The following is a 101,514-nucleotide window of genomic DNA, read 5'->3' as shown; positions in this document are numbered from 1 at the left end:
TGATTTTCCTAGTGTGCTTGACCTTCTAGAACATCTATGAGCCCGACACTCTAGGTCCGACCATATGAACCTAGGGCTCTGATACCACTCTGTAACGACCCGGAAATCCGACCCGTTACCGGCGCTAGGATCCAGATCGGCTTAAGGCCGCCGGGACCCGTAGCAAGCCTACATACCTCCTGTAAACCTGTGGAATCCCATACATAACAACATATACATGATCTGTAAAAATTTTTCTTTTCTCTTATCCAAGCAAAACCTGTGCATGCACAAAATCATACATAAACCCCACACTGGAGTCCTCATCAAATACTCCACTGGGGTATCATCATTATACATATCAGCTTGGATAATCATGGTCATTAACATCATTACTCATTAAACACTCTGTACATAATGGGGATTCACACACCTCTAGGTCAAGCACTACTATAATCCTCAATACATCATCACATCATTCATTACATTACATGGTCATAATTACTCATTACATCATATTCATGTCCACTACTATCTATTACAACATACATGACTTAACTTCACTCTAGCCGACTTTCCGATCTATCCTGTACCTGCAACTCTGGGGATAAAGGGAGTGGGGTGAGCTACTAGAGCCCAGTGAGCAGAATAATAAAACATCAATTTAAATCATGCTTTCATGTATGCGCCATAACACAAACATTTCACAACAAGGATGAACCTGTCACCATTTAGCCCCTATCTTTCTTACTTATACATGCCGGGGGCGTAGAGCCGTAGCAGGCACACCCGGACTTCCATAATCAGTCATAGTGCCAGGGGCGTAGAGCCGTAGCAGGCACACCTGGACTCACATAGGCTATCATGACATAAAAGGGCTAATGGATCATTCAACATTCATCCACATCAACAACAAAGTATGCAATGCAACATATTCGTGAATTCTAATGCAATCAACCTGATACATCTCATGGCATTCATGATGCGTGAATCATGCTAAAACATTTCATTAATTTGCTTTAAAACTTAAAGTTTATTCCACTCACCTCTGGCTAGCTCTGAAGGGACTCTGAAGCAGCTGGCTCACTGCTGGGGGTCTCGGTTCCTCGGGTCCGAACCTACACAGGTGGACTCAAATGAGGGACCAAACATACCTGAATATGACTCTAAAATACTCCCCAAAAACCCCCTAAAACATCCTGAAAACATCACATGAAAACATGCAAGAAATGGCTGAACAGGGCACTTTCGGCGGCAGGTTCGGCGGCCGAAAGTCCCTCTGCAGCCGAAAGTCATACAGGTTCGGCGGCACTTTCGGCGGCCGAACCTCCCAGACAGAGACGAAACTTGAGTTTCGGGGGCAGGCTTCGGCAGCCGAAACTGCCTCCACAAGGGGGTTCGGCGGCCGAAAGTCACTTCGGCGGCCGAACCTGAGTTTCTGCCGAAGGGCAGAAACTTGGTTTCCTTGTGTCCACAGCCTCCAAAACACCTCAAAACATGCATAAACTTGTTTCTACACATGCATACACATCATACATCACACCTAGGGGTCTCAAACTATAATATACCCCAACTACAACACTTCAAACAACACATTTCCAACATACATTGTTCAAATCACAACATAAACCCATAAACCTAACAACAAGCCTAAACATGCATTCTACCCCATCAACTTGTATAAAACTTTCATAAAACATAAAAGAAGCATAGATCGAAGCTTACCTCTTGAAGATCGAGAGGAAGAACGACCCTAGCTCGGAAAATGGAGGGATTTAGCTCCAAGACTTCCAAGCTCCAAACTTGCTTAAAAACACTCAAAAACCTTTGTGGAACCTTAAAACTCAAAGAAAATGGTGGGGATTGAAGGAAGAACACAAGATTTGGGAGAGGGAGGTCGGAAGCTTGCTGCGGCTGAAAATGGGAGAAAACTCTCTCATTTCGGCTAAGTGCCCCTTTTATAGGTGGCTGGCCAGGCCACGTTCGGGGGCCGAATGTGCCTCCGCATCCATGCAATGTTCGGCGGCCGAACTTGACTTTCGGCGGCCGAACCTGGACTTCCCTAACTCATGCTTTCGGGGGCCTAACGTGCCTCCAAAACGCATGCATGTTCGGCGGCCGAACTTGACTTTCGGCGGCCGAACCTGGGTTCTCCTCCAAAGATTTTTCATGCAAAAACTCATTTAATTTCTTACTTAAAAACATGAAATTCATGAAAACATTTCATAAAATCATAGTTTTACCCTTCTAGAGGTTTCCGACATCCGAGGTCCCACCGGACGGTAGGGATTCCGATACCGGAGTCTAGCCGGGTATTACATTCTCCCCCCCTTAAGAACATTCGTCCCCGAATGTTCCTCAACTAACATACAAAGCATGGCATCAATCATAACATACAACATAGCATACAATATATCATACATGCAACACATAGAACAACTAACACTCACCTCAAAACAGATGGGGGTATTGCTGGAGCATGGACTCCCGTGTCTCCCAGGTGCATTCTTCAATATTGTGGTGGTTCCAAAGGACCTTTACCATCGGGATTTCCTTGTTCCTCAGCTTTCTGATCTGAGTGTCTAGGATCCGCACTGGCTGTTCTACATAGATGAGATCCTCTTGGATCTCTACATCAGGCTCACTAAGAACCTTTCCAGGATCCGACACGTATTTCCGTAATAGAGAAACATGGAAAACCGGATGGATTCTCTCCATCGAAGCAGGCAAGTCTAGCTTGTACGACACATTATCGATCCTCTGAAGCACCTCAAAAGGACCGATGTACCGTGGAGCTAACTTACCCTTCTTCCCGAATCGAACCACTCCTTTCATAGGAGACACCTTGAGCAAAACCAAATCCCCCTCCTGAAACTCTAGCTGTCTTCTGCGGATATCTGCATAACTCTTCTGCCGACTTGCAGCAGTCTTGATCCTCTCTCTGATTATGGGTACCACCCTGCTGGTAAGCTCTACTAACTCCGGACCCGCAAGAGTCCTCTCCCCTACCTCCTCCCAGCAGATTGGTGATCTGCACTTCCTCCCGTACAAAGCTTCATATGGAGCCATCCCTATGCTAGCATGATAGCTGTTATTGTAGGCAAACTCCACCAAAGGTAGATGCTGCCTCCAAGAACCGCCAAAATCTAACACACACATTCTGAGCATATCCTCTATTGTCTGGATGGTCCTCTCTGACTGTCCGTCTGTCTGTGGGTGGAAAGCAGTACTGAAGTCTAATCTGGTACCCATAGCGTTCTGCAGACTCCGCCAAAATCTGGAGGTGAACTGGGGCCCTCTATCTGACACTATAGATACCGGGACCCCATGCAGTCTGACAATCTCATCTACGTACACCTGGGCCAACTTGTCCACAGAGTAACCACTCCTGACAGGGATGAAGTGAGCAGATTTGGTGAGTCTGTCCACAATCACCCATATGGAGTCCAATCTGTTGGACGTCGCCGGTAACCCCACTACGAAGTCCATAGCTATATTCTCCCATTTCCACTCTGGAATCGGTAGTGGATTCAACATTCCAGCCGGCTTCTGATGCTCTAGTTTCACCCTCTGACACACATCGCAGGCTGACACGAACAGTGCCACGTCCTTCTTCATAGCTGGCCACCAATACACTCTCTTCAGATCCTGATACATCTTGGTGGCCCCAGGGTGAACACTATACCTGGTATTATGGGCTTCCCCCATAATATCTCCCTTCAGACCAATGTCATCTGGCACACATAATCTGTTCCCGTAGCGGAGGATCCCCTTATCATCAAACCTGAACTCATTACTCTGGCCTGACTGAACCGTTCTGGCTATCCTGACCAACTCTGGGTCCTCATGCTGTTTCTGAGCTACCTGCTCCAGAAACACGGGTGTCACTCTCATCTGAGCCACTAAGGCACCTGTGCCAGACAACTCCAACTGTAATCCCTCACTCATAAGTCTGTGGAACTCCTTCACCACCGGCCTCCTCTCTGCTGAAATGTGGGATAGACTGCCGAGTGATTTCCGGCTTAAGGCGTCTGCCACAACATTCGCCTTACCCGGATGGTACTGAATCTTGCAATCATAGTCACTCAACAGCTCTACCCATCTCCTCTGCCTCATGTTCAGTTCTCTCTGACTCAGGATGTACTGCAGGCTCTTATGATCTGTGAAGATCTCACACTTTACCCCATAAAGGTAATGCCTCCACATCTTGAGTGCAAAGATCACTGCTGCCATCTCTAGGTCATGTGTGGGGTAATTCAGCTCATGCTTCTTCAGCTGTCTAGAAGCATAAGCGATCACCCTCTCATTTTGCATTAGCACACAACCCAGTCCCACACGGGACGCATCACAATATACTGAGAAGTCATCATCACTTTTTGGCAGAGCTAACACCGGTGCTGAAGTCAACCTCCTCTTAAGCTCCTCAAAGCTTTCCTCACACTGATCGGTCCATATGAACTTCTGATTCTTCTTTGTCAATTTGGTCATAGGAGCAGCAATCTTTGAGAAGTCCTGAACGAACCTCCTGTAGTAACCTGCTAAACCCAGAAAACTCTTGATCTCGGTCACTGTGGTGGGTCTAGGCCAGTTAGCTACAGCCTCTACCTTCTTGGGGTCTACTTCAATACCCTGTTCTGACACAATGTGCCCCAAGAATGATATGCTCCTAAGCCAAAACTCACACTTGGAGAACTTGGCATACAAGCCATGCCCTCTCAAGGTCTGCAAAACTGTCCTCAGGTGATGGGCATGCTCCTCTGCATTTCTGGAATACACTAAGATATCATCTATGAAGACAATAACGAAGTGATCCAGATACTGACTGAATACTCTGTTCATGAGGTCCATGAATGCTGCAGGGGCGTTGGTCAGCCCAAACGGCATCACAAGGAACTCATAGTGCCCATACCTGGTCCTGAAAGCTGTCTTCGGTACATCTTCATTCCTTATCCTCAACTGATGGTACCCTGATCTCAGATCTATTTTGGAGAAACAACCTGCTCCTGCTAGCTGGTCGAATAGATCGTCGATCCTCGGCAAAGGGTACTTGTTCTTGGTAGTGACCTTGTTCAACTGTCTGTAGTCGATACAAAGTCTGAGGGATCCATCCTTCTTCCTCACAAACAAAACCGGAGCACCCCAAAGTGAAGTACTCGGTCGGATGAAACCCTTATCTACCAGCTCTTGCAACTGTTCCTTCAGTTCTTTCAATTCAGCTGGTGCCATCCTGTAGGGAGGGATAGAGATCGGTCTGGTACCAGGCATTAACTCAATCTCGAACTCTATCTCCCTAGCAGGTGGTAACCCTGGCAGCTCGTCTGGGAAAACATCTAAGAACTCACTCACCACAGGCACTGAGGCGGGCTCTCTGACATGACTATCTAACTCCCTCACATGAGCTAGAAACCCCTGACATCCCCTCCTAAGCAACCTACGAGCCTGAAGAGCTGAGATCAGACCTCTAGGTGTACCCCTCTTGTCTCCTCTGAAGACGACCTCTGACCCATCCTGATCTCTGAATCTGACTACCTTGTCTCTACAGTCCAAGGTAGCACCATGGGTCGATAACCAATCCATCCCTAGAATGACGTCAAAATCTGTCAAATCTAGAACCACGAGGTCGGCGGAAAGGCATCTTCCCTCTATGAAAACTGGACTACATTGGCAGACTGCCTCTGCCACTGACAGGTCACACTTGGGTCCACTGACCCATAGGGGACACTCTAACCCAGAGACCATCAATCCTACCCTCTCCACGACTCTCGGAGCAAAAAAAGAATGAGATGCACCCGGGTCCATTAAGGCATACACATCAGAACAACCAATGATGAGATTACCTGCCACCACGGTGTTGGATGTATTGGCCTCCTGCTGAGTCATAGTGAAGATCCGTGCCGGAGCTGATGGACCTTCACCTCTGTATCCTGCTGATGAAGAGGCTGACCCTCTCCCTCTGCCTCTGCCACTGGCCTGTGTTGCGGCTGGAGCTACTGGTAACAGCCCGGAAACCGGTACCCCTCTTGTAACGGCTCCAAACTGCTCGGCACTAGGATCCAGATCGGCTTAAGGCCGCCGGGACCCGTAGCAAGCCTGCTAAACATCCTGAACTCTAGGTATAATCCCGTACATGATCAAACTTTTTCATAAAACTTAAGCTTTGGTCTCATAAAAACCTTTAAACTTGTTTTCCTTACCTCAGCTTGACCTATGCATGAAAACATAGAACCTCATACCAAGAGGGTCATCAAGCTTTCTTTAAAACATATCCGCTTTGGGTCAAGGGATTGGAACCCTTTCTTCCCTCACGGGCCATTCAAAACTCATAACATTAAAACATTTTCTCAAGATCATGCATAACAAAAGGGATTTACCAACACTCTAGGCAAAGCACAATTCTACACATCTCATGCTACAACACATGACATATCTATACTTTTCTTACTTGGCTCTATCTCTTTATAACATTACTCTTTCTATTCTTTCATATCCCTTATATACATAAGGACCATACATCAAGTCCATCTATCATCATCATCATGTCCACAACTAAGCTATAAAAGCATACATAGCATTACATAAAATATCATCTCTTAGCAACTTCCTTACATATACATACAACATCTCTTATACATAAACAAAACACAACTAAGCTATTACAACCAAACATGGCAACCCATGCTTGAACCTCTTCTATCCCATAGCTTACTCTGACTGAACTCTGGCTTACTTACTCTGGCCTTGCAAAACTGGGGTTAAGGGAATGGGGTGAGCTACAAGAGCCCAGTGAGTAGAAACATAGAAAACAGTTCATTAATTACATGCTTTCATGGAATGCGTCATAACACAAGTAAATCACATAACTGTCTCTGGTCCGTCTCGGGGCTCATGCAGATAACTATTCCCCACGGAGTGTTTTTAGAGAGTACTCTTGAATTGCTAGCATCTTTACTCTCAAGGATCGGACATGACCCCAAAAATCCCTCTGTCGGTGCCCGGCTCCCCAAAGAAGCTCACAGGACTAACATAGACATAACATGGTGTCTGGTCCACAGAGAGCTCACATGGACTTTCCTACAGGTACTCGTCCGGCTCTCAAAGGACATGGACAAGACTCAATGACAGATATGGGCTATTGGAGTCGCCTTGGTCCAAACCTACCTCAGCATCAACATGAAATAATGCAATGCAACATATTCGTGAACTAGTGCAATCAACCTACTATACATAATCATGATGCATGCTCATGCTTTAGGCATTAGAATTTCTTAAAATAAAACATTAAGTTTAGTTCTACTCACCTGAAGCCACTGCTCAACAAACTCAGGGTCAACTAGCACTGAAGCTAGACACCTCTCCTCAGGTCCAATCCTACACAGATGGACACACATGAGGTACTAAACACATTCTAACAACTCATAAGCATACCCCCTAAAACCCCTCTAAACATCACTTAAACATGCATAGAAAACAGCCAAGAAACGGCTGGACAGGCACTTTCGGCGGCACCTTCGGCGGCCGAAAGTCTCCTCCAGAGACGAAACTCGGGTAGGTTCGGCGGCACCTTCGGCGGCCGAACCCTCTCTCCAGAGACGAAAGTCAGGCACTTTCGGCGGCCGAATCATTACCTTCGGCGGCCGAAAGTCTGCTTTCAAGCCACAACTCAACCTTCGGGGGTAAGGTTAGGCGGCCAAACCTATGCATCCTCAGGCACGTTCGGCGGCCGAAACCACCTTCGGCGGCCGAACCTGAGTTCATCAGAACTCAGCCTTTGCACACCAGCCTCCAAAACCTTCCAAAACACCCCAAACCTCACATACTCTCTCCCAAGCATGCATACACACTCCCACAAGCAAAGAGAGCAAAGAAACTAACTTAAACTCCTCAACACATCATCACATAACATACATTGGGCATAAAACCCACAAAAGCCTAAACATGCATATCTATCCAAACTTAACCATCAAACTTTATAAAACTTACTTAAAACTTCAATAAGCATAAGGAAAAACAGGGATCTACACTAACCTCTTGGAGATCGAGGGTTGGTGTGACCCGAACCTTGGAGATGTTGGAGAATCCAAGCTCCAAAAGCTCCAAGCTCCCAAAACTCCTTTTAAGCTTTAAATCTTCAAACACAAGGGTAGAAATCATGAAAAACTTGAGAGATGGGTAGAGAAAACACGAAAACGACCAAAGGAAGGCATAAACTCACCTGAGCTCGAGAATGGGGAGAAAACTCACCCATTTCCGATCTGAGGGCCTTTTATAGGTGGCCTGGTCGAAGACCTTCGGCAGCCTAACGTGCCCCCTAAACTCATGCAAGTTCGGCGGCCGAACCTCACTTTCGGCGGCCGAACCTTGGCTCGTTCAAACAAGACTTTCGGAGGCCAAAGGCGCTCCCGAAGCCTTTCCATGTTCGGCGGCCGAACTTCACTTTCGGCGGCCGAACCTGGCAAACGCCTCCTTGGTCTTTTCTTTTCAAAACTCAACTCTTTTTCATTTAAAACCATGAAACACTTAAAAACATTTTAGAAAACCTTTTAGAACACCCTTACTATACCCCTCAGAAGGATCCGACACCCGAGATTCCACCGGACGGTAGGAATTCCGATGTCAGAACGAGCGGGGTCTTACATTCTTCCCCCCTTACAGAACATTCGTCCCCGAATGTTCTACAAACATACATACATAAAAACATGGCATCAATCATACATGAACAAGCAAGCAAAACAGCAAGCAAAACCTAAAAAAAATCTCTCTCCTGAAAGAGAGACACAGGCACTACTGGAGTAAAACTCCCGGGTCTCCAAAAGAAACACCTTAGCAGTACCCAACCTACTCCTGAACTCCACTGGCTTCCGCTGCGCTACTCTGATCCTTACTCTACTCTTCTCTTCTCATCTTTACTAACTGGCTCCTTCTCACTGCTAACCCAAAACTAACTCTAACTCTCACAGGTAGTACCCGAATTTCAGATCTATCTTGGAAAATTAATGAATGGTTTCTCCTGTTTCTACTCACTGGGCTTTTTAGCTCACCCCTCTCCCCTAACCCCAGTGTTGCAGGTTTAAGTCAGAGTCCAGAGGCTGCAGGGTAAAGTCAAGGTTCAGATATGTATGTTGTAATAGCTTAGATTATGTTTATGTTTAGTATGTTAGAGTGGACATGTATTATCAATTCATGTAAATTGAGATTATGTATGTAACTGATAGTAGAGTTAATGTTTATGGATTAGAGTGTGCTTGGCCCTATAGATTGGTTAATCCCTGTTGATGCATGGTTATGTAATGTTTGTATGTTGAGATGAGAACCAGGCTTGATGTATGTAATGTTGACCCAGCTAGAGCATTTGATGAGGGCTCTAGCATGGGAAAGTTTATGTTCACAGTTATGTTGTAGCATACGGATCAAGCTTGGTGTATGTTCAGATTCCAGTTTTAATCATGTATGGGATTTTTACCAGGTAATAGTATGTATGTTGGCTTGCTACGGGTCCCGGCGGCCTTAAGCCGATCTGGATCCTAGCGCCGGTGGCGGTTCGGGCCGTTACAGAGGGGTACCGGTTTCCGGGCTGTTACACAAACAGCCTCTGCTAGCTGTCCCAATAGATCATCCATCCTGCATGGGAATACCTGCTCTTGGTAGTGACCTTGTTTAACTGCTGACAGTCGCTACAAAGGTTCAAGGATACATCCTTCTTTTCCCGCACCACTCTGGAGCGTTCCAGGGTGAGGTACTGAGTCAGATAAAACCCCTGTCTACCAAGCACTCTACTACTCCTACACTCCTCCTATAACTCTGCAGGTGCCATCCTGTGAGGAAAGAGAGAAACGGTTCTGGTACCAAGTACCACCTCTAAACCAAACTCTACCTCCCTGACCGATGGAAAACCTGACACGAGCCTGGAATCTCTGAACACTCGCTCTATCTATGGCACTAGGGCTGGTTCCTAGACCTGCCCGCTCAGCTCACAAACTCAACTAAAACTCTCTACTAACCACTTCTATACACTCTACGAGTCTGACAGCTGACATCAAACTTCTAGGCATCCTACACGATCCCCTCTGGAACTTACCTCGGATCCAACTTGAACTGTGATCCTGACTACCTTGCGTTGCAGACGCAGATAGCATTAGCACCACCGGTAGAAAACCAATCCATTCCCCGAATGACATCCAGACACTCAAGTCTAGGACCTCAAAATCGGGTGGAAGGAATCTACACGCAATGACACTGGACTGATCCACTGTTCAGATGAATCCTACCAGGGTCTACTAACCCAAAGAGAACACTCTACACCTGGAAGCTATCAAATCAACCGTCGAAGGGCTCCTAGAGTAACCAACAAGAATACACCAGAGGTACAAAACACACACATCAGAACATGAATAAGTGAGTGTACCTGGCACCACTGTGTCCGATGTGTCTGCTCCTCCTCCTCGATCACTGGCTTGAGCCACAACACCTGCAGCTCGCTGCTGGGACCACACTCTCCTGGGCGCAGTAGGACAATCACGTGCGAAGTGCCCTTCCTGCCCGCACCTGAAGCATGCCGTTGTCCCAACTCGACAAGGCCCCCCGTGCAACCTTCCGCACCTCAAACATCTTGTAGGACCTTGGCCAGAACTCGAACCATCCTCAGCATCTAGCCTAAACCTCTTCCACAGCCTACCCTTTCTAGTTCTGCCCCATTGCTTCGGGGTTCTGGTTCTTCCCCACTTTCTACCTCTCTTGGCAGCTGTACTCAGCATGGAGAGATCAACTTCCCCTGAACTTGAACTCTCAGAATCCTTAGATTCTCTCATGCAGTCCTCATCCATATTCACTTGCACACCTATATCCCTCCTCTGCACCATTCCATCCCACTCAGATGGATCTGACTCCATAGAGCTCCTAGCACCTTGCATCTCAGCTTGTCTGAAACACAACAGGCACACAAGCACACATAAGCATCACATCATACCATGTGGTCCATGACAAACACATGAACTCACAACACATAGCATAGCATCATATCATGGATGAACCTGTCACCTACAGCCTACAACATAGCAAAACATGCCATGACCAACTGTGCCAAGGGCCACTCTTGGTCGCTCAGCTCATCTCATATCAGTACATATCATGCCATCTCGCAGCTAAGGGACTAACAACATCCATAATACAACATAAATGCACATGCATCACACATGGCATTACACATCATCAAGCAAGACAGGACTCCTTATCCTATCCTAGTGGACATGATCTTACTCTTAATCTTTCTTAATGTGCTTGCCTCGCTAACATCTAGCACAACCTCTTTCCGATGTCTGAGCATCTTCGCATCAAAACACCGTACTCTTGAGGCCCTATGCTCTGATACCAACTGTAACAGCCCGGAAACCGGTACCCCTCTTGTAACGGCCCCAAACTGCTCGGCACTAGGATCCAGATCGGCTTAAGGCCGCCGGGACCCGTAGCAAGCCTGCTAAACATCCTGAACTCTAGGTATAATCCCGTACATGATCAAACTTTTTCATAAAACTTAAGCTTTGGTCTCATAAAAACCTTTAAACTTGTTTTCCTTACCTCAGCTTGACCTATGCATGAAAACATAGAACCTCATACCAAGAGGGTCATCAAGCTTTCTTTAAAACATATCCGCTTTGGGTCAAGGGATTGGAACCCTTTCTTCCCTCACGGGCCATTCAAAACTCATAACATTAAAACATTTTCTCAAGATCATGCATAACAAAAGGGATTTATCAACACTCTAGGCAAAGCACAATTCTACACATCTCATGCTACAACACATGACATATCTATACTTTTCTTACTTGGCTCTATCTCTTTATAACATTACTCTTTCTATTCTTTCATATCCCTTATATACATAAGGACCATACATCAAGTCCATCTATCATCATCATCATGTCCACAACTAAGCTATAAAAGCATACATAGCATTACATAAAATATCATCTCTTAGCAACTTCCTTACATATACATACAACATCTCTTATACATAAACAAAACACAACTAAGCTATTACAACCAAACATGGCAACCCATGCTTGAACCTCTTCTATCCCATAGCTTACTCTGACTGAACTCTGGCTTACTTACTCTGGCCCTGCAAAACTGGGGTTAAGGGAATGGGGTGAGCTACAAGAGCCCAGTGAGTAGAAACATAGAAAACAGTTCATTAATTACATGCTTTCATGGAATGCGTCATAACACAAGTAAATCACATAACTGTCTCTGGTCCGTCTCGGGGCTCATGCAGATAACTATTCCCCACGGAGTGTTTTTAGAGAGTACTCTTGAATTGCTAGCATCTTTACTCTCAAGGATCGGACATGACCCCAAAAATCCCTCTGTCGGTGCCCGGCTCCCCAAAGAAGCTCACAGGACTAACATAGACATAACATGGTGTCTGGTCCACAGAGAGCTCACATGGACTTTCCTACAGGTACTCGTCCGGCTCTCAAAGGACATGGACAAGACTCAATGACAGATATGGGCTATTGGAGTCGCCTTGGTCCAAACCTACCTCAGCATCAACATGAAATAATGCAATGCAACATATTCGTGAACTAGTGCAATCAACCTACTATACATAATCATGATGCATGCTCATGCTTTAGGCATTAGAATTTCTTAAAATAAAACATTAAGTTTAGTTCTACTCACCTGAAGCCACTGCTCAACAAACTCAGGGTCAACTAGCACTGAAGCTAGACACCTCTCCTCAGGTCCAATCCTACACAGATGGACACACATGAGGTACTAAACACATTCTAACAACTCATAAGCATACCCCCTAAAACCCCTCTAAACATCACTTAAACATGCATAGAAAACAGCCAAGAAACGGCTGGACAGGCACTTTCGGCGGCACCTTCGGCGGCCGAAAGTCTCCTCCAGAGACGAAACTCGGGTAGGTTCGGCGGCACCTTCGGCGGCCGAACCCTCTCTCCAGAGACGAAAGTCAGGCACTTTCGGCGGCCGAATCATTACCTTCGGCGGCCGAAAGTCTGCTTTCAAGCCACAACTCAACCTTCGGGGGTAAGGTTAGGCGGCCAAACCTATGCATCCTCAGGCACGTTCGGCGGCCGAAACCACCTTCGGCGGCCGAACCTGAGTTCATCAGAACTCAGCCTTTGCACACCAGCCTCCAAAACCTTCCAAAACACCCCAAACCTCACATACTCTCTCCCAAGCATGCATACACACTCCCACAAGCAAAGAGAGCAAAGAAACTAACTTAAACTCCTCAACACATCATCACATAACATACATTGGGCATAAAACCCACAAAAGCCTAAACATGCATATCTATCCAAACTTAACCATCAAACTTTATAAAACTTACTTAAAACTTCAATAAGCATAAGGAAAAACAGGGATCTACACTAACCTCTTGGAGATCGAGGGTTGGTGTGACCCGAACCTTGGAGATGTTGGAGAATCCAAGCTCCAAAAGCTCCAAGCTCCCAAAACTCCTTTTAAGCTTTAAATCTTCAAACACAAGGGTAGAAATCATGAAAAACTTGAGAGATGGGTAGAGAAAACACGAAAACGACCAAAGGAAGGCATAAACTCACCTGAGCTCGAGAATGGGGAGAAAACTCACCCATTTCCGATCTGAGGGCCTTTTATAGGTGGCCTGGTCGAAGACCTTCGGCAGCCTAACGTGCCCCCTAAACTCATGCAAGTTCGGCGGCCGAACCTCACTTTCGGCGGCCGAACCTTGGCTCGTTCAAACAAGACTTTCGGAGGCCAAAGGCGCTCCCGAAGCCTTTCCATGTTCGGCGGCCGAACTTCACTTTCGGCGGCCGAACCTGGCAAACGCCTCCTTGGTCTTTTCTTTTCAAAACTCAACTCTTTTTCATTTAAAACCATGAAACACTTAAAAACATTTTAGAAAACCTTTTAGAACACCCTTACTATACCCCTCAGAAGGATCCGACACCCGAGATTCCACCGGACGGTAGGAATTCCGATGTCAGAACGAGCGGGGTCTTACATACTGGCTGCACCACACTGCCGGAGGCTGTCTGCTGAGACGGTGCTGCATAGGCTGCTCTAGGACAATCCCGAGCCAAATGACCCGCCTGTCCACATCTGAAACATGTGTTTGTCCCCGCCAGACATACTCCCTTGTGTGGTCTCCCACATCTCATACATGCTGCAACCTCTGCGCCAGAGCTTGAGCCACTGCCTAAACCCAGACCTGACTTGATCTTGTTCCAGAACTTATTCTTCTTAGATTTTCTGTGGCCTCTGTCCCACTTCTTACTGCCTGCAACTGCTGCACTCAGAGAAGAAGAGTCTAACCTTTCTCCACCTGGGGTCTTGGAACCAGAAGACTGTGCCACTGACTGTTTTACCTTCCCCTCAACGATGGCACAAGCCTCCATTCTCCTAGCCATATCCACTATGGTATGGAAACTCTCCCTCTCTGCTGACTGTATCAAAGAGGAATACCTGGAGTGCAGCCTCATAATATATCTACTTGACTTCTTTTGATCCGTGTCCAAATTCTGCCCAGCATATGGCAACAACTCCAGGAACCTGTCTGTGTACTCCTCCACACTCATCTGTTCAGTCTGCCTCAACTGTTCGAATTCTATTATCTTCTGCTCTCTAGAGCTCTCAGGGAAAGCCCATCCTGCAAACTCATTTGCAAACTCCTCCCAGGACATACTGTCCGCTCTCGGGTTCACATAGTTCTTAAACCAACCACGTGCCTTCTTGCACTCCAGTGTGAACCCAGCCATCTGAATGGCTCTACTGTCATCAGCCCCTATCTCATCTGTAATAGTCTTGACCCTGTTCAGATACTCAAATGGGTCATCACCTGCTCTGTACTAAGGAGCACCCAACTTCATGTAATCGGTCATCTTGACCTTGCTCCCTCCAGATGAGGTAGGTTTGGGTACTTGTGTTTCCGGGACAGTAGGTACTGGTGGTGGTGGAGGTGCAACATCCCCTGGGGTAGGGTTTGCTGTACTGGTATAGGGAGGTGGAGGTGGGTACGTGGGGTACTGAGAGTATGGTGGGTAGTAAGGTGGGTATGGCATGTGTGGAGGATAAGGGCTAAAACTGGGGTAATCCGATGTACCTCCCATCGAATACCCTGGATGGTGTGAATAGGGTGGGTAGTGATGTGGCTGGACATAACTCGAGGCCTGAGGGCCTCCTTCTGATTCTCCCATGCCCTCTTCCGGCATGCTCACACCAAGATTGCCATCCCTCCTCTGATCTACTTCCATATCCTCAGACATTCCTCCCTGCACTGTTCCCCTTACTGATCTGCTTCTACCCAGATCCAAAGACCTTCTAGGGTCTCTAGCTATTCTGTCTCTGTTGGACCTACTGGACATTGCCCTAGGCAAAGCTGAAGGACGGGCATCAGCGCCCTCGTCCTGAGGTGGCACTCTAGTCAATCGTGCAGATCGACGAGTTCCTCTCATTCTATTTTCTGAAAAACAGCACATAGCATAAACAATCATTAGCATCATACGGTTCATGTGGAAACACATGAACCCTCATCACATACATAGCATCATATCATAGCATTTATGCTCATGCATATCATCATGGCATATCATAACATCATATAGACAGGACTCTACATCCTATCCTAGTGGACATGATTTTCCTAGTGTGCTTGACCTTCTAGAACATCTATGAGCCCGACACTCTAGGTCCGACCATATGAACCTAGGGCTCTGATACCACTCTGTAACGACCCGGAAATCCGACCCGTTACCGGCGCTAGGATCCAGATCGGCTTAAGGCCGCCGGGACCCGTAGCAAGCCTACATACCTCCTGTAAACCTGTGGAATCCCATACATAACAACATATACATGATCTGTAAAAATTTTTCTTTTCTCTTATCCAAGCAAAACCTGTGCATGCACAAAATCATACATAAACCCCACACTGGAGTCCTCATCAAATACTCCACTGGGGTATCATCATTATACATATCAGCTTGGATAATCATGGTCATTAACATCATTACTCATTAAACACTCTGTACATAATGGGGATTCACACACCTCTAGGTCAAGCACTACTATAATCCTCAATACATCATCACATCATTCATTACATTACATGGTCATAATTACTCATTACATCATATTCATGTCCACTACTATCTATTACAACATACATGACTTAACTTCACTCTAGCCGACTTCCCGATCTATCCTGTACCTGCAACTCTGGGGATAAAGGGAGTGGGGTGAGCTACTAGAGCCCAGTGAGCAGAATAATAAAACATCAATTTAAATCATGCTTTCATGTATGCGCCATAACACAAACATTTCACAACAAGGATGAACCTGTCACCATTTAGCCCCTATCTTTCTTACTTATACATGCCGGGGGCGTAGAGCCGTAGCAGGCACACCCGGACTTCCATAATCAGTCATAGTGCCAGGGGCGTAGAGCCGTAGCAGGCACACCTGGACTCACATAGGCTATCATGACATAAAAGGGCTAATGGATCATTCAACATTCATCCACATCAACAACAAAGTATGCAATGCAACATATTCGTGAATTCTAATGCAATCAACCTGATACATCTCATGGCATTCATGATGCGTGAATCATGCTAAAACATTTCATTAATTTGCTTTAAAACTTAAAGTTTATTCCACTCACCTCTGGCTAGCTCTGAAGGGACTCTGAAGCAGCTGGCTCACTGCTGGGGGTCTCGGTTCCTCGGGTCCGAACCTACACAGGTGGACTCAAATGAGGGACCAAACATACCTGAATATGACTCTAAAATACTCCCCAAAAACCCCCTAAAACATCCTGAAAACATCACATGAAAACATGCAAGAAATGGCTGAACAGGGCACTTTCGGCGGCAGGTTCGACGGCCGAAAGTCCCTCTGCAGCCGAAAGTCATGCAGGTTCGGCGGCACTTTCGGCGGCCGAACCTCCCAGACAGAGACGAAACTTGAGTTTCGGGGGCAGGCTTCGGCAGCCGAAACTGCCTCCACAAGGGGGTTCGGCGGCCGAAAGTCACTTCGGCGGCCGAACCTGAGTTTCTGCCGAAGGGCAGAAACTTGGTTTCCTTGTGTCCACAGCCTCCAAAACACCTCAAAACATGCATAAACTTGTTTCTACACATGCATACACATCATACATCACACCTAGGGGTCTCAAACTATAATATACCCCAACTACAACACTTCAAACAACACATTTCCAACATACATTGTTCAAATCACAACATAAACCCATAAACCTAACAACAAGCCTAAACATGCATTCTACCCCATCAACTTGTATAAAACTTTCATAAAACATAAAAGAAGCATAGATCGAAGCTTACCTCTTGAAGATCGAGAGGAAGAACGACCCTAGCTCGGAAAATGGAGGGATTTAGCTCCAAGACTTCCAAGCTCCAAACTTGCTTAAAAACACTCAAAAACCTTTGTGGAACCTTAAAACTCAAAGAAAATGGTGGGGATTGAAGGAAGAACACAAGATTTGGGAGAGGGAGGTCGGAAGCTTGCTGCGGCTGAAAATGGGAGAAAACTCTCTCATTTCGGCTAAGTGCCCCTTTTATAGGTGGCTGGCTAGGCCACGTTCGGGGGCCGAATGTGCCTCCGCATCCATGCAATGTTCGGTGGCCGAACTTGACTTTCGGCGGCCGAACCTGGACTTCCCTAACTCATGCTTTCGGGGGCCTAACGTGCCTCCAAAACGCATGCATGTTCGGCGGCCGAACTTGACTTTCGGCGGCCGAACCTGGGTTCTCCTCCAAAGATTTTTCATGCAAAAACTCATTTAATTTCTTACTTAAAAACATGAAATTCATGAAAACATTTCATAAAATCATAGTTTTACCCTTCTAGAGGTTTCCGACATCCGAGGTCCCACCGGACGGTAGGGATTCCGATACCGGAGTCTAGCTGGGTATTACAACATACAGCATGTCAGCACACCTGCTTTCAAGAAAATATATACAGTACTGCAGGTGGAGCAGAGCCCAACTTGGATGACTCCATACTTGAGATACTTGGAAAAGGGCGAACTCCCCGAAGATAAAGTTGAAGCCAAAAAGATAGCAGCTCGAGCTGCCAATTACCAAGTAATAAGGGGAACTTTATACAGAAAAGGGAAATCCAGCCCATGGCTCCGGTGTGTGAGTCCGGAAGAAGCTACAAAGGTAATGGAGGAAATACATAGAGGCCTATGTGGAGCTCACGAGGGAGCAGGGACATTAGCTAACAAAATATTCAGGCAAGGATACTACTGGCCCACTGTTAAAAAAGAAGCAGAAGAGTTTGTCCGGAGGTGTGACGTATGTCAGAGATTTGCTAATGCCATCAGGACCCCTGCCACTCCTCAAGCAAGCATATCCAGTCCATGGCCTTTCTCACAATGGGGAATTGACATCCTGGGACCTTTCCCCAAGACTACGGGGCAAAGGAAATTCGTGGTGGTGGCTGTGGAATATTTTTCGAAATGGCCAGAGGCAGAAGCAATAGCCACAATCACAGCTCGCAAGATGATAGATTTCGTATGGGGACATATCATCTGCAGATTTGGCATACCAAGAGTACTTATCTCAGACAACGGCAGACAATTTGACTGCAGCACTTTCAGAGCCTTCACGACGAACATGGGCATATGGCATAAGTTCTCCTCCGTGGCTCATCCTCAGACTAATGGCCAAACGGAAGTCACTAATAGAGCTATCCTTCAAGGACTAAAGAAACGACTGAATGGCGCAAAGGAGAATTGGGCAGAAGAGCTCAATAGCACTCTATGGGCACTCCGAACCACTCCCAGAGTGCCCACTCAAGAAACCCCGTTTGCACTTGCTTACGGCACAGAGGCTGTAGTCCCAGTTGAATTGCAGATCCCCACTCATCGAGTTCAGTTCGTTAGTGAGAACGCTAATGGGGACAAATTAAGGAGCAACCTAGATGCTCTTGAAGAAGTTAGGGAAGAAGCCCAAGTCCGAACTGCTGCTTATCAACAACGCGCAGCAAGATATTACAATCAAAAGGTCAGAGAAAGAAGCTTGAAGGTGGGAGACCTGGCTTTAAGAAACCTGAAAGCTACTGGAAAAAGAGCAGCCGCAGGCAAACTAGCACCGACCTGGGAAGGTCCATTCAAGGTGACAAAAGTGGTTAAGCCCGGGGTATACCGAATTGAAGATATGCAAGGAAACCCCGAGCCCCATGCTTGGAACATCCAGCACTTAAAAAGGTATTTTCCTTGAAATATTTGTAAAGAAAAAACATCGTATTTTGACAAATGTGAATAAATGAAAATTGTTTATACAATATGATTATCTGTGTGAAAAAACATTTTTCATGATAAAGAAAAGAACAGGGCTCAGAAAGATCCCTCGCAAACAAGACCTCAGTTAGGCACAAAAACCAGCTGAGATGACGAAGCGACAGTAAGGCCAATGAGCCTGAATTTTGTACAAACAACCGGCGAGGCCCCGAGGTCGTCCCGGAAATTCAAAGAAAAAACAGGATCCCGTAAGATCTCCTGGAAACAAAAACTACCGGCGAGGCCCCGAGGTCGTCCCGGAAATTCAAAGAAAAAACAGGATCCCGTAAGATCTCCTGGAAACAAAAACTACCGGCGAGGCCCCGAGGTCGTCCCGGAAATTCAAAGAAAAAACAGGATCCCGTAAGATCTCCTGGAATCAAAAACTACCGGCGAGGCCCCGAGGTCGTCCCGGAAATTCAAAGAAAAAACAGGATCCCGTAAGATCTCCTGGAAACAAAAACTACCGGCGAGGCCCCGAGGTCGTCCCGAAAATTCAAAGAAAAAACAGGATCCCGTAAGATCTCCTGGAATCAAAAACTACCGGCGAGGCCCCGAGGTCGTCCCGGAAATTCAAAGAAAAAACAGGATCCCGTAAGATCTCCTGGAAACAAAAACTACCGGCGAGGCCCCGAGGTCGTCCCGGAAATTCAAAGAAAAACAGGATCCCGTAAGATCTCCTGGAATCAAAAACTACCGGCGAGGCCCCGAGGTCGTCCCGAAAATTCAAAGAAAAAAGAGGCCGAGCTCCCAGCTCGAACGGACTTATATCCTTACAATACTCAAGGTCGAGCTCCCAGCCCGGACCGATGTCCACAAAGGCCCAAGACCGAGCTCTCAGCTCGGGTTGGCTCATATCCTTAAGGGATCAAGGTACGAAGGCCAAAGAGAAAGGCCGAGCTCTCTCCATAGCAGGACTCATAAATGACGACATCCTTAGGAGGATAAAAAGGCTATAATCAAAGCCTATATTACAGCCTAAATCAGTTTATCTGAAACAAATATGCGAAATTACAACAAAGAAAGCAGGACTAAAAGCCAAAAACTGACATGATAGTTGTCATTAAAAAGGTACGAGACTTGATCTCTCAGATTATCAGCTAAGAGCTGAGCTCGCAACTTAAGCTTAATTTAGAGCTTCTGAATGAAAAGATGTAGTTTACATCACAAATACGAAGAGTAGAGATAAATGTCAAGAAATATGAAAAACAAGAAGGAAAATAATATTTCATTAATAACTATTACAATTTATTTCTCCGGCGAGGAAGAAGGATAAATAGTCCTTAAAGGACTTACATCAGTAAGTACGCCCTCGCCCGCATTATCTCTATTTACAGCCACCCCCGAAGGAAGCTCGGTGTCCCTGGGGTCAGAGCTCTCAACATTAATAGTAGGGGCAACTTCTGACCTAAGGTGGAGGCCGTCCTTCTCAGAATCAAGATCATCTTCCTCCGACCCTACCTCGGATTCCTCTGACGAAGACTCAGATGGCCGGTCTATGTTCCTCCGAGAATCTCCTCGGGGCAAAGGGAAATCATCCTCCCCGTATAGCACTGACTCGCCATCTGAGTCCACTTCGCGCCTACGAAGCTCGGCCAAAGGAATATCAGGAGCCTGCCTAGCTTCTCTTAAACCGCGATTGTAGCCAGTTACATACATGCGGTAGGCCTTATCAAGGATAGCCTTTTTCATCTCACCAGAAGCTTTATACTCATCAAGGTGTTCTTCACAAGCCTCAGCCACAAATTCCTTAAACTCAGAAGAGTCTTTGTAGTCCTGAAGATGAGCTTCACAGGCCTGATCAATTTTAACCTTCAGCTCATCAGACTCCTGATACTCCGCTATATACTGTTCACGCTTCAGCTGAGCCTTCCCTTCCGCATACTTTACCACCTCAAGCAGGGCTAAACATTTACGTTCCAAAGCCCTGACTTCATTCTTCAGCTGTTGTTGGCGAAGGTTGAACTCTTCAGCCGATGAAGACAGATCTTTGATACGTTCAGAACTTGTGCCCAATTCCTGCTCAAGGACCTCCACCCGGGCTAGGGCACTTTCCTTCTGAGCCTTCACCTCACTCAGGTGAGCTTGAAGCCCCTCAAAATCAGCCTTTAAGGCCTCATGTTGGCGCTGGACCTCAGCCCTTTGGCTTACAGCCTCATCCCTCTCCTGAAGGGCCGTCGTCATAGAGGACAGCTGTTTTACAACCTCTACACAACGAGTTTCCACTTCAGCTGCCCTCTCATCAGACTCCTGGAGAACTCTGCGAGTACGAGATAGCTCTGACTCCAGGGATTTGCTATGCTCTGCCGCCTCAACTGCTTTGTCCTCAGCTCTTTTAGAGGCCTCCAGGGCAGAATGCAACTCCACTCGGAGAGACTGGATCTGCTCTCGGGCGGCTGCCAGGTGGCCCCTCGCGTTGCTGGTGGCAGTCAGGTTCTCATCACGACGCGCTTCCTCGATCCGGCGGTCCACGGACTCCCGGAGAGAGAGATCACGGGCATCCACCTCCATAACCAGGCCTAACACCTAGTACGGAAGAACAATTGTCAAGAAAAGAAACAAAGCAAACTCAAAGAAAGGTAAAAAAATAACTTACCATCAGCAGCATTTCTCCAATCGTGGATCCGAGCTCCTCACGAGAGCGAGATTGGAAGGACACCTGCTCCTTGGTAGAACTGGCCAAGTGACCAGTCAGGGCCAGAAGACGAGGATCCGAAGCCTCTGTTATCCCGCCGAACATCCGTTCCCGGAGAAGTGCGGCAACAGCGGAGGCCGGAGACTCCGAGGAAATGCTTGACAGGTCCAGAATGTTGTCAGTAGGGGACGACGAAGGAACAGCAGAAACACCCTTCCCTTTCCCAATGGGAGGAAGAGGTGGGGAAGGACCCACAGCAGTCCGGGATTTTTTCCGAGCAGGAGATGGGACAGGCGTTCCAGAAGGGGTCGGACGCGTGCCCCCAGTCTTTGAGGGGACACCCTCAGATCCCTCAGGCTCAGTCCTCACAGGGGCAGGGGCACCTTCACCAGAAACCTCCGGGCTTTGATCCTCCAGGAGGACGATCTCCATCCCTATCCTAGAGATCTCCTTATCTTCAACAGGGGACTTAAATTTCCCCCCTAACACCTCCTCAGTAGAATGAACGGCACCCTGCCCCACTTGTTCAGTAGCTGGAGTCTGCTCCACAACAGCTAGGGAAGCTTCCCTCACGACCTCTAAGGAGGCTGGAACGGATCTAAACCCTTCAGCAGGCGTCGAGGACGAGCTCGACCCACCATGGCTAGATGACCGAGCTGATTTGGTGCTGCGAGAGCTCGGCTTGGAAGTTCGAGAAGAGGCTTTGACGGGAAGTCGGCTGATCTTCTTGGAGGAAGCGGCCTGAGCCAGCTCTGCAGCAATCTCAGTTACAGAACGCCCATCCCCAAAGGCGTCAAAAATGGCATGCATGTTCTCCCGAGAGAGGTCAAAATTCTTGGGGAATTTGATGCCCTCCATTCTAACCTCAGAAGCTGCAAGAAACAAGAAGTTATAAAGAATCAGCATACTTCCTGATATCATGAGCAAAGAAGAAACAGAATAGCCGGACAAAGCACTATACCCGTGTCCCGGATATCCCTAAGGTTGGACGCAAACATACACTTCTCGACATCATACTTCCTCTCAACGGAAGTCAGTCGAAGCAGCCCGACCTGCTCAATGAGACTCAATTCGGGCAGATCGTTGCAACCCGGAAAGATCTCCCCCCACCTTAGGTCCACATCCCATGATCGGCAGGACCCTAATTTCAACTCCGCCACAAGGAAATTCTCTACCCATCCCTTTATAGAATCCTTGTAGCCCGTAAGAAGAGACAGCCCATTACGGGGGGAAAAGTAATAGAAGTTTTGCTTCGCCCTAACCAGGCGGAAAAAAGTGACAAACAGACAGGCCGTAGGGGCGAAACCCCAACCCAGACAGATAGACTCGAAACAGGACATGAACAAAATGGAATTTGGGGATAACATTCGAGGAGTTACCCCAAAGTATTCAAACACCTCAACAAAGAAAGGGGTAAAAGGAAGCGGTAGACCAAATTCTCTCTGCTTCAGGAAAAACACTATGCTACGAACCCCTTGGGGATCCACTAAACCAGGTGGGCAAGGGTAAGGAAGAACTATCCTCTCATTCGGAAGAGGTGCTTGAATAAGATACAACGGGGTGTCTAAAAGCCTCCGGGAAATGTGATTAGTTATGTTGGAAGGGGTAATATGCGACTCAAGGTCAAAAACATCAGGAAGCTTTAAACTTGCCATGGAAGAACAAGGAAGCGTACCTGAGAACACGATGGGATGAAAAAAGAGACGTAGAAGGAATTGCAGGAAGACAGAGAGCAACCAAGAGCTAGTTCTTCAAAAGACAGAAGGAATTCGAAAAGAAAGAAAGAAAGGCTATTATGAGGCAAAGCGCTGATACTGAACAGTTTTGTCTTGGAGCGGCGCGATCATTAATTGTTCTCGAAGTTTACCCTCTCGAACGGTTAGGAAATAACCGGCCAGACGGTAAAGGGGCAAAAGGATGATCGCTGGGCTTCTCTACATCTATCAAGGGCCAAGTATACGATGACAGTCCATCATTTAAAAGCCCATTCGCCATTCACATAATACAGGCCCAAATCATCAGTCAGAGCAACTTAGCCTACTACTTTACCATCCCTATGGTAAATGCCGAGGAAACAGAGAGGCAAGTCATGAAAAGACTCAAAAGTACAAGCAAATGGGAGCATGATAAAGATCAGACTTGCGCATCACTTAAAAAGATTATAAGATTTGATTTACCGCTACTAAACAAAAGATGGGAGATCGGAAAGAGGCGCCAAAAGCACCTCGGTGTCATACAAAGCTAAGAGCTTAGAGTTCAACTCATATAAAGCCGAGCTCAGAGGTCGGATTAGTCCAGCTCAGACAGCATGACTTGAGAGCTCGGCCAGCTAAAGGAAACTCAGAGCTCATTTCACTAAGCAAAGACAAAACTCTCAGGTCGGTCAATTCAGCTCGGACAACATGACCTGAGAGCCCGATCGGATGAAGGAGACTCAAAGCTCAATTCATCGAAGTAAAGACCGAGCTCACAGGTCGGTCAGACAGTCCGGTTCGAAAACTTGGAAGCCCAGTTGACTAAGTGGATCCGGAGTTCAACTCATCAGAGCTCGCAGATAGGTTAGATTAGCTCGGGAAAAAGCAGGACAGAGCTCAGTTGGTTAAAATGATAAGGCGAGCAATCTAAAGTATTTCACACATGATAAAAAAAGAACAGCTTAAGCATGAGAGCAGAACAAGAGCTTCATTAAAAGAAAAGCACATTACAGCACGTTACAAAGGCCTACACTACGGGATGAAAGACTATCCTTAAAGAATTTACATATCCAGATACTTCCTCATCTACGACTATCACCTACCCTACTATTCTAGTCTTCAGCTCGGAGGACTTCTCATAGCTCGGAATGAGAGTTTTTCAGAAAAGGCCAAGATCTGTCTCGCTATTACAGGGGAACTGAACAAGTTGATTCCCATAAGCATTTCTCACTGTTCCCCAGGGCGAACGTCCGGTTATCCAAATGTGATGCACGGTACATTCGAACAAGCTCAGATATGGTATGCCGGCCGTGCATCACACATGAAAAACATAAGTCTTCGAGGCTATGGCCCCGAAGAGATCGCGAAGTACACATTCGAAGAAATCGCTGGAGACCTGACTGAATGCAGCAGATCCCAGTCTCACGTAATACTGGTACTTCACACCAAAGGGAATAATAATACTGGTACTTCACACCAAAAAGAACAACAAGCTGAGCGCCGGCGCCACTCCCATTTATATCAAAAGAGGACAACAGGGGCATCGAGGAAATTCCCTGTTTCTCTGCGGAAAAAGGCGAAGTTAGAGCGAACCCCTTAACAGTCCAGAACTTCTCTGGAGCCCAGACAACAAGCAGAGGAGGAGGCCGACCAGACGACCTGGGTAAAGCAGTTTCAGCAGCTTGCTGAATGGTCCCGCCCTTCGCCTGCCATACCCGAAAGATCTTCAATGCACCCTCCAGACGCCTTAGAGTTTCAAAACAGGGACAAGTCAGAAACAGTTCTCCCTTAAGATGATAAGAGCACAATCAAGGCAAACCTCTGGGGCACAAGACAACCTGTTTGAAGAAGGCGTCGGATAGACCTGCCACAGATAAAACAAGAATTTCTCGCTTCAACAGAAGGCTCAAGAATGAAGAAAAGCTGGCGCTGATATATACTCGGAGCCTGAGGACTTAGCACGGAGCAGAACTACACTAGACTCTAAGCTAATGGTGTCAGATTTCTAAAAGATATTCACAGAAAAGGAAAGAAAGGAGATGTCCAGATAATGATGACAAGAAAGTAAAGGCGGCAGAGGACAAGAAAAATAGAGAAAAGACAGAAAGAGGAAAGAGCAGATAGAATTCAGAAACTGCGCAACGACTGAAAGATGAAAGGATGTTATTAAGGCACCTGAACCCGAACAGACGCGATCATAATAGTTCTTGATATTCACCCCCTCGGCAGTTGGAGCAATAACGGCCGAGAAGGTGAAGGGGCAATTGATGACCGCTGGATTCCTTCACCCTAGACCAGGGGCTTGACCACAGCCCAAGGCCCACGACGTAGGGGCCCGCATACCTGATGTACATAACAAGCCTGGCTCATCCAACCTTCAAGGCCGGGCTCGGCCCATCTTCCTCACTCAAGTCGGCCCGGCCCGCACGAAGCAGACCCTCCCCACTCAGGCTTAGCATCCGGCCCAACTCTCAGCCCAGCCCAGGATCCAGAGTAATATTCACCAGACAGCCTGGCAGATCCGCTCGAACGTACGCACGAGGAGAATCAGAGGCCGTTACGCATGGAGCAGGCGGCTGATACCCTAGTACCTCCGAATCCGCATGGCAGAGACGCGTGGCCCAATCCTGGAGAGACCTTTACACGTCACCGGCAAGCAAGACAATGTATAAAAGAGGAGTCACCTCCTCAGGAAACTCAAGCCTTATTCAGTAATAAAAAACCCTTGTAAAACCCTATTCAATTGGATCTCAGATCATCAGAAATGTATCTGAATTAATTGATAGTGAAATACATAATGTATATTTGCAGAATATCTTAGTGAAATATTATTGTACTTTTCATGAATTAAGAGTTTGTAGGTAAAAATTATATTTTCACCTCAGTACTTATTTGAGAGGTTTGATATACTTTTTTTGTAATTTATTGTCCAAACCAATTTAAAATTTAATGCATCTAATCTTAAAATAAAAATTCGAGTAATATTTTTTTAAGTTTTGATTAAGCTCAAAAATTAGAAAGTTTAATTTTTTACAATTTCTTGATTTTTGAATTAAATTAATTTAAATAAAATAAAAAAATTACTAAATTGATTTTTTGTAGAAATTATCATTAACCCATTAGTTTTTTTCAGATTTGTTAAGAGGTTTGTCTCTGCAACAAATAATTGATCAGGGGCGCTTTGAGATCGACGGACTGAAGATTTTTCTTTTTAAGTTCAATTCACAATACCATTTTTATGGTCCGATTCAATTTACACTCGAGCTGATACAAACACACAGGTAGTTAGAAGACGCGCCGACTTGAAGAGGGGTATAATCGGAAATTAACATGTTAATGACCCACAATCAAAAACCTAAAGATCGCTTCCCCTCCTTGTTTCCTTCACAGTAGCCTCAAAAGAAAGCTTCTTTCTCTTACAAAAATTCTCCAAGTCCTTATAGAGTTACAGATCTTTTATGGGGACGCCGGAGACTTCTCGAGAACCCTGTCCCGACCGTATTTTGGACGACATCGGCGGTGCTTTTGGCATGGGAGCGGTCGGCGGCTCTGCCTTTCACTTCATTAAAGGCGTCTACAACTCTCCTAGCGGGGCGCGGATCATCGGCGGCACCCAAGCCGTGCGGATGAACGCGCCTCGTGTTGGTGGAAGCTTTGCTGTTTGGGGTGGTTTATTTTCTGCCTTCGATTGCACGATGGTCTACGTCCGCCAGAAGGAGGATCCCTGGAATTCCATCTTTGCTGGTGCCGCCACCGGCGGCTTTCTCTCAATGCGACAAGGGCTGGGCGCTTCGGCTCGCTCCGCTGTTTTCGGTGGGATTCTACTTGCTTTGATTGAAGGAGCTGGGATCATGCTCAATAAGGTAATGAGTGCTCAACAGAGCATGCCTATAATGATCGACGAATCAGTACCTGCGATGGCTGGTGGTCCTGGATTTCCCATGGGCCTTCCGGGTCAGTCTCAGCCCCAAGTACAACCCGTGCAAGAGGCCGCTTCGACGAGTGGATCTGAGTCTGGTTCATGGTTCGGTGGTTGGTTTGGTGGAGGGAAGAAGGAACCGGCCCCAAGTAGTGAAAGCAAGACAGAGATTTTGGAGAGTTTCGACGCGCCACCTGTGCCAAATTTTGAATATAAGTGAAAACAAATAAAATTAAGGTCCATTTAAAAAAGCTTTAAAAATTTTTTATAATTTCTTTCGTAGGCGATATTGATCTTGTAACTGGTGGGCTTTTGGAGCTCCAAACATGATAAATCCTAAGTTTTCCCGTCTGAATTTTGCATGCTCTTTACCTTTACTTCTCTTGATTAGTTATAATATATAGCAATATCAATGTATAATAACTTCAATTGCAGTTTTGTATGTATGCGTTGAGTTGATTGCTGGGTGTTCAATTTTGTGAAATCCGGTCTTGCATATTGCAATATTATTTATTTTATATCTTTTTCATACTACATTTCAATGTGTGTTTCCTTAATCAGATTTGTTTGTACCTTCCCCATTCGTTATGCTTATGTTTCAAAGCTTTCCAAGTATGTGGGTACAAAATTATTTTTGGGTGGTGACTTCTTTTCTTCCTAATATATATGAATATAGAGATGGCACATGCAAACTATTGATGTTAGTATAATACATGAAAAGGAGAAAACAGGATTGCATTTCTTGCTGTTGTGACATTATGTGCATTTGGGTTTTTTCTTTTGTTAATTTGTTTCTTCACCGTTCTTTTCAGTATTAGATTAGATCATACCAATTCATCTAATGGTAGTTATTAACAAATTAAAATTTACTTGGTAAAAATAAAGTTATGGTAGAAACATCAGTTCATTGCTATTGTTGATAGTCTAATGGATGTTGGTTAGTTATTTATGCATTGCCTTTTCACTTGTAAGAGAGATTTCTTTCTGAAACTCATTTTTTCTCTAAAAGTTACAAGAGCCAATTTGGTGTTTGCCATTTCATATTGTGCATCTATGCTTATGAGTATTCATATTTCACAAGGGAAGGCAGTTGCCTATCTGTGTATGAGAAAGCTACCAATGTGCCTTAAATCTGTTGAGACTTGAGACTGTTTAGCATCAATTCTAGCTAGTTTCATAAAATTAACATATCCTGAAGAATTCAGAAGTTTCTGCATATATTGCCTGATTTACTTGCAATGCTAGTATGAATTGCATAGGAAGGAACTGCCAAAGATATGGAACAAAATGCATTAATATGTAATTGTTTACACTGCAACTTATAAAAGTATAGGCACCAGGCAGCATTCACTTGTTCCTTGATTTATATATTTATTCTTGCGTCTCTGTGTGGTAGATTTTATTTTATGTTTTCTTCAAGTTTTTCCAAATTCAATTGTGATGTAGTGGCAGGTGTTCTTTCCCAAGTTGCGTGATATGATCATTTATATTTTTCTTTGCTTTGGTTCTCTCATAAAGTTATATGGGCAGAAAACATGCTTGGAATGGATTGAGAAAGTTCTATTCGTAGTTCAGAGATACAGTAGTAATATTAATCGAGTAATATTTTTAACGCCGTTTACTTTATTAAAAAAAGACACTGTTAAAAAGCAGATGACTGGGTGTTAAGTTTGTTCTGCTACTATCCTCTCTGGAATTAGGAGGATTCTGGAAAAATATCCACTGTCACTATGTTGAATATAGCTCCAAAGAGTCCCCTGCATAAAAACTGGGTATTCAGCAACATGGAGAAATGACAAGTCGTATTAAAGATGTTATATTGAGAGAATAGGTGAAATTTGAGTTGCAAGGCTTCATCCATGTCTAAATAGTTCACCAATTCGAGTTTCTTGTGTTTTAAGTTTAATCCAAAATTCAGAACTACCCAATTTCTTGGATTGTTTACTAGCACTTGGTTCTCCCTGTGAGATTTTCCTTGGCGATGGCAACAGCAAGGGAAATTTCAGAAATCAGAATTGTTCCCAATCCAAATGAGATGGGGGCATGATGAAAACAATTAATAACTGCATTGAAAATAGCTGAAATTACTGTTGCTAATTGCTATAGACAGAACAAACATAAGAGATAATAGATCAACAGCGATGGATATAATTCAAAGCCATGTCACAGTCATTCCTCCGTCTCGCTCGCAAACTCTTTCATCTCTTACCCACCTGTCGCACCCACCCCACTCTCTCATCACCACTGCGCTTCCACCACTCAATGGCCAACACCACTACCGACTCCGTCACCCCATCAAACACCCGCGTTGGCTGGATCGGCACCGGCGTTATGGGCCGCTCCATGTGTGCTCACCTTATCAAAGCTGGCTATACTCTCACCGTCTTCACTAGGACCGTCTCTAAGGCCCAGCCTCTCCTCGACATGGGGGCCAACCTCGCTCAATCCCCTGTGGCCGTCGCTTCTCAATCCGATGTCGTCTTCTCCATCGTCGGTTTTCCCTCCGATGTCCGTCACGTCATGCTCGACCCCACCGCTGGGGCCCTCCAGGGGCTACGCCCTGGTGGAGTCCTTGTTGATATGACTACCTCTGATCCTTCTCTAGCCTCCGAGATCTCCGCTGCTGCTTCCGCCAAATATTGCCACTCCATTGACGCTCCCGTCTCTGGCGGCGACCGCGGTGCCAAGAATGGAACCCTGGCAATATTCGCAGGAGGGGATGAAGGAGTCGTCAATCGGTTGAATCCCCTGTTTTCCCTCATGGGAAAGGTTAATTATATGGGTGCACCTGGCAAAGGCCAATTTGCTAAGCTAGCAAACCAAATAACCATAGCTTCTGCAATGGTTGGCTTGGTGGAGGGGATCGTCTACGCATATAAAGCTGGGCTAAATGTGGAACAGTACTTGAACGCCATATCCACTGGTGCTGCGGGGTCAAAGTCCCTTGATTTATACGGGGCTAGAATACTGAAGAGGGATTTCGAGGCAGGGTTCTATGTGAACCATTTTGTGAAGGACATGGGAATTTGTTTGAAGGAGTGTCAAAACATGGGTCTTGCTTTGCCAGGATTGGCATTGGCTCAACAACTTTATCTGTCGCTCAAGGCTCACGGGGAAGGGAATTTAGGTACCCAAGCGCTTATTTTGGCTTTGGAGAGGCTTAACAATGTATCTCTTGAAAATCTGGCTTCTCAGAATCCTAGCTTAGCCGGGTAAATGATCCTTTTATATTGAACATTAAATTTACTATTTTCCTTGTTTATTATGAATCTATTGGATTATCATTTCCAATCTTGAACAAGTTGTCTGGAGAATTGCTATTAGATATATGTCTTAGCCTTCTTCTGGCATAACGTTGGTTCTGTAATCGTGTTTCTTGTTTGCTCTTGTGCCTGTCTTAGAGAAATGTGGAATATGTCTTTGAGATACACCTGTGTATGATTAGTGCTGTAGCCAAATAATCTTTTAATTCCCTTTGAGCCTCGAGCTTCAATCTGCAATACAAAGAGAAGATGGCTGCATAATTGCAGCTGCTCTTATGCTTAAGTTAGTTTAGAAGACACATTAATTGCAAAGGGTAATCCTGAAAGTGTGTTAACGTGTAATGTGTGACCTGCATGCTTGACCAGGCTATATATATTAGCCCAAAAGAGCCGTTGATGTCATATTCCCCAAAAATCCAAGTTTCTGTTTAGCCAACTGGACAAGTACAGCTGGCTCTGTTTCTTGTTTGTTTCTGTTAGAATGCTTCGTTCCGGTTTGAAATCCAAGCTGCATCTTTGCACCTGGACGAGCCATATTACAGATCAACTGCCTTTAGCTCGCTCAGCACTCATTACATGGTTTGATCCATGCAGTTGTATGTCTCACCTTCATTACAGGATGTATCATTTGGTCTTTTGCTATAGTACTATAGCAGTTAGATATATTGTCGAGTCTAAGGTTCTGCAATGAAACCATTACATGCACATCTGGTTTTATATTGTTAGATGCTGAAATTTTTGAGATTATTTATGCACGAGATTCATAGGCAACTTCCCTTGTACCATTTTGATGATGAGTTACTTAGCTTACTTGTTGATTGTTTTTATTTTTGTTATTGCATTTATATACTTAAAATAATGACTTCTGTGTTACTCTCAAGCTTGTATCATTTCCTTGAAGGCATAAGGGTACAAGAAATTGCAAGGAAAACATAAGGCCCTGTGTTTTGTTTGATGGCTTTTGTTCACTCACTTGTGTCTCATTCTCACAATTTATGAGCTTTTCTCACCCGAGACTGCACACATTTAATTGGGGCTAATTTTACGTGTGATCACTGAACATTTTGCTTAATTCCATTGTGATCACTAAACAAAATTTTCTGCCTTAAAAATCACGCAGTTGCTCCTTTCTCAAAATTTGAGCCGGTCAAAGCTGCTTAAGTTGGGACCACTTTCTTTCCCTCCCCTCTACGTCACCAAAACCATAACCAGCCTTTAAATCAAAACCCACTGACCCATAAATAACTCTTTCGCTATCTTTACCTCTTTTTCCTGCCTTTACCTCCTTTGTGACCATCCCTTTCTGATCTGTCTCACCAGTCACCAGCACCTCCTTTTCAAATGTATTCTCCAAAATTTTTTTTCTCTTAAATGGCTTTAATGATATTAAAACTATGTATTTGATTAAAGCAATGCATGCCCAGAAGACAGAAACCTGCAGCAAGTGGAACTCTGGTTCCATGGCAAAATCCTTGATCATTTCTTACTTGAAACATGGTAATTTTAGGTCAGTTACAATTGTTTTTTTCATTGGCTTTCATACAGAAGAATGTTGAGTGGAATTCTTTCTTCTGAGGAATTTATTAGTTATGGTGGTCATCAAATTGAAGTTATGGGAGGTTTTCTAAGAAATGCATTTTAAAGGAGTGAATTTTGAAATAGTGGGTATTATAATTATCAAAATTTTCACTAGAAATGGATTTGTAGCTGGGTTTAGAACTCCATGCAATTCAGTAAAGCGGGACTTTGAATTGGATAATCATTCTCAAATGAACTACCATGAGATATGAGATGTGGAACTGTGGGAACTTTTAATCAAGTGTTGCATGAAATGTCAGATCAAGATCTCTTGTGGAATGAGGCAATCATGATCGACTTGATGCATAAGAAATTTGTCACTTTAGTTTGTAGGAATGCAATTTTTTCTTCGGAAAAGCAATGGTTAAGAAAAGGAGAAATGGCCCAAGACAGCCCTGTGTGGATGGTTAAGAAGTTTAAAGAAAAGAGCCTAGTGAAAAAGAGTGCATAAGCGGAGAAATGGCTTAACTAAGCCAAGTGGGTCCCGTGCGAGCAACCTTTATTGCAAAACTGACTATTGTATTGCCATGTCAGCATCTCCAAGCAGGAAAACAGCTTATAGCTGGTCTAATCGATCTATTTTGGCTATGTGAATTGTGAATCTTCAAGAGTCTTTATACACAGTACAGAGGAGTTATGTTTGAGTTCTTCCATCTTTTCCTTGACATCCGTTTCTGGGTTTGATTTAGTTCTTCTCAGTTTAATTTCTTCTTTTTGATTTGATTTTATTGATATATATTGCGTTGTTGATGATGGGTTGATATTGTTCCATGTGAACATTTCTGGGTTTTCTGCGGAAGAAATCCTCAAGTTCTGTTTGGTCGTTGAAAGGCTTAGAAAATTGATGAGCCAAACTAAACCAAATCAATTTTACTTTAGTTTAGTTCGATCCACTTATGTTAGTCCTTTTAATTCAGTTCAGTCTTTCATAAATCGTGTAATATGAAACCGAACTAATCGATTGTTCACTTCTAGTCCTGTGTGGCAGTAGTAATTGAGTGATTTTCATGACATGAAAATTGCAGCAATGATTTAAATTTAGCCCTGTCCCAGGGCTAAGTTAAACTAGAACATCATATAGACTTGACTTGTATTTGTTAGTAGATACCTTGTTTCTTGGTTTAAAAAGTCTTAAGAGAGTAAATAAGGATTATTTGTTGTACTGCTGATTTTTTAAATTTTAATAAAAAAGATGAAAATCATAAAATTATCATTCCACTGAATGGTATTTCATATTTAAGTTCAAACCAAATATGAAAATTGCTATTCAACGAAGAACAGATATTCTATTCTATCTGCTGCATATCTCATATCATTACCAACGAAAGCCTAATACTTTTGCGAGATCACTGTAGAATTAAAGTCCATGTTTTAACTATCCTATGCCATTAATTTTTATTTTTAATGGTAAACCACGTTTGGATAAGTTGTCTTTATATGATACTATCTTATGATATTTATGTATTTTTTTTATATTTATTTTGTGTATTTAAGTGATATGCCGTAAATAACTTTTCTATAAAATTAATTAAAATTCTTTTAAAAAATAAAAGAATATATATATAAAAAAACATATTTTTCTAGAAGATGTTTTTCCACTAAATAAATCGAGTCTTAGGGTGGTATGAAATTTCCTTCCATTAAGCATAAATGGGGGCACTAGAGGTGAACAGGTTTTCCAGTTTGTTGAGTCAAAATAGGTATGCAACTTCCTCTAAATTGCAAAAACCTAACTTTGGACTGATAATTACCCATCCAAATTTGAATTGAATATATCAAATCCACACTCAAAATGCTTTACTATAATAAAAATCTGTGGCTTAGAAAGGTGGATTGGCTTTTTTTTTCCCCGAAGCAGTACACTTAGCATCTCTCAACAACTTTAATACACTATTTGATATTATTTATTTTATAAAAAAAAATTCAAACAAATTCTTATAAAATTATATATAATTTAATTTTTAAAAAATTAAAATTTTATAAATTTTTAAAAAAATTTCATTTCAAATGCAAAAAATTATATTTAAAAAAATTTATGGAAAATAATTTATATTTAAAAAATATTTTTTATAATTTTAATAAATTAATTTATTTTTATTTAAAAATAAAGTATATTAGTAAATTTATATATAAAAATATTAATAAAATATAAAAAATAAATTTCTTTTAAAAAAAGACTCCATTGCTGTTAAAAGTCTTGCCTTCTCTCTCATGACTTTTCTTCATCCTTCCGTGTTCCTTTCTCCTATGTTTCATGGTTCTTAACCCAGACATGAGTGCTCATTAAGAGGAAGATGCTTTTGAGTTGAACAATGGGCTCTTCCTTCCGATGCAAAGCCTTTGAGATATGGTTGCATATGTTAGTCTCTCCCTCCTTATTTGCCAGTTACTTGTTTGAATTTTTTTTTCTCCTGAGCTTCAATTGGATTTCTATGGTCAATATGACTATTGTTGGGAGTCTTCTTCAAGCCTCTGCGGCGTGCTGTTTCCTTGAGTACCCGACGTTTGCGACAGAAGCAATGGAGGTTTGTTTTACAACCGGATTTGGCGCTGGGTCCGGGTTTCTTTTCGGATTTAGGGCTCCAAAAAAAAAGAAAAAGATTAATTGCACACAACACACGGCACGTGGTCAAAAGTCAATGTTCAAACGTGGTACATTTGGAGACTTTTCTTTATTCCTCCTCCAGCTTGATTTCCCATTGCAAGGACAGTTACATTGGCTTTAGAAACACGAGGTCAACTGATTACGATCAGCTTATGGATTTTTAAACTGAATTGATATGATAGATTATACCAGAACTGCATTAAATTAAAAAATTACTATTATAAAAATCAAATCCTAGCCATTTATTTTATGAAAAATATTGTATAAAAAATATATTTTTTTATTTTTGAATATTTAAAAAGGGTTAATAGAAAAAATTTTCTTAATTAAAAGAAAAAATTATTTTAAAGAAAATAATTTTATATTTAAAAAAAATTATTTTTAAATTTTGAGAATTTTATTAATATATTTATATATAAATTTATTAATATATAAATATTTATATATACAAAATTATTTAATTAATAGCAAAGAGATAATCACCCACTCTTAAAATCCCTGTTTGACGGTTGATAATAATAATAATAATTAAAAGTCAATCGAATGACTATTTAGCCATAGTAGTTGCAGTCATTCGAGAAAATGTTTGAAAAAAAAAAAGTTTACTAAAATATTTTAGACTCATTTATTTTTTAAAAAAAATTTTAAACATATTTTAAAAATTGAGTGGTTATTTAATAAATTGTAGTAAATTTTTTGAAAAAAATAAGGTTATGTATGTATTTTTGTGTGGGGCCTCTGAATTTTATGTGATAAGGCCATGATGAGAATTTTTGAGTGGTGCAAGAGCAAGAATGAAAAAGGCAGAGTTGACCCATGACCATTGACTTTAGGACTTCTAGATGCCGTCGGATAATAAAAAGAGAACCACCTATTTTGAAGTAGGAAATAAGGAACAAGCTGCCGTTTGTTTTCACGTTTCAGTGAGACTCCCGTACACGTTGTCTCTGAAACAAAACACCTAACTCTTCTTCCCCACAACCTCATCATCTGCTATTACACACTTAAAACATTTTCTCGGTCTGAATCTCCTCAATGCCGAAAATAACCCCAGTTCCCCTCTCAATTTACTTTTTCACCCTTTTCCTTTACCTCCTCACTCTTGCCAAGTCCCAGAGCTTTGATCAGCAGGAACAAGCTATCCTGCTAAGGCTAAGGCAACATTGGAAAAATCCACCTTCTCTTAATCAATGGTACCCATCAGTCTCTTCCTCTCATTGCACTTGGCCTGAAGTCAATTGCACCGACGGCTCAGTTACTGGACTTCATTTTTCCAACATGAAGATCGTAGGAACGATCCCACCCTTCATTTGTGATCTCAAGAACCTGACAGTTCTTGATTTTTATAACAACAGCTTCATTGGAATATTCCCTGCGGCTCTCTACAATTGTTCCAAGCTCCAGTACTTGGACCTCTCTCAAAACGACTTTGTTGACGTCATTCCTGATGATATTGACCGCTTCTCCAGGCTCTCGTTCCTTAACCTGTCCGGTAATAACTTCACTGGTAACATACCGGCGGCTATTGGGAGGTTACAGCAGCTGAAAGAACTTGCTCTTGATCAGAATCAGCTTAACGGTACTTTTCCTCCAGAAATTGGCAACTTGTCCAACCTTGAAATGCTGTCAATGGCCTACAACGGTTTTCTACCTTCTAAATTGCCTTCCAATTTCACCAAGCTGAAAAAACTCAGGTGGCTCTGGATTTCTAATGCAAATCTGATCGGAGAGATTCCAGAGATGATAGGGGACATGGTGGCATTGGAGCACTTGGATTTAGCTGAAAATAACTTAACAGGGAATATCCCCAGCAGTTTGTTCATGTTGAAGAACTTGAGTGTGCTGTATCTTTACAAGAACCAGCTATCTGGGGAGATTCCTCGTGTTGTTGAGGCTTTGAATTTAGTCGAACTCGATCTTTCAGATAACAATTTGAGAGGGACAATACCTGATGATTTTGGAAAGCTTCAGAAATTATCACGTTTGAATCTGTTCTTCAATCAATTATCTGGTGAAATCCCACAGAGCATTGGTCGTCTTCCAGCGTTGATAAACTTTGTCTTGTTTAGCAACTATTTATCAGGTGTTCTCCCTCCAGACATGGGCCGATATTCAAAGCTTAAAATATTCGACGTTTCATCCAACAGGCTCATTGGGAGGTTGCCTGAATTCTTATGCAGTGGAGGGAACTTAGTAGGAGTGGTAACCTTCGATAACAATCTTGACGGAGAGTTGCCAAAATCGCTAGGGAATTGCAATAGTTTACTGATGGTGAGTATTTCCCGTAATGCATTTTATGGCATTATTCCTGCTGGTCTATGGACAGCTTCCGATTTGCAATATCTGATGCTAAGCGATAATTTGTTCACGGGTGAGCTCCCTAACGAAGTATCAGGGAATCTTTCGTGGCTAGAGGTCAGCAACAACAGGTTTTCTGGCAAACTCCCCACTGGAGCTTCTTGGAAGAACCTTGTGGTTTTTAATGCCAGTAATAATTTTTTTTCTGGCCCAGTCCCTCAAGAATTAACATCTCTTTCTCTCCTCACTACTCTTCTGCTTGATAGGAACCAACTCGGTGGATCCCTTCCTTCTGATATAGTCTCATGGAATTCATTAACTACTCTAAATATGAGCCGAAATCAAATTTCTGGACAAATCCCAGAGGAATTCGGTTCTCTACCCAAGCTTCTCGAACTTGACTTGTCTGAGAATCAACTTACTGGACAAATTCCATCTCAGTTTAACTCCGAGAGGTTCACTTTTCTCAATCTCTCTTCCAATCATCTCACGGGGGAAATCCCAATCAGTTTAGAAAATGCTGCCTTTAACAGCAGCTTCTTAAACAATCCTGGTCTCTGTACTAGAAGTTCACTGCTAAGCCTTAATGTCTGCAATTTCAATGCTCAAAAATCAAGCAAAAATTCAAACAAGCCAATAGCTCTGGTATCAAGTATTTTGGCGACAGCCTTTGTGTTGGCTTTGTTACTCTCTTTCTTGGTGATTAGAGTTTACCAAAAGAAAAGGCATGTGTTACATTCAGAATGGAAGCTTACCTCATTTCAGAAGTTGGATTTCACTGTATCAGATATACTGTCAGGGTTAACAGATACAAATCTGATTGGGAGTGGAGGATCAGGAAAAGTATACCATGTCCCTATGCATCGGTCAGGTCTTATTGTTGCTGTGAAAAGAATTTGCAACGACAGGAAGTTAGATCACAAGCTTGAGAAAGAGTTCCAAGCAGAAGTTCAGATATTGGGTAGAATAAGGCATTTGAATATAGTGAAGCTGCTTTGTTGTATTTGCAATGACGATTCCAAACTTCTTGTCTACGAGTATATGGAGAAACGAAGCCTGGATCAATGGTTGCATGCGAAGAAAAGATCAAGAAGTGTGGAGTTAGACTGGCCAATGAGGTTCCAGATTGCACTGGGAGCCGCCCAGGGCTTGTCCTACCTGCACCATGACTGCTCACCCCCCATTATTCATCGAGATATTAAATCAAGCAATATCCTGCTAGATTCTGCTTTCAATGCAAAAATTGCTGATTTTGGTTTGGCTAGGCTATTGGTTAAGAAAGGAGAAGCTACAGTATCTGCAGTTGCTGGATCTTTCGGCTACATGGCTCCAGGTAAGTTGATGTCTACAGAATCCTTTGTTTGGCTAGGCTATTGGTTTGGCTAGGCTATTGGTTTGGCTAGGCTATTAGTTATGGATTTGTTTCCTCCCCCTTTTTTTTCCATTACTAAATAATCAACTTCAATTGCAGAGTATGCTCACACAGCAAGAATGAATGAGAAAGTTGATGTCTACAGCTTTGGGGCTGTCCTTTTAGAACTAACAACTGGAAAGGAGGCCAATTTCGGGGATGAGAATACATGCCTGGCAGAATGGGCATGGCGACATTTGAATGAAGGCAGGCCTATCGTCGATGCTTTGGATAAGGAGATCACGGAATCTTCTTGCTTGGATGAAATGAGCCTTGTTTTCCAACTTGGGGTCAAGTGTACCAGCAAACTGCCTTCCAATAGGCCTTCCATGAGAGAGGTCTTACAGATCCTACTTCAACACAGTCAACCCCTTGCTTATGGAGTGAAGAATATGGGTAGAGATGGCGATGTCATTCCCTTCCTATTGAATTCAAAGCTTGGATACGCATCAGATTCTGATGAAAACGTCTGACTGTTGGTACACTTGCAGCCAACCTGTAGTTTTAGCAGAAATAAGGTCACTGTTAAACCAAGTTATAGAATATAGTACAGAAAGCAAATAGTTTAGAAAATAAACAGATATTGCAGAGATGCCTGAATTAGCAGTAGAGTTTTCCTGCAGTTGTACATTCTGAGGCCCACAATTCAAGCAAGGATCAATGGAATCGCAAAGAGTTCATTATACTATACTTGCACCTGTCAGCTTTCTCTAATAACTAGTCATCTCAATTTCATTCTAAAAACTCTGTAATTATTCCTTCAGTTACCCGAGATCCTATATTACCTGGCAAGACCAGAGAAATTCACACAACACTTACTAACCAAGCATTGTAGAACATAATCTAAATCAAGCATGCCCCAAAGCTGAATTGTTAATGCTCCTGAATAGTTTCATTATCTTGCGTTGTTTTGTCACAAGACATCCATGGAAACTGTATCTGTTAGTTTCTGTAGTATGCTTAAATACAATGTCCATGGGAGGATAAAGATTGAATTGAAGGCACCCCCCAGGGATCCGGAGGATAGTTCTCACCCTTGAATATACCAAGCTCCAGCATGTAAAGGAAATAGAGTTCTTCCAGTGATGCATACAAGTCTTGCTTGCTGAAGTTGTCTCTGTTTATAAACTACTGAGAATAAATGTACGAGTTTTTCAAACTCCATCCTTTGTTAAAGGTAATCCACTGAAACATGATACGATTGGGTGGAATGAGCTGCAGTTAATAGAATAGAGTGCAAAAATCTTCACCTTTCTGTGCTGCTAATGACCTCGAAATCTACTTCTTATTTCCATTTGAAACCCGGAAAAATATTTTGCTGAATGTAGCAACTCAACCAATAGTTTACATCCCCCTCTTTATTTGCCAACTCACAAAGGGGAAAAAGGAGGTAAGGGATCAAAATGGCAGGCCTCAGCATGGATGCTAAATTAAGACCATTGCTGGGCACTTTGTGAGGGTATTTGATCCATCACTCTGGTTACAAACTATATAAGAACATACATTGAAGACCTACAGGCATAATCCGAACTAGGAGATATCTTTGGCTCCTGATGACCTGGAGCAAGTGTTACAAGGGGAAAGGGTAAAGGACTAATATACAAAAATTGATAAATGTCATCCTTTTTCATTCGGCTTATACTTTTTTAAGCTTCTGCAACCCCCAGATACTGGGAGTGGGAAGCTGCCAGAAGAGCTGCTCCGATGCCTGAGCCATCATTTGAGTGCTCAATAGCAATGCATTCAGAAACTTCCTCTCCCAGCAACTCCTTGAGAGTGCTCTCCATGGAGGTACGAAATTTAGTATAGTGCTCAAACAGCCCTCCGTCCAATGCTATTTCTGACTTCTGCATTTCTCCATCCTTCATTGTGTCTCTTCCCAATTTTTTGAGGATGCCTACAATTCCAGCAGCAGATAGCCGGGCACCACGAGCGGCAACAATGTCACAGAGCTCTACAATAGCTTTCCTCATTTTCAGGGAGGTAGTTGATATCTGAGCAAAAACAAAAATAGACACTGTTACAATTTATACTATGAAAGCCATAAAATTATCTATGTAGTCACTTAACTGCTACGTTCACATGTAGATGGGAAACATTGCTACTATTGTATTAGCTTTTGCATGAAGCAAAAGAAGCTTGAATGCATTAATTATCTAAGAACCATACCATATGTAGTAAGAAATTACAGATGCAGGAAGCTTTGGTGACCAAGTACATTTGTAAGGTAAAAGAAAAATTTAAGATTAAGTGGAAGGTTCTAAAGAGCATCAAAAGGGCATGAATACCTCTGGGATATCCTTTAATTTGCTCCCAACCTCTCTAAGATCTGAAGATGTATCGTGATGCATTGCAGACATGTGTGGAGTCCTTCATATTGTATAATAGAAAGAGAAGAGTGACAGCAAGAAAGCTATTAATACAAAATTAACAGAGCAGCACATGGTATGTCCATTATAAGCAATTTAGACCATTCAGACGACAAAATTAACCTATTTTCACCCATATGAAACCAAACAGATATTGCATGAACGGACACTGAAGATGGAAGAGATGGAGAGAAGTATGTGTTGGTGAAACCCACTCTCAAGAGTAGGGTCTGCCGTGAAGCATCAATTTAACGTAAAGTAATATGCATTACTGGAATAAGCCAAACATAAGCAAATACAAAGAATCTAAAGCCCAAAAGACAAGGAGGGCTAAATAACAAACAGCTCACAGCGTAGAAGCATATAGCACACCTTAAAATAAATGGAATCTCCAGTTTCAGTGGAACATCACCACCAAAGAAAGCAGCTTCCTGAGCCATTTTCAATAGCACTCTGCATACAATCTCTCCTAAATACATCCCAGAAATTACCTTTTCAAAAATCTGCAGACAGTTGTCACAAAGATCTTATGAGTGATTACATCAATATGTGGTATAAAAGATGAAAACATAAGACAAAGTTAGGGTTACCTGTTCCCCGGGGTTCAGAGACTCAACATCGAGGGCTAGGTCATATTCCGTCAGTCGAAGGTGTGATGACCGGAAGTTACCCCTCTCCATGTTGATGACCTATGTAATAAAGACTGCTTTAGTATGATTTTAGGCTAATGTCAAATCATTACAAAAAATCCTGCCACACAGATATCACACAGTAAACTGCAAACAGGTAACGCGTTAAGATATATAAGAACAATGGTAAATAACAATTATCTAAAAGTACCAATCATTTCCCCAGATTTAGGAAGGAGACCATGCCACATGGGAATTGCTTGTGCTCGCTCTACATATGCTGCATTAGTTCCAGTACCCAAGATTACAGCAGCAATAACATCCTGGTTATAGTATCTACCTCCAGCTAATGTTCCAATTGTATCATTGACCTACAACATCTCAGTAAGTTAAGGAAATCACTTAGTTGCCCAAATTGGTGACTGCTGTAAACAAACACTTTATGTCAGCACCAATATGGAAATTACATTTCTTGGCAGCTAATAAGAAAAGTTATGCAGAGCTTCTGCAGGCAAAACCAAGTTTAACATACCAAAGCCACTACACGCATGTCAAGGCCAACTCTTTCCATGGCTTTTGTCAACTCTCCCACCACATCCTGCCCAACCTGTAAAAGGACCGTGAGATGAGATACAATTACAACACTTAAAAGATGTCGAGTTAGAAGTCATATTATTGAATGAAGCATTGTAGTATTTCCCATGTCAGGAACAGCTGGTAAACTATGGCTCAATATTTCTGAACCTTGCAAAAACTGAGTGACGAAGTAGCTATATACTTGTTACAGTTAAATGAATTGGACAGTTGTAAAAATGCTCAATCACCATAAAATAAGTAGTAACAAGGATCCATACATCAATTTAATGTCATAAATCTATAAATTAGCTATGCCTGCAAATTTAAGCATCAATTCATTATAAGAGAAAATGAACAATTCCAGGCCCAAAGCCAGTAGGCCTTTTGATGAAACACAGAAAGAGAAAGGAACATCCCAGACAGATGAACCAAATGACAGAACCTTTGGCCCTGAAGTTTGGTTGTCAAGTTTCGCATGTGACCTCCAACATTCTTCATTGCATGTTTCTGAACTGCTGAACTTGTATAGATCAAAGGAAAGCCACAGCAGATATGAAGGTTTCTAATAACATTTTGCTTTAAACCAATGAAATGGAACTAAAATGATTGTACACAGAGAAAATGACAAGTAACATTTAATATTAGGAAATAATTATTCAAATATTCAACACTAAAAATAAGGAAATCCACCAACATAAAAAAAAATACATAACTAGCTTCACATGCTGATTACAAGGAAGTATAAAAGATTGAAAAAAGGCAGGGTAATTAGGACTAACCGTATCCTCTATGGAGAATCCTTTTGTCCATTTTATAAGAGTTCCTGATGCTATTGATGTTTGCTGAACTGGAAATGAGAAGGTAAAGCTCAGTTCCCTTTGCTGACCAGGTGAAGGATGCAATCCTTCACCTTCTGTAGCAACAAATTTAGCAAGTGCTTCAGCAACATAACCAAACAATGCCTGAAATCATCATCATCTACAGGGATCAGATTATGAACTAATCTAATTAGAGTCAGATTTGTTAGGCTAGCTGAAAACCATACTCACATCTGAAGATCCAATCATCAAGTGAGGAGGAATTGAAACTTCCTCAAACTCTTGTTTGACAACACGATCTTCTTTCCCACCCCATAGTACCCGTAGGACACGAAAATTTGTGCCCCCAAGGTCTAATGCGTAAAACAACCCCTTCTCATCCCTGAAGAAATAAGCAGAATTCACTGGCACTTTTGACTATCTCCCTTATTGAAAAAAGATTTAAGCCAACAGAATTGCTAAATATCATATATAAATACTTCACAGAAGCCCCCGTTCTTTTGTTGCCTTGATAAATTCTAATCTTATTTTTAGTCTCTTTTTTCTTTTAAATAAATTTCTCGTTGAACTTAATAATAAATATTGATTTAAAAGGGCTCCTAAGCAAACAGGGTCCACAAAGCAATCAATTAATGTAATGTTCTACTTAGCAGTTAGGTACATATTAAGAAAGGGATCAGAATAACTTAACATAAAAAAGAAAGTTTGTCTTTATTAATAATACATTGCTGCAACTGCCATAAAGTAGCCATACTCCGCTGCAACTGCCATAAAGTAGCCATACTCCATAAGAACACAAAAGCTCAGAACTATCACTATCCTCTCAATATAAGATTAATTCACTTGGCTTTTTTATGAAGAATAAAATCACCTTCTACTTACAATACTCCAGACTTTACTAAAACCAATCATCATGATTATTTAGAAATGAAATATATTAGAAATTATTGCCTGAATAATTTTGTTCTCAAAGTTTTATGAGAAGCAGGGGGAAAATAGGGACCAAAGCCAAGTAGCAAGGCTTTAGATGGTCTCAAATAACAGTAAAGTGCAATCCAATGAAAGAAAAAAAAATCTCTTTTAAAAAAAAGGGAGCAATCCATAATCATATATAAGCAAGAATAGAGCCAATAATTCAGAGACAAAACAAACATGCTTATAAAATTTGAATGAAAAAAGACAAGGTTAGGCAACCCAAAAAGCAAATGCCATAATTTCAAAAAATTATTGCACGTCACAAGTGAAATATGTCAAACTCAAAATTTTAAATTATAGATAAGGGAATATGCTTTTTTAGAGTGAAATTTCATCTAAACTGTGCAAGCAAGCAAGCCCATCTCAATGGGCCACAAAAGACGCAGCTCAAACCATTAAAGATAATATTCCTGCACATTTAAAGTCCCCAGTTGCTGAAACTAAAAAAGCATTAGACATTATCATATATTTTGAGTTAAAACGGAGTACAAGACTCAATTTTTGCAGCCCATAGAAGAGAAACTCCTACGGAAAACAGTGATAACGAAAATGAATTTTAGATATATACATAAAACTAAATACTGAAAGATACAAAAGCGAAAAGCCTAAGAAATGAAAGACAAGAAACCTTTTTTTTTAACTTGGCAATAACGAAGGAAACAGGAGTATTAAATTGATAAATAGCAACAACCACAGTTTACAATAAACAAGAAACAAACCTCAACACTTTATTATTCAAGCAAATCAATCAAAATCGTCCAAACTAAATGGAATCAATTCTCAGTGGAGGAAATAACAAATTGTATCCTTAGAACACCTAAAACAAAAACTAAATGCGAATCCAAATATATGGGAAATGAAAGAAAAAGATTTTCAGTAATTGAGAAAAATGATAATTACCCGGTGGGAAGATTATCAACGTAGCTGATGAGCATCTTAAGCTTGCTTCCACCTTCCGATGCAAGACCCGCACGCATCTCAACGGTCATGGCATCGGCTACCTGGCGTAGCTTTCCTGTCAGAGTCCCACACTTGTCCTCGAACTCCCTCAATATGGCCATGGCCTTGGCCCATCTCCCTGACTTGCGAATCCTTTGCCTGACTACCAGCGCCGCCGCAGCACATACAGCAGCCGCGCATACCATCGCTGCACCCACCGCCACCTTTCCCATGAGTACTAGCGGCAAAAATAGCTCACAGCTGCCCCTGTAAAATGTTAAATCTCTGACTCCGATTACTGTTGTTGATTGAGATCAAGTGGAGGCAAATATTGCGTGGGTGACTTACACCATGCCCCTTATTATTTAACATTATTTGCTATTTCGTTCATAAAAGTTTCTATTAAAAACTTATTGGATGTAAAATTCCAAACTTCATAATTTTTTCATGAGGGTGCATGCAATTATTAAAGAAGAAAGAAGTTCTCGAATGTGCAAGTGGAATCGCATTTTCGTGAATTGTGTCGCTTTCTAAGCGGAAAGATATTTCATGGTGAGAAAAGCCAAAAAGGAGAAATCACACCATGTTTGGCTAGGGAAAAAAAGTGAGGAAAGAAAATTGGAGAGGAAAACAGTTTTATTTTTTACTATTTACCTTCTCTTTAATTTGAAAAGAAAAATATTTATTACACAAATTACTTTTCCAACTTATTTTTCTCTCCCTTATTTTCCTTTCATCCATTCAGTATTGAAAGATTCCTCTATGCTGTCCGTTGCTCAACAATCCTCCTTGCGTACTGCTGCTATTTTTGGCAATTTGGCTCGATGCAGCTCGCTCAGCTTGCATGGTCTAGAAATAATATGATGAGCTTGCCATGTCCTTAAGATATGGCAGAGGCTTCAGTGCCTCCACAGCTTCACTCATCAGGGGCCTGGCTTTGGATCCCGGCTAGGGCAATGGGCAGCCAGTTGTGCTTCTTTCTGGAAACCTTTTACAGAAAAGTGGCCTTTCAAGCCGAGGATCTATCAATCTGTAGAATATTCTTCCCTTTCCTGGATGTGGCCGAGCCCATTCCAGAAGGTTGTGCTGTCCAATAGGTTGGTTCTTATACATGGATCTTCTGCCGGTAAACATTTCAAGTAAAACTACACCAGAACCATCGAGAAAATAGCATTCAAGTAAAATCGAAATAATTAAATAAATTAAATTAATTAAAATTTTTAATTTAATTTTAACTTTAATTTTAATTATTTTAATTCAATTTAATTTAATTTTTATTAATAAAATTTAAAAAATAAAATAAAACTAATTAATTATTCATCCTATATCATTTTGATAATACAGAAAAATTAAACTTCAATTAAAGTAGTATAAAAAAAGTATAAAAACTATTTGAAAAAGCCTATCAAATCAAACTGAATTAAAAATGTGATTCTATTGAGATAAATTTTTTTCTTAATTTAATTTGATTTAATTTTTATAAATACTAAATTTTAATTTTTCACTTATTCAATATATTTCATAAAATGTCTTATATAATCTTTGCTTTTATTTACTTTAAGCTAATAATGGTTAATTGATAAAACTTTTTAAATTGATAAATATGCCTATTTATTAACCAGATGTGAATTACTGAAATTAAAAAAATGCTAAAAATAAAAGGAATTATTCGAAAATAGAGTAGCTCTCTTCTATTTCGCTAAAGTCCAAATTTCATCATTGTCATTCCCAAAGAATTAGGGATTGAGAAGAAAAACTCTTTACCAACGTTACAAAATTCATTATTGAGTTTGGCTGAAATCGTCTCTATGGCTGTCAGATTTTAAATTCAAACCCCAATTGAAACCAAATAAATAAATAATGAGAAACTGAATAGAGATTGGAAGTAAGTCCTTACCTGAATCATCTTATAGGAACAAAGGGCCTTCAACAGAGGAAGAAACATCACTGACAGTATGAACTTTAATTGATCAGGAAACATTGCAAATGGAAAAAGAAAAAGAGGGGGGGGAATGGATACTTTTCCCAATTCTGCCTCGACTTTCAGCTATAGGATTAGATGGATATTACAATCTAACTTGAAAGAAAACCATCACAAAATCAATTGTGGATAATTAGCTAGATTTAACCCTAAAAAATTATGTGCACTATGAATTCAATGTCCACAAACCAGGAAAAGAAAAAACAGTGAGAAAAATTCTGCTAATTCTGCACGAGTTGGGATAACAGGAACTAGAAAGTTCCCAAATGGTGAATCAAAAATTCTAAAATTTGCCGTGCAGCCCTCTTGTTGTGCCTGTGCAACTGCAAAATTTTTTGCCTGTTGGATCCTGTAATCTACTCCATGAGTCTGGGGTGCTGCAACCTACATATTAGTGACATGAATAATGCATAAAATTATATAAGATAGGTATGAAGCTACTGCTTCCAGTAGAAAACAAAAGAGAACATATTTAACATCAAATTACTCACTGATGTTGCATCTACGGGTTTCTTTTCTGCTGGTGAAAAGCCTGTCCTGCAATAACAGAGAGGGTTCAACACTTCAAATCCTATCACTATTTCAAATATGGATCACAAATTCTCATTTACTGAGTCCTTGGATGAAATGTTGGTGGGATGTACAGCAGAATGATTCATTTGTCGAGACATATCAGGAAGAAACATAATGTTATGAAGACTCAAACACTGAGCTACTCGAACAAAAAGGAAAGCAAATATGGACTTTGTCATTGCTGGGGTTAGAAGCTCCAAATCAAATCATAACTAATGAATTTAGACCTCCTAAGTTAAGAAAGACTATATATTCAGATTGAATCATTCATCCACAAGCCCAAATCAAAGAATTGAAAATTCTCTGAACCATAAACCAACCCTAACAAAATCGTCCATGGATGGAAAGCAATTGGTTAATCAACAGAGAATTCTTTTTCAGCTCCAGATCAAAATAATAGGAATTGGGAGAAGCATCAAATTAGTTGCAATTATTAATTTCAACGAAATGAATCATAAATCAGCCTAATTAGATGAAGATACACATAGACACATCACCAATTTCCACAACTCTATATTAAAACCCAGTTCACAGAGCATTCAAAAGCAGAGAATATTAAACGAAAAGAGAAATCATAGATCTGAATAACCAGGAGACATACCTGCGACGCGGTGGTGGCTCGAGTTTCCTCCTCTTGGGTTCAGGTGCCATTTTTTTCCCACCAAAATTGGCAGAAGCACCGGGTCCAATAAAGAGAAGCCTAGAACATGAACGTAAACCTAAACTGTCTAAACCACGAGAAGCAGGAGCAAGACCCAACCGGTTGTGGTTTCGAGCTGACCCAATTAGATATCCAGCACCAGCCCGCTCCAACTTCAAGGAAGTCGAGCCCATGGCCACTATAGACTGTATTTTGAGGTGAGCTTCCATATTAGGTGAAGGATTTGGAGGGGCTATCACCGTTAGAGAGTTTTATGTGAATATTATCTAAATTCGAGTGCAAATCAATCCCATTTAGAATTATAATTCAAATTTGTTATTTTTTTTTTTTTAAAAAAAATCATTTTATTAGACATTATTGAATTGTGTATTTTTATAATTTATTTAATTATATTGAAATTTTACAAATAAAAGATATATATTAAATATAATCTAAAATTAATTACTAACTAATATTTATCTTGATAATATTTCTAGAAGCAAATCAATTATCAAGTAAACGCATACCAAGCCCTACATTCTCGCTATTTTATTTAATAAGGGTGGCGATATGGGGTGTGGCATGCATGTCAATTGAAGATCGCTTTCTTGAAGCTTCAAAGAGAATAATCCACAGCATAGAATCAATCACAAAATTAGGCTACATATAGTAAAGATTTTTAATTTAATAATATTTAAATTACTTTTAGAACTATAAAATATTATGATTAAAATTAAATTGAGTTAATATATAAATAAGAGTTTTTTTAATCCAAAAAATATGTATTTTATAAATCAAACTAAAAAAAATCTACTAAAAATAACGTACATTTAAAAAATCAATTAATTTAATACGATTCAAATTATAATAGAAACAAAAAAAATAGACACTACTAAATGGTTTGACGTCCTTTCTCAAACCGTGAACCACTAGCACCTTCAATAAGTTGTCCTTCCTCAAACCGTCAACCACTAGCACCATCAATAAGTCCCTATGTCAATAAAAGGAAAAGGTTGAAAACACCCATCAAATAATAAAAAATACACAGCAATAACAATTAAAAAATAGAGTTTAGTTCATTTGGATATTTAAGAAAATTTAAGACAACTCAAAAAAATCACAGACAACAAACTTGATAACTGTCGGGTTTTTTACATATGGAGTGAGGTTGGGTCCTAAAGAAAAATACAGACCCAAAACCCATCAAGTCATCCTCAAACAGACTAATTCAATATCGTAAGCTCTAGTCCGTATATGGGACATGTCGGATCAGCCATGAGTGCAAGTCCAATAGAAAATAGCCTAGCTCGGTGATATGACGCCGTGAAGGAGAATAGCCAGCTCAGTTACTTCGCAACCTTATCAATATGCGCGTTGGGAGAATTAAATGGCCACAATAGAGGAGTGTTCTGACTCGTCCGTACGTAGGTCTGAATGACAAAAACAGGTGTCAATATAGTAGAAATACGATTATATGTCACTAACAGACAAAAGAAAAAGGGATAAGAGAGAGGGGTGATATTTTCTAACTAATCTTACACAAGCCTTAAAATCTTATTTTTTGAATCTCAAAATATCATAACCAATTAAGTAATTCTGGATTTGCATCTCCCTTCTATAATCAATTAAGAGTTGCACCATCTAATTTTAAACTTAAGAATAACATATTTAATTTGGTTTTATTTATTGAATTTGGAAGCATATGCAGCGAGGGATATCTCTAGATTCAACAAAAATGATAGCTTAGGGATCACTCAATAGATTTTGATATCCCAACATGTCTATTCTTTTTTTATAAGGAATGATACGGTATCCTCCATTTTTTTATCCTTGAATCGACCAATAATATAATTTATTTTCAAAATAAGTAAATAAATAAATAAAATATTTATATTGTTGGTTCATTTTCAAGTCGATCCCTCCAAATCCTATTCAAGTCGATCCCTCCAAATCCTACCAGATCGAATGTTCATCATTCATTCTCCGATTTTTTTTTATTATATTCCATTATGCTACATGCTTTTAAATTAATTTTTTTTAATTTTTTTATTTAATTTTTTAATACAAATTAATTATGTATGTTTGACTTCCCCATACAAATTGTAAAATTAAACATGTATATACAATAAAAAATTATCCTTTTTAAAATTTTATTGCATGACATTCGAACATTTTACCTAATTCAATCGCGAAGAATACTAATTATAAAATTGTAATACTGATTTGGAGGTCCGTATCAATAAAGAAAGAGAAGTCTGATTTACATATTTTAATTAAGTGAAATAATATGAAAAGAATGAAGAGGATGGAAAATAAATAAAAGGAAGATAGTTATAGAAAGGGAGGAAGAGAAGTAGTGGAAAACGGCACGGAGTAAGGAAAGATGCAAACACCAACACGCTCCCGTAAAAGAAACACAAGGGAACTGAGGAAGTAGTGTTTTGGGTGTCACATTATTACATTACAAATGAGATTTTTGCAATTTATGAATCCCACTCGCACCCTCTCCTTTTTGTTTCACCCTGCTTGTGATCATAAATTATTTATTAATAAAAACGTTGATTTATCATGGTAAGCAATCTGATGGAGGCCAAGATATTTTTTTTAAAAAAATATTTATTATTTATTAATTATTTTAACACCTTCCTTCTTTTTCGATGTTTTTGCTTCTTTTGTTTTTGGCACACTACGCTATCAAAAAGAGGTCCTCATGGTCTTAATATGCTTATTTATGGCATGAATTTTGCATGAAACGTCTGAAATTAGTGTCTTTGATTTACATTGTTTTTAATAGGGAGACGTCACTATTTGGTTAGATATTTTATTGATAATTTTTTTATATATACCATTTAATATATGAAATTTATAAACTCAATTAATTTGATGACAATACCTATTAAAGAAAATATTTTAAAGGTATTTTTATATTCATAGTTCGAATTAAATATTTAAAACCACTCTTCAAATGTATATGTATATATATCGCTTTTAACTTTAATAAAAATAATATATCGGGAGTGTCGAGTTAGATTTAGAATGAAATTTTTTGATATGGAATGTAATTATTAGGGATGAGCAATATTCGGTTTAAATTGAAAAAACTGAAATTCAGTTTGATTTTTTATTTATTTCGATTCAGTTCGATTTTTAATTTTAAAAATTTCGGTTATTTTGATTCGATTTGATTTTGATTAGAAAAAAATAAAAAAATATCAAACCGAACCAATTAATGATAATATAATATTATTTTCAATAATATAGAAAAATTAGATCATATTAAAATTAAAATATTCTAATTAAATTTTAAAATTTTAAAAATAAAAAACTTATTAAAAATTCAAATCGATTAAATCAAATCGAATCGAATTGAATCAGACCAATTCAGTTGGATATCCAATCAAATTCGATTTGACTTTTATAAATACTTAAATTTTAATTTTTAATTTATTTTGTTTAGTTCGATTTTGAATCAAACCGACTGACTGGTCACCCATAATAACTATAATTCAAATTATATTTATAATGAGTTTAATATATACATAGGTGAATTTTATTTAATATTTATAAGAGTTTTTATCGCATTATTATATCTTAATTCATTATAAATCAAATTTAAATAAGTAATTTTCAAGATTTATAATATTTTCCATTTAGTGCATGAAATGGCAGAATTTTTTAATTGGAGAGAAACAAAGAATATATGTGATTGGGGTTCTGAAATTAAATTTCACAATGAAGAATTTAATTAGGGAAAAAAAAGAAAAAGAATGGAGCCCACAAACCAGAAAGGGATGAGCCGTCTAAGTATCTGATAACATGAAATCATGGCTGGTATTTCCCAAACAGATTGGAAGAAAGGAGACATCATATTCCTCTATATATTAATTTTCCTTCCCCCTAATCTGCTGCACACGCCCACGCGCGTATGAATCTTCTTTGAAAATTTTCTCTCCGTCTCTTTCTTTCTACGTCTTGTTGAGTTGTGTGTATTTGACTAGTTTATTATTGTTTCTAACCAGAGAAATTATATAATACATTATGTCTACACTTAGAATTCCATAAATTAAATAATTGCCTATAATTGACAAAAGAAAAAAAATTACCCATAATTATTATTTTATTAAATTTACTTTTATCTATAATAACCGCCAAATTTCTTTCACTTAGAGTGAGTGTGGATTCTGAAAAAAAATATAGATATAAAATCTATTAAAACCTTTTAAAACATGCCAGTCTAGTTCCAGTTCGTAATCAAGACAGACCAAACTGATCCATGCGTGAATTTATTAAAGGATGGTCTAATTCGGTGATGTGATGGAAGGTAGTAGAGTAGGTCAGTCGCCTCGCAGCTCTATTAATATGTGGGCCAAAAAAATTAAATAGTCGCTTAACATGTAATGTACGAAATATACGAATTTGAGTGATAAGAATAGATGATACTAGGGTTATATAATCTACCTAAAATCTATATATTTAAACTACAATCTATATAAATTCGGTTTATTAAATTTTATGATAGTTGCATTATATAATTTGTCATGCAATAATTATATATTTAAGATGAAAAAGTGAACCACTCCGAAAAAAAAAATCAGATGCTATCTATTTGCATACATCTTAAATTTATGATGTAACGGATTTATCTAAGAATTTCACATTCTGGACTAACTAATGCAGGTTCTTATTTTGTGGGACTCACAATTAGTTATGTGTTTTCTTCCCATTGGATTATTATTTCATGTAAACTATGCTACATGAGTTCACCAATCCACTGTACTTTCTAATTTCTCCTTTATCTATGAAGGTAGAGAGTAATTTTCATGCATACATTCACAATTTGATAAAATAATTAAATAAAAAGAGGAAAAAAAAATCCACTTTGTTATATCATGTAAGCGCTTATACAGTGATACTATACCTCCTCCATCGACAGAGAAACAGAAAAATGAAATATCAAAGCACAACGCTTCCATCTTAAAACCTCTATTAATACCTCTCCCTTTCCTCCTCATTCTCGGCAAGAAGCTATACATACAATTTTCAGAGAAGAGTGAGCGAAGGAAAAGAGAATTAAGCAAGGATTTTGATAGCTTTGATCTAACACCACCATCATTATGTGTAATCCAGACACCACCGCTGCTCTTTTGACTGAGAAACCAGCCGGCCAGAAGCCACAAACTCAGCTCTACATGCATCTCTTATCGCTCCCCTCCACCATTAAAAACCTGGACAATCTCAAAACAACTCAATCTTCACGACCGCAGCCTGAAATATTCCCTTCTGTTTCAGACTTAATTTCCGAAACTAAATCACTCTTCAAACTCGCCTTCCCTATAGCTTTAACCTCTCTCATTCTTTACTCTCGCTCCATTCTCTCTATGCTCTTCCTTGGCCATCTCGGTGACATTGAGCTTGCCGCTGGCTCTCTTGCTATTGCCTTCGCTAATATCACTGGTTACTCTGTTCTCTCAGGCTTAGCTCTGGGCATGGAGCCTCTCTGCTCTCAGGCTTTTGGTGCACAACGTACAAAGCTCCTCTCTGTAACCCTTCATCGTTCTGTGATTTTCCTTCTAGTTTCGTCACTGCCCATTTCTCTTCTATGGCTTAACATGTCAAAAATCCTTCTTTATCTTCACCAAGATCCCAAAATCACCCGTCTCTCTCACACTTACTTGCTCTTCTCTCTTCCTGACCTTTTAACAAACGCTTTCATCCACCCAATCCGCATTTACCTTCGCGCTCAAGGTATTACCCACCCTTTAACTTTAGCGTCTCTCACCGGCACCGTTCTTCATTTACCTGTTAACCTTCTTCTCGTCAATCATTTGAAGCTCGGTGTCTCCGGCGTAGCAACAGCGGCTGCCGCCTCCAACTTCTTCGTGCTTTTGTCTTTAGTTTCTTACGTGTGGTTTTTTGGTTTGCACGAGCCAACGTGGACCAGGCCGAGCCGAGAATGTTTCACTGGTTGGAAGCCGCTTATCAAGCTAGCAGCTCCGAGCTGTGTATCGGTTTGTTTGGAGTGGTGGTGGTACGAGATCATGATCGTTTTGTGTGGGCTTTTAGCCAACCCCAAATCAGCAGTTGCTTCAATGGGCATCCTCATACAAACGACGTCGTTGCTTTATGTTTTCCCCAGTTCCCTCGGTTTCGCAGTTTCAACCCGGGTGGGTAACGAACTCGGGGCAAACCGTCCGGACAAGGCCAAATTATCCGCTGCAGTGGCGGTGTTAATATCAGCCATAATGGGCTTAACAGCTTCCACTTTCACATCGGGGATGAGAGAAAGGTGGGGCCGGATGTTCACGAGAGATGTGGAGATCCTACGGCTTACATCTGCTGCATTGCCGATCCTAGGACTATGCGAGCTTGGTAACTGTCCGCAAACAGTAGGGTGTGGGGTCCTGAGAGGAAGTGCACGTCCGTCCATGGCAGCTAACGTGAACCTCGCCTCATTCTATCTAGTGGGGATGCCAATGGCCATTGGGCTCGGATTTCGGTTAGGTGTTGGGCTTTATGGGCTTTGGCTTGGGCTGTTATCGGCCCAATTGTGTTGTGCTGGGCTCATGCTCTACGTTGTGGGAACCACTCATTGGGACTTGGAAGCTAGAAGAGCTCAAATGCTAACGTGCATTGGCTGTGAGAATAATAGGAAATTACTAAGTGATGAAGGTGAGGGCGAAGAAGAGCATAGATTAATTCCCATAACGGTGATTTCTCCTTGATGTCGGTCCTTAAATATCTAAAAATTTAATTATTTATTGCCCCTTTCGAAATATTTTGCCGGTTTACTTTGTGAATTATTAATTTTACTTTTGAGTGAATTTTGTGTAAATAATATTGTGAGAGGAGAAGAATTTTTGATTTTATGCTCCAAACAGGGTAACCGAGAGTATGTGTCCTGTAAGAGAAAAAAAAAACAAAGAAACAGAACATTTGGGTCTCCAATCCATAATAACAAGGATGGCATTAGCAGCTGGAAGGAAGGAAACAAAAGAAAGGCTATAATGCATGGAAGGAGAAGGCCCTCAGGCTGAGCTCTCAGGACCTGAGAAGAGGAGAAGAAATGGAAAAGCGTCGGACATGACAGAAGAAAAAAAAGGAAAAACAAAAGAAGTATTGTCAGTAACTGTGCAGAGGCGCACGAGGGGAGTTGTCAGTAGCATTACATGCATTGCATCATCACGTACACTTTTCAATTCTCTCTAGACTTTTTTTTTGGAGTGAAGGAGAGAATTCATCTCCCCTTCTTTGTGTAAATCTCCACATTTCCGATGGTGATTTTGCATCAATACTCCCAAACACCAACCTCTGTCTTGTGGGTTCCATCCCTTCAAATCTATCTTTCCCTGTATACATGTTTTTTTCTCATTCAAATCCATGTTACCCTTTTGATTTTTTTTGTTTTCTTGAAAGATAGAATTCATTAATATAGCCTAAAAGACAAAATATTCCTAATTGTAGCCCCAGGTAATAGGGCCTAGACAACAAAAGTCCAAGTCACAGACAAAGTTTATTTAGCCCAAAAACAAAGGCCTCTAGAGTTTACAATATATCCTAGGTAAGAGCAACCCAGCACAAAATGGAAGAGAGATGAAGAGTTGCCGCTGGTCCGTAGGGCTAGGGCTATCAACTGACAGAAGAAGAAGAAGAAGAACATCTATTCCTACTAAGATAACTTTCTGTTTATTTGGCTTACAGAGAGATTCATGCATGGTTGTACACTATTGCTAATGCCATAGAAGATGTCAATGAATTCATTCAATTTTTTTTTACGGGTTCAAACTTAAGTTTTACCGTTAAAAAAACTCTTTGGTATATCTTCTTAAGCGTTTTATTTCATATTGTCCATGTGAAAGTATACGGGACTAAATGAGTCAAATTATTTATGAGTTATTGAAAACTCAATTCGACAAAAATTTAATTGTACTAGACTCATTTTCTAAATAAATTAAATTTAAGTTTAATTTTTAAATTCATTTAGTAAATAAGTCAAATTTTATCGTCAATATTTTAAATAGTTAGTAAATATCGGTAATTCATTTTAACAATCATTATTTTTTTATTCTTATAAATTTATATAAAATTAAAGTTATTAATTAATTTTATTAATTTAGATGAATAAATTTTAAATGAAAAATATCATTAGATGAAAGTAGTAATTTTAATCTAGTTCGTAATTATATTATTAAAAAATATTTATGAGTATATTAACATTTATCTTTTATAGTTAGTTCTATGTTCTTTATTAAAACTTATTTAATTTATGTATTTATATAACAAGTTAAATATTTATTATTTCAATAATTTTTTGCTAAAATATTAATTAGTTAAATTTTGAAACATCACTTTTTTTTAATGTTAAATAACTAAGTTTTATATTTTTATGAATTATTAAATTTATGCATGTTAAAATTAATATATAATTTTTATAATAATATAAAATATATTAAAAATAATATGTAATAAATTAATATACATTACCGATATATTTAGAATTCTATTAGTAATTTAAAAAATATTTTTTTATTAATATAATAGAATTCTTTATATAAAATTATTTTCTTATATATATAATCCTAATAATTATTAGGCATACAATATATTGAGGGAAAATGGTATTTCCAAAAAAAAAATGATGAGAGAAAAAAGCAAATAAAATGAGAAAAATAGAAACAATCATAAGAGAAAACAGAAAATATCAGAAAAAGTGAAGAAAATAAGAGGAAATAAAAAAAAGAACAAGAATATAATAGAAAATGAAAAAAAAAAGAGAATGATAGAAAAATAATGATAAAAAAATAATAAAGTGACGAGAAAAGAAAGCAAATAAAATGAGAAAATAGAAAATTAATTATAAGAAAAAAGAAAAATAAAAGAAAATAAGAGAAAATAAAAAAATAATGGGAGAAAAATGATAAACCAAAGAAAATAAAGGCAAAAGAAAAAAAGAAGAGTTAGAGAAAATAAAGAGAAAAAAAAATAAAACGATAAAGTGAGGAGGAAAGTGATAAAAAAAAGCATATAATAGAAAAAAAAAGAAAATGAAGATATATTAAAAGAAAAATGAGAAAAGAAATAAAAATAAGAAAATTGAAAGAAAGAAAAAGAAAGAAAAACTATAAAAAAGAAAAAAATAGAGAAAAAAAGAAAATACAAGAAAAAAAATAAAAACATGATAACACCTGGAAAATAAGTGGAAAAGAAAATAAAGAAAAATGAAAAAAAAATGATGAGAGAAGGAAGAAAATAAGAGAAAATTAAAGATAATAATAGAAAAATAAAAAAAGAAATTGAAAAAAAATAAAATAATTAAAAAATATATGGTGTTTATAGATATATAAATGTTGATTACCAATGCATGTATCAATCGCTCGGATGTTCCCCTAACCCAACTCAAAGGATGGAATAGAGGGAAATATTTGTCTCTCATCATAAGATTCATTTTTAATTTTGTGTTATAGGGTTTTATATGATAAGCGTTATAATATTTAAATTGAATGAGATAAATTAAATAAATATGATCCTTTTTATTAGGTTGTACTATTAAATTAAAATTGAGGCTATTCGCTAAGAATTAGGATAAAGCAGTTTATGAATATGCACCTTACTTGACTTTGATACTAACAAGGTTGAGGAGCTATTCAATCCAAAAAGATCCTAACAAGGTTGAGGAGTTATGTCGAGTGAGACTTTGATACTAACATTTGAAAATAGAATTATCTAAGTTGTTTTCTTAAAAGCAGTTCAATCTAATTTAGAAATAAAGTTAATAATTGAATTGTACAAGAAGATTTTTCTATCAAAATGTCGAGCGACTCGAAGGATATAAGACTTTTTTATCATAATAACACCATGTAAAATTATTAAATAAAAAGTAAAAAGGTCTACAAGTAAATGATAGGCCCATAGCGGCCACCATTGGAATCAATAAAGTAAATAATTAACCCATTATATCATTTAAAGTAATAAAAAATATCAAAAAGTTTAAATTTGCGGTTAATAATATTGATTTAACGAAAATAATTATCCACTAGTAGATTCCGTAGCTGTCATAATTGAAACCAATAAAATAAATAATTGACCCATCATATCATCAAAAAAAAAAAATATCAAAAAGTTTAAATTTGCAGTTAATAACAGTGATTTAAGAAATGTGTAGAGGCGCAACAGTTGATTGAACATTTAATAGCAAAAAGTTTAAATTTGCAGTTAATAATAGTGATTTAAGAAATGTGTAGAGGCGCAACCGTTGATTGAACATTTAGAAATGAAGTATTGTTTCAATTTAGTCGCTTTCTGATATGAGTAGTGTATTCAATATTAAATTGGCTGCATGTGATTAGAAGTAAAACACAATTTTCTCTATTGAAATCTGATTTGATTTTTATAATTTTTTCGATAGAAAAAATTGAAATGTAATAATTAATAGATAATTATATAATATAAATATAGCACATGTTCTCTATTGCTTTAAATGCTATACTTATAAAATAGGAATAACGAAAAGAAAAAAATTGAAATTTTCACATAATACTTTTAAATAAAAAATTAATCTAATTCAAACTTTAAAAAAATCTTTTTGATTCTCAAAAACTAAAGAGACAAAGGGATTATTAAGTAAGAATCAAACTTTCTATGAGATTTTTAATTGCATTACTTATAACTTTTTTATTTAAAGACAAAGCATATGTAAATTTAAAATTTTCTTTTATTTCAATGCATAACTTACTTAAAGTTCCTCTAAAGAAATATAGTCATCCCCACCCCTCACATTAATCCTGCGAGCCTTGCCAGTAAACTACCAGCGCCTATCGACAAGAACTAGTCTTGCTTGGTTAGTAGTGCCCGCCCATTCTGTCTCGTCTGCCTGGTGGCCCGCTGTGAAGTGCCTAAACGCGCCGCAGCCACTACTTTGACTCCTTTTATGCAATTATGAACTCCATGGAATTTTCTCAATGCCAATGCTACTTATCCTTTTAGAGCTGACTTAACAAACTAGGCCTGCCTCCTAACAAGCCAGCATAAAATGCTATTCGAATAAAAAAAGAATAAAAGGTAATTTCATTATGATAGTATACTAGCCGCCCCTTTGAAACTTTCAGTTACAAACGAAACATATTTACTAATAAATTTTAAATTTTTAGTAAATAACTAATAGCTTTGAAGGACTAATTAGACTCCGTAAAAAATTTTAATTAATATTATTTAATTAAAATAAAATAAAAAAAATATAGGTTAAAAAATTAAAAATTTTATTGAAATTTTTCAAAAAAGTAAATTTCTAATAGTTAAGAAAGATTATTTATAATAGAAATAAAATTTTAATATATAAAATTATGAAAATATCTAAAATATTTAAAAAAATAATTAAAATACAAAATTGATTTTCTAAACGATAAAATTTTCATATCGAATTTTATGACCAAGCCTACGGCTCTCGTCACACTTTTGAAAGTCGTGCGTCTCGGAATTTCCTTTTCAAAAAACTATTGTGGATCTCTATCGGACGTCAATAGCAAAAATTAGGTCCGGTTTAAATCTGCCGTAAAATTTAAAACTAATTGCTGCATATCAATTTGATATATTACTGTTAATTAAATAAGAAATGAAAGATTAAATTAAATGAGAATTTTTTATTAAATTTATAAATGTATCTTAAATTTCGTTTGCAAATTGTCAGCATATTTTAAAATTTATTGGTAAATTAATAATGGAATTTTATTGATAATTTTATCACTAAATTTTATTTTTTAAATTTATTAACGAATTTTATAATTCAATTTTACTAATAAACTTCATTGTCAGTTCTTAAATTTTAAAACTTAAATTTATTCTTCTAAATTACCAATAAATTTCAAAATGCATTAATAAATTTAAAATATATATATCTAATTTTAATTCACCGACAAATTTAATAATCAATTACTAATTATCCCTCATTTTTCGATCTATTATTAATTAATGGAAAATAAATTTTTATAATATGCATGTAATATTTAAATATGCTTAATATAGGCATCCTGTCACTTACCGTAATTAAATTTTTAAAAAAATATATCATAAAATAAATATTTTTGCTAGACTTCGATTGTGTAGTCTTGTATGCTAATTGTAGATTTATAGCGGCTAAAAAAAGATTATTTTTGCAACCGAATGGAGATTAAATTTGCTGAGATAGTGATTTTTCGAGAGGCGTTGAGTTGGATTAAATAGTATGGATGAAATTGAGTTTTTTCGAATTTGATAAATCGAGTTTTTTCGAATCGGATGCTCAGATTTTTGTTGTGTTCGTTAAAAATATTTCGTTAGATGATTTAGACTTTTAATTTTTTAGTTTAAGCTTGTAAATTATTTATATCCAATTATGAGAAAGTAAAATGTGGTTTTATTTCTAAATTTGCGAATGATATCACTTATATTTTAGCAATATCGGCTCAGGTTAAGCAGTTCGAATTTATATCTTTTATTCTTATATATTTTCTTTGATCACTTTAAATTAATAATATTTATCTCCCTTTTAAAAAAAAATCAATTAAAGTTACCTACCATTTTCATCAAGTTAATTTAATAGTACGAGGATATAAATATCTAATAATACCCTCTCTATTCTATTTGGTCGTATTTGAGACAGAAATATTAAATTATTTATTTTAATATTCGTTAATTTTATAATAATTTATTTATTAATATATCTTTATTTAATATAAATTAAAAATAAAATTAACTATATTAAATTATTCAGCTCAATTCTTCATGCATCTTTGAAGAAGCACAACTTTCTTTGAAGTGCACTTAAGCTTTTTGCTCTGTCAACTGGCCTACAATGACGAGCGTTGAGCTGTAAGTAATTGGTCGAAAATATTTTTATACTTTTTAATATTTAAAATATTTAAAAAAAATTAATTAATAAAGTAAATAAATAAAATATTTAATTTAATATAATTCCTACCATACTAATACAAAATAATGGAGTATAATTGAATAAAAAAAAAAAGAAAAAAAGATTTGGCTTTCCAAAAATTAACAAATGAATGGAAAGCAATTTCTCGGCCAGCAAGTATAACGTGGATTCAGACAAGACGATGATGCAATATCAAAACCTATTTGCTATTTGATGATCTCAAGTTGGATTTTGTCTTGGATTGCTGTTCTCCTCAGATGCGCTGTTCTTGGCAAAGCCAGCCAGCTAAGACACACTGTCCTCTCTCGTACAATTTTATCCCTATTAAACCTTCTACGGTAAATGCACATTTCTTATTTCTCTGCCTTTTCTCTGATTCTCTATGCCAAAAGAATTAGCATTTCAACCTCAATAGCTTAAGGGCAATTATTGTCTAAACCCTGTCAATTTTAGCTGTGTGCAACAGAGTTGCAGACAAGCTAGGAGCCTCCAGTGGGGGGAAAAATAAAAGAAAGAAATTGACAAGAGAGTTGAGTTACTGCACAAATAATTGTAGAACAATTGGAAAGGTAAGGAAACAGTGATAAAGAATTCCCAGTAAAATCGCAGTTTACGTCCTGCAAACCCAACTGAAATATCTTTTCCAACCCTAAAAAGACACAAACACAGAGAGAGAGTTGCAGAATGGCATTTTAGCTGGGCTATTTACTCTGCTAGCTGCAAGTTGAAAGAGAAATGTAATGGTGAGATATGATTTGATTTCTTTTTACAAATTGAAAATGGCAAATTTGCACAAGTCACAATTTCTTTTTTAATATATGGTAGCTGATAGCCAGAGAAGGAAAAATTAGTGCTTTACTAAAAATATTGTTTCGACGAGAGAGAAAAAAAAAATTCCTAAAAAAAGTGGGATTTTCTTTTCTTTTTTGAAAGATATTATAAAATTGTAAGGCATCACGAGGTTGTCAGAAGCTGAGGACCCTGAGGTATCTTTCTTTATGTGGACACGTCGCTCCAAAATGGTATGGCAGAGCCAGAGTGTGTTCTTTTTAACTATTGAAATTTTGAAAGGAAAACACAGTCCCTCAGTTCTTCATTGGAGCTTGGAAAATTTGTAGAGTTTCACTTTTTTCCTGCTTTCTCTTTATCTTCCTTCCTCCTTTTCTCTTCCTTGCTCTTTATTTACGAGAATCTGCCCTTTTTCTCATCCCATGCTTAGATCTTATTTAATTAAGTTAATTTATTTCAATTAATATAATAAAAATTCCCATAAGCTCTCCTCTGCATCTGCAGCAGCATGTTTTTGTCATGTAATGAACTTCTTCACGAGGACTTGACAGTATTTTATTCCTTCTCTTTTATTGGCCTTTTTGATTTCCATCTTTTCAAACTTTGCTGCTTTTCTTTTCTTTTCTTTTTATTAGATTTCTTAAAAGTGAATCATCATCACCTAATTAAGCTACTGAGCTGTAACAGCCAGCCTCTTCTTTTCTTTTTGTCTAAATGAGCCTTTGTAACGTTTTACTTTTCTTCCTTTCTCTCGCTTTCTCACTCTCTCTAGTCTCCTAGCTTTCTAGCAAAAACCAACTAATGGGTAGAGCTGCAAAATGGCTAAAGGGCCTGTTTGGAATAAAGGACAACGGCAATAAGGACGTTTCTGATCGGAGAGACGATAACCGGTGTAGTACGGCGAGGGACTCAGCTGAGTTATGTCACAATCCAGCTACTATACCTCCTAATATTTCTTCAGCTGAGGCAGCTTGGCTAAGATCATACTACAACGACAATGAGAAGGAACAGAACAAGCATGCCATAGCAGTGGCAGCAGCCACAGCCGCAGCAGCTGATGCGGCTGTTGCTGCAGCTCAAGCAGCGGTGGCTGTTGTGAGGCTAACTAGCCATGGTAGAGGTGCCATGTTTGGTGGCGGACGGGGGAGGTCGGCTGCTGTCAAGATTCAAACCGTTTTCAGAGGCTATTTGGTGAGTGTTTTTTCAATCTGAAACTCAATAGTATCAATGCATAACATATCTGTCTTTGCTTTAATTCTGTTTGTTTACATTCGGACAGGCCAGAAAGGCACTTCGAGCATTAAAAGGATTGGTGAAATTACAAGCCCATGTTAGAGGATACTTGGTAAGAAAACAAGCAACTGCAACTCTCCTCAGTATGCAGGCTCTAATTAGAGCACAAGCCACCGTCCGTTCTCACAGAGCCAGAAATCTCACCATATCTGACAACCGAATCGAAATTCGAGCTCGAAAATCCATGGTAATAAAAGCTTAAACTCCAAAACTTTTGTAGCAAGAAATTCAATATGTTCATCCAATCTTTAAATTGATTTGCAGGAGAGATTTGATGAAACAAGGAGCGAACACGCAGCTTCAATCCACAGTAGAAGGCTTTCGACATCATTAGACGCCACGTTGATAAATCCCCATGATGAATCTCCAAAGATCGTGGAGGTTGATACAGGAGGTTGCAGGCCAAAACCAAGATCTCGCAGAAGTAACACCTCATTTTCAGATTTCAGCGACGACCCATTTTATCAAACACTCTCCTCTCCTCTCCCACCAAGAATTCCACCTCGTTTATCGATGCTCGATACCCGGAAGTTTCAAGATTCCGACTGGGCCATAACCGGCGACGAATGCAGATTCTCAACAGCACAAAGCACTCCTCGGTTCGGCGATTCAAGAGGGTCTAATGCTCCAGCGACACCTGCTAAGAGTGTTTGTGCAGATAATTTTTTTAGGCAGTGCAAGAATTCTCCTAATTATATGGCTAATACACAATCTTCCAAGGCTAAAGTGAGATCACAGAGCGCTCCGAAGCAGAGGCCTGAGCCTGGGCCGAAGAAGAAGCTGTCGCTTAACGAGTTGATGGAATCAAGAAATAGCATAAGTGGGGTTCGAATGCAGAGGTCTGGCTCACAATCTCATGAAGCTGTAAATTTCAGGAATGCAGTGTTGGGTAAACTTGATAAGCGCACAGAATTTGCAAGAGAACCAGAAAGAAATTACTTGCAGAGAAGGTGGTGAGAGCCAATGATGTTGTTGTCGTTGTTTTTTTTTTTTTTTTTTTTTCCTGTAATTTCAAGTGATAAAATAGAAGAAAAATTTGAATTTGTGTGCAGAATTATTGTAGAATTTAAGAATCGAGATTGCCGTTCTAGTGATGGAATCATGGAATATCAAGCTTTCATCATCATCAATGAAAAAATCCAAATGTAGAATTTGAAAATTTTCATAAAATTAAACATATTTTCTGACAAATTCATGAATGAAACAAATCCAATCCCCACTTTCTCTTGACAAGGTTCTATTTGTACGGCTGAAGAGAAATTTGAAATTGGCGCTCTCTGCCCTACTGATTGATTGATTTGATGTCCTATATTATTGACATTTTCAATTTTCAATTTTTACATTTAAAATTAAATCTAAATTTAATTTATTTCTGATATTATTAATAATTATTTTTCTTTATCGTAAATATATTATTTTGGTTTTGATTCTTATGCACAAAATTACTTACTTTTTAATTAAATAAAAATTAAAAATAAAAATACATGAAAAACATGTTAAATAATTTTAATATTTAAAATGAAAAAAGTAATATTTTATAATTGAAAAGATTTTTTTATTAGAAAAGTAATATGTAAATAATTTATTTGGTTCAAATACAAAGTTTAAGATTTTATTTGACAAAAAAATTAAATTTGACTTATTTAAATTTTAATGAATAAATCAGTTAATAAAAATTTAGAATATTAACATAACAAAACTTTATATTTAAAAAAAAATGTCTTCAAATAAAAATTATCTCAATCTTTTATTGAAAGTTCAAATATAACCAATTTAATTTTTCATCAAATAAAATTTTAAAGTTTAAATAACTTCTCACTTAATAAAATAAATATTTTTAATAATAAAATATTTTTTTTATAATTTAAAATTATTTACTTTTAAATAAAATTTTAAAATAAAATACAAGAAAAATATTAAATAATTTTAATATTTAAAATGACAAAAAGCAATATTTTATCACTGAAAAAAAAATAAATAATATACTAAGTTTCAAAAAAAAATAAAAATATAATTATAAATTTTTATTAAATAAATAATCAATAATTTTATCATTAATATTTAAATCGATCAGTAATTTATTTTAATAATTTTTTTTATAATTTAATCAATAAATTTATTATTATTTTTTATTTTCTTATAATATTTAAAATTTCATTTTACTTTACAAATATCTTTTATATTTAGTAATGTTTGAAATATTTAAAAAAATTAGTCATTAAAAATATTTTGATTAAATGCAATATTAAAACATTTTCAAAGATAATACTTATTTTTAAAAAATATATAATTATTTTCTGTATTTTAATATCTGTATAAATATCATTAAATTTTATTTATATAAATTTTAATATTTTTTATTTTTTAAAATCACAATCAAACACTATAAAATAAATTATTTTTGCACTCAAATTAATTTGGCGGGGAGTGAATCTAAATAAATTTAAAAAATTTTAAATTTTTTAATTTCTAATTAAAAAAATAAGTTACGTTTAAGAAAATATTTTCTATAAAGATACTTCTATATATAAATTAATTTTTGAAAATAAATAAACAGAAATATTTGGTAGAATATATATATATATATAGCCACGTATGACAATATTGCGTGACGTATTAGGCTTTTAAAATATTTTAACCAAGCCGGTAGCTTATCTTGTACCACGTAGTAGTGAAGGCTGAATCGATATTAACTAGGTATCGTTTGTTGTGGCCTTGATCTAGTGTGCATATTTTCATGCATGAAAAATGCATCACACTCTGTTATATTGACAAAATAAATTACTCAATTATTGGAATTTATATAAAAATTAATTATAATATACTTATTTATGCCGTGAATTTATCTAGCGAGTCGTATTTTATTTTAATTTGATTTAATTTTTATTTTTAAAAATTTTTATTTTTTAATTTTATTTAATAAAAAAATTAATAAAATTAAACTAAATCGATTAATAAATAATAATATATTATTTTTAATAATATAACAAAATTTAAATTATAACTAATGATAATCGCTAGACTTCTCTTTATAAGAGTAAGACATGATTCTGAAGCAAGATAAGAGATTAAAGTCTCTCGAGCCGTATGCAAGTAGATCAGTCCATCAACGTGCGATTCAACCTTATAATTAAAAGTAAATAGGATTAACTAGGTATGTGGGGCTATTCATAAAAAATCTGATTCGGTCATGTGACACAAAAGATAAAAAAAGTGAATTCAGTCACTTTACAGCGCTGTCAATAGACACACCAGATAAATTAAATAGCTGTTTGGGATGGAAAAGGTGTAACGACCCGGAAACCGGACCGCTACCGGCGCTAGGATTCAGGTCGGCTTAAGGCCGCCGGAACCCGTAGCAAGCCAAACATACATCCTGTGAACCTGTTCAATCCCATACATGAACCAAAACATACATAAAAATTAAAACTTTTCTTTCATTTAAACATTTCTTTACCCAGCCTAGCCTGTGCAAGCATAACCATAACATAAACCCCTCATTGGAGTTCTCAACAAATACTCCAATGGGGTACATAACATATATCAGGCTTGGGTTACATAAACATCATAAAACATTTATCTCATGTATTCAAGGGATTACAACAGACTCTAGTCAAGCACACTATATAACTTACATTACATTACATAACATACTTTTACATTATGAATAAACCATGTCCACTTCTATGCTATTACAGAGACTTCTCTTACTCTTGCTGACTTCTCTATCTACACAGTACCTGCAAGACTGGGGTTAGGGGAGAGGGGTGAGCTAAAAAGCCCAGTGAGTAAAAAGTAAAAACATGATATTAATTCCTCCCTTTTTAGGTATTTTATTCTTAATTTTATTATTATTATCATTTGATTTAGTTCCACACTTTTTAGGTATATTATTATTCATTTTATTATTAACATTGAACAACTTAACTTTTACTTCACATGCTTTCATGAAATGCAACACATCACATTTAATCACATAAAGGATGGTATTGTCACCATTAGTCCTCACATCTCCAAGTGCCAGGGGCGTAGAATGGGCCTCGCTGGTCTTTCTCTTACATAACATACATATCATAACATTCCAAAGTGCCAGGGGCGTAGAATGGGCCTCGCTGGTCTTTCTCTTACATAGTGCCAGGGGCGTAGAATGGGCCTCACTGGTCTTCCATAACATATCATCATAACATAACATTAGAGGACTATGGATCACCCAATAACCATCCACATCAACATCAAATTATGCAATGCAACATATTCGTGAATTTCTAATGCAAACATCCTGAACATCACATGGCATTAATGATGCATGAGTATGCTATCAGATTCATTCATTTGTTCATTCATTCATTACTTAAAAACTTAGGGAATAATCCCACTCACCTGGTGACCGAAGCTTTAACGACGGACTCTGAAAGACTATCTCACAACCGGGGGTCTCGGGTCCTCGGGTCCGAACCTACACAGGTGGACTCAAATGAGGCACCAAACAACAAGAACATAACTCTAAACATACCCCCAAAAACTTCCTAAAAACACCTCAAAACATCCCTAGAAAACATGCAAGAAAAGGCTGGGAAGGGCACTTTCGGCGGCACCTTCGGCGGCCGGAAGTCCCTCCAGAGCCGAAAGTCAGGCAGGTTCGGCGGCACCTTCGGCGGCCGAAACTCCCAGACAGAGACGAAACTCATGCATGTTCGGCGGCACCTTCGGCGGCCGAAAGTCTCGGACAGAGCCGAAACTCAAACTTTCGGGGGCAGGCTTCGGCAGCCTAAAGCTGCCTCCCACGCTGGTTCGGCGGCCGAAAGTACCTTCGGCTGCCGAACCTGGTTTCTGCCAAAGGGCAGAAACTTGGTTCCTCTTGCCCAAAACAACCCCCTACACAACCAATCATGCATAAACCTATTCTACAACAATCATACTCAAGCATACAAACTCCTAGGGGCCTCCAACAAGCTTAAACCCCAACTACAACACACAAGCAAGCCACATTGCACATAAACACACATTAAACCATGGATTTTTCATAAAAACTCATCAAGCCTACTCATGCATTTCTACCCCAAAAACTTGCATAAAACTTACTTAAAACACATATAGAACTAGAGATCGGCTCTTACCTCTTGAAGATCGAGAGAGAAACGATCCTAGCTCGAAGATGGGGAGATTCGAGTTCTTGAACCTCAAAGCTCCAAAACTTGCTTAAACTTTAAAACTCTTCAAAAACAAGATGTAACTTGTTAAGATCTAAAGGATTTGAGGGAAAACACTTAAAATGATCATAGGAGGGCTAAAGCTTACCGTCGGCCGAAATGGGAGAGAAAACCTCGCCTGTTTCGGTCACGGGGTCTCTTATAGGGCAGGTTCTGTCACCTTTCGGCGGCCTAACGTGCCCCCACATCTCATGCATGTTCGGCGGCCGAACATGAGGTTCGGCGGCCGAACCTTGAGTCTTTCAAACAAGGCTTTCGGAGGCCTAAAGCGCTCCCAAAACCCCACCATGTTCGGCGGCCGAACCTCACTTTCGGCGGCCGAACCTGGCAAAGCCTCCTTTGGTCTTTTTCATTCAAAAACTCAATTTCCTTTTTGTTTAAAACATAAAATACATTAAAAACATTTCATAAAACATGGTTTTACCCTTCTAGAGGTTTCCGACATCCGAGATTCCACCGGACGGTAGGAATTCCGATACCGGAGTCTAGCCGGGTATTACATTCTTCCCCCCTTAAGAACATTCGTCCCCGAATGTTCACCAAACAACACATAACATGGCAAACATATAACATACATACTAAGCACATCAACACATAGGGATCTAACCTTAAAAGAGCTGAGGGTACTGCTGGAGCATAGACTCCCGTGTCTCCCAAGTGCACTCTTCCAAGTTGTGGTGGTTCCACAGGACTTTCACCATCGGGATTTCCTTGTTTCTTAACTTTCTGATCTGCGTGTCCATGATCCGTACTGGCTGTTCAACATAGGTGAGATCCTCTTGGACCTCCACATCAGGCTCACTAAGAACCTTGCTCGGATCTGACACAAACTTCCTCAACATCGAAACATGGAAGACCGGATGGATTCTTGCCATTGAAGCAGGTAAATCTAGCTTGTACGACACATTCCCAATCTTTTGCAAGATTTCAAAGGGTCCGATGTATCGTGGGGCTAGTTTACCTTTCTTCCCGAAGCGAACCACTCCCTTCATTGGAGACACCTTGAGCAATACCAGATCCCCCTCCTGAAACTCTAACTGCCTTCTGCGGTAGTCTGTATAACTCTTCTGCCTGCTTGCAGCAGTCTTGATTCTTTCTCTGATTATGGGTACCACCCTGCTGGTAATCTCTACTAGCTCAGGCCCTGCCAAGGCCTTCTCTCCAACTTCCTCCCAGCAAACAGGTGATCTGCACTTCCTTCCGTACAAAGCTTCATATGGAGCCATCCCGATGCTAGCATGATGGCTGTTATTGTAGGCAAACTCCACCAAAGGTAGATGCTGCCTCCAAGAACCGCCAAAGTCCAGCACACACATTCTGAGCATATCCTCGATAGTCTGGATGGTCCTTTCTGACTGTCCATCAGTCTGGGGGTGGAAGGCAGTACTGAAATCCAACCTAGTACCCATGGCATTCTGCAGACTCCGCCAAAACCTGGAGGTGAACTGGGGCCCTCTATCTGACACTATCGAAACGGGAACCCCATGCAGCCTGACGATCTCGTCCACATACACCTGCGCCAACTTGTCCACAGAATAGCCACTCCTGACAGGAATGAAGTGAGCAGATTTGGTGAGTCTGTCCACAATCACCCATATGGAGTCCACTCTGTTGGACGCCGCTGGTAACCCTACTACGAAGTCCATAGCTATATTTTCCCATTTCCATTCTGGAATAGGTAGCGGGTTAAGCATTCCAGCTGGCTTCTGATGTTCCAGCTTCACCCTCTGACACACTTCGCAGGCTGACACGAACTGTGCCACTTCTTTCTTCATTGCTGGCCACCAATAAACCTTTTTCAAATCTTGATACATCTTGGTGGCTCCGGGGTGAATGCTGTATCTTGCATTATGAGCCTCTCTCATAATGTCTCCTTTTAGCCCTATGTCGTCTGGTACACATAATCGACTCCCATAGCGGAGGATCCCTTTACTGTCGAATCTGAACTCACTATCATTGCCTGACTGAACAGTCCTGGCAATCTTCACTAACTCGGGGTCCTCATGCTGTTTCTGAGCAACTTGCTCAAGGAACACGGGTGTCACTTTCATCTGAGCCAACAAGGCACCTGTACCCGACAACTCTAACTGTAGCCCTTCTTCGATGAGCTTGTAGAACTCCTTTACTACTGGTCTTCGTTCTGCCGTGATGTGGGATAGACTGCCGAGTGATTTCCGGCTTAAGGCATCAGCTACTACATTAGCCTTACCCGGATGATACTGGATTTTGCAATCGTAGTCACTGAGCAGTTCTACCCATCTTCTCTGTCTCAAATTCAAATCTCTTTGACTCAGGATGTGCTGCAGGCTCTTATGATCTGTAAAGATCTCACATTTTACCCCATAGAGGTAGTGCCTCCACATCTTGAGTGCAAAGATTACTGCTGCCATCTCAAGGTCATGTGTGGGGTAATTCAACTCATGCTTCTTCAGCTGCCTAGAAGCATAAGCAATCACCCTCTCATTCTGCATCAGTACACATCCCAGTCCCACACGGGACGCATCACAAAAGACTGTAAAGTCCTCATCACCAGATGGCAGAGCTAAAACTGGTGCTGAAGTCAACCTCTTCTTAAGTTCTTCAAAACTCTCTTCGCACTGGTCGGTCCACAGAAATTTCTGATTCTTCCTGGTTAACCTGGTCAGAGGAGCTGCTATCTTTGAGAAGTCCTGAACGAACCTCCTGTAGTAACCAGCCAAACCCAAGAAACTTCTAATCTCTGTCACTGAAGTGGGTCTAGGCCAGTTAGCCACAGTTTCTGTCTTCTTGGGGTCCACCTCAATACCATTCTCTGACACTACATGCCCCAAGAACGAAATGCTCCTCAGCCAGAATTCACATTTAGAGAACTTGGCATACAAGCCATGTTCCCTCAAAGTCTGCAAGACCAACCGCAGATGATGGGCATGCTCTTCTGCATTCCTGGAATACACTAAGATATCATCTATGAAGACAATAACGAAGTGATCCAGGTATTGGCTAAATACTCTGTTCATGAGATCCATGAATGCTGCAGGGGCGTTTGTTAACCCGAACGGCATCACTAGGAACTCATAGTGCCCATATCTGGTTCTGAAAGCTGTCTTCGGCACGTCCTCATCTCTGATCCTCAGCTGATGATACCCAGATCTCAGATCTATTTTGGAGAAACAACCTGCTCCTGCTAGCTGGTCGAATAGATCATCGATCCTAGGCAACGGGTACTTGTTCTTGGTAGTGACCTTGTTCAACTGTCTGTAGTCGATACAAAGTCTAAGGGATCCATCCTTCTTTTTCACGAACAACACTGGAGCACCCCAGGGTGAGGTACTCGGTCGGATGAAACCCTTATCTACCAGCTCCTGCAACTGTTCTTTAAGCTCTTTCAGCTCTGCTGGCGCCATCCTGTAGGGAGGGATAGAGATCGGTCTGGTTCCTGGCATCAATTCTATCTCGAACTCTATCTCCCTAGGAGGCGGTAAACCTGGCAGTTCGTCTGGGAAGACATCTAAGAACTCTCTAACCACAGGCACTGAGGCGGGCTCTCTGACATCTCTGTCTAGCTCTCTCACATGAGCTAGATAACCCTGACAACCCCTCCTGAGCAGCCTACGAGCCTGTAGGGCTGATATCAAACCTCTAGGTGTACTCCCCCTGTCTCCTCTAAAGACAACCTCTGACCCATCCTGACATCTGAACTTAACTACCTTGTCTCTGCAATCCAAGGTAGCACCATGGGTAGATAGCCAATCCATCCCTAGAATGACGTCAAAATCTGTCAAGTCTAGAACCACAAGGTCGGCGGATAGGCATCTTCCCTCTATGAAAACTGGACTGTACTGGCAGACTGACTCCGCCACTGACGGGTCACACTTGGGTCCACTAACCCATAGGGGACACTCTAACCCAGAGACCATCAAACCCAACCTCTCGACCGCTCTCGGAGAAACAAAAGAATGGGATGCACCCGGGTCCATTAAGGCATAAGCATCTGAACAACCAATGATGATATTACCTGACACCACGGTGTTGGATGCGTTTGCCTCCTGCTGTGTCATAGTGAAGATCCGTGCTGGAGCTGACGGACCTTCCCCTCTGTAAGCTGATGAAGAAGAGGCTGACCCTCTCCCTCGGCCTCTGCCACTGGCCTGTGTCGCGGCTGAAGCTGCTGGCTGTGCCACACTACCCGAAGTAGTCTGCTGGGGCCGTGCCATAGGAACTGCTCTAGGACACTCCATGGACATGTGTCCCTCCTGCCCACACCTGTAGCAGGCTGTTGTCCCAAAACGGCATACCCCTCTGTGTAGCTTACCACACCGTGCACACACTGCATTATCAGCACCAGAGCTTGAGCCACTTCCTAGTCCCAGACCTGATTTGATCTTGCTCCAGAACTTATTCTTCTTTGGTTTCTTAGTGGTACTGCTCCACTTCTTACTAGCTGAACTCAAGGATGAAGGATCTATCCTTCCCCCACCTGGGGTCTTAGAACCAGAAGGTTGTGCCACTGACTGTTTAACTTTTCCCTCTATTACGGCACTAGCCTCCATTCTCCTGGCCATGTCTATAATGGCATGGAAACTTTCTCTATCGGCTGACTGAATCAAAGAGGAATACCTGGAATTGAGCCTCATGGTATACCTCCTCGACTTCTTCGAATCTGTGTCCAGATGTTGCCCAGCAAACGGCAACAACTCTAAGAATCTATCGGTGTACTCATCGACACCCATCTCATCTGTCTGTTTCAGCTGTTCAAACTCAATCATCTTCAACTCCCTTGAACTGTCAGGGAAAGCCCAACCTGCGAACTCAGTCGCGAACTCCTCCCATGAAAGATTGTCCACCCTCGGTTTCACATAGCCCTTGAACCATTCACGGGCCTTTTTGCATTTCAGGGTGAAACCAGCCATCTGAATGGCTCTGCTGTCATCAGCACCTATCTCATCTGTAATTGTTTTGACCTTCTCCAGGTACACAAACGGATCATCACCTGTATCAAACTGGGGAGCACCCAACTTCATGTAGTCGGTCATCTTGGCCTTGCTCCCTCTAGATGAGGTAGGTTGAGGTCTTTGGGTTTCTGGAACTGTGGGTTCTGCTGGTGGTGGTGGTGCGACATCCCCTGGGATAGGGTTTGCCGTGCCTGGATGGAAGGATGGAGGTGGGTACATAGGGTACTGTGGATACTGTGGGTAGAAAGGTGGGTATGGCATGTGAGAAGGGTAATGATTAAAACTGGGGTAATCCGATGTACTTCCCATCGAATACCCGGGGTATGGTGAAAAAGGTGGGTACTGGGGTGGTAGAACAAACCCCGAGGCCTGAGTGCCTCCCTGAGACTCACCCATGCCCTCTTCTGGCATGTTTACACCAAGGTTACCGTCCCTCCTCTGCTCCACATCCATCTCTTCTTCTCCATCAACTGACATTCTTTCCTGAACTGTACCCCTTACTGATCTGCTTCTACCCAGATCCAAGGACCTTCTAGGGTCCCTCACTGTTCTGTCTCTGTTGGACCTGCTTGACATTGCCCTTGGCAATGCTGGAGGACGGGCGCTCGTGCCCTCATCCTCCGGTGGTACTCTAGTCAATCTAGCTGATCGACGAGTTCCTCGCATTCTGTTTACTGAAAAACAGCACAGATAACAAAACATTAGCATCAGATGGTTCATGTGGAAACACATGAACCCACATCATATACACATCATAATCATAGCATATCTCATGGCATACATACTTGCATTCTAGACAGGACTCTACATCCTATCCTAGTGGACATGATTTCCTATTGTGCTTGACCTTTCTATAACATCTATGAGCCCGACACTCTAGGTCCGACCATATGAACCTAGGGCTCTGATACCATTTTGTAACGACCCGGAAACCGGACCGCTACCGGCGCTAGGATTCAGGTCGGCTTAAGGCCGCCGGAACCCGTAGCAAGCCAAACATACATCCTGTGAACCTGTTCAATCCCATACATGAACCAAAACATACATAAAAATTAAAACTTTTCTTTCATTTAAACATTTCTTTACCCAGCCTAGCCTGTGCAAGCATAACCATAACATAAACCCCTCATTGGAGTTCTCAACAAATACTCCAATGGGGTACATAACATATATCAGGCTTGGGTTACATAAACATCATAAAACATTTATCTCATGTATTCAAGGGATTACAACAGACTCTAGTCAAGCACACTATATAACTTACATTACATTACATAACATACTTTTACATTATGAATAAACCATGTCCACTTCTATGCTATTACAGAGACTTCTCTTACTCTTGCTGACTTCTCTATCTACACAGTACCTGCAAGACTGGGGTTAGGGGAGAGGGGTGAGCTAAAAAGCCCAGTGAGTAAAAAGTAAAAACATGATATTAATTCCTCCCTTTTTAGGTATTTTATTCTTAATTTTATTATTATTATCATTTGATTTAGTTCCACACTTTTTAGGTATATTATTATTCATTTTATTATTAACATTGAACAACTTAACTTTTACTTCACATGCTTTCATGAAATGCAACACATCACATTTAATCACATAAAGGATGGTATTGTCACCATTAGTCCTCACATCTCCAAGTGCCAGGGGCGTAGAATGGGCCTCGCTGGTCTTTCTCTTACATAACATACATATCATAACATTCCAAAGTGCCAGGGGCGTAGAATGGGCCTCGCTGGTCTTTCTCTTACATAGTGCCAGGGGCGTAGAATGGGCCTCACTGGTCTTCCATAACATATCATCATAACATAACATTAGAGGACTATGGATCACCCAATAACCATCCACATCAACATCAAATTATGCAATGCAACATATTCGTGAATTTCTAATGCAAACATCCTGAACATCACATGGCATTAATGATGCATGAGTATGCTATCAGATTCATTCATTTGTTCATTCATTCATTACTTAAAAACTTAGGGAATAATCCCACTCACCTGGTGACCGAAGCTTTAACGACGGACTCTGAAAGACTATCTCACAACCGGGGGTCTCGGGTCCTCGGGTCCGAACCTACACAGGTGGACTCAAATGAGGCACCAAACAACAAGAACATAACTCTAAACATACCCCCAAAAACTTCCTAAAAACACCTCAAAACATCCCTAGAAAACATGCAAGAAAAGGCTGGGAAGGGCACTTTCGGCGGCACCTTCGGCGGCCGGAAGTCCCTCCAGAGCCGAAAGTCAGGCAGGTTCGGCGGCACCTTCGGCGGCCGAAACTCCCAGACAGAGACGAAACTCATGCATGTTCGGCGGCACCTTCGGCGGCCGAAAGTCTCGGACAGAGCCGAAACTCAAACTTTCGGGGGCAGGCTTCGGCAGCCTAAAGCTGCCTCCCACGCTGGTTCGGCGGCCGAAAGTACCTTCGGCTGCCGAACCTGGTTTCTGCCAAAGGGCAGAAACTTGGTTCCTCTTGCCCAAAACAACCCCCTACACAACCAATCATGCATAAACCTATTCTACAACAATCATACTCAAGCATACAAACTCCTAGGGGCCTCCAACAAGCTTAAACCCCAACTACAACACACAAGCAAGCCACATTGCACATAAACACACATTAAACCATGGATTTTTCATAAAAACTCATCAAGCCTACTCATGCATTTCTACCCCAAAAACTTGCATAAAACTTACTTAAAACACATATAGAACTAGAGATCGGCTCTTACCTCTTGAAGATCGAGAGAGAAACGATCCTAGCTCGAAGATGGGGAGATTCGAGTTCTTGAACCTCAAAGCTCCAAAACTTGCTTAAACTTTAAAACTCTTCAAAAACAAGATGTAACTTGTTAAGATCTAAAGGATTTGAGGGAAAACACTTAAAATGATCATAGGAGGGCTAAAGCTTACCGTCGGCCGAAATGGGAGAGAAAACCTCGCCTGTTTCGGTCACGGGGTCTCTTATAGGGCAGGTTCTGTCACCTTTCGGCGGCCTAACGTGCCCCCACATCTCATGCATGTTCGGCGGCCGAACATGAGGTTCGGCGGCCGAACCTTGAGTCTTTCAAACAAGGCTTTCGGAGGACTAAAGCGCTCCCAAAACCCCACCATGTTCGGCGGCCGAACCTCACTTTCGGCGGCCGAACCTGGCAAAGCCTCCTTTGGTCTTTTTCATTCAAAAACTCAATTTCCTTTTTGTTTAAAACATAAAATACATTAAAAACATTTCATAAAACATGGTTTTACCCTTCTAGAGGTTTCCGACATCCGAGATTCCACCGGACGGTAGGAATTCCGATACCGGAGTCTAGCCGGGTATTACAAAAGGACTCTGACACGTTCGTATATACGGATCTGAATAATAGAAATAAATAATATTGTAGTAAAATTAAAAAAAATAAAAAATTCAACCGATCAAACCGAATTAAACTAAATCAAAATTGATGGACTTGATTTAAATTAATTTAATTTTATTTAATCATATTATCTCATACTAAAAGAAAATTATATATAACACTAACACAGCATGATACCGCACTACACAGGCTGCTCTATTTATTTTATAATGTATGATTTTATATTAAAGTTTAATTTTTCGATGTATAAAAGAATCATGTTATTTAGTAAAAATTTTAATTAATTTAAGGGTTGAATATAAGAATAATTAAATATATGAATGTTATTTTCAAACCATCATTAATGAAATCAACTAATTATACATTAATCAATCAGCATCATATCTCTTTCTGTGACTAAAAAATCTTAATATCCGATCTACTTTCTGATTATTTATGAGAAATAATTTAATTTTAAAAAAATATTTTAATATAAAATTGAAAATTGAACGTATTATTTAGTAAATATTTTAATAATAATTTAAAAATAAATATAAATTTTTAATATTTCTTACGCAAATTTGAATTTTTGGCAAATGTTATCTATAAAATGATATGAAATACAAAGAACTTATATCTCTCTTTCTCAAAATGGCCACGGAGTCAAACGTCCTGTCGAGTTGCATAATCGATGCAAGCTTTGACATGGACGAAGCTCTGACTTTGCATCCAAATTTTGGGCATCAAATCGCAGTATCAGATTCTCTCGTTGCTAATTTGCCGATAGTTTCTGGCGACGGTGGGATTTGTTCGGTTTGTATGGAGGGCTTTCAATTGGGAATAGGTGGAAAACGAGTCCCCTGTGGCCACGTGCACCATGCAGCTTGTCTTTCATCCTGGTTCTCCAACAACAACTCTTGCCCTCTCTGCCGATTCAACATCTCCATTGCCAAATGAGAATAAGTTTTCTTTTAACTTGTGTATTTAGTTATGGTTGAAGAGTTTGATTTGCTCATATTTCTAGAATAAAACTAATGTATTTTCCGGAATTTGGGAAGTGAGAAATGCTGGAAAGTTGCTAAAATCACCCATTTGCTTTTCCTTTACGTAGCTTTCAAGTGATTCATATAATGTTATTGATGCTTGCAATGGTAGCCTTCCTCTATGTATTCAGCTTTCGGGGAAGTTTTCTCTTTGGTATCTTTTTCTTTTATTAGGAGGATGGCGATGAGGGAGATGTAAGTATTTGGCTCCTCTTCTCCCCTGTCTCGCTTCGCTCCACTTCTCTCTTTTCACTTCTCTCATCTCTCTTCTTACTACAAATATTACGATAAAAAATTCAACGAGTTAACTTCGAATAATTTGTTTTCTCAAAAAAGAAAAAAAAAAAATATATATATATATATATAGCTGATGTGATGTATGCCATTCATTAGTTGTTGAGATTACGACGTTCGTTTGCGGCCAATAAATGGCCGCCTTTAACTGTCACCGCCAAAACAGTATCAAATAATTTAAAATAAGTGAAAAGAACATTTAAAAAGTTTGATTTAATAAAATATAGTGTTGTTTAATTGAAATAATTAAAAACTAAAAAAATTATAATTTAGTAACATAAATTATTTAATCTCTTTATTTTTAAAAATATATTAAATTAATTTTTAACTTTTCAAATTGTTAATTATTTTGTTACTTTTATAAATAGTAGGAAAAAAATATTTATGCTTTAAAAATTAAATTTAGAAACTATATTTTGTGAAATTGTAAAAACTAAACAACTGTGATTTTTAAATTATACAAATTAATATTTATATTTTAAATTATAAAATTTAATTACAGTGAAGAGTATTTTAATTATTTTAAATATTTTTAACAACTTTAATTAAATAATCAGCGGGTTAAAAATATAAACTAATGATAATATGAATTATCTAATATATTTTTATAAATAAAAAATAAATATTTATATTAAAATTAATTTTTTTAAAATCTTAAAACTACTAATTTAATAAAATCTAATAATAATTTAGACATGTAAAATTTCACTATAAATTGATTACTTCCACTTGTTTATAAAAAAACTACATAGAAGATGGACTTAGCATTCGTTTGTATTCAACTTGATAAATTGAAAATTAAAAATTTAATATTTATAAAAATTAAATAGAATTGATTTAATTTAGTTTGATTCAATTTAATTTAATTGATTTAAATTTTTAATAAATTTTTTATTTTTTAAATTTTATTTTTAATATTTTAAAATTTAATTAATATTTTAATTTTAATATAATTTAATATTTTTATATTATTAAAAATAATATATTATTATTATTAATTAATTTAATTCGATTTTTATTTTTTTTATTAAAATTAAAATAAATTGAAATAATTAAAATTTTTAAAATTAAAAATTAAATTAAATTAAAATAAATAAAAAATTAAATTAAAATTTTAAATTAATTTAATCCAATTGATTTTTTCCATTTGAATTTAGTATGCACAGAGCTGCCTATTTGATACGGACGAAACTCTCACTTTGCATCCAATTTTTGGACATCAAATTGCAGAATCAGAATCTCTGGTTGCTGACAAGCCGACGGTGGGATTGTTCGGTTCGTATGGAGGGCTTTCAATCGGGAATGGGTGGAAAACAAGCCCTATGTGGCCACGTGTACCATGCAACGTGTCTCTCATCCTGGCTTTCTCACAGCAACTCTTGCCTTCTCTGCCGATTCAACATCTCCACTGCTTAATGAGTATATGTTTTCTAAATTTTTTATTATTTCTTCTAAAATTTTAATCTTAAATTATTTTTATTTTCTAAATATATTAATTTTTCATCGCTAATACAATTTAGTACTTATAATTATATAATTAATATTCTTATATAACTGATGACCGCTAGATTTCTCCACCCCGATTAAGGGCTAAGCTCTCGGTCGCGGCCCATCGATCAGAAGCCCACACACCGTCTGCGCTGATAGGTTAGGTCCATTCGAGCCTTGATTCCGGGCCCCTCTGAATTTCTCAACCAGACCGGCCTCGCGTTCACTGCACCTTGGGCCGATCTCCTTTGGGCCCAGTTTTGCTTTTATTTTCTGGCTCAAACCAGAAGGAAGATCCATCCGTCTACTTCGTGGACCCCTCCACACGCGCCCGGAGAGAATCAGAGACCGTTACGCAAGGGGCAGAGATCTGATTCGCTCGTACGTCCATATCAACGTAGCAGGTGATTCAATGATATGCGTCCTATTAGCACGTCACTAGCGGACAAAAGAAAATATATAAAAGGAGAAATACCCTCCTCTATGTTCAAGTTTTTTCTAGTTTTATAAAACCTATTGTAAAAATTCTATTTCTCTGGATCTCAGATCATAATAACTAATTTTATAGTAAAATAATTAAATAGTTTAATTTCAAAAATTATAAATGAAATTTTAATTGAGTAATTTATAAATATAGATACAAATATTTAATTTTAATAAAACACAAATATTAAAATACTGCCACTTTAATTGTATTATGGGTTATATAAGATTAAAGAGCATTAGTATTTGTTCTTCGGCTTGTAAAATAAAATACTCAATTTTAATAAATTATGTATATTTAATAATAGTTTAACCTTAAATTAAATAAAAAATATAAATATATAAGAATTAAAAAATAAAACCTACTATAAAAGAGATACAATTTTCTAATTTTAAAATTTTTGTAAATATATTAGGAAATTATACTTTTTTATAATAGATTTTATTTTTTAATTATTATATATTTGTAAATTGCATATAATAATAAGTGTATTTAAATAAATTTAAGAGATTTTAAGTTTTATTTTTTTAATTTTAATTTTATTTAAAAAAATTATAAATATATAAATTTAGTTATTTATACTTTAATTTTAACAATTCATATATTTTTCTATATAAATTTATGAGCAGCTTTAATAATTATAATTCCCCTATAAATTTATGAGCAGCTTTATTTATTATTATTTTTTCTGAAATATTTAAAAAAATGGACGAGGAAATGCTTATTAGTCACGTGACATTACTTTATAAATGTTAATTAGGTAATCTCGTAATTTAATTTAAAAATGTCATTGGTTAACACATGTAACACAAGTACTAGTCTCCTTTAAATTATAATTCCTTGGTCGTTAAGTAGGCCCGCTTAAAACAACTCGGAAGACGTCAATGCCCTTTTAATTATTTAATTACGAGCCAAGGAATTAATTCCAAAACATATATGTGATACGTTGAGATTCATATAGTAACGTTTACAGCGGTTTGTAATTTTAGATGAAGAAAAATATGTTTTTTTTTATATTTTTTTTATTTTTTATATTTTTATCTATTAATGACGTGTTTAACTGTTTTTTTATTATAATACTATTTATTTCTGTTATTCAAATTTATACGTATGAATGTATCAGAGTCTTCCTTCATATCTGTAAATTATTTAATTTTTTTATGTGCACATATAAATAAAGATGCGAAATAACTGAATTTATTTTTTTATCTCTTATTATATCATTGGATTAAACTGTTTTTAGTATAGGTCTATTTACGTTGCTTGTTTAGTCTATTTCACACTATTAAACTGAGATGCATAATGTTGGACTGATTTATTTGAGTGAGATTTAATAAATTTTGAAGTAGTATTTTTTTTAGGGTCTACCCTTATTGCAAGCGTAGAAAGCTGGCAGTGTTCTCCACCGAGAAATATTATTTTTCTACTATTCAAAGCACAAAAGGTTGAATAATATTAGTTAAGAAAGTCGAATATACTTGAAAAAAAAGTTTGGGAATTGTAATAAAAGTTAATTATTTTGAAGAAGACGAGGTTTATTCTGTTGGTCTTGGGTCAACGGATGGAGACAAAGAAGACATGTGAGAAAAGCAGTAAGAGCAGCCCATTCTTTACGTGTAAAAAAAAAAAAATATATATATATATATAATATATAACGACCAACTATGAAAACTTGACCACCTTCCTTACAATTTCCTTATACAAGCACGTGAAGTGTAAGCTCTTACGATCTTCAATTTTGGCTTCTCAAAAATTCCTCTATAAAACCACGCCACTGAGTTCATCGCTCTCTACACATTCTCCATAGTCTCAGATCACTCTTTCTTCAAGATGGCCGCTGTACCCAACGCCTTCTCAAGCTGCCTCATCGATTTAAGCTTTGACATGGATGAGGCTCTCTCTTTTCATTCTGATTTCGCCCGTCAGATCTCTAAATCAGTCTCGTTAGTCGCTGATATGCCCACTGTTGATGTTTCGGATGATGTTTGTTCAGTTTGCATGGAGGGTTTCGGCGGAGATGTAGGTGGAAAACGAGTGCCTTGTGGCCATGTCTACCATGCTGGTTGTATCTCCTCCTGGCTATCCAACTGCAACTCTTGCCCTCTTTGCCGGTGTAATATCTCCGATGACAACTGAGTAGAAGGATTAGTAGAATTTCTTTTTTCTTTTTTAATAATTGATTTCATCTGGATTTTCATTGGTCGACAAAAGATTAATTTGTTCATATATATTTCCACACTTAGGGCATCATTCTGATGCGTTGCTTATTTTTGTTTTATTAAATTTTTTGTTCGCCATTGCTATATGATTCTTAATAAAGGGTTAATAAATCGATCCAATATAAATATTGAAGGAAACACGTACTCACTTTGCATGTTGTTTCTGATTTGTTCAACAGATTTCAAGTTCGGATTGAGTTTTGTTTTTTAAATTGTTAATTCAAGTATAAATAAGAACAATATGTCGATTAAATTCATGGGCTAAATTCTGAAATTCCTGAGCTAAATTCTTTTGTTCTCAAAAACCCTGCAGTAAGTTCAGAAATTGAAAAAACTTTAAAAATTTCAGAAACTATTTCAGGTACATAGCTTTACTCACATTCTTGGGTAATCATTTTCAGAGTCTACACTTGGTATCAGAGTTTGGAACCTCGTTTATGCCCAAATACATGTCTCGGCAAGAATCATTATCGAGTGTTATCCGTAGTGGTAACGGCGGCATGGCAATGGTTATTAGTCGGTAGGAGTGAGTATTCGGTCGATTCAGTTCAAAATCGAATCGAGCCGAATAAATCAAAAATCAAAATTTTAGTATTTATGAAAATCAAATCAAATTGATTTTGGTCAGAAATTGAATCGAACCGAATCGGTCTAATTCGATTCAATTCGGTTCGGTTTGATCAATTTTGATTTTTAATAAATTTTTTTATTTTTTATACTTTATTTTTAGTATTTTAAAATTTAATTAAAATATTTTAATTTTAATATGATTTAATTTCTCAATATTATTGAAAATAACATATTATTATCACTAATCGGTTCGGTTCAGTTTTTTTTATTTTTTTCTAATCAAAATCGAATTGAACTAAAATAACTGAAATTTCTGAAATTAAAAACCAAACCGAATCGAATTGAATAAAAAATTGTATTGAATTTTCAAATTAATTTGGTTCGGTCGTTTTTTTTATTTGAACCGAATGCTGCTCACCTCTATTAGTCAGCAGCAACCGTAAGGAGAGAGCCCATGAGAGAAGGTAATGTTTCTCTGTAGTATCCGCTCCTATCAAAGACAAATTACACAATTTGGACAATCAAGATGCAAGTCTACATACAAGCTCAAGGTGTTTGGGAGCTTGTTGAATTGGAAGGTTCAGTTTCGAAACTTGTCTATTAAAACAATTGAAGAAGTAACTGGTTCTCTCAAAACTCACGAGAAGAAGTTGCAGAGATACAATTCCAGAGAACACAAATACGTGCTACTCACTAAAGAAGAGTGGAAAGCACGAACTGAGTCCTTAAGATTCAATGAGCAGCGTCCACAAGACATGAGCAAAGGCCTGAAACGCATATGTGGACGTGGTAGAGGACGCGGTAGAGGGAGCGGAAAACGCAGCAAAGATCGTGGCCCTCCTGGAACAAGATGAGAACAAGGACAACACCATCAAAAGTTTGATAATCAAAAGTTTGATAATCAAAAGTTTAATATTAAAAAGGTCAAGTGTTACAATTACAACGACAAGTGTTACGATTACAACGACTATGGCCATTTTATTGTAAAGCTGCAAAATAACTGTGATTTTGAAATTAGAAACAATACTTTCTAAAATTGTAAAAATTAAATAACTGTGATTTTGAAATTATTAAAATTAATATTTATATTTTAAAATTATAAAATTTAATTACAGTGAAGAGTATTTTAATTATTTTAAATATTTTTAACGACTTTAATTAAATAATCAGCGCTTTAAAAAATATAAACTAATGATAATATAAATTACTGAATATATTTTTATAAATAAAAAATAAATATTTATATTAAATAAAAATACTAAACAATTAATTTTCCTAAAATCTTAAGACTACTTATTAATAAAATCTAATAATAGTTTAGACATGTAAAATTCCCATTGATTACTTCCACTTGTCTATAAAAAGACTATGTAGAACTTACATCTTCCTATCTTAAAGATGGTTTTGCCATTCAATCGGTTGAATACTCAATTAAATAAATTAAAATTTAAAATTTTAATATTTATGAAATCGAATTAAATTGATTTTAATTAGAAATTAAATTGAATCGAACTGATTTAATACAGTTCGATTTGATTCAGTTTAATCGATTTAAATTTTTAATAAATTTTTTATTTTTATATTTTATTTTTAATATTTTAAAATTTAATTAATATTTTAATATAATATAATATCTCAGTATTATTAAAAATAATATATTATTAAAAATAATATATTATTAAAAATAATATATTATTATCCTTAATCGATTTAATTTAATTTTTTTAATTTTTTTTATTAAAATCGAATTGAAATAATCAAAATTTTTAAAATTAAAAATTAAATCAAATTAAAATAAATAAAAAATTAAATCAAAATTTTAAATTAATTTAAATTTTTTTTGATTTGAATTGAATTCTTACCATAGCCACATAGTCAAAACGCCCTGTGGAGCTGCCTAATCGATGCCAACTTTGACATGGACGACACTCTCACTTTGCATCCAAATTTTGGACGTCAAACTCCAGAATCAGAATCTCTGGTTGTTGCTGACTCGTCGACGGTGGGATTTGTTCGTTTTGCATGGAGGGCTTTCAATAGGGAATGGGTGGAAAACAAGCCCCATGTGGGCACGTGTACCATGCAGTGTGTCTCTCATCCTGGCTTTCTCACAGCAACTCTCGCCTCCTCTGCCGATTCAACATCTCCACTGCTTAATGAGTATATGTTTTCTAAAAATTTTATTATTTATTGTAAAATTTTAATCTTAAATTATTTTTATTTTCTAAATATATTAATTTTTCATAGCTAACATAATTTAGTACTTAAAATTATAGAATTAACATTCTTATATAACTAATCTTTTAGTAAAATAATTAAATAGTTTAATTTTAAAAATTATAAATAATATTTTAATTGAGTAATTTATAAATATGGATACAAATGTTTAATTTTAATAAAACAAAATTATTAAAATACTGCCGCTTTAATTGTATTATGGGTTATATAAGATTAAAGAGCATTAGTATTTGTTCTTCGGCTTGTAAAATAAAATACTCAATTTTAATAAATTATGTATATTTAATAATAATTTGAACTTAAATTAAATAAAAAGAATATAAATATATAAGAATTAAAAAATAAAACCTACTATAAAAGAGATACAATTTCCTAATTTTAACTTTTTTTTGTAAATATATAAATTTAGTTATATTATTATTTTTTTTCCTAAATATTTAAAAAATGAACGAGGAAATGCTTATTAGTCACGCGACATTACTTTATAAATGTTAATTAGGTAATCTCGTAATTTAATTTAAAAATGTCATTAATTAACACATGTAATTACGAGTACTAGTCTCCTTTAAATTATAATTCCTTGGTCGTTAAGTAGGCCTGCTTAAAACAACTCGGAATTGTAATAAAGTTTAATTATTTTGAAGAAGACGAGGTTTATTCTGTTGGTCTTGGGTCAACGGATGGAGACAAAGAACACAAGAGAGAAAAGCAGTAAGAGCAGCCCATTCTTTACGTATAAAAAATATAAATATATATATATATATAACGACCAACTATGAAAACTTGACCACCTTCCTTACAATTTCCTCATACAAGCACGTGAAGTGTAAGCTCTTACGATCTTCAATTTTGGCTTCTCAAAAATTCCTCTATAAAACCACTCCACTGAGTTCATCGCTCTCTACACATTCTCCATAGTCTCAGATCACTCTTTCTTCAAGATGGCCGCTGTACCCAACGCCTTCTCAAGCTGCCTCATCGATTTAAGCTTTGACATGGATGAGGCTCTCTCTTTTCATTCTGATTTCGCACGTCAGATCTCTAAATCAGTCTCGTTAGTAGCTGATATGCCCACTGTTGATGTTTCAGATGATGTTTGTTCAGTTTGCATGGAGGGTTTCGGCGGAGATGTAGGTGGAAAACGAGTGCCTTGTGGCCATGTCTACCATGCTGGTTGTATCTCCTCCTGGCTATCCAACTGCAACTCTTGCCCTCTTTGCCGGTGTAATATCTCCGATGACAACTGAGCAGAAGGATTAGTAGAATTTCTTTTTTTCATTTTAATAATTGATTTCGTCTGGATTTTCATTGGTCGACAAAAGATTATTTTGTTCATATGTTAATGTATACATGTACCATAGGTTTTGAGAAAATCATCCAAATTAAGCAATCTCAGATATCCAAAGTCTGAATATAATTCGATAATTATAATATAAAAGATTATAAATCTAATTTTTATTTTTTAAAATATTATATGAAAAATTGCAGAATCAGAAAATGGTTTATAATCAAGCTGTCATCTTGTTTTTATGTTTTAATTGTCAAAAGACTATTATTAATCAATACAATTGAAAAGGAAAAAGTAGTTAAGAAAATAGAAAAATGATTTTAATATTGAAAAGTAAAAATAATTTTCAAACAATTTGGAGGGGACGTGAGGCTTTTGGTCTTCTTGTTATGAAAGTTTTTTTTTTGTAATTTAAATTTACTATTTTTAATTTTTTATTAATTAAAATACTACTTGACCAAATATTAATGAATAATAATATATTAAATTTAATTATTAATAAAAATACAAAAAATTAATTAATTAAATTAATTTATTTAATACTTAACAAAAATACTAAAGATTAATTGGGCCTATTTCAGTAATTTTCTATTTTCCCACCTACTTAGTGGTGTTGATATTTTATAGTTATAGCGGTGAGAGTGGTGGTGCTATGGGCTTATGGCCTCTTTTCTTTTTCTTCTCTAAATCCTTATCTTTGTCTAAGCTCCGCCAGATTTATACTAGTATAAGACCTCGTTTATTTCAAATAATTTTTTTTTAAGAAAATATTTTTTATAAAAAAATAAAGTTATTTTTTACATTTTAAAATTTTTATTAAAATTTATATATATAAATTTATTAATAAATTTTATTTTTTAAATATAAATTAAGTAATGAAAAATATTTTTTAAATATAAATTATTTTTTACAAGTCTAATATATAAATTACTGTTGGTAATTTTATTTTTCAACTATAATATTTAGAAATTGTAATGAATGTATTTTAATTACGTATAAAAAAATTAATAAGCTATTTTATAATTCTATTGAACTTCACCACCACTATATTAGTATTTATTTATACTTTTTGATTTAAAATTTTACAATTTTAATGAAAGGAAGGAAAATTATATATAATCCGATAAGTTATAGTTTCAATAATTAAATTTAAAATAAAAAAATATTTTTTTAAATGGAATACAATAAATATGTAACATGCAATAATTAAATTAAAAAATTAAAGAATTATATGATCTAAAATCATTAAATCATTAAAGGGATTAAAAACGGCAATGACAGGATATGGTTGGTGGATTAGTAATCTCTCTGTAGGAGCACCAGTTCTATTACTAATCAATTTCGAATTAAACCAAGGCAAAAAATAAAAAATTAAATTATAAAAATTTTAAAAATAAAAAAAATTAATTATAAAAATATAACCGAACCAAAATCTATAATTTTTTTTAACAGAAAAACAAGTAGCTTCTATTGCAGAAATTGAAATCATAAGTTTCTCAAACTTTAATTAAGCATCCATTGGATTATCTTAAAATGTCAAATCAGAGATTCACAAATTAACTATTGCAGCAAAAGAATTATACGAATCTCTGACGCAAATAAACTTAGTATTATCGTGGGCGAATCCAAATTTCTTTACTGGTGCTGTTGTTGATGAAAGGGGTCAAAGTAAAGCACTGTTTCCACTACAGCAGGATTTGGCGTTGTACACAAAGGGCAAGTTGGGCAATTAACTATTTGTCAAATTCTTTCCATTTTCCTTCTCAAAAATATATAAAAAAAATCTTTCCATTTTCTGCTTAACGGCCTGCATAAGCAAAACGACACCCTTATTTGTGCACCGCATTTTCTCCAGAAAACCGAACGGCGTGTTCGACAGTTGAGGTCCTCGAAAATTCTCAATATACGGGAGTGAATGGAGAAGCAGCAGCAGAGACATGGAACCGAGGAAATTCCCACGCGTGACCAGAAATTTTCAGTTCTCAACTGTATCGATCTCTCCAGCTCCGATATCCAGCAATCTGTTTCTTTGCTCAAACAGGTCGCTTAATTATTCTTTCAATTCTCTCATTTCCTTTTCTGCATCTCTTTTTTTGCTACGTTAGTTGTTAAACTCCTCTGTGAAAACTTTTATGCTTTTGGTTTCAGGCGTGTTTGGATTGTGGATTTTTTTACGTGGTAAATCATGGAATAAGCCAAGAATTCATGGACCAGGTTTTCTTTGAGAGTAAGAAGTTTTTTCAGCTCCCATTAGATGAAAAAATGAATCTTCTTAGAAACGAGAAGCATCGAGGCTATACTCCCGTCCTCGACGAGCTTTTGGATCCTGATAATCAACTACATGGTTCGTTCCTTATTCATTCTCAGTGGAAGAGGCTTGCTGTTCATGGTTACTCTCGCCTGAGATTATATTCAAGAGTCTATTATTTGCTGGGATTGCTAACTTTTTTAATTAATTTGAGTTTTTTTTTTGGTAGGAGATTACAAGGAGGGATATTACATTGGAGTTGAAGTGCCTGAAGATGATCCTCAAGCAGAGAAGCCATTTTATGGACAAAATGTTTGGCCGGCAGACTGTAATTGAACTTAATCATAGCTAATTTTGAATTTTCATTGTTGATTTTTTAACATCTAATGCTTGTTTTAATGCCCTCTCTTTTTTCCCCCCAACTGTCAACGTGTCTTAGACCTTTTGCCTGGTTGGAGACAAACCATGGAGAGGTTTCATAAAGAGGCCCTGTAAGATTTGCAAACTTAATAAATATATATATATTATATACCTGTTTGATAAATGATAGCCTGCTTTTTATTTCACTACCCTTTTAAATTTTGATAATTCTGTTAATGCAGAGAGGTTGCAAGAGCAGTAGCAAGGATCATAGCACTCGCACTTAATCTGGAAGCTGATTTTTTTGATAGGCCTGAAATGCTTGGCCAGCCAATTACAGTCTTGCGCTTGCTACACTATGGAGGTGGAATATCAGAAGTGATTGGACTTCATTCTGGACTTTGTGCCATACTGCCATTCTCCAGTCAATAGAACTTAATATCTTATTCCTTTGTTTTTATTTCCTTATCTTTTGTGATCAGGTCAGATTTCTGATCCCTCAAAAGGAATATTTGGAGCCGGAGCTCACTCTGACTACGGTTTGATTACCCTTTTAGCCACAGATGATGTCGTTGCCCTCCAAGTATAAATATTGGCATAACTTCTTTTATGCGTTTATTAAGCTTATAAGACCTTTGTAATCACAATTTGATTAGTTATTGCAATACTTGTTATCTTCTTTCAGATATGCAAGGATAAGAATGCTCAGCCTCAAGTTTGGGAATATGTAGCTCCAATCAGAGGGTGAGACATTATCAGACTGTTGGAAAATGAAGTTTTCTACTCTATAGTTTAAAACTTTAACTATCCTTGTAGGCTTACATGTTTAAAGTTGTGTGTTTTACAATATCCTTCCACTTCTGCATCTGTGTGTTAGGACAACTAGATCCTCGTGCTGTTAAAAAAGTTGTTTTGTCCAATAATTAGTTAATGGGAATCACAGCTTCTCTGTCCAAAAAACTAACAAGGAAATTGATGTAGAAGTCTAGGTCCTTGGCTTACATAGTTACACCTATTTAATTCAACCAAGAAGTATATACACCTGTTGTGTGAAGGCTACAACCTTATATGAAGACAAGAAATTGAAAGTTGCAAATATAATATATATATAAAATTACTGGATGACCCTACATAAATAGTGATTCGTTTTGAAGAGGTCCTTTTGTGAGATGGGCTTGGTCATGCTTAGGACATGGGGCTAAATCTATTGGCAGGGATATAACCTGCATAAAAATCCTGAAGTTTAACTCAGAATCCTATTACCTATCTTGACACAGGGGAAAGAAAAGAATTAAACTATTGAGCACTAATAAATACCACCTTCAACCTGTTCATTCTATTTGTCAGCTGCGAAGTTGCATGGTGTCAGTAATTGCAGCAGATTGTATGGCTGCATGCTGCATGGATGACATAGTCAAGGAAGAGTTTCTTAATTCAGGGAAATGACAATTGATTCATCTTGAATACAGAGCATTCGTAGTGAATCTTGGTGATATGCTGGAACGCTGGAGCAACTGTATTTTCAGGTTCTTGTCAATATACTGTATATAATTTCAGTTCTCTTCATGCCAGAATAAAACAACCAATGCTGCATTATAAAAGATATTTGGCATCTGGGAAGAAAAAAAGTATTTTTCATTGATTATGGGGACTGATCGACATGAACATGCCACAATAGAAATACCCTTCCTAATTCATTTGTTTTATGTGCACCTTTTCCTAACTGTGTGAAAATGAATTCATTGCTTTCTTTTCTCATTACAGTTACAATATGTAATGATATACAGGTCCACACTGCATAGAGTTGTAGGGAATGGTAGAGAGAGATATTCTGTAAGTCCCTATCTGTTTTTCCTTTTAATTTTAGGCTCAGAGGTTCTATAATTTCACACCTATTATTTTCTATAATTGCAACTTCAATGTTTCTGTCCTATTATTGTATCATATCCCATGCCTCAAATAAAATCCTTCTTATTTGATGTTTGTGAATATTTAAGCACTTCTGTTTTGAGCCAAACGCATCCTGTGGAGATCAGTGCTACAAAAACAGCTTGCTAGAACTTGCATTGTTTTGAAATTTTATCTAGTTGGGTCTGTGTCATGTATGTGATTAGTAATGGTTTAGGATCCCAGTTCTGTTTATTAGAATGGTAGAGGAATCAATTTCTTTTTTTCAAGAAGACATCTCTTACTGAGAATTAGAAGGATTTTTATCTCCTAACTAAAATTTTGAAGAACATTATAAGTCATGCTTGCCTAAAAAATGTAGTAATGAAATAGTTTTCTTGGTTATGTTCTATACTAGTGTCCTTTTTTCCTTCTCAAATAATTTTGCTTGATTTGTTTAGTATGATTGATACTCCTTCATGATGTATAATGTCTTGTAGAAATTCTGTATTTTCCCACTTGTTGCTTTCAATGACAGATAGCATATTTCGTGGAACCTAGTCATGATTGTCTAGTTGAATGCTTGCCCACCTGCAAGTCAGAAGAAAATCCTCCCAAGTCAGTTCAACCACTATTTCTTTTTATCACTATTGAAAAATTATTGATGGTGCAACTTTCTCATCCTTATATATCTCATCCAAATGAATTAATTATGCATGCATGTAATTTTCATCTCAGTACAAGTCTTATGATTGCATTGTGTCAAAAGTTGCAAATCATTTGCACCACATAATGTTGGAAAATTATCTTTTCACTGGATTTGCAATGTATTGATGATGTTCTTTCGTCACATCACAAGCTGTAAATATATTGGGCACTGTTAATAGTTAATGGATAAAACACATGATCACCTTCTACTCATCAAGATCAAGTGGTTAAATGCAAATAATAAAATGTTCAATTTTTAAGATGACTATAACAATATGCAGAAGTTACGTATTTGAGTTTTACATTAATTATTTTAGTGAACTGTGCATGTGTTTTTTTTCATCAGGTTTCCTCCAATCAAATGTGGGACTTATCTTAGTCAACGCTACAAGGATACTCATGCTGATTTGAATGTATACAGCAAACCTCAAACTTGAGCCCTGACTTCTGAATCTCGGAGATCAGACAGGTACCCACAAATTAAGTGAGGATCTGATAGTCGTAGGATGCACTATGCTTTGAATGTGCTGTTGTATCTGTATATTCCCCACATCATTTCTTAAACTACATAATCTGTTTTATTCATAGGTAGTTATCATCGTTAATCCGATGATTATTGTTAAAATATCAAAGCAAACAAATAATAGCCCGTTATGTTGGATAAAATGTTGTATTTAGTAATTCAATAACTTGTCTAATTTATTATTCATATAAGAAATCTTATTTGTCTAGAGATTTTAGAGATACAACTTTTTAAGCACATAGGCTAAGCTGTAACTTCGAATCAAAGGAAAACATAGAGCCTGCCATATCGATGATCCATATCAGAATCTTATTCTGCTCAGAGCTACTACACTTTATATATTTTCCTTGCACACCAAAACCACAAAATTACCAGTAACTTCCATAGACAGGACTGTACATGGAACTCTCAGCATACTTCACTAGGTTCTCCGGACGAGGAAGAATCGTAGCCAACCCTGTAAAAAGGATGAAAAGAAGGGCAAAAAATTATAGAGTATTCAAAGTCAATAATACAGTAGGAGAAAGGGAAGATTTACCAAGTTCATATGCCTTTGCGGCTACATTAGCTGCAATATTGCTGAAATTTTTCTGATGCTAGAAAAAGGTGGATAAATCAGCCCATTGGCATGGTTTTCCTCTGAAACTTGTCCGGCCAAGGCTTCCGCCGTTGTAAAATGCACACAACATAAATGTAAAGTTAATCCTTCACCAAATGTAGAAGTTCTAAAATCTACATGCATGCTTCTATGTTTAACCCTAATATCGTATAAATTCACCAAATCATCCCAAAAGCAAAACTACAGAAATTTATGATTTAATTTTGCAGTATTAATCTTGATTTTGACCTCTTTCAAGTCAACATAAAGAAATCCAAAAACATAATTACAAATATTCATGGTTTAATTAATTATACTGTTGATTGGGAGTCGAGAGTTAAGATTTATCTTATTTGTTTTGTTTCCTTTAAAGTTACCAACCTAAGGGGCAGGGTTAATAACTATTATCATTATTGTTGTGTTGAACTTACAGGCTGCCAGAAGCATATCATCATGAACACGGATTGCTCCAAAGATAACCAAACCCAAGCCAAATCCAGGGAATATATATGCATTATTGGCCTAAATTGACAAAGAAAGAATAAAACTCAAGCCTCAATCATTGATCTTCAACTAAAATACCAAATACTAAATAAACACAAACATATATATACATATCGTTGACCAACACAGAAGGTTTCTAATTAGGAGAATTCAAATATTTGGGATCATAATTAGACTTAATTTAAGGGATTTTATTCAATTTGGAATAGAATAAAAAATTTCTTCTAAAATTTTTTACAGTATCAGAGCTTTTTTTGCTGGCTTTAGGTTTTAAATTCAAATTTTCTATTAGAATTTTTAAAATCTTAGATCTACCTTTTTGGTACTAGTCTATCGATAAATCTTTTTTTATCTCACCGTCCTCACCAACAGGGTCGCTGGATCGTCGTCGGTCAGCCTTTCAACTCCGATGCTGGAAAGCCACGTGCGTGAGTCTCACGCGCCCTCGCAAGATTCTGCATATTTTCCACATATTTTCCACGTGCTGGCGCGTGTGATATTTTTCGGTGTCCTTTTTTGATGCTATCTTTTTTGGTAGATTCGCCTTCAAGTCGCACCTCTGATCTGTGTGGATCCGTGACTTGGTTTATCTTTTTTGGCGTAGTAGACGTTTTTTGGTAGTTTTTCCGATAGTAATTCTTTCCAACAGACTCACCTTCAAGTCGCACTTCTAATCTACTGGACTCGTATCTTTTTCGCCGATGAACAATATTTCTTTTTTCAGTAACAATAATTTTTTACTGTTTTTTATAGAAAAATGATGATTTTTTATTGAAATGACAATGACTTTTATGGGTAATGTAAGGACTTTTGATAGTACTTTTGTTTTGTCTCTTAATTCTGCTTTATAAATTATTGATTTTGGTGCAAATAAACAAATGATGGTCTCTTCCGAAAACTTTTTTAATTATATTCCACGTCTACAAAAAGATACTATCAGAATCGTAAATGGTTCTTTTATTCCTATATCTAGAACCAGTTTTGTTGTTTATACTCGAAATATTAAATTATTCTCTATTCTTCATATTTCTTATTTTTTTATTAATCTTTTATCTGTTAGTGCTTTTATCAAAACACTTAACCGTAAAATTAAATTTTTGCCTTATCATTGTGTTATTCACCTTAGTCCAAAAAAAAGCTTCATCGGCTGTACACTCTGATTGTGAAGTTGGGTTGGAGAGAGCTATGATAACAGGTTTCTGTACATCGGTGATATAATAGTCAGTTTCCTTTGGTCGATATAGGGTGAATAACTACAATATCAGACCAAATTTCATAGTATACAGTGAGAGAAAGATAGAGGAAACCACATTTAAAGCAGCCATGGCTTCAACCACTTCCTTTGTAAATGGTCTTCCCACTCCAGATGATCCGATCAAAATTGTTGGCTTAATTGCCTAATTAGAAGCAAATACATAAACTGGAAATAACATATCATACACATTTTTCACACCTTCACAGCACCTAAGAGATTATTGATAGGTGAGCTCATGAGCCCAAGGCTGTTTGAAGTGTTGAAGTGAATCCTTTCGGGAGCTAACAATCAATCCTTTCGTGGCAATTGCTGTCTTAAGCAGCCCTTGAGCCTGAAGTCCAATGGAACTAATCAGAAAAACTTAGAAAGCAAACACTTAATGTCAGCATCAGTTGGATGGTCTTGATGAATTCTTTTGCTGGTAATGGGAAAGAAGCATGTTTTACCAGAACATCAGAAGCCTTCTCATTGAGAAACTCACCATTTGAAGTTGATGTTGCAGCCTCTTCATCAACAGCAGTTTCAAGAACTTTTACGTGATCAGCATCATCCTTAACAACTTCATTTGCTAGGCTGTCTGACGATGTAATGCTAGAGACATCTATGTCAGTATCCTGTTTCTGCCCAATGACTGTTTGGGGCATCGATTTGCAAGAGGGGATAGCACCATTTTCAACCAGGAGAATATTTCTATCTTTACCAGATACCACATCTAATTTTGGTGTTTTGTGTACTAGACATTAGACAACTCCCCTATAGCGTTGCTTGCTTGATAGTTATTGACAAAAGCGTTCCATGCCAAATATACAATTTTAATAAATGAAACATTCAAGAAATTAATAATAATATTATTATAAAGAGAACCAGATTTTAGTAATGAAATTGTGTCATGCTTCATGCAAGTAATCCACCAAGTAAACTTCAGATAATATAACAAAATAGTAAGGCAAAACAAATGCACCAGATTATTGTGGGAGTCAAAAACAAGCTAAAACAGCAAACACAAATAATGAATTCACAACTAAATTAAATTTCAATACCAAACGACATCCAGAAAAAAATTCTTGCATGCAGAAACTCTGATTTAGACTCAAAATGCAAGCAAATAAGGCTATTGGATCGTCGAAAGACTGAGATCCAAACCTTCTGCAGCTTTGAGCCAAGAAGCCATTGACTAAAAGAAACTCCAATAAAAAGAAAGGCCCTAAGTGTTGATCTTTGGAGCTTCCATGCGTTGTTCTTAGGGATTCGGATGATAATCTTTGAAGAAATGCAAATGGATTTATGTCAGCAGAAAGAGAAGTTAGTTCAAGCAAAATTAAAGAAATTTTGAGGCGTGTCTCTGAGGCTGGCGCTTGGCGGGACTGTAGTTACGTAGGTGGGCGTGGCCTATCAAACGGTAGCGATCCACTTGTCAAAATGGACAGACCCAATTCGTTGAGCACAGGAACGAGAAGTTTTGGCCCAACAAGAGGTTCTTGTCGTGGATGGGCCAGGTCCAATTCATTAATGCACAAAGAGTGAGTATTAAATTCATAAATTAGATGGATTGAAAAAGCGGGATTCTAAAAATCTTTTAAAAATTTTTAAAAAATTCTTCTAAAATCATATAAGATTTTAATTTTTTAAAAATAAAAAATTTTGAATTAAAAGAAAAATTATTAAAAAAAATAAATATATGAAATTGAAATAATGCAAAACTTTTAATTTCAAATTGAGAGTGTCTTTTAACTCTATAAAAGGTACGTGTAGAAAGCTCATCTATGGCTATTGGCACTGGATCTTTTCAAGTGTTTTCATCTATGGCTATTGGAGACTGCAGTAAACATCCTTTTGTCCCAGTACCCAGCTGTATGACCGTAGACAGTAGAGACGACGTCCATGATTCTCCTGGTTCTGCAGTTGTTTGTTGGGGTTAGGATGTTTTAGACTATGAGCTGATTGTGTTGTAGGCCTTGGACGTGTTTAGTTTTCTTGGGCCTAGTTGTGTGTTTTCCCCTTTGGATTTGAAGCCTTATACTTGTATTGGGCCTTGATATTTTTCTTTCAATGAAATCTTGCCTTTCGACTGAAAAATACATATATGCATATTAATCCTTTTCTTTAATTAAACAAGTTTAATCTGTTTGTAAATATATTTAAGTAAATGGAAGAGATTTTAAATTCTACTCCTCCAATCTCCATCTTAAAGAAAAGAAAAAACAAAAGGTTTTCAACCATTCTCTTATATATTTTCCCCTATGATTTGCAATATTCAGAATACAATAACACAATATAACCAATGTAGAGGGACTGAAAAATAAAAATTAGAAAGAAAAAGGAAGTGAAAATTAAAAACATATTAGTAGTTGTTGCCGGAAAAAGCTGTGTTGATCTATAAGAGAGTAGCACATCTTCACTGGATCATCTGAAGTGATTTAGCTAACAGAAGCTCATCTATTATCATGAAAAAACTTGTCATCGCCCTTCAATTTGTTAATAATCAGGTGATCTTGCATCAAATAGCTAGCTCAGTAGCTCTAGATAATTGAATCTCGATCAGAAGTGAAGGTGAACCAACTTTCCATTGGACAAAACATCAGTTGTTTTCCGGCCACCGGACTCGGAGAGCAAGCGGCAGCAAAAACAATATCAAATCATCTAACCCACATGCCATGGTACAGTGGCTCAAAAGCAGCACTAGTTTTTTGCTGCTTCAAGTCCTTATAGAACTTATTGATGAACTCTTCAGCAGCCTTGTCAACTTGACAGTCTCCGTCGTCCTTCAACGGGAAAGGTGAATCAGTTATTCTGAGTTGTCTCACCATTGGGCTCTTTCCAAACCCAGGCAACACCACCGGTGAAGCCTCCACCACCTGATCATGATTGTTTAACATTTCAAACATCTTCTGAACAGCAGCCCCGGTGGTGACATCGTCGTATTTGTAAGCCTTGGTGAAATGAAAGTGGTGGTGGTGGCGGTGCTTGCGTTTGTGGGCAAGGAAAGGGTGAAAAGATGGGCTATTGCTGCAGCTGAATTCGTATTCTCGTGGAGATATGAAGGAGAGAGAGTCACTGGAACGACAACTGAAGGAGGAGTTATGGTGATGGTACATGAGGTCAAGTATGGCTTTCTCTGCCAATTTGTTACCTCTTTTCAGCAACAAATGAAGATCCACCATTATTCTGCTCTTTGATAAGCCTTTTCTTAACATGGAGAATGCTATACGGACTACATGCCATAGTTTTTTGGCTACTTCTCTTGTGCTTGACTCTATCTCCATGAGACTTTAGATTCTTGGTTTATTTTTCTTTCCTGAGAGAGATTCTCCTTTTGGTTTCCTCTCTTTCTTCGCAGAGAGAGAGAGAGAGAGAGAGAGAGAGAGAGTGAGAGAGAGAGGGAGGAGATTATTAGAGAGAAGAGAGTTTGGGTTTGGTTGCAAGTGAGGGGAGAGAGGTATTTAAAGGGTAGAAAATTGCTGCCACCTTAATAAATTTTTTCTAAGTAGTGTGTTTTACTAGGCTTTAAAAGAATACAGCTAACCAAATTTTGCAGAGCTCAAATTTGGTTGGTTAAAATTTTTTCAAACTCGAATCGAATTTAAATTTTACTTATTTTAAATTTGAGCTGAGTATTAAGAAATTCAGATTTAACTTGTTTAGTAAACGAATTTTGACGAGTCAAAATTTTATTGAGCTAAATCGAATTTTTATCGAATTTAGTTTCAAATAGTTCACAAGTAATTCAATTTATTTACATATATAATGAGTTTTACTTTAAAATTAATAAGTTTAAAATTAAAATAATTTTAGTTAAATAAATATATTTACAAATTAGCTCGTAAACTTATAAATATAAACTTTTAAATTTTAATAATCCAAATATATACAAGCTTAGGAGTGTAATTAAATTATATAGAGTTGAATTTTAAAAAATTTAAATTTGGTTCATTAAAATATATGCATGATTTGAGTTTATTTCTCTTGTGATAATAATTTCAGATTATTTAACAAGATTGTTTACGAGTCTATTCGCAAGCCTGCTCATAAATTCAGAAACGAGTTGAGTTCACGAGACTTAACGAGCCGAATATTATGGAGTTCAAATTTAGCTCGTTTACTAAACGATCCTAAAAATTAAACTCAAGTTTAGCTTGTTTAGAAATCAAATCGAATTCGATCGAATTTTTATTGAATCGAATTTCGAATAGCTCAGGAACGGTTTAGCTCGTTTACACCCTATATTTTAGATATTGAATGATATATTAAAAAAAATAAAGGGAGCAGTTGGTAATTGTACGCGCTGTAAATGGGCATGAATTTAGAGAAAATAGTGGTGGAAAATTCATTGTAGTTTTGATATTTTTGTTGGTTTCAGTTTGTATGTCAAAAGTTCTTATATTGAAAGAGCTTATTTAGTAAGGTCCTTTAATTCAATCAAGTTGCTTTAAGTATGTTCTCCGCCCTCAATTATTGTAGATATAAATAAAAAATATTAATACTCACAGTTTAATATAATGATAAATATATTTAAATAAATAAAAATTTTAAATTTTATATGATTAGTTAAATTAAACAAAAGAAAAAGACCGAAAAGGAAATAAGATAACAAAAAACCTATTTTTTTAAATATCGTTCATCACTATTAAAGCGCTGAAAAACATTACCTATGCATGTTGTCGAGCTTCAAATTTCGCAGCGTCGCCACTTTGTGAGTCCTAGAGCACTGAGAATAACTTGCTCGTGCTGGTTCAATTGCTGGCATCAGCAGTGGATAGAGCTCGCTGTAAAGCAACCCCCTCTCTTTCATCTTTACAAGCAAAAAAAGATCAATCTCAAAACTCGTCCAGTGGTAATTACAATTTTGTTCATGCAATACAACGTTATTTTTAGATAAGAGCAGTAAAATGAGAAAAAAACAAAGGATGAAAAGACTAAACTAAACATTAAAAATTTAATTACGAGTGATCAGAATAACTAATTTTAAATTTTAAAATAGATTTGAATTAAATTTAATTTTTATTTTTAATATTCGATAAAAATTATAATAATTTTTTTAAAATAAAATTTTAAAATGCATTATTTTTAAAAGTGTAATTAAATATATAACTTTTAAAAGTATGACGAAACTGTAGGGTTAATTATAAAATTTAAAATTAAAATTTTATTAATCAATTTTATATTTTAATTATTTTTTTAAATATTTATATAATTTTACATATTAAAATTTTTTTTATTATAAATAACTTTTTATATCTATTTAAAACTCATTTTTTAATTTTTAATTTTTAATTTATTATTTTTTTATATAATTTTAACCAAACATAAAATCAATCTTGTATTGAAAAAGTCTTCTTAATGAAACTTTTAATTGAATCACGATTCAATTATTAAGAGCAATTTTTCAAATCATGTATAATATAAAAATTATTTTTAAAATCATGCAGAATCCGAAAAGTGTCAAAACACGATGACTGGCGAAACTGGCGAACACGCCGATGACTGGCGAAACTGGCGAACACGCCGATGACTGGCGAAACTGGCGAACACGCCGATGACTGGCGAAACTGGCGAACACGATGACTGGCGAAACTGGCGAACACGATGACTGGCGAAACTGGCGAACACGCTAGTTCGACACCTATATTGACGAAGAAGTGAAAGTTCGACACCCATGGTGGGGAACTGTGATTTCTACAGCTTGTTCGGCACTATGAGTGCCGAACAAGCCACGGGAGCAGCTTTACTGCTCTCGTGGCTGCAAGCGTGGCATGGGTGCCGAACATGCACGAGGATCAAGTTGACGGAGAAAAGAGTTCGGCACTATTAGTGCCGAACTCTTTTCTTTAACCAATTAAATGGCTTGCACGGCCCTGCATGCATGCACCTGCATTGGCCGTGCAAGCCCTGCATATTTAAAAAAAATTATATTCTTAAAAAAATATTATATTTTTTTATTTTTTAAATTAGATTTTTTGAAAATATTATTAAATTTTATTTGATATTAAAAAATATTTACAAATACTTAACAGATAAAATAAAATTAATATTTATCATTTCAAATATTATTATAATAAAAATTAAATTTATATATTCATATTATTTTTAAATTTATAAAAATTACATAAAAAATTATATTATCAATATTACTTAATCTTAAATAATTTATATTTTTTTTATTAACATTTAACATTTAAATTTATACATTTATTTTTATATATAAAATAAAAATATATATGTATACAATTAAAAGTAAATAAGAGTTTATAAAAAAACCTGATGATTTTCTCATAAAAATTGAAATCACGCTGTGCTGGAGGAGGAGAAGAAGATCACTGCGTGCTGAAGGCGGAGGTGCAAGATGAAAGCTTATGGAAAAATGTGGAGAAGAGAAGGAGAAGAGCTGGACAGTGAAGGAGAAGAGAAGAGCTGGACAGTGAAGGAGAAGAAGATCACTGCGTGCTGAAGGCGGAGGTGCAGAGATGAAAGCTTATGGCAAAATGTGGAGAAGAGAAGGAGAAGAGAAGAGCTGGACAGTGAAGAAGAAGAGAAAGAGTAGATGAAACTGGGAAAAAAAGGGGACGGTGGGAAGCCAAAGTCTCCCACGTGTAGTGCATGCAGAGCGCGGAGTTAACTTGATCCTCGTGCATGTTCGGCACCTTGGGTGCCGAACATGCCACGCTTGCAGCCACAAGAGCAGTAAAGCTGCTCCCGTGGCTTGTTCGGCACTCATAGTGCCGAACAAGCTGCAGAAATCACCACGGATCCAGAACTTTCCCCTCTTCGCCAATATAGATATCGAACTAGCGTGTTCGCCGGTATAACTGCCGAACAAGCTAAGTTGACACACAGAATTTAAAAATATTTTTAGATTATATATAATTTTAAAAATAATTTTTATATTATGCATGATTTGAAAAATTACTCAATTATTAATCCCATAATGTTGAATTTGATATTTCGTGAATGGAAAATGATTAAGACGTTAATATATATATTAATTACTTGATGTGATATATCCATCTACAATCAGTATAATGATTACGAAGAAAAAAAAATCAAGTTGTTTATTTAATATGAAGAAGACATAATTATTAAATACAATAATAATAAATAATGAATTAATAAAAATTTAATAAATAAAACATATACTGTAAAGAAAAA

At 37.6% G+C, this 101,514-nt stretch overlaps 9 protein-coding genes across 17 annotated transcripts; 7 read left to right on the top strand and 2 right to left on the bottom strand.

Moving 5' to 3' along the window:
- Positions 1 to 26,974: 26,974 nt before the first annotated feature.
- Positions 26,975 to 27,904, top strand: LOC110610495 (mitochondrial import inner membrane translocase subunit TIM17-2). Its single transcript, XM_021750428.2, has one exon. It carries the CDS (start codon positions 27,073 to 27,075, stop codon positions 27,751 to 27,753), a length of 681 nt encoding a protein of 226 aa, XP_021606120.1. The 5' UTR covers positions 26,975 to 27,072; the 3' UTR covers positions 27,754 to 27,904.
- A 253-nt stretch (positions 27,905 to 28,157) lies between these two features.
- Positions 28,158 to 30,961, top strand: LOC110612310 (probable 3-hydroxyisobutyrate dehydrogenase-like 1, mitochondrial). The gene has a single exon (XM_021753064.2). It carries the CDS (start codon positions 29,694 to 29,696, stop codon positions 30,747 to 30,749), a length of 1,056 nt encoding a protein of 351 aa, XP_021608756.1. The 5' UTR covers positions 28,158 to 29,693; the 3' UTR covers positions 30,750 to 30,961.
- Positions 30,962 to 35,720: 4,759 nt separating this feature from the next.
- On the top strand, positions 35,721 to 39,851 carry LOC110610582 (receptor-like protein kinase HSL1). The gene is made up of 2 exons (XM_021750565.2): positions 35,721 to 38,610; positions 38,749 to 39,851. Exons 1-2 carry the CDS (start codon positions 36,015 to 36,017, stop codon positions 39,159 to 39,161), a joined length of 3,009 nt encoding a protein of 1,002 aa, XP_021606257.1. The 5' UTR covers positions 35,721 to 36,014; the 3' UTR covers positions 39,162 to 39,851.
- A 103-nt stretch (positions 39,852 to 39,954) lies between these two features.
- Positions 39,955 to 48,401, bottom strand: LOC110610583 (hexokinase-1-like). Of its 4 annotated transcripts, none has more exons than XM_043954783.1 (13): positions 48,150 to 48,401; positions 47,467 to 47,507; positions 46,892 to 47,359; positions 45,649 to 46,139; positions 44,956 to 45,261; positions 43,312 to 43,462; positions 43,042 to 43,224; positions 42,219 to 42,293; positions 41,902 to 42,057; positions 41,648 to 41,746; positions 41,430 to 41,560; positions 40,977 to 41,058; positions 39,955 to 40,682 (listed from the first exon to the last, which is right to left on the bottom strand). In XM_043954783.1, the coding sequence occupies exons 5-13, from the start codon at positions 45,225 to 45,227 to the stop codon at positions 40,335 to 40,337; spliced, it is 1,497 nt and encodes a 498-aa protein (XP_043810718.1). In that variant the 5' UTR covers positions 45,228 to 45,261; positions 45,649 to 46,139; positions 46,892 to 47,359; positions 47,467 to 47,507; positions 48,150 to 48,401; the 3' UTR covers positions 39,955 to 40,334. The 4 variants fall into 4 exon arrangements, 3 of the variants coding, with proteins under 3 accessions (XP_043810718.1, XP_043810716.1, XP_043810717.1); XM_043954781.1 differs by having other exon boundaries at positions 47,467 to 47,512; positions 48,150 to 48,389; XM_043954782.1 differs by having other exon boundaries at positions 45,649 to 46,114; positions 47,467 to 47,512; positions 48,150 to 48,389.
- A 4,727-nt stretch (positions 48,402 to 53,128) lies between these two features.
- On the top strand, positions 53,129 to 55,914 carry LOC110612346 (protein DETOXIFICATION 51). Its single transcript, XM_021753113.2, has one exon. The coding sequence runs from the start codon at positions 53,303 to 53,305 to the stop codon at positions 54,908 to 54,910; it is 1,608 nt and encodes a 535-aa protein (XP_021608805.1). The 5' UTR covers positions 53,129 to 53,302; the 3' UTR covers positions 54,911 to 55,914.
- Positions 55,915 to 62,117: 6,203 nt separating this feature from the next.
- LOC110611120 (protein IQ-domain 26) lies at positions 62,118 to 64,362 on the top strand. The gene is made up of 3 exons (XM_021751254.2): positions 62,118 to 63,069; positions 63,158 to 63,358; positions 63,436 to 64,362. The coding sequence occupies exons 1-3, from the start codon at positions 62,680 to 62,682 to the stop codon at positions 64,126 to 64,128; spliced, it is 1,284 nt and encodes a 427-aa protein (XP_021606946.1). The 5' UTR covers positions 62,118 to 62,679; the 3' UTR covers positions 64,129 to 64,362.
- Positions 64,363 to 77,315: 12,953 nt separating this feature from the next.
- On the top strand, positions 77,316 to 77,621 carry LOC122723212 (E3 ubiquitin-protein ligase RING1-like). Its single transcript, XM_043954744.1, has one exon. It carries the CDS (start codon positions 77,316 to 77,318, stop codon positions 77,619 to 77,621), a length of 306 nt encoding a protein of 101 aa, XP_043810679.1.
- Positions 77,622 to 88,075: 10,454 nt separating this feature from the next.
- LOC110610309 (2-oxoglutarate-Fe(II) type oxidoreductase hxnY) lies at positions 88,076 to 94,594 on the top strand. Of its 6 annotated transcripts, none has more exons than XM_021750172.2 (12): positions 88,076 to 88,329; positions 88,437 to 88,632; positions 88,766 to 88,864; positions 88,976 to 89,027; positions 89,139 to 89,260; positions 89,379 to 89,479; positions 89,582 to 89,640; positions 90,366 to 90,422; positions 90,684 to 90,729; positions 91,322 to 91,401; positions 91,838 to 91,960; positions 93,489 to 94,594. In XM_021750172.2, exons 1-11 carry the CDS (start codon positions 88,204 to 88,206, stop codon positions 91,926 to 91,928), a joined length of 1,029 nt encoding a protein of 342 aa, XP_021605864.1. In that variant the 5' UTR covers positions 88,076 to 88,203; the 3' UTR covers positions 91,929 to 91,960; positions 93,489 to 94,594. The 6 variants fall into 6 exon arrangements, 3 of the variants coding, with proteins under 3 accessions (XP_021605864.1, XP_021605863.1, XP_021605862.1); XM_021750171.2 differs by lacking the exon at positions 93,489 to 94,594 and adding an exon at positions 93,046 to 93,482; XR_002487190.2 differs by lacking the exon at positions 93,489 to 94,594 and having other exon boundaries at positions 91,284 to 91,401; positions 91,838 to 91,906.
- Positions 94,595 to 96,570: 1,976 nt separating this feature from the next.
- Positions 96,571 to 98,074, bottom strand: LOC110610853. The gene has a single exon (XM_021750928.2). It carries the CDS (start codon positions 97,632 to 97,634, stop codon positions 97,008 to 97,010), a length of 627 nt encoding a protein of 208 aa, XP_021606620.1. The 5' UTR covers positions 97,635 to 98,074; the 3' UTR covers positions 96,571 to 97,007.
- Positions 98,075 to 101,514: the final 3,440 nt, after the last annotated feature.

Source organism: Manihot esculenta, chromosome 3, assembly GCF_001659605.2.
Source record: "Manihot esculenta cultivar AM560-2 chromosome 3, M.esculenta_v8, whole genome shotgun sequence".
In the NCBI taxonomy this organism is placed as follows: Eukaryota; Viridiplantae; Streptophyta; class Magnoliopsida; order Malpighiales; family Euphorbiaceae; genus Manihot; species Manihot esculenta.
Note: the sequence above shows the minus strand (reverse complement) of the source record. Positions and strands in the feature narration are given on the sequence as shown.

Coding starts and splice junctions, on each gene's coding strand:
- LOC110610495 (XM_021750428.2), top strand. CDS start 27,073: ATGGGGACGCCGGAGACTTCTCGAGAACCCTGTCCCGACCGTATTTTG.
- LOC110612310 (XM_021753064.2), top strand. CDS start 29,694: ATGTCACAGTCATTCCTCCGTCTCGCTCGCAAACTCTTTCATCTCTTA.
- LOC110610582 (XM_021750565.2), top strand. CDS start 36,015: ATGCCGAAAATAACCCCAGTTCCCCTCTCAATTTACTTTTTCACCCTT. Junction 38,611..38,748: donor TTTCGGCTACATGGCTCCAG/GTAAGTTGATGT, acceptor CTTCAATTGCAG/AGTATGCTCACACAGCAAGA.
- LOC110610583 (XM_043954783.1), bottom strand. CDS start 45,227: ATGGGAAAGGTGGCGGTGGGTGCAGCGATGGTATGCGCGGCTGCTGTA. Junction 42,294..43,041: donor GATTCTCCATAGAGGATACG/GTTAGTCCTAAT, acceptor GTCCTTTTACAG/GTTGGGCAGGATGTGGTGGG. Junction 40,683..40,976: donor AATTAAAGGATATCCCAGAG/GTATTCATGCCC, acceptor GTTTTTGCTCAG/ATATCAACTACCTCCCTGAA.
- LOC110612346 (XM_021753113.2), top strand. CDS start 53,303: ATGTGTAATCCAGACACCACCGCTGCTCTTTTGACTGAGAAACCAGCC.
- LOC110611120 (XM_021751254.2), top strand. CDS start 62,680: ATGGGTAGAGCTGCAAAATGGCTAAAGGGCCTGTTTGGAATAAAGGAC. Junction 63,070..63,157: donor CCGTTTTCAGAGGCTATTTG/GTGAGTGTTTTT, acceptor ACATTCGGACAG/GCCAGAAAGGCACTTCGAGC. Junction 63,359..63,435: donor TTCGAGCTCGAAAATCCATG/GTAATAAAAGCT, acceptor ATTGATTTGCAG/GAGAGATTTGATGAAACAAG.
- LOC122723212 (XM_043954744.1), top strand. CDS start 77,316: ATGGCCACGGAGTCAAACGTCCTGTCGAGTTGCATAATCGATGCAAGC.
- LOC110610309 (XM_021750172.2), top strand. CDS start 88,204: ATGGAGAAGCAGCAGCAGAGACATGGAACCGAGGAAATTCCCACGCGT. Junction 88,330..88,436: donor CTGTTTCTTTGCTCAAACAG/GTCGCTTAATTA, acceptor TTTTGGTTTCAG/GCGTGTTTGGATTGTGGATT. Junction 89,261..89,378: donor GCGCTTGCTACACTATGGAG/GTGGAATATCAG, acceptor TTTTGTGATCAG/GTCAGATTTCTGATCCCTCA.
- LOC110610853 (XM_021750928.2), bottom strand. CDS start 97,634: ATGGAGATAGAGTCAAGCACAAGAGAAGTAGCCAAAAAACTATGGCAT.